The 135,191-nt window shown below is 40.3% G+C and overlaps 1 protein-coding gene across 2 annotated transcripts; it reads right to left on the reverse strand.

The window, feature by feature from the left end:
• Nucleotides 1-47,390: 47,390 nt before the first annotated feature.
• Nucleotides 47,391-116,042, reverse strand: LOC150076644 (ras-related protein Rap-1b-like). 2 transcript variants are annotated; one of them, XM_090385971.1, is made up of 2 exons: nucleotides 115,810-116,042; nucleotides 47,391-49,496 (listed from the first exon to the last, which is right to left on the reverse strand). In XM_090385971.1, exon 2 carries the CDS (start codon nucleotides 49,468-49,470, stop codon nucleotides 48,694-48,696), a length of 777 nt encoding a protein of 258 aa, XP_090242097.1. In that variant the 5' UTR covers nucleotides 49,471-49,496; nucleotides 115,810-116,042; the 3' UTR covers nucleotides 47,391-48,693. The 2 variants fall into 2 exon arrangements, with proteins under 2 accessions (XP_090242097.1, XP_090242098.1); XM_090385972.1 differs by lacking the exon at nucleotides 115,810-116,042 and adding an exon at nucleotides 72,528-72,638.
• Nucleotides 116,043-135,191: the final 19,149 nt, after the last annotated feature.

The following is a 135,191-nucleotide window of genomic DNA, read 5'->3' on the forward strand; positions in this document are numbered from 1 at the left end:
ATTAGCCATATGGTGCAAGGAAGCCTGAGGCTTGTGCTGCATCAGCCAAAAAAATTCCTGCATTACTTTGAGAGTGGGGGGGGGGAGTCAGAAGTAGAAGGGAATCACCAAGAAAGCAAGAAGAATGGAGAGGAATGATGATATCCAGCTCAGGACCCTAGATTTTCCAAGCCATACTCACCAGATATGAGTCCCTGAGAGCCTTGTCGATCATTTCGGCCCTGAAAAGATTGACAAGGCTCAAGGGGTAGAATTTTTTTCAGTCTAGTCTGTACTTGTTAACAGAAGGGACTGCTTCTACAGGGATGGAATACACTTAAATAGAAAAGGTGCAAGAATATTTGCTGATGCCATCGAGGCAGTGTTAGGTGGGTCGAAAAACTGCTAGCGTGGGGGGAGACAAAGACCAATAGATTGACAGTAGCCACTGGCAGAGGTGAAAGAGATTCTTGCACTGCTTCTATTAGAATGAGCAGAAGCCTGAAAAACAAGATGCTTTGTATTTCAGAGACTGCTGGGAGCCATTGCGGTACAAGTAAACACATGGGTTGTGTTAGGGTAGCTAAGAATAGAAACAGGTGCAGGTATACTTGCGTGTACACCAATGCTAGGAGTTTAGTAAATACATTTGATGAATTTGAGGTATTGCTCAAAACATCAAAGGCAGATATTGTTGGGATATCAGAGACGTGGTGTCACACAGATATAAGGAATGCAGAACTGGAATTTGGGGAGTACAACGTCTACAGAAAGGATAGACAGGACAGGAAGGGAGGAGGGGTTTTTGCTATTAGTTAAGAAATACATAAAATCCAAGGAAGTGAAGTCAGTGTACATCGCTGGACAGTGCAGTATTGAGTCAGTTTGGTGTGACATAAGCATTGGGAGATCAAAATTGAGAGTAGGAGTGTGCTATAGGCCTAATGACTCTGATGAGTATAATAAGGAACTGTACAGGGAAATAGAGGGGGCCAGTAAATCAGAGAGTCCTATAATGGGGGGATTTTAATTTCCCAGATATTGACTGGAATTTGGGGGCTGGTTACTCACACACTAGCAGGGCTTTTGTGGATTTATTGGATGATTGTTTTCTACATCAGCATGTTCGGGAGGCAACTAGAGTGAATAATACACTTGATCTGATTATCAGTAGTGATTCTTCATGCATTAAGAATCTGCAGATAAATGAACCACTAGGTGGCAGTGATCACATTGTGGTCAAGTGGGATTTATTCAAAGAGGTAACTACCATTAGGGGTAAAGGGAAAGGTTTTTGCTTTCATAAAGGCGACTACGATGGTCTGGGACAGTATTTAAATTCTATACAGTGGGACCAACTGATGATGTTATAAACAGCAAATGCAAAATGGGAAGCATTCAAAGAACTTATCTTGGAAGCTACTAGGCTTTACATACCAACTAAGAAATATTGTTCAAGGTTTAGGCCTAAATAGATGTCAGATGAACTAATGAAACATATGGCAGAGAAGAAAAATGCATGGGATACATACAAATTAATGGCTGTCATGGAAGCCTGTGATAGATATAAGCTGGTGTGTTACCAAGTCACAAGGAGATTAGGCAGGCAAAGGCAGATTATGAGAAATCCTTGGCAAAGGATGCAAAGAAAAACAGAAAAGACTTCTTTACCTATGTAAACTAGGAAGGAAAGGGATGAATCAGATTGGTCCACTGGATATTGATGGTTCGACAGTTGAGAATCTGCTCAGGTAGCTAACAAACTAAATGAATATTTTGCATCGACATTCACACATGAGGAGTTATTCAGGGAGGGGAATATGAGAGGTGAAATAAATTCTGGCAGTAAGCTAGATAATCTTGTAATAACTGAGATTAAAGTGGAGGAGAAATTGTTGAAGATAAACACAAGAAAGGCCTTTGAGGTGAATGGGATCTATCCAGTTATATTAAAGGAGGCAGCAAAGGAAGTAAGCAAACCCTTAGCCATAATTATGAGAACTTCCTTGAACTCAGGGGGGGGGTACCCATGGACTGGAGATGTGCAAATGTGACCCCAATTCACAAAGGAGGATCAAAGGCTGACACAAGTAATTCTAGACCTGTGAGTCCAACTTCTGTTCCAGGAAGATTAATGGAAGCACTGGTTAAAGAAGCACTGCAGGATCATCTAGACAAGACTTCAGTTATAGCTCGGACACAGCATGGTTTTGTTAAGGGAAAGTCTTGCCTGACCAATTTGATTGGATACTATGATGCAGTCACAAAAGAACTGGATGCAGGGAATAACTTTGATATTATATATTTGGATCTTAGAACGGCTTTTGATACTGTTGCACATGGAAGACTGCTGCACAAATTGGAGCAGTGTGACATTGGAGGCAAATTGCTGCTATGGATAAAAGGGTGATTGAGGGGGAGAAAACAGAGAGCGGTAATCAATGGACACTGCTCATCGTGGACTAATGTTATTAGTGCAGTTCCTCAGGGTTTTGTGTTAGGTCCATTATTGTTTTCTGTATTTATAAATGGTATTGTTGATAGTATATCAGGCTTAATGTCCAAGTTTGTAGACGATACCATGGTTGGCAGGGTTGTTAATGACACTACTGACGCCATGCTGCTGCAAAAGGATCTGGAAAGGTTGAGCAGATGGGCTGAGAGGTGGCAAATGAAGTTTAAAATTGACAAATGTAAAGTACTATATATGGGAAACAGCAACCCCAGAGCAACGTATCAACTCTGTGGTACTACATTGACAGTGGTAGAGAATGAAAGGGACCTGGGGGTGGTTGTGCAGGCAGATATGAAGTTTTCTGAGCAGTGCAGACGGTGTTCAAGAGTAGCTCATGGTATCTTGTCAATGATATAGAGGAATGTTTCTAGCAGGGATAAGGAGGAGATAATCTCCTTGTATAAGGCAATGGTCAGGCCAAATGTGGCCTCCAGACCTGTATACAGTACCTTGAGTACTGTATACAGGTCTGGAGGCCACATTTTAAGAAGGATGTAGAGCTGCTGGAACGAGGACAGAGAAGGACAACAAGATTAGTGAATGCATCAAAGGGTTGCTGTTAAGAAGAAAGGCTTCAATTTAGCAAATTACAGTGTCTGGAGACTACGCACCGGCGAGGTGATCTGATAGAGGTGTATAAAGCCTTGAATGGTTTCAGCATGCTCAATGCCGATGGGATTCTTCTTCTTGCTCAGAACAATCACATGAGAGGGCATAAATTCAAATTGAGGAAAAGCAGATGTAGGATAGACGTTCCGAAATTTGCCTTTAGCCAGCGGGTAGTTGGTTGTTGGAACAGACTTCCATCCCTTGTTGTGGAAGTTGTTGAGAGCCTAAATAAATTTAAGGCTCAGCTGGACAGATATGTCGAACGAACGGAAGGGTGAAATGGGGGTGGATTTTTTTTTTTTTCTGTCTAATGCTGCATAAGCTTGCTTTCTTGCATCATATGACTCTACTAATGCTAATGCTAAATGCCAATAATTAAAAGGAAAACACAAGATAGAGAAAAATGGCGTCAGCAGATCCCTGAATCTGCCCGTGGGCAGAGAACTTGAAGAAGAAGAAGACGTCTTTGTATGTAACGAGGCCCATACAGTGGTAGGAGAGGCCTCAGACCCAGAATGTCCTCCAATATTTGGTATTTATAAAGAATATGATATGAAAGTAATTTAAAAAAGTTCCAATTTATCTTAAATTAAATTTATTTTTTATACAAGTGTCATTGTATTTGTAAAGTAATGATACAATAATATATTTTATGATCTCTTATCGGCTGCCGTTCAAAGGACTGGGAGAGGATTGGTGATGGAAGGCGAAGATTGAGAATGTGTTATGAGACATTTAAAATTGGTAAAATGGGTGACAATGTATTATTGATAAAATATAACTTACAATTCCTTTTGGAGGTGGTTTGTAAGAGAATTCCTATTTCTTAAAGTAAATCTGGTGGTGTGGAAAAGTAGTAGTAATGGAAAATGATGCACGAAAGCAGGCTTATATAGCATCAGCCAAAAAAAAAAAACATTCCCTATCATCGAAGCATATATCTAGTTCTCCCTTGAATTTATTCAACCCATCCACTTCCACAATAACAGATAGAAGGTTCAACAATCAACCGCCCGCTGGCTGAAGGCAAACTTCCGCACATTTATCCCGCAACCACCCTTCCTCAATTTCAATTTATGCCCCTCAGTAAGAGGATTTCAACCTTGAATGTTGAATATACGAGCCCTTAAACCTCGTATATTCTCTGGTTGACGTTTCTTTTAAGGCTTAATCATCGATTTTACTGGCAGAAATAACCCTCTCCCATCGAATAGTTTCTCTTTATTTCCATGGCTAGAAATGATATGGCGACAACCACTAAAGAATCACAAGATTTACAAGAATCAAAGAATTCGAAATTTAATCATCGTGGATGCAACTTCAGATTATTCACACAAAGAACAAATTCGTCTCGTCAATCGATTAGTGAAAATTATTGATAACTCAAAGTTTTCGATTGGGAAACGATTCATCAAGTTGGATTCTTTCGCACAATACGAAGGGAAGGAAATCGCTTTACGAATTCTAGAATTTCCAGGAAAGTTTGAACTTGATGTCAATACATGTATTGGGCAAGCATACCATACTGGTACTAACATGATAGGACTGTATAATGGCGTATAAGCAGTTTAGCTTGAAGATAATCCTAATTACGTTTTTTCAAGGTGCTGAAGCCACATTTTGAATCTTCTGGGAGTTGACAGTGTTGAAACATGCAAGGAGGCAATATTACATTTTGGAAAAATTCAGAAAATTGATAACTTCTTCAGCAGCAGTCCACGACGATGGAAGATTTTAAAGAAACATCTAAACGTTTCTTTAAAATCTCCCATGCCATATCAAAACCAAGAATTTAATAGATGAACAAATAAAATCCTTTGCAAAATTTGCAGAACAAACTCGAGAGAATTTGCTGCAGAACACATCGGAAACTAATCTAATTGAGTTGTTTCCAAATTCTTTCGTAGCACTTGGAATATTTTTGAGTCTGTCCACTTCTGTTGGTTCCACAGAAAACAGTTTTAGAGCCATAAAGAGAGAGAGTGAAGAATTTTAACAGATCTACAACGTCTAAAGAAAGGCCAAATGGTTTATCAATTCTTCATCTGAATTCTGAATTTTTATTAAAAAATGCTTCACGATAATATTAATTTTTATTGATCTTATTCGTATACATTTATGGCTTTCAGAGTGGGATGGGCCCCGCATTTATGCCTGGCCTGGCCGCATCTCACCTCTCTCTCAGGCGCTGTATGTAACCAACCAACTTTCCTCCTTTTTTTCTGAGTCCAGCATCTTGCGCACAAAGATGTTTAATATCTTTGGCATGTCGTGTACGTGTACAAGCGACGAATCCCTTATAACGCAAAGTATTTAGAAGCCATCATCGGAAAAAAAGAACTGCGACTGCGCAGAGAGCGAACGAAATATATGATCCATATGTCTTCATTAGCATCACGCAACCATCCGACAGGAGGTTGGCTTACTTTTTCGGAGTTTGTCCTTCTCGAAGGAAGTGCGATCAATCAACAGATCTTAACAACCACACGTTCTCGTATAACCACTGCGAAGGACGACACCTGGACAGGCGGCTGATAATTATCCTACACTGCTCCATCACAGCCGAGGCCTCTCTTCCCCTCCTCTTGTAATTCCAAGAACGTATCTCAAGAAAAAAAAAAGATTTTTTGTCAATTATTACAACGCCATCAATACTTCCCGTTGTTTGAGTTCGCTAGGCAATAATTACGAACATTCATCACCTGTTTCAATGCAGTTATCATCTGTCTTTCTCTTTCCATTACCCTGTGTGGCGTTGCCACAGCAACCGCTTCAAACATCGTTACAGAACACACCAATAAAAATGTTTGATTACCTTGACGCCGAAGTTTACGGAAAACGTTTTTTTTTTATTCGTTATTGACCCTGAACAGTAATTTTCCCATTTAGACGCCAATGGGTTGAAGCTGCGTCCTTGCATGGCGATTGGATTAACTCCAAAAGCATCAACGAAATTTTAATTCCATTCCACCGACAGAATCCCATAACGTCAAATCATGCCTACTTTAGATGGTGATAGAGAAAGAAGCTCTGAACTCCTTTAATCTTCTTTGCCTTGTGGGGCTCGTCAACCGTTTTCATTCTACGTTAATCCCTCGGTGAACATAAACAACTCATAACCTCCTAATTTTGGATGACACTTAATTTAAATGGCGTTTGTGACTCGCGCTTTGCCAACAGTCCGGGAGTTTGCGGGTCTGATGATTAAATACCGAGCATAGTTTAAAGGTATTTCGAGGATATCTCCATTGCCGCGTGCGTTGATTGAGTCGTTACGGTAAATATCCAACTGCTTCAGTACACTGAGAGCGCAGAATATCAATCAGCAGGTTACTTCTGTGTCCACCAGAATTAGTGACTACCGAGTTGAAGAATTCTTTTTCGCTCTATTCCTCCCCATATTTAAATTAAAATAATCGGTCGATTAATTAAATAAGAAGGAATGAGTGTTAGTTAAAATTTACGCCAAGGAATCCAATGCCATGAAGTGTCGGAGTATTTTGTCTGTAAATTTCGTGTATTCTCTCATTGGGCTGTCTTTTTTGCTGGATGAAAACCAAAAAGCTTCAGTTTCCAGCGCAATCTCACTAGAAACTGGCTAATTGGGTCGAGGTGTAGCAATAAATCCATAAAATTCTTCCAGTTCACACGAGATTCGAACTCAGTCCCTGTTTCAAAACCATGTGAAAAACAAAAATCGTAGTCGCCCCGTATGAGGCTGGAAAGGTAGTTATTATTTCTACGAAATCAGGTTGTTTTTATAATTCACTAACCTCTTTGGTAACTGGTTTTTATAACAAGGTACTCGGGTTCTGCTCCTTCCACTGGATCTGCAGTAAGCCATCTAAGGATGGATGAAGTACAAATTTTCTCGATATCCTTGTTTTTCATTCAATATAACATAAAAAATCAGCCCTCCTATACAAAAAAAAAAAAAAAAATCTCCCACATTAGTGCAACCCGCGTGTATTGTGTAATAAATTGCGTGTGTTCCTTGGTCGGTTTGCCAGTTCTGCGAAAAACCGGATTTTCCGGTAGAGAGCGAATACCTCAGACACGGAGTATAAGCCCACAGAAGTTCCTCATTTGAAAATCACGATGTTTAGTGAATTTAAAACTATTTCTTGCTATTATTGCATTCACAATAATAATTGGAAGAAAAAACAGCAAACATTGTCATTTTCGAGTTAAACAGTACCATACGTTCTCCTATCTGATGAAGAACTTTTAAAAGTGGCTCTGTGAAAAGAGAGGGCTGTCCAACAGCCCTCTCTGTTCACGGAGAAAACAAAATGGAACGGTATAAAAAATTTCAACCCTTGAAACTTCAAAGGGCTAAAGGAAAGAACCGAGTTCTAGGTCACCATAGCAACCAATCCATTTCCAAAGGAGGAGCTCGGATCCTTCTTTTCTATCGAGTGTTTCTTAATGTGATAAAAGCTCACTTCTGCAGTTAAAATACCATTACTTCAATCGCTATTGACTATCGATCGCATTTTCCAGGTTTTTTTTTTTTTTTTTGCTATAAATCTGGCTGTCTCGAACATCGCCTAACAACCCAAACTTTGTTTAAAGTGTGCGCGAAAAATCTGACGTGTCAAGAGATGACAGAATCAATAAATCTACACGCGCCTGGCAGGAAATAACTCGAGGGATTTTCACATACAATATTTATGTCGGAAAAACTCATTAGTGCGACAACGTTTATATATTTAATGCGTTTTGTAAACGCCTGTAATTCTACTCAAACGAAAAGTTTCATCGAAGTTTATTTAAACTAAAGCAGCAACAGCACCCACCCTCACGTAGTACAGGCGTGCATGCGCGTCTTACAAACCAAGAATGCGAAATTACATTCGATGTGTTTTTGCCTCTTTTTATTTTCTAGAACTGCTCCAAATCATTTGAATTTGTGCACGGCGCCACAACTTCCAGCATATTTGAGACGTCGATTTTCTAAGGAGAAGCCGAATCATCTGACGAAGATTTCTTTAAGTACTTTTTAGTGGAAGAAATTGGAGTAAGAAACTGCAAGTGAATCATTAAGGAACAGTCGAGGCACCCAAAGCGCTACCTACTGTCGAATAGTGGTACTTGACAGCGTGGCAATCGATGAACGATAGGACGTTGACATTTTGTGGTGCACCTTAAGTACACGCGAATAAAGAGCAAGAAATCTTTCTTGGGCTGTACTGGAATGATTCAAATGATCAGTGGAGTAATTAACCAAATGGAGAGTGGTATTTTTGATGGTTATCATTCGGAGCGTTGAATGAACTACAGAGAGGGAAAGGAGCTTTTTTTTTTAACTACTCGAAAGAACGTGCTTTCAAGTCGTTAAAACGACACTCGATTTAACCACTTGAAAGCTCGATTGAATGAAAAAAATATTCCGAGTACAAAAGATTTATTGATTATTTTTTGAAATTCATAAGAATAGATTGGATTTACTGGCATTAAAGTTAATCTTGGTTTTCCATCCCTCTCTCGTTGGCCACCGCACAGGAGTCTGATGGTGGTGGTGGTGGAGGTCTTATTCTTTTTGCAAGAAATGCGTTTATGATTATTGCACACCCTATGGCACGAAGTTGCTTTTATAACTAATCTCAACGTGAAGATTGCTGGTACGGTTAATTTTTCCCAAATACAGAGATGTCCGGATGATTTCTGGCAAATGACTGCGCTTCGAGGTTATTAAAAAGAGAAAACCCCAGCGTCTCTAAAGGCCAGTTCGTATAACTGGGAAATCGAAGCCAGTACGAAGTCCCCACCATGTCGACAACGATCAGACCCATTTCAAAGTCCATCAGCGTGACTTTACGTGCGTTAAAGGTGTTGCGCACTCTTAGACAGTAATTCGCTCACCGTTTTGTTTTCCTGCTAACCTTTATACGTGTTTCATGTAGCAGACACGTTATACTGCGTCGACTGACTTGGCTCGCTGTTCGTTTACGTCCATGTACGTCTCGGTTATGCGTGCGAATTGTTTTTTTGTATTTTTGATATTTTTTTTTCTCTCTGAAGCTAAATTAAATTATAAAGAATTAAAAAATATATATAAATCGTAGCGTGCCTTCCCTGTGCGCACGAAAGATGTTTTATTTTGTGTGAAAACGTCCTTAGGAAACGTACACTTGAGATTGTATTTTCAACGCTTTTCACGATTCGACGAAAGAAAATCAAAAACCGTTTTTAAAATTTTTAAAATTGAACAGAACTTATAAATGATGTAGCGTTTCATGCTCACGCCCGCTGCTTACTCTACCGAATCAACTTTACTCACTGAGTTAGCGTCATTTGCATAATCTACGCACTTATGTATTGTGTTTGGTGGCCTCTAGACTGTTGCCCAAATCCCCCTAGTGTCATTGTTTGTTATAATACATACTGCGTAAAATGAGCCCCAAAAAAAAAAAAAAAAAAGTGCAATTGGGGGGGGGGGGGGATATCTACTAATTTTAGTGTGCCTACCGCATAAAATTCTGCGTCCTCTGGTAAATAAAATAAAATAATAATAATAATAATAAATAAATAAAAATAAAATAATCGAATAATAATAAAAATAATTAAAAATAAAATAAAATAAATAAATAATAAATAATAAAATAAAATAAAAATAAAATAATAGAAAATTAACAAAATAAATAAATAATTAAAAGTAAAATAATAAAAAATAAATAAAAAAATAAATGATAAAAAATAAAAAATAATAAAAAAATAATAAAAATTTAAAAAAAAATAAACAAATAAAATAATTAAAAAAATAAACAAATAAAAATAAAAATAAAAATTTAAAAAAAATAAACAAATAAAATAATTAAAAAAATAAACAAATAAAAATAAAAATAAAAATTTAAAAAAAAATAAACAAATAAGATAAAAAATCACTCATGGAAGCGCTTGAAAAAAAAAATAATAAAATAAAATAAATTTTAAAAAATTCGTGGAACACACAGGAGTAAAAAATCGCACCAGCGACCCTGATGCTTACAAAACAAAACAAAACAAAAAAAAACACTCACGCGATTTCAAAAGCGTAATCTAGGATCCAGTGAAGTCATTTCCATCTTGTATTTTCGTTCGTTTTACTTTGGTCCGAAAGTTTAGTAGGTGCCGCCAAAGGTACTTTAATATCCCAAATAAAATAAAATAAAATAAAATAAAAGTTACATAAGCGGGCTGAATTTGCAGGGTGCGTCTTATGGGAACTTGAAGAGTATTTCGAAAGGAAAGCCCGGAAAAAAAAATTGCGTCGAAATCACGTTTTGTGTATTGGCCCAATCGTTTCAAAAAGGCCTCCGGCTTGTACAAAGCAATGGGTGGCCTCTTCTTTCGTGATGACAAAAAGGGGTTTTTGCTGAAACGAGAGAGAGAGAGAGAGAGAGAGAGAGATTCACGTAGATTGATCGACTGACTGACCAATGCTGGTCTATTACAACGTTGATGGAAAAAGTCTCCTCTGTCCTCCTTCTCAGACAAACAACATTTGGAAGCAGAAATGTTAAAAACAACTTTTGTTCGGGGTAGGTGAAAGGAAACCTCTGAGAAGCCGACTTTCCTTAATTTCAACTCGTTTCTTTTATAAGAATTCGTGTAAGGTACACGAATTCTTTTCTCTTTCTCTCGGTCGGGAAATAAAGAAAGAAGCACCTCCTCATTTCCCTACCCCTCCTAATCTCGAAACCAGTCATCACGCTCCCGAAAACTGCGATAAAACGAAGAAAAGAAAGAAATGTCGCCGCCGCAACCGAGTGGCAATTTGCGCCGGCGTTGCTGTTGCCTAGCAACGGTCGTCCTGGAGACACATTCATATCGCCGTATTTCGGACACGTTCTTCGATCATCGAGCCTTTAAAAGGCCCTTTTATTAGGCCGAAAGTGTTTTAATTCGACGCCCCCCCGACCAAGGATCCCCAACTTCTTAATCGTAACGAAGTAATTCATTATAAATGCGAGTCGCAAGAAAAACCCTATTAAGGGGGGTGGTGCAAATTACTTTTTCCATTACGCCAACATCACGGCATGGTTAACCTTTACAGCGGCTTCTTTTCTTTGTTTTTTCTGCTTTCGAGAATTTTGAAAGGAAATGAATCGCGAATAAAACTTTTCGGCAGCGAATACATTAAGATATGTAAAGTTCCGTAAAATTAATCATTAAACGCGGAATGGGTGGGAGGCACGGAAAGAACGGCGAATCGAGGTTTCGCCCCCCCCCCTTCTTTTTTTCTGACCTGAAAATTTATCGGACAAAAAACGCAAAATTGATCGACTGAGTGCGATAAAGTTTTCCATTTTGCTCATCGAAAACTGTGGGTGTTGGTGTGGGAATACATTTTTTTTTGAGGATAACAACTTTTTTTTTTCTTTTCTACCATCAGTTGATGCAATCTCCTGCGGATGCTCGTGGAAGTGCTTCTCTACACGCGTTTCCAGTATCGTTTCAAAACTCACAAGATGATGGTCCTCATTCACCCTTGTGGGTAGCGCAGCTGGTAGAATCGCCATCCACTCTACACCGGGTGAAAAAGACCCGAATTCAAGTCCCTTCGATGACGTGAGGACCTTTTATGGGTCTTTTTCACAACGTGGCTGAGTCAGTCGGTCTCAGGCCTTTCTGGTAATCTAGATTGCCACTGTTCGGTAAGTTCATAACAACACCTTAATATGTTCTAAGCATGGCCAAGAAAAATAAGAAGGAGAACGCCCTGTGGAACCACATACTCGCACAAAATGTTACAATCGTTATTAAAATTTATAATACTGTAAATATTTTGTATAATAATTTTAAATTTTGTTTTCTTTTCGCTCGAGTCGTATCATGAAATCCGAAAGGTCGTTACCGCAAAGTTTAATTTTTTTGGCCAGACTTTGTATGTGGGAAAGATGAAAGTAACACCATCGTCGATCAAAGTACTAAATTTGTGGGTAGAAACCAATGATAAAGCTGCTCCTTTATATTTCACGGTAGGAGGGCGAGCGTAATTAACTTCCCACCAAATATTATCAACTTGGATTTTGAAGCAGAAACGGTCAGCTTACAAACAGTCCGGTCAGCTGGCTTGGTTATTCAACTTTTCAAAGCTGGCCTGGAATTATCATAGACAAAGATGATGAGGATATCAGCATTAACGACGGTACAATCATTCTGCAGATTTGCATTCTTGGATAACCATTCATCTATAACCAAACTCCACACCAATATTGATCTCTGAGGGAAATTATGAGAAACTGAACCATAAACAGACTGAAAACTGGTTACCTTCCATGATAGTGCTATTAGAAAAATAATTCTGTATCATTGATAGAGTTGCAGAGGACATTGGGAAACTCAAAGGTATATTGATTTTGGAGGGAATCAAATCCCTCCAAAATCAATATACCAGGCCAGAGGGTATTTTTATGATGAATTTCTGACAATTCCGACCATTTTAAAAGGGAATCGTGGCAGGTTTTGCCTTTCCGAAAGTCATTTGAAAGAAAGACATCAGTTCTTGTTCGGTAAAGAAACTGGCCTGTACAACTTTAATTTTCCTTGGTTTTAAGATAATTTTGAGAAGCGCCGATTTTCACGCAAGGTAGGATAGGCCCATGATCCAAAATTTCTTAAAAAGACACAGAAGATAATTGGCATAAAGTGAGTGAGTTAGGTTGTTCTGCACTGGTGCGATGGCAGATTCAATACCCTCAACACTAAACGATAGTGTAGGAAGAAGGAGAATTCCACAATCATCAAAACAACTCCATTATGTTCTCCCTAATAGATCAACTGTCTCCAACCTTCTGGCAGTCCAAACGGAGATTTTAAATGCATTTGAGGCCAAATCAGAAATGGCGGTTGTTTATGCCGATATTGAAGCTGCTTTTGATAGCCTCAACATCTCAGCCCTTCTGAATCTCCTAACCAATTTCTTTCGGATCAAAGGTGACGTTTTCGCTTTTCTGCACTCGCTCCTCCGGAACAGAACAGTGTACCTCACTCATCGTAACCTCTGCTATACCCGATCCATCAATGCTGGTGTGCCGCAAGGTGGCGTTTTATCGGGGTTACTTTTTACCGCCCTCCTTATTCCATTTGTGTGTAACAGAGATGACGTTATTATCTATGCCGACAATATAAAGTTCCTAACGCAAACACCACCATCAGCTGACAGGGGAGTGATCACATCGGAAATCTGTAATAAGATCACAGCTTTCTCTAGCCATCTCAACCATTTCGGTCTCAAACTGAACCCCCAAAAATCCGTTATTATGGTTTTTTTCTCTGAAGAAGTGTCCCACATCCATACAACCCTCACTGCAGGGTGCAGTTATTCCAAGTGTAACTAAACACAAAGATCTCGGTGTGACCTTCGACCCAAACCTTAGGTTCAACTGTCACATCGAATGTGTTCTACGCAAGATCAACCGAATGCGCTGGATTGCCCGTCAACATCTTCTTCATAACACAGACGCAAGAACCACCATCAGATATCTGGAAACCATTGTGTATCCTACCTTTCTGTATGCCTCTGAAATATGGGCATCCGCAGTACCTTCTCTCATGAAGCCCATCTTTGCCAGTGAATACTGGATATTGAAGTGAGCAACCCACAAACATCGACTCCCTCCTCCAGCAGATGACCACCAGCATGGCCGACCATGTTCAAATCCCGCGGCTGCCTCAAATAATCCGCATGAGGAGAACTGTGACCGCAGTCAAAATGCTGGTTGGAAAAATCAACTCCCCTGACTTCTGGGATATATGCCAGTGGCATGTTCCACTTCCTTCCTTACGAGCCACCCCTCTTCTTCAGCTACAACGGAACAGGCTGAAGATCAGTGACAGATTCCTACCTGGACAAGTACTTCCTACAGTACAAGCCCTGCTAATGATCGGAGTTGACCTGCAGAAATTCGCTTCTGATCGCAATTACAGGCGCTCGTTGGCCGAACTTGTTCCCCTTTTGTTTGGCCCCTGATGTCGACTCATACTGAAAACTCCATCTACTATCTCCTATGAGGCGCATAACGGCACGTCGCAGGCAAATCGACGAACTGTCTCACAAGAAAAGACGATACCGAACATCAATTTGGCACTGTGAAAAATTCTGACTCGTGTGAATATGCTTAAATATGTGCTTAAATATTATGCACATACCTTGGTGTACTGTCTGCCTCACAACTATACATACTCGTATCTATTGAATGGCTAATGCTACGTTTTTAATTGTTATGTAATCTTTTATACTGCACAAATTTTTATACTGTACATATTTTTATATTACCCTATATCATTGTCAAGCCCCTGGCCTCCTGGGCACATTATTGTATCTTTTCTGTACAATAAAGATTTTCTTCTTCTAGATTCGCTATATTGCATTATCATGACGAACAGCACAAAGAGATGGGGAGTCCACAGAGACATCATCTACAAGAAATAACAGAGATAAGATTCGATTAATGGTGTCAATTCAGTTAAATATTTCTCAGTCATCACAAGAAACTGTATTGAAAATATCACCACAGAAAATTTTATTTTTACAGGTTTTTTTACCTTACACCTCATGGATCTTTTTTCATTCATTCGAAGATTTTTACCAAAACTTGAGCCTATAGTTATGCGTTGTACTGACACATAATTTTTCAATTTTCCTTTAATTTTGATGTAATGGATTTAAATTTTCTGTTGAGTGACACCGCTCCGTCTGGTCAGTTGACAGGTAAGACGTGCATATTTCTCCGAAGGATAGTTAGATCATGAGTCCATCAAACATTGGTAATAGGGAATATTTTCTTTCTCTTGGTTGATTTTGAAATCGCTTCCAGTAAAACCTTTTAGACGTAAAAAACCATATCTTCCACAGCTAGTTGGAAAAAGACAGTTGGGAAAAGACAGATATATCAGCATCAAGAAGATAATCCTGGAACACACGTAGGCGTTAGCTGGAACACATGTAGGCGTTCCAGCTAAGAAACCTTTGCCTTGAAGTGGAATAAGTTTATTCTCGCTCTATCGCAACTCTTGTGCTTTTTGAATTATCAACATTGAGCCGAATTACCTTCACGACGCTATTACAACGTCTTGAGTCAGAGTAAGAACACTGGAAGTTTTTCAGACTCTAAATTCTGCATTCGTACATTCCAACTTTGACTTTCATTTTTTCATTTTCAGTGATTAAGGAGTTCATCACATTCTGTAAGCCATTCTGGTCTCCAGGAACCAAATATTGGCTTATTAACAAATTTTTAAGTGGCACTTTTTTTTGTATCTGTGGTAGAAGGGTATCTGATGTACAGATTTAATTAATTTCTGCTTTTGGAAGGAAGAATTTGTTGATAGGTACAATAAGCTATCACTCGCAAGATGTCCAGAAACTAATTCGCTTTTTACTGACCCTGTGAACTTTAATGGTTGACACTGGCAGTGAATTTACAGCACGTGTCTTGTCTTGTCTTGGACATTTAACAAAGAAAAGAATTTTATTTTATTTTATTTTATTTTATTTTATTTTATTTTATTTTACTGGGTATACTTTAAATAAATATCTGTTAAAGAAAAGAATAGCTTTGGGCCGAGCCTTTAAATTAGCTTAGGAGGAATTTAGTACTTGCTGCCCAGAAGAATATTTCACTTCATTGACCTTCGGGTGATGAGACATTGATTTATTTTATCAGGTTCACCAATTTTAGCCGTACAGCATCTTTGGAGAGGGCCCAACAAATAAACTTAATAGGAGATGGTGTAAGAGCTTCCTTCAGGGAGGAAGAAGAGTCCATTACACGTTTGCAATGGCCTTCATTCACACAATATTTTATTTTTTTTTTCGATCCATCCGCATATATTATTTCGTATTTCAGGAAAAACTAACCTGGATTGATTATATTTTTTATCCAAAGTTTATCTGACAAATACAGTAAATTTTCTATAACATCTGATTTTTGATTAACCATATACAGTACCCTCCAAAAAAAAGCATGCGAACACACGTAATTTTCACATTGACATCACTAAGCTACTCACTTCAATAGCGTGTTGATACTCCTGTGGTCGCTATGACACGTTCGACCTCCTCGGCAGACTTTCCTCCAACCAACGACAGAACTGTAGTGCGTATATTCTCCATTCCTCCCGCAGAACAGTGATTAATTGAGCTACCAAAGCTGCTCTTAAAAAATTTCAAAGGCTTTTAATCATATTTAGTAAAAGTAAGCTTCCATTTTATGAACTAGTGACTGTTTTTTGTAATTGGGTATCCAGTTTTCTGTCTAATAGCTCACTGCGGGTAATGGTAGATGGCTCTCTGCATTCTAACTTCTCCACTAATGCTGGTGTTCCCCAATGTTCAGTGTTCTATTAATGACCTTCTTCCATATTAATGACCTTCTTCCATTGTCCGGAAATCGTATCCATAGTTTTGCTGATGGTAGTTCACTGCATTCCACTTTACATTTTGAGGAACCTTTCCTGCGCACACACCTCCAACTTCTCGAATATCCACAAACAATTCCCTAAATGCTGATTTGAAAGGTAATTGTTCATGGGACAAAGATAACTTAGTTGATTTCAATCCTTCTAAAACTCAGTCCTATTTTATATCTCTCAAAAAGGATTCTTCTGTTCCTACATTGTCATTGATATCACTCAGATTTCAGATCTCTCTCTCTCTCTCTCTCTCTCTCTCTCTCTCTCTCTCTCTCTCTCTCTCTCTCTCTCTCTCTCTTGGCACAAGCACATTACAAATATTGCCTCCTTCTGCATCTAAAAAAAAAATACTGGGGTTTCTCTTTTGCTCTCGGCGTTACTTTTCTTCTAAACAGCTGCTCACTCTGTATAAATCGAAAATCCGTCGTACCATAGAATATTGTTCCTACATCTGGAGCGGTTCCCTAAAAAGCTCTCTCAGGCTTCCAGATTCCATTCGAAAGAGGGCAATTAGGTTAATTAATGATTCATCTCTAACAGAGTCTCTCCACTCGCTGTCTCATAGACTTACTGTTTCTGCTGCATGCCTCTTCTACAGATACTTCCATGGGCACTGTTCTTCTGAATTGGCTTCTATAATTCCGGTTCTCTGTCTTCCAAACCAGTGAGTTTTTTTTTTGTCCAACTTCAAACTCACAGAATCAACTTTTCTTCTTCCTCATTTCTTCCTCCAACTTCCGTCTTCTGGAACAACCTTCCTTCGTATGTCTTTCCTGAAAATTACAATCCACAGAAATTCAAGATCTGATGTCAAGGTCTTTGGGCTTCTCAACCTTCAACCAAACTGTATTAAGTACTGTAGGTTCTAATACCTTTCGCTTTCGGGGGTTTCATAAAAAAAACAAAAAAAAAAAAAAAGACACGCAAAATGAACTTCTCATTTATTCATGAACATCAGCTTAGCATTTTTTTTGCAAAGGATACGTTTCTTACGTTGAATTTAAACAGAAAAATTTTAAAATACCAGCGGTTTCTAGCTGTCTCATAGATGACATCATTAATTCTTAGCAAAACTAATTACTGTATTGTTATTTTATAAAAGTGCATCTCTTCTTCCTCTCCCCGCTGCAGTGTAATTGCATTTACTTAATACTAATTAAATGTAATTACATATCTGCACTCGCACACTGTTTTTCCCTCTGAAAACCTTTACGTGAGTTGTGTCTCTAAGCAACCGCGTGACGTACTTAAAAAGTTTTCAATTATATAAACGAGCCCGATAGCCAGCTACGAAAAACATCGGGGCAGGAAGGAGGAACCCCGCATTTCGCGTGGAATATATTATTAATATTGCCGAGCGCAACCATCTGGTGAAGAGTCCTTTCGCACCAACCCAATTCGCTATGAATGCCCACTTCCATTATTGCTCTTTTGATATATGACACACGCGTAGTCAGTTGCCATGGTGATCCTGGCCTACACCAGTTCTGCTAGTTGGCACGTGGAACCCCGTTAGCGGGTGTCTCGCGATTCCACGTTACCCCGCGGTAATTGCGTACGAGTGTTCCGTTTTGATTTACCTCCGAGAGTTGGGTTAAATGGCGAATAAACTTTCGGTTTATATTCGGCTGAGGGTTGTCTATTATTTTTATCGCGATAACTGCGCGAGCTGTTAATCTCTTTTTAATGGAGAGACCTTGCCTTCTGGGCTAAATCAGAACTCGTAATATTTAAAATATTGCATATATTTTTTTCAATGATATGCAGGAATTTTGCTAGTAAGGAAAAGGAGGTGATTATCCCCTTGTATAAGGCAATCGTCAGGCCACGCCTTGAGTACTGCGTACAGGTCTGGAGGCCTCATTTTAGGAAGGATGTAGAGTTCCTTTAGCGAGTACAGAGAAGGTACAACAAGATTAGCGAGGGGAACAAAGGGGTCCTTTTACGAAGAAAGGCTTAAATTCAGCAAATTGCAACGTCTGGAGACTAGGCACCCCTGCGAGGTGATCTGATTGAGGTGTATATATGGAATTCTTCCTCTTGCTCAGATTACAAACCTGAGGGAGACACTGATTCAAACTGAGGAAAGACAGTTGTAGAATAGATGTGCGGAAATTTGCCTTTTATCTAGCGGGTAGTTGATTGCTCGAGCACACTCCCATCTATCGTTTTGGAAGTTGAAAGCTTAAATAAATTCAAGGAAGAACTGGACAAAGTTTTGGGAACGAATGGATGGGTGAAATGGTAACTGTTTTTTTTTTTTTTTCTTTTTTTCTGGCTGATGCTGTATAAGTTTGCCTTCATCATATGTCTCTATTAATGCTAGTTAGACTTGAACTTCTCTAGATTGTCAATTTCAGGAAATACGTATGAAGAAAGGTTGTTCCAGAAAACGGAAGTTGAATGAATAAATGAAGAAGAAGAAAAAAAGTCGGTTCTGTGAATTTTAAATTGGACAGTAAAAGGATGTTGGCTGGTTGCGGCATGTGTTCGGACTGCTTTGGAAGAGTAAGCGGGAATTGTAGAAGCCAACGCAGAAGAACAGTGCCCATGGAAGTATCTCTAGAAGAGGCATGCAGCAGAAACAGTACGTCTTTGAAACAGAGAGTAGAAAGACTGTGAGAGATTAGTCACTAATTATCCTAACTGCCCTCTTTAGCGAACCAGAGGAGGACGATGGTCCTTCTCTGTCCGGTTGGCATTTTCTTCCTACGTGTGTGGCCACTAGCGCTGTTGCGCAGGAAGTACTTCCAGTGGGTTGGGCTGGATGGTCTTGTCCTTCCCTTGTAGTAACCATGCGGTCTGCGCGGCTAGCATAGTGGTATCGTCACCTTCCTCCCCACCTCGGGTGGAAAAGCCCGGGTTCGAATCCCATCGATGAGGCGAGAAACTTTAATGGATTTTTTTCACACCGTGGCTGAGTTAATCTGTCTCAGGCGTAGATAGCAAGATTTGTTTTTATGTCTAGCAAAACAGGAAAATCGACCTGAGTTCAGATGTAATTATTTACGGGTGACCCTAATATCATATTTTTCTTTTTTGTAGTAGCCATGCGGGGAGAGTGGCACTTGTTCCACTGCCATCATCGGGAGACTGTCTCCGACTTTTTGAGCCGACCCCTCTGTGTAAGGCCTAAACACGAGTGAGTTTATCCTGCGCCACACTCCATGCAGTAGGATTATTATTTCTATTCGACATCATCATCCATCTGTGGAGTTGAACCTTCGACTTACGTCCAGTGGTGGGGGTAGTTCTGTGTAGTGACAGCGGATGGCGCCACTATCTTCCACAGCCGTCATTTCGACCTTGGGGAAGGTAGGCCGTTGAAGCGACTTTCGCGACGTTGTTTTTTTTTTTATATTTATTTATTTATTTTAAATTTTTATTCTAATTATTACAACTGTCTCCCCGCGTGATGGAGACGCGATCGCTTTCGCCAAAGCAGGACTCAAACCCGTGTCCATCAGGCTGGTAGTCCAGTGTCGTAACCACTTTATAATTACTGTATTTTTTTATTATTAATTGTGTGTTTATTTGTTTTTTGTTATTTTGACTGGTGCAGAAAAAGCGTAGGGCTTCCTTGCATCAAATACGTAATACTAATACTAATCCAGCTCTCAATTTTTATTAATTTTTCAGACGGAAAAGACAATAAAAACACAAGTGGGACTACTTTAAACAAATCCTTTCAAGACATTGTCAACCCTCCTAAAGGGTTTTATATACATCGAAGATGATTCGATCAATAATTCAGGTTCCATCTCCATACACTGCAGAAAAAAGGCCAACAAATCCACGAGAAGTGAAGCTATTTTCGCCCATCCTTTTATGGCCTCTTAGAATTTATAATGGACATAACTCACCTCCAGATGTGTCCACAGTCTCCGTAATGCATTTTCTGATGTTCAATGATTAATGCTAAAATATTTTATGCTCATAAAATATAAGGAAAAGTAAAATGGTAGTGAATACGCGGCAGTTTATGTAAAGTGGATGTGGTCGTACATTAACGCAGCTTGACTTGTTATTCCTTTTTTTTTTTCCCCTTGTTCTTTCGCAAATTTGTGTCATTCGAATTGTTCGTTGGGTGCAACCCGGTTGTAAATGAACGCGTACAATAAGTTTCAACATTCTGTCTGGTTAAAAGAATGTTGTGTGTTTTTGATTCCTTCTTTGAGTAACTTGGCACGTTGCCAAAGGAAATGTTCACAAAATAAAAACTGTTTTTTGTTTAAATGCGAAATTTTATTTCTTTATGCCTGAACGTGGTGATAATTATGAATATTACATTGTCTTGGGAATACAGAGGAGTACATCGTAATTTATTATAGTCGAATGCATATGAGAAAGCGAAATATTCAACGACGTCTGGATCTTGCGTTTCTTCATTGATCGATCCACAGCCAGGACATCTGATTTCGTAGTCCACATTCTAAAATAAACGCAAGCAGAATTTCTAACGCGAGGAAAAGAATATATGGAGAAATATATTCATTGCGCATGCTTCATTTCATCAGATACGAAATTACTTTATTATTATTTATGAATAATTTTACTTTCATCTGCCGGTGCCAGGAAACCTTACATTCGGTAAAGCTGAATTATAAAAACGAGTTTAGTTCTTAAAAACATCACAAAGAAAAATGCCATAGAAAAAAGCTTTTAAAGAATTCGGGCTAATGTGCCAACTGTGTGGTACTACACTTAGGAGAGTGGAGTATGAAAAATACCTAGGGATAATTAAGCAGTCAGATATGAAGTTCTCTGGACAGAACTGCAAGAGCAAGCCATGGGGGCTTGTCAATGATATAGAGGAATTTTGCTAGAAGGGATAAGGAGGTGATTATCGTTTTGTATAAGGCAATGGTTAGGCCACACCTTCGGTACTGCGTACAAGTCTGGAGCCCTCATTTTAAGAAGGATGTAGAGCTGCTGGAACGAGTACAGAGAAGGGCAACAAGACTAGTGAATGGAACAAAGGGTTGCTCTACCAAGAAAAGGCTTAAATTTTGCAAATTGCAGCATCTAGAGAGTAGGAACTTGCGAGGTGATCTGATTGAGGTGTACAAAGCCTTGAATGGTTTGAGCATGCTCAATGCTGATGGGATTCTTGCTCTGATTACGCACCAGAGGGAGCAGAGCACAAATTCAAATTGAGGCAGGACAGTTGCAGAATAGATGTCAGAAAATTTGCCTTCAGTACAAACTACTATCTGTTGTTGTGGAAGCAGATAGATTGAATAAATTCACGGGAGAACTACACAAATTATTATAATGAATAAATAGATGAAATAGGAGAGGTGGTTTTTTTTTGGCTGATGCTGTATATTCTTGCTTTCTTGCATTATTTGCCACTGCTAGCTGATGCTAATTCAAGAAAACAAAAATATATATTAAAAAAAAAGAAGAAAAGGAGGAAAGAAACGGGAGAAAACTTATTGTTAGAAATTAAAAAAGAATTGCCATTGCACTCAAATTTATTGAAAATGTTTTAAGAAAATATTATAAACTACATTTTTTTTTGTTGAAAAACAATTTAAAAAGTTATTTCTTGAAATGCACTTTTTAAAAAAATCAAATTTTTATTTTTAAAAATATATTTCTTTAAATATTTCGATAAAATAAGTTAAATAAATATTAATAAATCCAAAAAGAATTTTCGCCACAAGTAAAAATCTTTGTAATTTTTTTTATTTTTCCAGAAACAGAACGAAAGGCAAAATATTTGTCAAATTAAAAGTAAACTTCGAGAATGCTTCTGTGTAACTTGTGAACGCTTGCAAATCACGCATTCATTTACTTTGCATTTCAGAGGGGAGGCTCAAAGAAAAGATATGAACAAAATCATCAACCGGTTCTTGTGTCTCGGATATGCGCATTCGTAACTGAGTCATTCACGTCTCTCACAGCTCACTGACGTTCATTCGAAGGGTATGAAGCATAATGATCCTCATTAATGAGTTATTCGACACGGGCAATGCTTTCTGGTCTCTCTCCAATCGCAAACAAGCCTCACCCGTTCATGCATCCACTGCTAACCTCAAATACAGTCGTTTCGGCTGACACTTTCCACAGGACGCTGCACATAAGTTTCTGCCTCTTTGCCCAATCAAAATAAAGAAGAGAATCACTTGGTCAGCGATTAAGCGACTGCTCTTTTAACACACATAATAGGACGAATTCGGACTGTGATCCAAAGAATGTACTGCAAGACACAGATAGACATATTCATGCGCAGTTATGCCCTTAATGAATACTCCGGAAAGAAGCTTGTAATCAAGAATCGTCCTACATAGAAATGAAATACAAAGATGCCGATGGCAGACTGAAATGTTATTTCTTTTCCATAACGAAGATGCCGATGGCATCTTCGTTATGGAAAAGCAGTTGGCTTTCCTTGCTTTTCAATAACTGAAATGTTAATGAAAAGAGAGGAAAGCCAACTGTGATATCTAGGAGAGCAGACTTCTTGAGAAACAAAAAAAGGAAATAGCTGGCAACGCGTGGTGTAATATTAGGACTCTGGGTGAAATGAGGAGAAACAAACACAAGCTACATTGAAAACTTTCTGTGAAATATATCATAATGATTGTTTGGAGATGGAAGAACGAGACCCTGGCCGTTGGTCGTTGGCCGTGACTGGACAATTGCAACTTCACTTAAATCTATATATGTACATTATATTCATTTAGTTGCAATAAAGATTTTCTCTCTCTCTCTCTAAGAATTATGTTATGGTAGGTTCGATATATTTAATGAAATCAGCCATAACCATTATACTCTTGCATTTATAACCTTTTTATTTCATATGAGTTCAAAAAATTATTGAAATTGGGCGTTTCAAAAATAATAATGGAGTAATGGGGCCTGCAATAATTGTGTAAAACATAGTGTAAAAATTACTTCCTAGACTAGTTCCAATAGTTCTACAGTCGCTTGCAAAAATGTATTCTACTGAAGCACGCCACTTCAAGTAACATTTAAAGATTTACGTATTAACTGTTTAAAGAAATATGGAATTTCGAGAGAGATCTGGTTTAACTTCACAAAATCTTACTCTGAATTTACGATAGTTAATCCGTGTGTGTGCGTGCGGGACGTTAGTATTTTGCGTTTGTAAAATGTGAATTTTTTAGTTACTGTGTTTCCATTTACTTAACGAAAATCTCACTTTCCAGAAATCAGCATTAGGCAGACCTAGCCCGACACCGACTAACTTGGCCACTTTGTGAAACAGTCGATAAAAGTCCCTGACGTCGAAACGGAATTAGAACATACGCTTTTTCTACACGATGTTCAAGGACCCGGTCAGAATTATAGTGCTAACCCCAAGGGCAATAGTGGGTGCACCCTCACGAGTCATCTGATCGGTGTGAGACACCCAATAGTAGTAGTGGTAATTGCAAATGATGCAAGAAAGCAAGAAAGTTCCTTCCTTCTGGGATCTCTGTGGCTGGAGGATTCCACCTTTCCAGTCCAACAATTTGCCCTCTTCACTCACGCTTCCACTTATCAGATCGCTTAGTACCCTTCCAGATGCTCGGACGAATCCAGGACATCGATGCCGATCTAAAGAAATTTACTGTTAACCGACGCTATAGACACGGGATTCTGGGCCCCTCACATTCCATGGCACCCAATCACTCAGTGCAGACAGAGAGAGTCATTGAAACTATCTGGTTACATACAAAATCACCCCACATTCCCTCAAAATCACCTCAGCTTTCTTCCAGTAAGAAATAAGTCCGGACAGTCTGCAAAATGGATGTCAGATGAACTAATGAGACATATGGCAGAGAAGAAAAATGCATGGGATACATATAAATTAACACGTGACACAGAAGCCTATGATAGATACAAGTTGATATGCAACCAAGGAGGTTAGGCAGCCGAGGGCAGATTACGAGAAATCTTTGGCAAGGGATGCAAAGAAAAACAGCAAAGAGTTCTTTACTTATGTAAACTCTAGAAGGAAGGGGATGAATCAGATTGGTCCACTTGATATCGATGGGTCAAGTGTTGATGATCCTGCTCATCGAACAGTTGACCAAGCTAACAAACCGAATGAATATTTTGCATCGACATTCACACATGAGGAGTTATTCAGCGAGGGGAATGCCAGAGACGTATTCAACTCTGGCAGTAAGCTAGAGAATCTTGTAATAACTGAGAGTAAAGTGGAGGAGAAATTGTTGAAGATAAACACAAGAAAGGCACCTGGGGTGGATGGGATCTATCCAGTTATATTAAAGGAGGCAGCAAAGGAAATAAGCAAACCCTTAGCCATAATTATGAGAGCTTACTTGGACTCAGGGGAGGTACCCACAGACTGGAGAATTGCAAATGTGACCTCAATTCACAAAGGAGGATCAAAGGCTGACACAAGTAATTATAGACCTGTGAGTTTAACTTCTGTTCCAGGAAAATTAATGGAGGCACTGGTTAAAGAAGCACTGCAGGATCATCTATACAAGACTTCAGTTATAGCTCGGACACAGCATGGTTTTTTTGAGGGTAAGTATTGCCTGACCAATTTGATTGGCTACTATGAAAGGCTTTTGATACTGTTGGACATGGAAGACTGCTGCACAAATTGGAGCAGTGTGGCATTGGAGGCTATAAGAACCAAATTCTTACACGTATCCTAGTGAATGTTATATTATAAATATTATAACATAACAAGAAATATATGTATATATTAAATAATATTATTTACATAGGATGATTTTCAGCTTAGATCGCGATCGCTCTGTACCGTACAGCTAAGAAGGGGAGGATTAGCGTAACAACGGGGGGTAGCTGGACAGTGCACAAAAGTACATGGGAGCACCGTAAGGTCAGTTCAAATCGCTATAAAGAGAAAGTGGGCAGCTCTTTGGAAGAAAAGGACAAGGGAACCGACTCCCCCTTGTGGAGAGGAAGAGTTTTAAAGACTAAGAGGGTGGAGGGAACCCTGGATGCGACATACACCTGTGGAATAGGTGTATGTGGGCTAGCCGCTGGGATAAAACAAACCGACTCCTTGAGCACTTACTGATTTCAAGGAAGAGAAAAAACAGAGTGTACTAATAGCGGTAAGTGAATCGGGATGATCACAAGGAGATATCCAGAAATTTCTAGACTTCCGGAAGTTCATCGAAGTTTCTAGAAATTTCGAGAAATCGGATGTTTCCCCAGGAAAGGGAAGGGCCAAGAAAACGGAGGAAGTGGGAGAGAGCAAATGAGAATATAGAGATGATGAAGAACGAACTGCGATTGGATCTGAATAGAAGGGGTGGCTGAAACAAAAGGAGATGAAACAGGAGTGACAGTGCCAGTTTTTGACAGTTTGGAAGTTTTGAGAGTTCCTGTGGGTGTGCCTCAGTGATGTGCGGCCGGAAAGAAATCCCGAGAAGTGCCGAGAGAATCGCTGGAATGTGGTAGTGGAAATTGAAGCAGTTTGTCGCAAAGACAATTCATTAGGCAAGTTCTGGGAGAGGTCAGCCGCAACGTAGAAATAGGAAGGAGATGCCCAATGAAAGATGGAAACACATATGCTGGAGCTGAGTGATAAGGTTCGAAAAGTCTCGGTATAGAAAGATAAGGAAGAGTTGTACAGTCTGGCTTCTCAATAGAGCAGTAAGGAGAGTCCTGATCATTTTATTATGCACCCCAGTATCGTCGAGCTGAACAGACGCCCAAAGCGGGCCAGAGCAACCCATTTATGGTGAAAGGAGAGTTCCTAAACGAGGGAGAATTCCTGTAGATGAGCAGCAGTTCCTTAGCCCATGACTAATTCCAGTAGGAGTCTGATGATGCCCTATATTGATGATGATGGCCGCCCCTGAGCTGAGAAAAAGGTTGTGTAAAGAGTGATTCCCTAAGATGTTAAGTAAGTACCAGATAATAGTTTTAAGCTTGAATTGAGGTAAAGGACTTTAGGAAATGTCTTTATTTAGTTGATAGTAGATTTGGTATTGTTTAGCATAAAAGGAAGGAAAAAGTTCATAAGATATAGATATATGTACTTCATCACAAAGATAAGTTTATTAAGCAAGGAAGATTTAGATGTATGTACTCGAGACTAGTGTGTTTTAAGTTGAGACTATGTTCTATGCACATGTAATTATTTTGGAAGGGATAAGTAAAGAAAGATTATAGCGGGGATTTATAAATCTAGGAAAATACACATATAGGTGTTATGCTCACTGCTGTAATCCCTGTTGGGAAGTTTAAATTGTTAGAAGACAAGAGAATGTTATGAGATGTAACCTAAACGAGAAGGAGAAAGGCAGAAAGACACGAAGAGATATGATATATGAGTTGTGATTAACTATACATCTTAGCACACATATAATGCTATTAATTAACATAATCCCCAAACGATGATGTATGATATATTCTTTTAATGTATATACTGTGAATAAACAATATTGTATATGTTTATCAAGTGTTGTATGAGTCATTCTGAATACTCAGCCAGTCCAGAGGAGACATACACGAACTTCTATTCCCCCAGAATCTGTGATCTTCTGTGCAGTGTACAAGTCAGGTGTTAGTGTGGGAGGGGGTAAATTAGGGGGAAAATAAACGGGGAAATACAAAGTTAAGAGAGGTGGGTCTGAAAGATTAAAGAGATTTAATAACAGAAATTATAATTAATAATAATTATAAATAATAATAAAGAATTCTATCCCCCACAAAAATTGAATTCTACCCCACCCCCCACAAGGCAAATTGCTGCTATTGATAAAGGGATGGTTGAAGGGGAGAAGACAGGGAGTGGTAATCAATGGACGCTGCTCATCGTGGACTAATGTTATTAGTGGAGTCCATCAGGGTTCAGTGTTGGGTCCATTTGGCTACATCAGCGTACATCTCCATAGTACCCCCTCTTTGTGCTCAAGGCTCCAGCGGTTGCAGAATTTCAAGAGACACTCCCCTAATGTGACTGTGGACACTCTCAACTCGCTCAACATCGACATCGACCTGTGGACGATAGACAAGGCATATCGCGATGGCATCTTGTCCTATCTTGCTGTTTGTAAAGGACATTTATGTGAGTGCCGATCTTAGTTAGGCGATCTCATTTCATGTTCTGCTAAACTTGTAGTTCTTTTTCGCTGTAATTACTACTTCATTCATTTTTAAATTTTGGTTATCATATTTGCTTTTATCTATTAATTATTATTTAGTTATTATTATTATTTTATTTATTTATTTGTTTATTATTTATTTTTTTCTATTATAAAACAAAATCACTTGTATAAACAACGAATTGTAAGATTCCTCTGGCTTTCTCTGTAAGGAATCACTATTGTATAAAATTTCAGTTAATAAAGAATCTTATTATTATTATAAATCTAATCAGGATGCAATCATTTACCCGCGCATTTTCAGTGACGTAATTTCCCCGCCCTCTTCCCCTATTGGCTTGAGTAAGTGACGTAATTACTCCGCCCTCTTCTCCTATTGGCTCGAATAAATATCACTAGGAAGAAAAAAAAATTAATGTATAGAGAGATTATAATTTTAACATTTTATCTGTTTATTTTTTTTGTTATCTTTCTATACATTAAAATAATTTTCCTCCTAGCGATATATATTCAGCCAATGGGAGAAGAGAGATGCGGGTTACGTAGTAATACGTAACAAATACTGTGGTGTGCGTGATAAGAAATTGTGGGCCAACTGCACCCCTAAAAATTCACACATAGTGTTGGAGGATCTGTTCTCGGTACATTTGCGCAGTTATCGTACCCCTATCAAAAACATATAGAGGGGTGCGGTCGTTGATCATTATTCCGCCCCACATGAAAACACCGAGTCCACCGTAAGTGATACCTTATTGGTGTTGGAAGGATGGTACCTTAATCCTCGTTGTCTCCAGGTCAAATAACGTCTAGAACCTGTTTGTAGGCTAAAACTCATCAGAGAACAGCACCGTACCCCATCCATCAAGGCTCCATGTCACACGTTCATGACCAGCTCTGCGGTGGCTTGGGGTTTATAGCGTACACTGGATTCTTTGCGTAGAGTCCACTTGAATCGAGCCTTCTGAACACAGTCCCGTTAGAAATGTTTTCACCTCTGGCCGCAGAACCTCAAGGGAGAGTTGGTGACAGGACATCATAGGGTTCTATCTAGTCCATCTAGTTGACGTAGCCCTGGGTGACCTTGACCTACTCTTCTTGTAATGGTTCCTGTCTCTTGAAACTGCTTCCATAGACAACAGAGCGTGGCGCATTAAGCCAACGTGCCACCTCCGCGTGCGACTGTCCTACTTCACGTCGTCCAACAGCCCGCCATCTCAAAGAATCATTCGAAGTTAACGACGATGCATTGCCATCCTGAGTACCGGAGATGTGGCTATCCAACTGTGCAAGCCAAAAAATGAGAATGAAGTGACGTGGGGCTCTTGTAGGTGGTAGATTGATTTCTATCGGATACTTATAATTTGCATGCAAGGATGCCTATTATATTAAATATTCGCCTTGTTGACACTATTCGCAATAAAATATTCATTTTATGAAAATTCATTTTATTAAAATAAACATTTTGTTCTGTTAATTTTGTCGAGCAAATTTTAAATTAAATAATTTCCATTAAGGTAATTTTAAAATACATTTATAATGAAGTATCTTGTCTAAAGACAAAGGTTTCAATAAATAGGTAGAAATGGTTAAATAGGACAAATTAAAATGATCTCCGATGCCTGCCTCGACTATAATAACAAGTTAAATATTTGTCTTGAAACCACTCACAGTTAGTCTCTCTCTCTCTCTGTTAATAATTAGCTCAGTTTATCGTGTACAGTGGAGTGACATTTGCTAGCACTGCAGATATTAAAGTCCTTGTCAGCATTACGTCACTCTGCCAATATGTCACGTCTTGGGACATGTGCTGCATTAACTGCTAATGTCAATATCGTCTTTATTCGCTGTTTACTCTTCAAATTTATGCCATCTTTCAAAATTCTACAGCCATTTTATTAATATCATAATATGACTCGCTGCCTGTATGTATATAAGACTGGGGATTTATTTTGTTTTTACGAGCTACAACAGCGAAAACATCGAGGGTAGCGTAATCAATTCTCCAACTACTGAACTGTCTGGACTATAACGAGAAAATTTGTAACGAACAAACCCTTTTCTCTGCATTGGCTCTTACTTTTGCATCTTTCTTTAACGAGTACCGAAGAAGTCTGTAATAAGCGTTAAAGTTGCTGGAACCGTTGCTGTAGAAACGCTTTCGTCCAAGGGGAGATGACGTCATTAGGTTAGAAAACGAAGCTAGTTAATGGAGTCTTTCTATGAGGGGTCACGAGTGGAAGTGGATGCCTTGGATGGACTTTGACGGTGATAGCAATTTTCTTTCGGAAACTTTTTTATTATGGATGGAGTGGGAATCCCCAAAGTTATTTTATTCCTCCCTTTCCCTTGAAAGCTATCTTTTAGGTCAAAGAAAAAAATATCGCTTTAAAGTCAGTGAGCTTTGGACCAATCTAAGTCTGCAAATCGGAATCTCTACCTGCGTTTGAGCTGCGCATCTAATAAACGTTAGTGGGTACTAACCATGGCTGCCGTTCCACATGCGAATCTCACTGCCCCTGCAGTTACCCGAGAACATTGGAAAAGTTGCATTTTGTAAAGAATTTTTCATCTTAAGTGTCAACAAAGCAGAAGGTTTTCCGCTTTGATGCATAAGCGATTAAATGCAAATATTCTATTCGTTCGCACTTTATTCGTTTAGCAACACACGTGTGGGTCGTAGCACGGTAAGCCGCCCTAATTCTCAACGATTTTATTTAAAGGCAACGTCACGTTTCAATCAGTGTCTACATCCACCCCCGTAACCTTTTATTTGTTTATTTTTAGCACCGGGTACTGTTTGCAATAGTTCTTCCAGCAAACAGATTTCTTGCGCATGTCTTTCCAGATTCGATTTTATTCCATGACTTTGCCACCAACATACATTTTCCTTTCTGTTAAAAAGCGTACGGTTCTTGCAACAAAGATATTCTCGCAAACAGAAAGAATTAAAGAATTAATAGCAAAAAATAAGCTCTGTTGATTTTTGAAGACATTTATTACTTTGTTATTTTTATTTCCATATAAATTAAATATTATGTTAATTTATAATCTATTTCTACAAGCGAACATATTTCTGTAGGGGGCGCTTCAATTTAATTAATCAAAGATCAGCTACGAAATTGAAAATAAGCATTTTTATGTTCCACGTGGCCATTTTGTAATTTCTCACAACAGAGAAACATTCTTAGCCTTCCACTTTCATATTTTAGGAAAAATAAAACATTTATTAAGCCAAAATTCAAAATCAGCTTCTCTATAGATAGAAAACTTTTCATTTAACGCGAAATTTTTCAAAATTTAATGGAAGAAAAAAAACTATTTCTCCATAAATTCTAAGTACATTCAAGATTTTGAAAGCTAAGCTAATGAAGTTCCTGAAACTTTATTATTGAACAATTCTAAGAGCTCGTGTTACCTGTTATCGTCTTAAAATAGGCCCCAGTGTGTGTGCAGCGAAGGTAAAGAAAATTGAAAACTGATCCCTTTGTTTACCTGTTTTCGGCAAACTGTTATTATCAAATAAACGGATCCACTGTTAGCCTGATATTGAGACCTATTATTGTCATATAACTTGTCCTCTATATTTACGTGTTATCGGCAAACTATTATTATCGTAAAATGACATTAATATGCATGGCCATGTGTGAGAGATAAAGGTATGGATGCAGTGCAGTGCAGAGAGAACATCCTTGCAGCCACACGTGTCGACGATTTCGAAAGCGCTTAAGCCTTTGCTTTTATCCTTTTTGGATACAAGCCCCGATCTCCCAATAACAGAGTAAAGCCCATTTAGCCGCTGGGATATTTTGAGTATATTTCGCTTTCTAATTACGCGCATCAACTTGATTCAGCTAATTAATATACTTACAGTAGTACTAAGGATTATTTTATTTCCAGAGGCAATTTTTAAGTCGACAAGTAAGAAGATTAGATATTGTCACCAATTTGAGCCCCAAGGCATTTCTTTTTGTCTCTGCTTGTTCTAGATCTCCTTAGATTTCGAGATCTGCTTAGATCTCTAACCATGTAGACCAACTAATATTGAATCTTATGGCGACTATCCTACCAAAATATTAGGCATACGAAATTAGCTATAAAACCAACTACAAAACGTGATCATTAATGCCAAACGTAACCAAACGTTCAAAACATCCTATTTATTTATTTTTTTTTTTCAACGAGAAACCTTATTTCCCAGAGATCCCGTTTTTCATCCCAAAAAACAGTTAAAATAACCTTCAGTGATGAAAATCATGTTTTCAACAATAAATACGGGTTTTCATCCATAAAAACCAGAAAAAGAGCATACTCAGTTTATACACCAGTATTTACTTCAGGTATTTTAAACAGCCCAACCCGGGTTGTTGTTGTTGCCCTGTATTCTTTGATCTGTTGGTAAGACAGTCTAATAACGATTATTTCTTTTAACTTAAAGCTAAAGCATTTCTGCGTACAAATCTTTGGAGAAATAGTTCTTTTTCAATGTCTTTTTCAATTCCCAAAGTAGTATGGGAATACAATTTGAAGTGTCGTCTATTCAATTTTAATACGGATTCGAATGAGGAGAACAGGGAATTATTTAACATGATAACTCGATCTTGTTTTAAATAACAACCAGATTAACTCTGATAATAGATGGAATTCATTCCGTGCTTTCAATTAAGACTTCTCAGAAATTGACTATTAAAATGCAAATTTCATACGAACTAAGTTATGCCAAAGTCAGAATTGATCATAGAAAGGATGGTTGAACGACCAATGCTGCAGTGGTGGCATTTCTCTGGATTATGCCTCTGTACAAAGAAAAAGGGAATTATTACTTAATTCTAAACCTCAAAAAAGTAAAGAAAGAAAGTAAAAGTTTAAAAAAATTCCCACATCTCCTGTTCATCCCCTCGAGTAATTAGTCTAGTTGTTCTTGAATCAAATCTATTACCATGTTCTGTAACACATTTAATTGATTCTGGTTATATAATATAATTGATCTCGTTATCAGCAGTCATGCATTAAGAATCTTCAGATAAAGGGCCTAGTGGGTGACTGTGATCACAATGCATAGACGAGGGATTGCCTTAAAAATTTAACTAACCATTAAAGAGTAAAGGAAAAGTGTCTATAATGGTGTCTACAGTGTTCTTATAGACAAATTCTAAATGGGAACATTCAGAGAAGTAATCATAGAAGCTACTAGGCTTTTCATACCAACGAAGAAGGACTGTTCAAGGCTTGGACTTAAATGGATGCCAGATGATTTAATGAGACGTGGTAGAGAAGATAAATTCATGGGACCCGTATAAATTATTGGGTGATACAGATACCTACAGTGGATGTAGTCTACAACCAAGCTACAAAGGAGGTTAGTCAAGTTAAGGCACATTGCATTATGGCAAAAGATGCAAAGAAAAATAACAAAGACTTCTTTGCTTATGTTAACACAAGAAGAAAAGGGATGAACATTGATCAGACCATCTAGAATGTGCAAGACCATCTAGATAAGAATGCAAGTATGCTGCTGTCAGATCCATTTATATGTAGTAAGCGAATGTTGTTCATATCTAGGGGCTGACGAACAACAGTGGCCGATTAACAGCATAATTATTGATGAACTTGTTCAGATTGTTCAAACAAACTGAACAGGCATTTTTGCATTTATATTCACTCATAATGAATTTGTTAGGGTTGGGAACATCAGAAGTACATAAAGCTATAACTGTCAACTAAATGATTTTGTTATAACCTGAGAAAGAAAGGGGAGGAGGAACTGTTTGAAGCTAAATAAGGCAACTGGATGGGTTCTATCCAGTTATATTAATAGAAGTAGCAAAAGGGACGAATAAACCTTTATCCCTAATTATGACGATATTATTTGATTTATGGAAGGTCCCTATTGACTGGAGATGTGCGAATGTGTTCTCATTTCAAAAAGGATGATATGGGTAATGGACTTCTGTTCCTGGAAAAATAGTGGAGTCGCTGGTTAAAGAATTAGTGCAAGACCATTTAGATAGGAATGCAAGTATACTGCAGTCAGAGCATGGATTTGTTAAGGGATGATCTTTTTTGACCAATCTTATTGTATACTATAATACAATAACAAATGAGCTTGATGCAAAAATAATTTTGACATCATACACTTAGATTCAGAATAGCTTTTGATACTTGCATAAACTGGAATCGTAAAAATTGGAACAGTGTGGTGGCATTAAAGGAAAGTTGCTACTATGGATAAAAGGATAGTTGATTGGGAGAAGACAGATGGTGATTATCATTGCTGTTTTTGGCATTACTCTTTTTGGAATACTGTTATTAGTGGAGCTCTCTGGGATTCACTGCTAGGCCCATTGTCTGTTTTCTATATTTGTTAATGATATTGAAGAAGGCATATGTTTGCAGATGTTACGAAGGTTGGAAGCGTGGTTAATTAGAGTAATCGAGGCAAAAATTAGGCAGATGGGCTGAAAAATATCAATTGAAGTTTAGAATTCACAAATGCTAGGTATTTCATATGATAAGTGAACGTATCAATGATAAGTGAAAAAGAATTGGAAGTAATTGTGCAGTCAGACATGAAGTTCTCTGCGCAATGCAGGCAGATTGCCAGGACAGCTCATGGGGTTTTGTCAATGATATATAGTAATCTTGTCAGCAGAGGCAAAGAAGTGCTTATCCCGTTGTATATTCTGCGCCGGTAGCACAGTGGTATCGTCACCGTCCTTCGCACACCGGGTGGAAAAGGTCTGGGTTCGAAGCCCATCGATCACGCGAGGATCTTTAGTGGGCTTTTTTCACTCTGTGGCTGAGTTAGTCGGTCTCAGGCGTAGATAGCAAGTTTTTTCCCCCATAAACAGGGGTTTTTCGTCCAGCAAACAGGCATATCGACCAGAGAACATACGCAATTTACACCCAAAATAAATAGATGGGTAGATGTAACAATATCATTTACGGGGGACCCTAAATATCATAATTTTGTTATTCTGTTGTATAAGGCAATGGTTAGGCCACATCTTGATTTCTGCATATCGGAAGCGTTGCTGATTTTTCTGGCTGATTGTATATAGGGTGTTTCAAAAGTGATGGTCAATCTTTCTTTCTTTCTTGCATCATTTGCCGCTACTAATACTAATAATAACACTCGCCAAATAGATGTTCTAAATAAACTGAAATTACGATACAATAAATACTGGCTGGATTCCAAGCAGCCAAAGCATCAAGATGAGGGAGAGGTGGAGTCGGATATTTTAAACATGAAAACCACATGATTGCTCAATCGGCAAATTTTATCAATCAAGAATGACACTAAAGAGGCATATTGATTTTTCTACCGCCTGCATTCCCTTCCTCCAATTTCGGATACTAATATCACTGAGCATCAGTTGGCTTATTAATGAGAGAGAGTCGAATTCATCGCATGTTTTGTGTGTGTATGTGGATTTAAACTTTTCTTTCTAAGGAAAATTTAAGGTACTAGTGCATTGCAGTTAATGGGAATAACTCTTATAAATCAGAACTCCAGTAGAGGATTTCACTGCCTTGAACTTTTGTTTTCATTGGCACACCTCTCTGCTGCAACGACCTCATTACTTAGTTTCCAGTCAGACTGTCAACTAATTACTGTAACAATTCTAATCTCAGTTCCTAACTTTAATCAACCACAACATAAAGGAATTGGGGAATTGTCTGCCCGAAGTTCTTAGACTTAACAGAAATGCATATTTACAAAGAAAGTCTCCCTGAAATTGCTATAACCCTCATGACAAGCTGGCTTAACGTTATTACCTCCTTTGCTGCTAAAAACAATTGCTGTAACCAGCAGATTCAAAGCAAGGTATGATGTTACAATGCACCTAAGTCATCAACCATTTTCAAAAAAAATATCAACCTCATACAAGATAGAATTGCCTTCTCAAAATCACGTGTCATATCAATAGGAAAAGATCTAATTCAATAAAACAATATACGAATGTTCTTATTTATACCACGGCACGACTACCAGGTCAGTTGGAGTTTACAGTAAATCATCAATACAAATGTTAATCGTATTTAGTAGTAACGGGGTTGAACCCTGGTCAACTCAAAGAGTGTGTGTGCGCTACTTCACTTGCGCCCCTGACCACTCGGCCACGTCATGCATGTTACGCTAGCCAAAAAAAAGCGTCCTTTCTCCCACCCCACAAATTAATGGAATAATGTCAGTCCATCAGAAAGGATGGATGAACCACATATCAACACATGGATGAATGACCCGGTGCTTTCTTCCTCTGTGTGAAGATCAGGATTTTGACACTTCGAAAAATTCAGTTGAATAAGCAAATGTTTTGGCGCTATAATTCTCCATCATGATGTACAATGATATCCTTAACCAAAGCATATTTCCTGTTAAGTGTGCAAAATATATCAGACCTCTCCCCAAGGCTCAGTTGTCCACGCTTGCTGAGTAACTACGGCCAGTTGCAACAGCCCTTCTAAAGCTCACAATCCACTTACTTTCCCGGCCTGTACCACAGATCCATTATGCAGCAAACAAGAATCGATCTACAATAACTAATCTGTTGTCGTTGTCTAATACCATCCTTTCTGCTTTTGAAGCAAACTCTGAACTAGTCATCACCCATCTAGATTTGATGAAATCAAAGGCAGCACTAATGAATTACACGTTGTTATTGCCTAACACATATATTACACGTTGTTATTGCCTAACAAAGTTCTATATTAACACCATCATTTATTCCTCCGTTCTTTGTGGGGTGGAGCTGTGACGATCTGCCTCTCCCATTACTGAACCGCGCCAGTTTGCATAGGAATTCTGGCTGCTGATGGAGTGCACTCAAACACCAGGTCCAAACTAGCCGGTCCACCACAGATCTGGCAACCGGAATCAATATTTCTACACTGCCAACAAGAATAAGAAACACTGTGCTAACAGATACTGTAAAACTTCTTGTTTGTACGACTCCAGTACGGGGCCTCTGCCACGGGCAGAGTTGGACGATGATTATAATGAAACCCGTGCGAACCAGTGTTTATTTAAATATAGCAACACGCAATAAAGGATTTATTGGTTTAATAAAGGACTTATCGATCAATGTCACCAGTATTATAAACGAAAGAGGTCGCCATAAATGCCACTTCATCAACTTAACGAAGAAATCTTTAAATTATTTTGCTTGGAAATTTCGCTCGATTATTTATGGTCAACATTATATTAAAAGTTCAGTAAATTACATATCTGTCATGTCTGCAAACTAGATAAAAGCTTAAAATTTGATCGCGACATTTGCCACATTTAATTAATGCGTATAAAAGTATTACAAATAAAAGAGGGCGCTATAAACTAAATAAAAGAATGCTTTAAATAATTATTATTTTATGGAAAAGTGTGGGCCCTTGGGTTGGAACATAGTTCTTAATGATTGGTTTTAAAAAAACAACAACCAACTTAATGTACTGGAGACAGCTGACGCAGGTGATCTGTCTATTCGTATCTGTCAATTCCCGATTGAAATCGGACACGCATGCAAGGCTACAGAATGGTTCCTGTTGGGAAACTAAATTTGATACCAGACTTCCTGTCCTTAATTACCTTCATTAATTATTATTCTGGGTTTCATCTTACAAAAAACCAGGTGTACTTTCAGACGACCTTTTGGCTTTTATGCCTAATACACAAAATCTGTTTACAGTTTCTCTTGGGAAGAAAAAAATAAGACGTTAACATTATTGTATTTTTCTGTTTTGCTGTATATTTTTTATCGCGCGGCTTCCTTTTGGTTCAAAAGTACTTTTCTTTCAGCTGTACAAAGCGTGGTTTCTGCTGTTCGGTGTTCTTTCTTACCTGTTGTGCTTCGAACATGAATATGCAACGGTATCCTCGCCAGCTCTTCTGATTGAGGAACACTTCCCTTGGAATTTACATATTTTTTATACGGATTTTAGCTACCGCATCACGAATGGAATCCAACTTGGTTTTGCTAACATTACCATTGAGATGACAGCTGACCCAAAGTAGGAGAAGAATAAATCCTGAAACTTTTTAATTCAAAAATGGATGAGAAACAGACACCCTGTCCTGTCCATCATTTCGGCACTGGAGCGACTGTGGAAACCTCCCTGGTTAGAAATTTCCTCAGTGTGGTCTGTGCTTGTTTAGAAAGAGAGTCTGTTTTTAATTAAGGGGAGGGGAAACACTTAAATAGAATGGGTGCAAGAATATTTGCTAATGATATCGAGGTAGTGTTGGGCGGTTCTGAAAACTGCTGGCCTGAGGGGAGTTCTAAAAAGATTTGTATTTACCCAGAAGTAGTTGTGATAGAAGGTTGAAACAAACGACATGAATTAAACTTTTTCAACGTAGTCACCGGACAAATTGACACATTTACAGCATCACCTTGGTTGCGCCTTTGTCTTTTTTGGGGTTGGTGATTCGGCATGCTTCCATTGTTTTGACATTTGTTCAGTTTCGAAATCATAGTTAAGGATCGAAGTTTCATGGTGAAACTAGCTGTGACGTTCATGGTGACTAGCTGTAAAAAAACTCCTCTTTCTTTTCCTGGCATATCGACAACATTTCATGTGCACGTTATGGCTTTCCTTATTCTAGGTAAAGGGTTAGACGTCTGGGAACCCATCTAGCAGACACTTTTCTCACATGAAGAACAGTCAGATCGAAACCAAAATTTGTGTGGTTGCTATAGAGATTTCAAGGTATCAAAAACAAAATTCATCTTTCTCTCACAGCTACGTTTGGATGAATAAAAACTTCTTTGGAACCTCCTCGTACACATGCTAATAGAAAAACTAGCCAGAGGAACTAGGGAAAGTGATTCTTGCACTTTTCTATTGGAATTCAATAGCCTGGAAAGCAAGATGTCAGGTGTTTCAACCTGCTTGGTGGGGAGAGACTTCTTGGAAAAGAAGCAAATACGTGGATTCTGTTAGGATAACTAAGAATAAAAAAAGGAAAACCAAGTTGAGGTATACTTTTATCTGCACTAATGCTAGGAGCATAGTAATTAAATTTGGTGAACTGGAATACCGATTTTGAGTGTGCAATCAAAGGGTGCAATCAAACACAGACATTGTGGGAATATCTCTGATATTCCCACAATGTGACACGTGGTGTCACTCAGACATAGAGGATTCAGATTTAAATACAGGGAGAAGTGTACAGAAAGAACAGTCAGGACAGGAGGAGGGGAAGAGTTTAGTTAAGAAGTATATTAAATCTAAGGAAGTGCATTCAGTTAACATGGGTGCAAAGGGTATGTCTGCCAGGGGCAAAGGTTGATGACGTTTTAGAGCGGATATCATCGTTTAAGGGCACAAAAGGTGATATAGTTGTACACGTTGGCACCAATGATATTAAGAGTAGGAGACCGGCGGAATTACTTAAGAAGCACAAGTCAATGCTGAAAAAAGTCGCGAGTTAGGGTTGAATGTGAAAGTGTCTGCAATTCTGCACAGACAAGATAGGAGGGAATATATGATGATAGCCTTGTCGATTAATTCGGCCCTCGAGGGATTGTGCAAGGCTCAACGGATAGAATTTTTTTTCCAGCCTGGTCTGTATTTGTTAACAGGAGAGACTGCTTCTACAGGGATGGGATACACTTAAATAGAAAGGGTGAAAGAATGTTTGCTGATGCTATCGGGGCAGCGTTAGATGAACTAATTAGACACGTGGCAGAGAAGAAAAATGCATGGGATACATATAAATTAACAGGTGACACAGAAGCCTATGGCAGATATAAGCTGGTCTGTAACCAAGTTACAAAGGAGGTTACGCAGGCAAAGGCAGATTATGAGAAATCTTTGGCAAAGGATGCAATGAAAAACAGCAAAGAGTGCTTTACTTATGTAAACTCTAGAAGGAAGGGGATGAATCAGATTGGTCCACTTGATATCGATCGGTCAACTGTTGGTAGGTAGCTAAGGTAGCTAATCCTGCTCAGGTAGCTAACAAACTAAATGAGTATTTTGCATCGACATTCACACACGAGGAGTTATTCAGGAAGGGGAATGCCAGAGGTGTATTCAACTCTGGCAGTAAGCTAAAGAATCTTGTAATAACTGGGAGTAAAGTGGAGGAGAAATTGTTGAAGATAAACACAAGAAAGGCACCCGGGGTGGATGGGATCTGTCCAGTTATATTAATGGAGGCAGCAAAGGAAGTAAGCGAACCCTTAATTATGAGAGCTTCCTTGGAATCAGGGGAGGTACCCATGGACTGAAGATGTGCAAATGTGACCCCAATTCACAAAAGAGGATCAAAGGCTGACTCAAGTAATTATAGACCTGTGAGTTTAACTTCTGTTCCAGGGAAATTAATGGAGGCACTGATTAAAGAAGCACTGCAGGATCATCTAGATAACTCGGACACAACATGGGTTTGTTAAGGAAATCCAAATCATATATTTGGATCTTAGAAAGGCCTTTGATAATGTTGCACATGGACAACAAATTGGAGCAGTGTGGCATTTGAGGCAAATTGCTGCTATGGATAAGTGGCTGGTTGAGGGGGAGAAGACGGAGAGTGGTAATCAATGGACACTGCTCATCGTGGACTAATGTTATTAGTGGAGTACCTCAGGGCTCAGTGTTGGGTCCATTATTGTTTTCTGTATTTATAAATGATATTGATGATGGTATATCAAGCTTAATGTCCAAGTTTGCAGACGATACAAAGGTCAGCAGGTTTGTTAATGACACTAATGATAGTACGCTGCTACAACAGGATCTAGCAGTTGAGCAGATGGGCTGAGAGGTGGAAATGAAGTTTAACATTAACAAATGTAAAATACTACATATGGGGAGCAGTAACCCTATAGTAACGTATCAACTGTGTGGTACTACAGTGACAGTGGTAAAGAGTGAAAAAGACCTCGGGGTAATTGTGCAGGCAGATATGAAGTTTTATGAGCAGTGCAGACAGTCTACTAGAGTAGCTCATGGTGTCTTGTCAATGATATACAGGAATTTTTCTAGCAGGGATAAGAGGTGATTATCCCTTGTGTAAGGCAATAGTGGCCACATCTTGAGTACTGTATACAGGTCTGCATGCCTCATTTCAAGAAAGATGTAGAGCTGCTGGAACGAGTACCGAGAAGGGCAACAAGATTAGTGAATGGAACAAAGGGTTGCTCTTACAAAGAAAGGCTTAGGTTTTGCAAATTACAGTGTCTGGAGACTAGGCACCTGCGAGGTGATCTGAATGAGGTGTATAAAGCCTTGAATGGTTTGAGCATGCTCAATGCTGATGGGATTCTTCCTGTTGCTCAGAATAATCGCCTGAGAGGGCATAAATTCAAATCGAGGAAAGATAGTTGTAGGATATATGTGCAGAAGTTTGACTTTAGCCAGCGGGTGGTTGATTGCTGGAACAAACTTCCATCTGTCATTGTAGAAGTTGATAGCTTAAATAGATTGAAGGCAGAACTAGACAATCGTTTGGAGAGACTGGATGGGTGAAATGAGAAGGGTGTGTGTGTGTGTGTGTGTGTGTGTGTGTGTGTGTGTGTGTGTGTGTGTGTGTGTGTGTGTGTGTGTGTTTTTGTCTGATGCTATATAAGCTTGTTCTCTTGCATCATGTACCGTTTCTAATGCTAATGTCAAAATGCTAATGCAATGTTGAGTCAGTTAGGTGTGTCAGGGGGAACAAAAATAAGAGTAGGAATGTGCCGTAGCCTGTAATGAGTATAATGAATAACTGTACAGACATACAGAGTAGGCAAATCAGAATATCTTATATAATGAAGGATTTTATGTTTGAAATATTGCCTGAAACTTGAGGGTTGGTTCATTGACACACTAGCAAGACTTTTGTGGATTTATTACAGAAGAATGTTTGAGAAGAACGACGGCAAGCAATATCTTGATATCATTAATAACAGTCGCCCTTCATGCATTAAGAATCTACAGATGAAAGACCCAGTAGGTGGCTGTGATCACAATGTACAGATAAGGGATTTCCTTTAAAAATTAACTACCATTAAGGGTAAGGGGAAGGGCCTTTTCTTTCAGAAGGGTGATTACAGTGGTTTCAGCCAGATTTTAAATTATATACGGCGGGACCAACTGATGATGTTACCAACAGCAAATTCTAAATGGTATTTCAGAGAAACAATCATAGAATCTGTTACTAATGCCAACTGCTACAGCTTTAAAACGGTGTTCGCAGGCCGACCGCTAGTTAGTACATCGGACAAAACCTATTGGTAACTCTTTAGGAGGCTTCAGGATCAGCCAGTGTATAATCTTGCTACCTCTACTCTGCCAGATAGTGACTGGAGGAAGTCCGAGTAGTGTGTATGCGGGGGCGCATTGTCGAGGCCACGTTATGTCAAGGATCTGGGTATATTCTTACCACGTGTACGCCATATTCAAAAATTTCATTACTTCATATAGCATGTCCCACCCACTTTTTCCTACTATTGAATAAACCATGAATTGTCAAACTAATAAAGAAAGCCTATCTGCAAAAAGATCTAAACCTCCCAAACACTTCCTAATTCATTTCACAAATATACGTGGTCTCAATTCTAATCTCAATGATGTCCATTTCCACTTGCAGTCTTCCAAACCCCATGTACTTTTTCTGACAGAATCTCAGTTATCGGTTGATCCATCTACTGCTCATCTCATATGAACAAATTATTCGCTGTATGATTCCTTTCGCCTCAAAGGTGGTACTTGTGCATATGTCCGTTCTGATATTCCCTCTCAGAGACTTGGCAATTTGGAATCCCCTCTCTTTGATCTTCTCTGGCTTAAAATCTCTCTACCTCATTGTGTCAAATTCATCTGTTGTCTCTACCGTTCTTCCAACTCCACTAACCACTTGGAGCTCTTTGACTTCCTCTCTTTGCAACTTGACTTTCTCCAGTCCAACTTTCCTAACAGTGAAGTAATTTTCCTTGGTAATTTTAATGTTCACAACTCCAGCTGGCTTCCGTTTTCTAGTCACACAGACCCAGCTGGTCGAGATGCTGAGGCTTTGGCAATTACTAATGACCTAGCACAGATTGAACATTTACCTACAAGAATACCGGACAATCCTAATCGTACAGCCAATACGCTTGATCTTTTTCTCACAAACAACTCTACTAAGTACACGATCGAAGTGAGTGGTCTTTAGGTACCTCAGATCACAACTTGGTGATTGTCTCTTCTCCAATGGAACCTTTATCTCATGGCTATTAGCAACCTCGTGTTGTTTGGCATTACAAGAATGCAAAATGGGATGACCTGCAAAACTTCTTTTCTTCTTTTCCTTAGTCGGATTACTGTTTCAAAACTTCTGATGTCAACGTTTGCTCAGATCGTGTCAGTGAAATTATTCTTGCAGGAATGAAATCCTTTATCCCACACTCCACTTTAAAATCTCGTCCTTTATCTAAACCTTGGTTTTCCAATAAATGTGCTAAGGCTGTTCAAGAGAAGAATGTTGCATATCGTAATTGACTTGTTTCTAATACTTCAGTTTCATTTTCTGCCTACACCAGAACTCGCAACAATTGTAAAGCAGTTGTTAATCAGTCCAAACTAGAGTTTGAACAGGCTAAGAGCAGAAAACTTGCTTCTTGCCCTAATGGTAGTCGAGCATTCTAGTCTCTTGCCACAGCTATTGGCAGCAACTTTTGCCCGTCTCTGCTCCCACCTCTGTCCAAACAAGATGGTTCTGTTGTTACTTCAGCCAAGGATAAAGCTGACCTGCTAGCATCCCATTTTTCTTCCAGCTCATGTATTAATGATCTTGGTAAAACACCTCCCACCATTCCCAACACGCTCCATTCAATGCCTCCTGTGGTCTTCCGTCAAAAGGATGTCAGAAGGATTTTGACGAATCTTAATGTTAAGAAAGCTCCAGGTGTCGATGGTATTTCTCCACTTGTTCTCAAAACCTGTGCTCCTGAACTTACTCCTGTTCTTTGCCTCCTTTTTCACTTTCTTATTCCATAGGTGTTTTTCCTTCTGCTTGGAAATTTGCTCATATCCAGCCAGTTCCTAAAAAGGGTGACAAATCCCTCCCATCCAATTATCGTCCCATTGCAATTACTTCTACTCTTTCTAAAGTAATGGAGAAATCAATTAACCGCCAACTCTTAAACTACCTAGAAACCTTCCGTCTGATCAACAATCGCCAGTATGGATTCCGTGGGTGTCGATCCACTGGTGATATTCCTGGCTTATGTTACCCAATTGTGGAAAAATTCAAAGGAAAAGTTCGGTGAAACACAAGTAGTTGCTCTTGACATCTCAAAGGGTTTTGATCGTGTTTGGCATAAAGGTCTTCTAAACAAGCTTCCATCCTATGGTTTGCCAACTGTTTTTAGTAATTGGTTATCCAGTTTTCTCTCTGATCGCTCACTGAGGGTGATGGTAGATGGCTCTCTGTCTTCTAACTTCTCCACTAATGCTGGTGTCCCCCAAGGTTCAGTTCTTTCCGCCACTCTTTTCCTCTTGAATATTAATGACCTTCTTCCATTGACTTGAAATCCTATCCATAGGATTGTGGAAAAAAATGTGCTATCATTGTTGCCGATGATAGCACATTGTATTCCACTCTCCATTTTGAGAAACATTGCTCTGCTCAATCAGCTTCAACTTCTCGAATATCTGCTACCAATTCCTTAAATGCCGATCTCCAGGTAATTCTCCAGTGGGGCAAAGATAACTTAGTTGATTTCAACTTTTCTAAAACTCAGTCTTGTCTTATATCTCGCAAAAAGGATTCTTCTGCTCCTATGCTTATCTTTGGTGACACTCCGATTTCTAGGCAAGATGATATATCTCTCTTGGGAATTACTCTGAATTCTAATCTCTCTCTCTCTCTCTCTCTCTCTCTCTCTCTCTCTCTCTCTCTCTCTTGGCACAAGCACATTACAAATATTGCTTCCTCTGCATCTAAAAAACTTGGTTTTCTCTTTCGCTTTCGGCGTTACTTTTCTTCCAAACAGCTGCTCACTCTGTACAAATTGCAAATCCGCCCTACCATGGAATATTGTTCCCACATCTGGGGTGGTGGTCCCAAAACCTCTCTCAGTCTTCTAGATTCCATTCAGAAGAGGACAATTAGGTTAATTAGTGACTCATCTCTAACAGAATGTCTCCACTCTCTGTCTCATAGACGTACTGTTTCTGCTGCATGCCTCTTCTACAGATACTTCCATGGGCACTGTTCTTCTGAATTGGCTTCTATAATTGCCGCTGTCTCTTTCAAAACAGTCCGAACACGTGCCGCCACCAGCCAACATCCATTTACTGTCCAACTTCAAACTCACAGAACCAACTTTTCATCTTTCCCCTTTATTCATTCAACTGCCGTTTTCTGGAACAAACTTCCTTCATACGTATTTCCTGAAAATTATAGTCCACAGAAGTTCAAGTCAAATGTCAACAAATATCTTCTTTCGTTTTCTCATCTTCGAACCCAAGCACGCTACTAAGTAGTATAGGTTCTAATACCTCTCGTGTTTGGGGGTTTCATAAAAAAAAAAAAAAAACTAAGAAATACTGTTCAAGACTTAGACTTAATGGATCTCAGATGAACTGATGGGACTTGAAGCAGAGAAGAAGAAGAATGGATGGGATTCATATAAATTATTAAGAGAAAAAGAAACCTATAATAGATATAAAATAATCTATAATGAAGTGACAAAGAAGGTTAGGCAAGACATGGGAGATTACGAGAAATCTCTGGCAAAGGATGCAAAGAGAAACAGCAAAAAGTGCTTTACTCATGTCAACATTAGATGGAAGGTGATGAATCAAATTGGTCCACTTGATATCGACGGTGTCTGGCAATTTCATTAGTTGTTATGAGTCAGAAACAAACAGACCGGATGTAAAAAAATAATTGTGATATTTTATACTTGGATTTTGGGAAAGTGTTTGATTGTGTACTGTTGCACACAAAAAATCTCTTGGAGCGGTGTTAAAGGCAATTTTCTGCAGTCGATAAAGGGATTAGTATTAGTATTAGTAATGGCCACATGGTGCAAGGAAGCCTATGGCTCATGCTACACCAGCCAAAAAAAAATAATAATAAAATAACAAAAAAATAAATAAAACAAAATGATAAGAATAAAATAATAATAATAAGAAGAAAATAATGGTTGAGTGGGAGAAGGTGGTAAGACAGAGGGTGGCTATAAATGGAAATTGCTCTTCTTCGATTAATGTTATTAGTGGAGTCCACCAGGGTTCTATGTTGGGCCCATTGTTGTTTTCTTTATTTATCAATGATACTGAAAGGCATTTCAGGCTTAATGTCTAAGTTTTTAGATGGTACGAAGGTTTGGCACTGTAGTTAATCAGAGTAATCTACTGCAACAAGATCTAGAAAAATTACACAGATGGGCTGAGAAATGGCAGTCGAAGTCGAACATTGACAAATGCACGTACTTCAATGGGTTGTAGTAAATCCAGGACGGACATGGAGGTAATAATCCCGTTGTACAAGGCAATGGTTAGGCCGCATTCTGAATATTGCATACTGGTGTCGAGACCTTATTTTAAGAGGAATGTAGATTTGTTGGAACGGGTTACACAAACGGCCAACTAGATTGATGAGGGGAACAAAATACAAAATAAAAACGGTGATCTTATCAACAGTGATTCTTCATGCAAAAAAGGCTTCAGTTTTGAAAATTCCAGCATCTGCAGATAGAATACTTGCGAAGTGATCCAATTGAGGTTTTGAATGTCTTTAATGGATCGAGTACGCTCAATGCTGATGGAATCCTTCTTGCTGAAAATACTACACACATGAAAGGCATAAATTGAAATTCAGGAAGGACTGTTGCAGGTCTGATGTGCGGAAATTTTCCTTCAGCCATTGGTTGGTTGTTCTGTTAGAGGGATGGACAGGTGATATGGGAATTTTTTTTTTTTTTTTGGCTGATGGCTTTCTTGCAGAATCATTTGCCAATAGTAATACTAGTATTAATATTATAGGCTCAAAATATGTTCCCCACTTTGCGTTTAAACAAATAAGACAGTCAAATCCTGTTTTGCCCACGCTTATACACCTTGTAAGTTCTAACAGGTGATGGATCCATAAATATAAAGCCCCGGCAGCATACGATCTTCTTCAGATTCTTTTCTTTGCAGTACCTTTCTTCACTCCTGGAAATGAACATAACTGCCTATCATGTAAGGATTCCTTTCTAGTTCTTCAGGATTTTTCCAAGGGAATCTTTAACAGACGACGAAACCTGGTAAGTGTTACTGACTCTGCATCTATGACCAATCCCTCTACTATTTAACCAGCGGTCGTTGTCATCTCAAATGATTTCAGCTTTTCAAGCCGTACCGTTTTCGTGAAGTAAAAGGATCCGCCATGAACATGTTTAATCCGATAATGGGTGGGCTGTACAAAATGCAATTCACAATTATGAATCAGGACTAACAACTTCGTTAATAGTTCAGAGCTCTGTCACACAGCAAAATAAGGTAATTAATGAAAGCCTACACACAATTTTGATTACTGGAATCTCGGCTAATACTTTCGCACCTTAGTGTAGATAATAACATTATGAAAGATTTTTGACATATTTGCGTTTTTCATGTTTCTTTCTTAGCTTTTCAGCAACATTGCACTCATCATTATTCACATAATGGAAGTAAAAAAAATTGATTGATTTTCAAAGAACAGGATTAAAATCCTGTTTTTCAAATCCCTGAGTGTCGATCCAAAAGAGTATCTGTGATATTTGTGAATATCAACCATAGAGCATTTGCGGGATGAGATTTAAAATTCTAGTGTGGGTTGACTAATATTGTGGAGCGTGAATGTATCATAAAAGGTCACCATACACATTTAGATTATGCTTTATTTGTTTGATGACGTATACAACTTTTATTTACCATTAAAACCAGTACATTTATCCATACAATTATTATATCATATATCAATATAGAGCAGAAGCGAAACTATGTTGGACCCATCGTACAGAGTACCAGAAGTCAAAGGCGAGAATTTCTATTCCAATTTGGTCCACAGACATTGTTCGTATAGGCCTTAGCTTTTAGTGAAACTGTCCTCACCTAAATGTCTAAAAAATTGACAAAATCAATATTTAGTGAAATATCTACGGTAAACACTAATAATATTACGAACTACCAGACTGAAGGATATTTGGTACAGATAATATACAGTAATCCCACCCACTGTTGCTCGAATGAGCCCCATGTTTCGAGTACAGGGGCGAGAGAAATAAAACTAAAGGATACGCTACAGTACAGGAATTTCATAATATTGGCGCGTACAGCTTTGGTATTTACTAGGATTCTTTAACTGTTTATCAAAACAAAATCCTGTGCACTTTAATAAGTAAAATGATTCAACTTGACCTGTAGAGGAATGCGCTCCGACAGCGAGGGCCCTTATAAAACCAAAGGGACTTCTTCATCTAAAGATACTTTCCTAGAAAGGATACTGATTCGTTATTGATTCCAATCGATAAAGTTCAAACAACAACTCAAATTGATCCAATAACGACATTTGTCGAATTCCAGTATGAAAATCAGATGCAATGAACTGGTCAACCTTTTCCATATATCTTTTAGAGGATCTTCTGGAAGGACTGGAACATTCGTTGAAAGATGTGGTCCAAGTGGCATCTTGTTTAGACACGTAAAGCAAGGTAGAGGTGGGGTATACAATAAGCTGACGTAGAATACATAACAAAGAGGACATGAATCCCATCGTGTTATCGTTATATAGATATATATTTTTTGTTTGGTTATATGGTTTGGATGTCATCGATAAAAGTGGGCACAAAGCCGCCGATGGATCTGTCTTCCCGTCCCTTATCCTGGACGCAGATATGTGTTTAAGGCTGCGAAATGAGTGACTGGATATGATAGGCATGTTTGGCAATCGCACAATCCGTCAATCTCTCTGGACTTTTCCTTTATATTTAAATATATGTCGTCATGGGGTGTTCTGGTAAGTGCTTGACCTATAGTGCAAGGATGTTGTTATCAATTTTCGCCCATTATTCCAATATTCTTTAGTGTGGTTGATTTTGAAGGGTAGACAAATGTTCAAAGCACCGATAAGGAGGCTGTCAACAATAAAGTGTAGCCAGCTGTGATTCGGAGATGGTAATAGGATCACGACACGGTACAATCATCAGAATCGGCACCTCCATGGGCGGTGTTGTCTTTCAGCTTGGATACCTTCTTGCTGGTTCTTCGGATCAAACTGCGACTGCGTGGTTTCATCCTTTGAGACGTTGAACCTTCTTGTTCGACTAGGTGTTCCCTCTGAGGACTGAGGCTGGCGTTAAATCTGAATGGCCTTCCGACGGTCACGTGGGCACTGGACCGTCTTCGTAGACTCAGCGGGTCGGTTGGAAGTGGAATCTTGGCCAGTTGTAAATAAGCTCGGAAGATATCCTTAACATTGACGTTGTCTCTTGCCGAACATTCCATGACTTTTGCCCTTAGCCGCGGAAGCTCGCAAAATACCCACTCGGCAACGTCTTCTTTGTTGACTACGCGGCGTTCTTCGGCATCACACTTGTTTCCGACGAAAATCATCGGGATTTCCTGAAAGTCCGGTTTTTGTTCGCGTATTTCTTCGAAGCATTGCTTGACCATTTTGAAGGAGTCAGCGCTGTCCACGCTGTACACAAGCAGGAAGGCGTGACCGTTGGTAATAGATAATCTTCGCATGGCCGGAAACTGGAGATCGCCTGCCGTGTCCAAGAAGTCAACCTTCAGCGTGATGGTTCCAATGTCGAACTCTCTGCTGTACAGGTCTTCGACTGTCGGCCGATGTTTCTCGCAGAAGTTATCGAAAAGGAACCGTTTTACAATCGAACTCTTGCCAACCCCACCTCCACCTAACGTCACCAAACGGATTCGATGCTCATGGTCGTCTCCCATGCTCTTATTAGACTCCAGAATAGGATCTGCAAAGAAGTAACAGAGAAAATACCATTAGAATACAGCAGGGAAAAATAGTTGAAACAGTTTATAAGCGTGTTCCTAGCACTGCTCATCGGACATCATAAACTTAATGCTTAGCACAATATAATAGATATATAAATCCATTCTATCCTAGAGGACAATTGAATATAAACATTGTTTAGTTCTGAGCCAATCACTAGATGGAAACTAACGCATCGTTCTGGTGAATTTTAGTCGTTAAGGAAATTTTATTTTTATTTTCCCTTTGAACTTCTGAATCTGCCAAATATCTATTTTTGCGGTTTTATAGTAAGGAATTTGCCGAATCCATTCACAATTTACAAATTGTGCGTTGGTGAAAAGGGTAGTTTTTTGATTTAGGAGATCAGGTTACGTACTCGGGAGCAACTTCAACCAACAAAAAAAATCACCCATCAAAGATATTAATTGACACTTAACGAATTATATGAAAGTATTATGGTTTGTTAGGGTTTTAGGGGCATCGGCGACTTTGGCCATTGGCTATATATATTATATCTGTAAATTGTGTGTGTGTGTCCTCCCCACACCCGGTTGAAGAGGTTCGAATCCCGTCGATGACGCTCGATGAACTTTAATGAGCTTTTTTCATTCTGTGGTTGAGTTAGTCGGTCTCAGGTGTAGATATCAAGGTTTTTTCCTCCAGAAACTGGGTTTTTTTCGTACAGCAAAATAGACAAATGAACCAGAGAACACACGCAATTTGCAGACACAAATACCGGTATATGTCAGAAATTACCGGGTGACCTGGTATTTTTTTTGTAAATTGTTTGTGTTCCGTGGTCGATTTTTTCTGAATGAAAGGCCCTAGAAAACTCAGGCTGCCCTCGCTTGAGACCGACTAACTCGGCCACGTTGTGAAAAAGGCCCATAAAAATACCTCATGTCATGAAACTGAGGTCTTTTCCCCCAAGTACGGGGAGGACCGCAATTATGGCGACTGTGCTGCTGCGAGGATAGTGTACAAAAGTGATCAATAGTGAGAGTCACCATTGGAAAATCAGTTTACCGATAGTGCTGAAGAACACTCAAGATTTCCATCAGTAAGAAAAAGACGAGAAAGTTAATTTATTTTTAATATAATATAGTAAGATCATTAAAATCGTAAGATCATCTTTTTTAATACAAGGAACTGAAACATTTGAATTACGATTCAAAAACTATATTTATTTCATTTATTAATAAAATCTAATTTGTGATAATTTCTTGATCTGTGGGTACTCATCAAAGATGAGTCAAATGCAGAGAGGCGGTGACTTCTTCAGAGAAAAAAGTTCGATGGTCTACGCGCATATTTTATTATTTCTTACCGGAAAAATACTTCGATTTACTTCGCGCTTTAATTACTCCATCCACTTTACAGTAGGAAGACATTTGAGGTCAGTTCATTGCAGTTCAGATTTCGCTGGTGCGAGTTGGCGATAGCCTCACTGCAGCCTTACCCAACTGGCTGAATTCGATCCCTACTGGCTTTATGATTAGCCGGTTGATTGCAGCTTCCACTCAGTAATAGAGAGATGAATCTTTGGGCAGACAGCGGCGCACAGGTCGACGAACATTCTGCCAGGTAATCGGATCTGTGCGTGTCCGAGAAGTTTCCCGTAATGACAGAAGCAGCGGGTCTATATTTCCGCGTTTGATACACCAGCGATGATGCTGTAATGACATTTCTATCACGGCCAGGGATTCGTGCACGCTCATCACGAAAAATGCATGGAAACATATTTCACGAGTATGTCGGGCAGGGTATTAGGATTTCCGTGGCATCAATATGGCCGCCTTTGATTTCAATTATTTCTAGTCGAGAAACAAAATTCTTATACAAAACTCCTCTCGACCAATGCTGAAATCCTCAAAAACAAATGAATTTCGGTTCACTTTTCTTTGGTACAGATTTAGAAACCATCTTGAACGCATGTTTTCAGCCAGTAGTGTTTCACTACAAAAGAAAATATGAATAAGAAATCTTAAAATATAAACAAAATAGAAACAAAAAACACTTTCTGAGCGATGAGTTAACAGTCAATTATAATTTGATCTGCCCAACACACACATGAAGTTAAAAAATATGTTCCACAAAAACCAGCACTTCATTTTTTTATGAGAACCCCAAGCAAGAGAGGTATTGCAACAGAAACAGAACGTCTATGGGACAGAGAATGGAAAGACTCTGTTAGAGATGAGTCATTAATTAACCTAACCTAACGTATGAAACCTAACAGGTCCTCTGAATTCTCATGTATGGCGAAGCATCAGCTCTTGTATTAGTAAGAGTTACAGATGGCTGGCGTTCAGCAATGTTAATTTCGATGTCTGATTAGGGTGTAGGTGTGGAAATTCGGATTAGAGGGAATGCGGACTAGCGGGGACTATATATACAGTTCAATAGAACACCTAAAATGCTGTTGAATGATTGATCATATGCCAGGTCCGACAATACAGAGCCACGCAATCCTCAGTGAATTGTTGGGCTGGTTTATGTGGTTGGAAGCAGAGGAGAGTGGATTTTTTTCCAATGCATCTTGTAGAGGCTATTTTTAGGTTAAGAAAGACAGTTTTATAGTTTTCTTTTGGGCTAACCAAATCAGTGATTGCTTTCGCCGTGTCTCCCGAGGGTTGGAAATCAGGCAAACGGCTAGGGACAGCAAGGGGGAATAACTGAATAGCAGGAGAACGATAGTCCAGGAAGATGAGAAAGTCCTTAGGCAATCAAGTAGACCAACGATCAGCGATCGCCTTATTTATGCCAGGGTTGGGACGGCTGGCAATAATCGAAGTGCATGCAGAAGTAAAAACAAAACCTGAAATTTAAAAATACTTATCTCTGGAGCCAAGAACATCTCTTATTAGCTTCTCTGGACACTGGACTACTGCCGAACAACATGGACAGTTTGGCAGGTTCCGGTAAGCTATTGTTGTAGAGACAAAATGAGAGAGCACAAAAATCACCAAGGACACCCACACTGAACATGGGGGATTGGAAAAGCGTTGCCTGGTCAGAAGAATCCTAGTACCTGCTGTTTCACGCTGATTGCAGAAATTGATGGAAATAGTATAAGTCCATTGACCTATCCTGTCAGGTGTAAGGATTCGCTTGACCAGGAAACATTTGTCCCGATCCTCCATGTACAGTGTTGGTGTTCTTGGACCCACTGTAACCGAACCTTTTTTTTTTTTCTCTCTTTGCCAGCTCGATCCATCCCTTCGCGGATGGATCGAGCCATACCACAAGGACAGAACTGTGCAAAACTGGTTTCTGGAACAGGACAGTGAACTCAGTCTACTGGGATGATTTCCCAGGCACCAAATTTTATTCTAAATTGGTACTTCTGAGATGGGGCAGAAACAGCTCTTCGGGGTGGCGAGGCACACCCAATCCAGTTTCGAGCAACTGTGGGCAAGTTGTATCAACACGGACGAGCATTCTTGTGACAAGACTCAAGGTGTACATGGAATCAAGTTGTTCTGAGGGCTAAAAGAGGTACCCGCTAACTATTAGTAAGCGAACTTAATTCAGTTTATAAATGGAAGTGTATTTCGGGTGTTGGGGCAGTACTCACAAAGTATAAATTTGTTTAATAAAGTGTAAAGCAAAAAGTATAAAGTTTGTATAAAATATTCTTATGGATCTTTGCGTAAGAATTCTATACAAATCCCACTCACCACTACCCATTGCATGAAAATCTTTCTTAAACTAAAATTTTCTTAAACACTTTTTCGTGAAGTTGTTTTGACCTACTGCGTAAAGAAGCGAGGGCAGGTGGTAAATGCAGACAGCTGTGTCTTTGGAAGGGCCTCAGTTCCTCAGGCAGAAAAAAAAAAGAAATGCCGCTGATGGACGTTCAGTTTTTTCACTCTTCGCTCGATCATTGATCTGGGTGTGGCGAACATTTCACCGAATTATCGAGGCACATGCGCTGCAGTCGATCACATGATTATACGATTTCATTGTAAAATGCTTGCCGGTCTTAGAGGGAGGGGCCCAGACACGATGTCAGAGGCAGATGATTAAAATCACTCAAACGCCCTCGTAATGCGAACGTGCACTAATTATGCCGACCAGGGAGGGCATCATTCGCTGCAAAGGTTGTCGACGTTCTGCAAATGTCCGCTTGCAAGTTTGCAAAATCGATTCTTTCCATAAGGTTAAGTTCGTTAGAGTAATGGAAGTAACTCATTTCAACCGAGAATTAATTCCAGATTAAAGTGCGCACTGCCAGTGTGGTTGAGAAGAAAAGTTTGTCTCCTTTGAGAACGCCTATCTGCTAAAGAGCCATATTGAAGGTGAATGAAGGCAGTGGCGATTTATTAATAGCAGGGCCCTGGAAAGTACATAGAGAGTGAAGTGATAGAGGTGCAAGAAGGACATTGTGGAGACAGTCAGAATGTTTTAAAATGAATGCACGTTCAAATCATTCGTGTGTTTCTCTTTTTTTTTTTTTTTTGTCTCTGATTAACTTGTGAAGTTTGGTGTCAGTTTTCTGTATTCCAAGCAGAAAACGATCAATGGTCGGAAGTTGATATTAGTAGAGACCGAGGCTGGAGCTTTAAGAGAGAGATGGTGGGGTTATCCTTCAGTGGCATTTAACCCAGGCATTTGGGAACTATAATATCGGGTGATCATTTTAATTGTTTCGATAATTTGTTGGGTGGTAGTAAAAGATTGGAGTCCTCTGCCAACAAGAAAAGGGTACAACGCGGCAGTGAATAGGAGGCCTGATAGCATCCCTCCCTGAGATACTATTGTAAGGGCGTGACGAGTAAAATATGTTTTTCCGCCTGTGATACAACATTCTGTTACAAGGAAAGAATATCGCCTTCGATTTGGAAGTATGTCTCAGGTGGTCAAGATGAAGAGCTGCATTAAACTTATGCAGGTAGACATGCATACAATCGCCGCCCTCCCCACTTCGGTTGGAAAAGCCAAGAATTCGAATTCTGTGATTGACGCTAGTTTTTATGGGCTTTTTTTTTTTTCAAAATGTGGCCAAGTTAGTCAGCCTCAGGCGGGGGTTTCATTGTTGAGAAATCAGATTTTTCAACCTTGTAAACAGACAAATCGACCACAGCAAACACACAGTTTAGAGACAAAATACACTGAGTGATCACTGAATTATAACCACCTACCTAATTCTTCGTAGGTGCTCCATTTACCCTCAGTACAGCAGCTATCCGACGTGGCATTGATTCAACAAGATGTCGGAAGCGCTCAGGCGGTATGGCCAACCAAGCTGTGTGTAATGCGGTGAGCAATGCAAGTATGGAGGTGATTGGTGTATCCAGACGCCTGATATGCTTTCCATAGTATCCCGCATGTGCTCTATGGGATTGATATCGGTGGAGTTCGGAGGCCAATCGATATGCTGGAAATCAGAACTGTGTTCCTCAAACCATTCCTGCACAACAAGTGCCCGATGGCTCGGCGCATTGTCATCTTGGAAAACACCATCGCCATTCGGGAAAAAGGGTAACATAGTGGGATGTATACAGTCATCAAGCAGTTGACGATAGCGGAGACCACTGATACGTTGTTCCATATGCACCGGGGGTCCAAGTTCCTGGCAATGAAACATGCCCCACACCATACAACCGCCTCCACCGGCCTGCACTTTTGATAACATGCATGATGGATAAAGAGCCTCATGTTGTTGACACCAAATCCGTACACGAGCATCCATGGTGTGGAGTAAATTACGTGACTCATCCGACGAGCACACCTTCTTCCAGTCTTCTAACGTCCAACTTGCATGCTCTTTGCACCAGGCGAGTCTTTTACGCCGATGAACCTTGGTTAGGAGAGGATGCCGTAGGGGTCGTCTGCTGGCATAGCCCATGCGTGCGAGCGTGCGACGCATCGTCATGCCAGATATTGTTCCGGGTTGGCCCATGTTGTATTGGGTAGTCAACTCTTTAACAGTGCTGCGCCTGTTCACTTGTACGAGTTGTACCTGGCGCTGATCTCTAACATCAACCTTTCGCTGACCTTTTCAGTTTTGCCGTCGGGTCGTTGTTTTACCATTTTGACGCCAGTCCTGGTACACTTTAACTACATTTAAATTACATTTGTCTCATCACGGTTTTATTGAAGCAAGGTCGACGATCACAAGCTTACTTACAATGGAACCTGACATTAGAGAAGCCCTTGACAAAAACAGACAATCGGACGTCATTTATATAGATGCTTAAAAAGCTTTTGATTCAGTTTCCCATAAAATTTTATGCAATGAACTGGGTGTAACAGGACTTGCTCTTACTTGGTTTCAGGATTATTTTCACAATCGGAAAAGTATTATTCGTTATAATGATGTTCAGTGGAAGCTCATTAATATTGAGAGGGGTGTTCCACAGGGTTCCTCTCTTGGCCCTTTACTTTTTAGTATTTTACTTAACGATATATCCGCTTGTCTTCAGAAAGCCAAATTCACTATTCTTAACTACGCTGATCACATGAAATTGTACGAAGAAATTAATCAGTCTTTGGATTGTGAGGAGCTGCAGAAAGGTATTCAATTAATACACCAATGGATTAAAAGTCACGTTAATATTGATAAATGTCATGTCATTACCATTTCAGATCCTCACAAACAATTTGTCATCTGTCTCAATTAGAATCTTTGCATATTAAAAGAACTCGTGAAATAAAAGATTTAGGGATTTTAAGAAGTAGTAATGCATTGTACACAACAATAAAGTAACTGCCAGAGCCTCTAAATTACTTGGATTAATCAAAAGGGCTTCTTTTCACTTTGTTGGCCCTCATACCACCAAAGCTTGCTTGTACACCATATATTCGTCCAATTGTGGAGTACGCGACACAAGTGTGGACCCCCTTTGGTATAAATAATATTAATACGCCCGAAAGGGTTCAAAAATCTCTCATCAGATTCTTGGTTTGTAAATCAGATTTAGACTATTTTATGTTTAAATATAAAGATTGGTGTCAAATTTTTAACCTTCCCACTTTAAAAGAAAGAAGGAATGTGTTTGACCGCTTCCTTCTACATTCGATTCTTCGAGGCAAATTAGATGTTCCATTGCTAGTCTCGTTTATTGACTTCAATTGTCCCCCCAGGCCTTTGAGGGAACATGAATTATTTCACATCTCCAAATTTAGGACAAATCATCTTAAATTTGAATTTTCAACAGAATACAGCAGCATTTTTAAATGAAAATAAAATTGGTATTTTTATTAATGAAACCGGTGTTAAAAATGAATATCACAAACTGCTGTTTTAGCCCATTCATGTTTTCTATTAATCCTTTATATTTTAACTTTACTGGAGTTTATTTGTATTACTTTTATTTTTATATGTTATTATTATATTTCAAACTGTTTTTCACAAATGTAGGCTTTTTGTTGTTTTTTGTGATTAATAAAAAAAAAAAAAAAACTATGGCGGCTCTCGAACACCTCACCAGTTCTACCGTATGGGAAATCGAGGGACCAGCTCGTCGAGCACCCACAATCTATCCTTTATCCAAGTCCGATGAATCCTTCCTTTTGCCCATCACACTCGGAATTTTACTGCCTGTTGAACCACTGATGCCTTATCTATGCTATGTAGATCGACTAACTCCGCACTTTCGTACCTCACGTGCTCAACGTGTCGCATTCAGCTTTCATAGGGGTGGTCATAATTCAGCGATCACTCAGTGGATACTGTCTCCTAATAACCTTAGTTGCTTTGGCATTTAACACACAGATTGCATCAAAAGCTGAGTGGATGGCTAGATATCTCTGTAAAGAAAGAGAAGAAAATTTCCCCAAATCTCAGGAAGGGCAGAGGCTTTTATAGTTCTAAAGTGCTTCGCTTCTTTTGGTGCGGAAATCTTTGGTGTTGGAACAACCTGATAGGAATTCACTGCGGGAAGAAATTCTCTAGAGTACTGGGCTGTCTTCCTTCACCAAAGGAAAAGTTTTGGCAAGGTTCTTGCGATAACCTTTGAATGCATTGTAGGCAGTCTCCTGAGTTGAGCTGATTTGGAAGGCTGCTTGGTGTTTAGAGTGAGCTCACTTTTTTGTGGTAAACAGTAGGATGTTCTTGAAGGAAAGTGGTTTGTTAACCATATATGAGACAGTCCATAGTGAGACATTTTTGATCATCTGTCTCTCCTATTTTATGTTCTGTGTCCCATTATGGAATTGTAGAAGTCATGAACTCGGCAATGAACCCGGAAACCGTCCTGGAGGTTGAATGGATTCGAAATTTGTATACAGAACTAACGCGAACAATTTTATAAAAAAAGAATTGCAAGTTTTGATTTGGTCCGATTTTAATGAAATTTCGGAACACTCAACAAATCTTCTAAATCATCCGAATGTAAAACTTCATGAAAGTCCGTATGGCAAGAGAAAGGCTGTTACGTGTGAACAGACGGACACGGTGGAGATAATGAGCTGCGCGCTTTTGCGAATGTGCCTAAAATTGTTAAAATTATTTAAATGATTTCTACAGTTTTTCATTTCGAAGTTTAAGTGGAACGCTGTCCACCAGTTTTTTTTGTAAATGTTGTCCTATATTTTTCCCATTCGGCCATCAAAGTGAGGACCAGTTGAGCTCTGTTTTCTCGGTAGTCTCTGTTGACACGTACCCGACGATCTGATCGATCCCACAGATTCTCTGTAGGATTTCTATATGAGTACCATCATGTTTAGAAAGGACAGCCCACTTCAATAACAGCATCGGTTCCACATTGAACACTTCCGACCAGGTTCAGTACGATTTTTATCCCTTCGATTATATAAATTTTGTTCCAACAACTTAAGACCCGATAATCGAATATGTTCTGACCAAAACCTTTATAAATTTTAGTCTTCGACTTTCAGAACGCTGCGATGGGTTCTCTTCCAACAATGGGTGACGTCACAATAATCGACGTCTGTCTTTTGGCTCAACTGACTCCGCCATTTTATTTTGATGGAGTTTCTGTAACGTAACTTTTCCAGGATGGCAGAGGAACTAAAATAACCCATCCATTGTTTGCGTTGTCGTATATAGCTGTGTCGGCACGGAAATGAATCCATTCACTTTCCTCTATCCCCGAGCTCTTTCACCACATCCCTCCCCCTTCAGGAGGGTTTCCCTGGGACTGCACGCTATCCGAAGTCTTTTTGTTCGAAAATCGAATGCCTTATGACAATCAAAGCGATGTTTTGTAGTTCGTCGTAGCAGCCAGTTCTCAGAAATGAGGGCAGGGCCGGGATTGATTGTTGTTCCAGTGATTGTACGAAGTGTCAAGTAGATAAAATGGCTCGGGCGAAGAAAGGTTACAATGGCGAAGGTACATTCAATCCTTTTAAGTGACTACTAAAACGAAAGGAGTCCGTGTATTTCAAAACAACCTTAGATTAACTTTTTCATTTTTGCGTACACCACCCTTCAGAGTATTGGAGCAACAGCAACGTTGAAGATAATAAAAGTTCATTAGAGAAATTAACAGCGCGTGAGACCAAGCATTTATGGGATTAAAGATTGTTATATTACTCGTCGAAAGATTGTTGATATGGGAAGCGCATCCGTACGTCCTTTGGGCACCATACATACCTTATTGCGACTCGTCCATCCTGATTTGTTTCCCCGCACGTTATATTTCGATCACCGCTCTGGAGTGTCGCACGATTTCTTTCTGGAAGATAATCTGCTATCGGAACGTTGGGCCGCCTGCCGACAGCGAGTGGAACTACTCGAGTTATTCAGTTTATTGAACCAATGGGGGACATTACTGGAACTTCTAAACTTCCACGCAAACTGCGAGTCCCAGCCGACTGACTTAGTTCAAAGTCCCTGATCGATTGTTTCTTCCTGGTAAAAGGCAAAAAGAAGAGGCTCCTCTGATCAATACTAATGTCGTGGGATTAGCAGCCACGGAAAGGAAGAAAGTCCAAAGTTTTATCGCACACCATTCTCTACCAACGAAGTAAATGTGTTTCTGTGACTGACTTTTGCGCGCTGATGAGAAGGGGGCGGAAAACGGGGGGTGGAATAGAGGAAGTCACCTCAGAGGTGGCCAGAGATTACGCCGAAGACGATACACCACCGGACAAAGAAACATCTAAATGGAGTCTGGAATGAGGGAGGGGAAATACCAGAAATCTTCGTCCCCAAGAAAGGACATCTTCCCAGAAATTACGATTATGAAGGAAGGAAAAAATTCTCTCGCTCGATCACGACAAGCGCCATTAACACGCGCGCCCCCTGGAGACGCCATTTAGTTAGTTAATAGGTCACACGCCACGCCCTCTACATTTTGAAGAAGCCTTACCTTCCAGCGTTGATCGAACAGGAAAAAACTTTTAGGATGCCTTTCCATTTATAGCGCTCTTTCAGCGCCGTCCCGTCCTGCTCGCACGCACCGAACAGCTATTTGAAGGTCACATTCAGAAAATGTTTCATCAGCGAACAATCGATCTGTGTTCCTTCATTGCGAATCTCAAGTGCGAATCTGTTTATAAATAGCAATTGTGGAAGTGCAGTAATCCAAGGAGACTCATTATGTGAACGCAATAAATGGGAAAACAATTTTTCGAACACCCACAATGGGTTTTTATGACACAGTTTTTCGAATGTTTTATTAAGAAGTGTCATTTCCTCACCTTTATTACGTAAACATTGGAACTATCATGCGCTTGCGCGAGTAACTACACCCGTATGATGTTTAATCTTGCGTATATGCCTTTTTTAAGGGTCGAAGTTGGGAGTGACCCTCCTACACTTCGTCCGATGCAACCATCGAGCTTTTTGCTGGCATGATCCGATAATTTTTCTTTAATTCTACAAAGTAGCGAGCTGTGATGTATGTACTGATTCAAATTCTCTCTGGACTCAACTCAAACTTCTCTCTCTCTCTTGATGGTCAAAGTCAACCATCAAGGGAAGCAAGACGAGATAAAACGATTAAGAATATTCTCTCTAATAAGCCCCCCCTTGCATTCCAATTGCCTCCTGCTAGTAGGCGAGGATTGCATAGAAGGAGTACTTAAATAGGACTTGTTTTTTCTGCGTCCATAAAAGAATTTATCCTCTCACATCAACGGGGGATCGTTTCAAATGTGATTTGTGCTCGGAAGAAACAAAATGTTCGACAGAAGCCTACCTTGTCGCTACCGGCCCCTATGGATCAGGCCGTGGCTAGAGTGGATAAAGGAGAGTTGTGTCATCACCATTGCAATCGCCACCTTCTCCAAAAACGGACGATTGCCGCGTAAATAAATCGCTATGGATCGCTACCAGCAAGGGTCCAAAAAGAACATAGCAAGGAAACTCTAGCTAAGAAGCTGTGAGCGACAACACGAAGTAGCAAAGTGTCAGACGTAAGAATAAAACTCACCCAACCCCTGAAATTCGTAACAGTAATGATCTGGGAACAAAACATACAGGTAAAGAGAGTTGGGAAAAGCACGACAGGGTTTCCTGCCAGCAGCTTCAGTTTAAATCATGAAACCAGTGGAGAGCAGAAGGCTCCTAATGTGGAGAACCCAAAGAAAGGAAATGCAATAAAGTAGAAAACATTATAGAAATAAGCCACAGCCAGATCAGAGATGGTTTCCAGAAACACCCCTTCGATGGTAAAACCACTCTTTCACAGGGCAGAGATTATTTTGGAGTTCCACCTGATATGATCCACATATATTACTCGGAATAATTAACCCCACAGCCCGGTTAGAAATGAAGCCCTCCACACTTTTGCTGATAAGATAGGGGAACACAAATATCTCCTTCCCGACTGGACTCAACGGCTCAGCACAGACAGTTCAAGCATCTAAAAATTTTTGTTTCAAGGCTGAGTCCTTAACACGAAAGTGAAAAACATTATTGCTCTTTTTTAATAATGACAATGGGGTAAAGTTGATGTTCGGAGGTTAAAAACACATCTCTCATACTGAATGTTCCAAAATTCATAGCCAGTGACTAGCGTCTGACATGTAGCTACCACCGAGGACAGCAACCAAAAGGTCCGAACCAGCAGGAATCTCTCTTCAACTTTTCAACCAAAATGTCCGCAGCGTGGTTAAAAAGAAAACGTTCTTAGCGGAGGACAATGATTTTATATGCCCTCAAAGGACAGCCATCTTGTTCTTTTCCTACTTACTTCTGATCTCATACAATTTCGAGACAGATGCAAAGAGGGCAAGATAAGGGGAGGAGTAGGGATTTTTTTTATCTGAATAGCATCGAACTTACTATAATAAGTCACAGGAAATGTGACAAAGTACGAAGCCATTTGTGATGTGTTTGAAAAGTCCGACATTCTCATTCAAATTTATTATTATTTTATTTTATTATTATTATTATTATTATTATTTTATTTCCACATCAGTGGGTACCCCTGGAACAGCCTGATTCGGCTATAAGGGTGTACATTATGCAAATCCAAGTTGATTACATTGATTGGAATTGCAAGAGATCAAAACAGACTGAAAATACACAAGATAAAAATCAATAAATAAAATAAATAATAAAAACAATAAAAAAAAAAAAACGTGAATGCAGGGAATCCTTGGCAGGGAATTCTTTTCACATAATGCTTATTCTTCGTGTTTATAGAGTACTTTCACAATGTCCTGTCTATAGCGCTTCCAGCTGCAGAAAGATGAGGCTTCGATTCCCAGGGTGTTATATGTTCCGAACGTATTCGCCGGAAACATTGACCTAATGCACGTTTTGCAGAGAAGATTGTGGACAAGGTGCTGAACTGCACCGAGTTCATTGTCAGGTCCGAGGGTTTGTAGAATCCCAGATGTCAGGCGAATCCATTTGGTCGCGTAGAAGCTGGGCCAAGGTGTGTAGATTCCTCTCTTTGACGGTGGTTTCCAAGGGTTTCATGCCAAGGTTTGCACAGAACACGCTCCTAGAGATGGTGAAAGGGTAGCCCATCTTCCTGTTTAATCATCTCAGGAGCGAATATTCAACCCCCAGAAACCTCTTTAGTTGAGTAGAGGAGGCCCCTGACCAGATTATGGAGGCGTAGAGAGGTACGGTGGCCTCCTCTAGTCGGTCTGAGACCTCCGAGAGGAGGTCTCAGACCGACCAACTCCTGCTGGATTGCCCAGAACGCCTCAAGCGTTTTTAGACTGGCCATCTTGAGGTGGTCTTTGAAAGTAAGACCGCCATCCCACTTTTACCCCAAATCTATGTGGGAGTGAACCTTTTTAATGGCGGTCCCATTTATTGTGAGCATAATTTCATTAATAGTCCTCCTTTTTGTGAAAGTCATTTGAGCTGCTTTCTGGGGATTCAGTTTAAGTCCCAGACGTCCTAGATAATCTTGGAGTTCAAACAGTACTATCTGATTTTCATAGGCGACTGCCTCAGCTTTTGCTGGATCATCGGATGTGACCAGCATCTTGAGATCATCCGCGTATGAAATGAAGTTTGGGTGCTTCGCAAGGAAGGGCTCTAGTACTGCGGCTAAAAACCATTAGATGAAAGAACTCTCCCTTGTGGGATGCCGACAGAGGTCGTGGTGGTTCTAACCTGTGGTCATATTTAATAAATTTGTTAAATGAAACAAATTTAATAAATTTGTTTCATTTACATATCACTCGACCACACTGAAGAGGACAGAAGAGAATTAATTACGTGGACCGCGACAGCGTAGGAGACATAACTGCTCCTACGCTGATTTTAAATGATTTCAACTGAGTTGACTTAACTCATATGCGAGACGGCTTTAGCCCTTCTCGCATATGACTTAAATTAACTGAGAACGCTTCCTTCCAGGGACAGCTGGTCACTTAACCTAATTTTCCACAACCTCGAGGAATAAAATTAAGGCTCGCTGTTGATAAGTTTCAGTGAGATCATTCGCTCTTTGCAGGCGTTTTTCATTCCGTGTCCATGTTAGAATAGAAGGCACTTCGCGAAATATGATAAAAGGGAACTAGTCTTAAATTCATAATTCTTAGATAGCTAATGAGATGAAAACAAAATCCGTAGAGGAAGCCTCACACTGACTTGCAGAAACACTAAGGTTTTCGATGGAGTGGCCAAGCTTCTCCGAATCCCACCCGCTCTTCGGCATGGTTCAATTTTAGTGTGAAAGGAACCTTTCTCAAGAAGTAATACCGGAAGCGGACATCTTGACTGGAAGAGCTCCCATAATGTACAAGAAAGAGAGGGCTAATTTCCTAAGAAGCAAAAGAAAAGCAATGTAAAACGTCATCTATTAGAAACTCCGACACGGAAAGAGAATTTGAAAGAAGCTTTTTTTTCTTTTTTCTTTTTTTTTTTGTGGGCTTTATGGCTTAAGATCAACATGGCCATAATGCGCCTTTTACCAGAAGCAGCATCACAACTTCTGAAACTCCTGTATAGCGTAGCTTTCCTCCAAATAAACTCAAATCTTTCGAATGTACGAAGTCGGGGAAACCCCTCTTGCAAACTAGAAGGATTAATAGTGACACGGTGAAGAAAACCATCAATACCTTACCAAATATGGCCATGGGAAACCAAATGGTTTTCCACAATTTTTGATAAAGTTATGAAGTTAGCACCTCTTTAACGAGATCTTGGAAGAGACAACCATGCCAACGATATCGACCATCTACTATGTGAAATTGTGCCAAATTGATGAATTTCGAGGACTTTAGGCCCATACCCATATGCTGTACCCTGCTAAAATTATTTGAAAAAGCAATGCAATTCGATGTTGCTCAACACTTTTACAGCACAGCCCCCCCTCCACTTGCTGGATTCCTTGTTAAGAGGCGCTCAACAGTAGAGCGCATTTGGACATCCTCTTCCTGGATATAAAAGCTGCTAATGGCAATGTCTACTCCGCTACATATTCTCAGAAGATATTTTAACATAGATGGGAAACTAATGGACGTCATTAGGCAGTCGTTAGGACTAGGCACCTCTTAGTTACCCATAAAAATCTTCAGGTATTGTATACAGTTACCAGGTTACCAGGGAGGGCTCTTATCGGCGACCCTTTCTGCAGCGGCCTGGAAGCTTTCTTGGATAATATCATTAAATTTCGTTCCTTAGCAGATAACATGAAATTCTCCATGATCTCAAACGATGCTGAACAAATTGCGCACTTACATGAAAGGGAAAATCACAAAATGCAGATGCTTCCAAATTACTTAATCTCAATTGAGATTACTTAATGTTGAGCTTAACCTGATCAAATCGGCCCAACTATTCTCCCACACGGATCTGGGCCTTACGTGCAATGAAGGCCTCTCTTCTGGACAGCACTTTTTGACAGAATGAAGACCAAGACGTACGCAGCTATGCGGGCGATTAGGCAGGGCTAGTGGCTGTAAGGGACCTCAACCTAATGACACAGAACATCAAAAGATGACTCTTTCCGATCCAGGTCTATGTTTCTGTTATTTGGACCTCAGCTCCTCAAGTACAGCTCAGCAGATTCTATAGGCTCCAATATTGGATCCTGCGGTGGGTCAACCTCTCGTGAATGGCTGGAAAACCATTCACGATCTCAAGATTGGCCGTCCATTCCAACCTCGGCCTAACTTCATGGAAAATAAAGATCGCAACCACAAATATCCAGCTGTTGGCAAAACTTATCGCAGGGAAGATAGACGCCCAATCGATTTCAAATACCATTAGCTGCTCGAACTTGGCAGGCAGGAACGGAGTCGCGTGGGATTTTCACTGCCGGTTACCTTAAAAGGTTTATTGTGTTTAAAGAATATGTTCCCATCTAACGCAGTTAGCCTCCATAATGCTGTTGCCACCGATCCTTACAAGTAGATATCCCATCTATATCTACTATTACTGATAATACCTACTCTCTAATTCATTGAGATAGCACAGCACCTGTCTCTATTGGGATGGGTTCCACTAAATTGTGATGGCCACCTTTTCATAAAAACTTAGTGTATCTTGACAAACCTGCAGCGTTAAGGCACGATGAAGCATTAGTTGTGCTTTGGTATTTGTGAAAATGTCACAGAGGCATTCTGTAAAGTTGCGTGTAATCTTAGCCGGAATTTGCAATTATGAACATGTTATCTTGGTGATGGTTGCAGTTTAATCTGTAAAATGTTTAAAGGGCTTCATGGGACCTGTAACTACTAGTCAACTGGATTTAAACACATCATCTGTAAACAGTTATCTTCTGATTTCATGTTAATTCAAACATCCTGTCCTATTCTATCATGAATGCATATAAATCTCGCAGAGATGCATGCATACATACATAAGATTCTGCGATCAGTTATCGGTACTTCTGAGCAATTGTGGAAACCCTATCAAAAACATTGAGAGGGGTGTGGCCGTTAATCATTACTTCGCCCCACACGAGAACAGTGCCCCCACCGGAAGTGTCCCTTTCTCTGATGTTGGAGGGATGGTATCGCATTGCTCGTTGTCTCCAGATGAAATAACGTCTAGAATCTGTTTGTAGGATAAAACGGGATTCATCTGAGAACAGAACTGTACTCCATTTGTCAGAACTCGAAATCGCATGTTATGGCACCAGTTGCGAGTTCTTCGATGGTTTCGGACTAATGAGATACAGATACAAGCCACTAAATTCCTTGCGCAGAATCCACCTAAATTGAGCCTTCTTAACAGTCCGGTTGGAAATGTTTTTACCTGTGGCAACCTTGAGAAACAGTCGTAGACTGGACATCGTAGAGTTCTGTCTTGCTGTTAGAGCCTGACAGCGGTCTCTTCTGGTTGACGCAGCCATCGGGGGATCTTGGCTGGCTCTTCTGGTAATGGTTCTTTTCTCCTGAACCTGCTTCCACAGTGCCGAAATGACATTGCGTGACACTTTAAGCCAACGTGCTTGAGCCTGCCTGGCTTCAAGTGGTCCAACGTCCCGCCATCTCAGTGAATCATCTAAACGACGATGACTTTCCATCCTGAGTACTGGATTTGTGGCTATCCCACTGAGAAAGCCAGAAAAAACAGGAAGAAATGATGTGGTCGCAATCCGTCTTTTTACAGGCATGAATAATTTGCTTAATGTACGGATCTGTAAGATGGTGGATCCATTTCTGTTGGACACTCGAAATTCCAGGATGCGTATTACATCAAATATTGTCCTTTGGTGATACTGTTCACAATAAAATATTCATGAAAATCATTTTGTTAATTTAGGAAACCCACGAAAAGCAAACTTCAATATTTTTTTATTCCACTGCTCGGTGAAATCGGTTTTCGTTTTATACCTTTTGCAGGATCATTATTAAATTTGCATTAATGAAGTGGACTTTAATCTCCTTATATTTCTGAAAGTTAATTAAAAAGAAAAACACATATTTAAATACATCTTAAACCATACTATCTTTAAAAACCTTAGTCTTAATAATTAAGAATCTTAAGTCCTCTTTATCTATAAAAACGCGTCTGCAGAATCTTTCATTGCAAGAAAAAAATCACTCGGCACATCCATTAAGTTAAAATATTTCAATTTTCGGATGTCCATAGATTTTTCTTTCAGCAATGTCCGCGAGTGACCTTCAAAATGCACACTTCAAAAAGAATTGCGAAAAGTTTTAAAACACCTTCGAAACGTCACTACTCGTCGAATGGAGTTTTAATATTTGATCGAAAGTGCTTCTGCTGGTATTGATGTGGACCACAGTTGGGACACAAACAAAAGCTGGAGGAAACCTTTGTTGACAATGAATTGCGCATTTCTACCGCGTTTCTCGTTCGAAGTCAACGATGCAATAAGGAGCGCGAGACGTTGTTGCGATAAACTGTACATTTCGCGCGCTTTATCGAATACTGTTGCGGTACAAACGAAATATTTAAACCGTACAAAAGTGAGTGTACAGACGTCTGCGGGTAACTTTGAACTGGACAATAATCATCCTTAGTTCTTTTGGTTTACTTTGCGTAAACCAACTTGTCCCACGATAATTCTGCAGAAGAACTGTTTCGGTCCTTTTGCTCTTTGTTACAGTTGTGTGTGTAATTTTTCATATGTCATTTTTATTGGACAATAGTAAATTCATAGCAGAATGGTCATAAGGCAACTCAGTGCCTGTTCATTGAGAGTATTCTGTGGTAGATTTCTCTTTTTTTTTTTTTTGCGAGATGAAAAACCCGAGGTCCCAAAGGTTAAAGGCGAGCAATCTTCTCCAGAGAAGGAGTAACTCCCTCATGGTACGGAAAGCTCCATAAAAATCTCTCTCTCGTCTTTGATAGAACTAGAACCGAGTCCTCTTCCATACAAGGGATTTATAAAGGTTATGTCTTCTGTTGTCTCTCGTGCGCATGTCCATAACCTTGCAGTTATTAAGTTTTCTTCTGTGGGTGGTAGTTAAAAGGTACGGCATTCCATTCGCATTCCATCATCTAATAAGAAGCTCCATCTATCCATCCATCGCGCGCTCTCTCTCTTTTCTTCTGTCTCTCTGGCTACGTATCTTTTAGTGGGTCATCTCTGATGCGACATCTCCTCGCTGTCTTTTTATGGCTTTCAACCGAAGCGGACATTTCGCTTTTAGAAAGCAATTGTTTCGGCCTTGGTGAAGTAAAATCCCTTTGAAGACGTCTTGGCGAAGTGGATGAAGACCTCTCCGTGTCTTCATTGTACGAAGAAAGATAATGCGGCGGAGCGAATGCTGAGGTCAGAGGAGAAAGAAATCGAAAGCGGATGAAAGGTGAGCTTTGAAATAACAATAAAAAAAACGCGTTTGACAGCGGCCGACAAGTCTGCAAGTTCGTATGAAGGGTCGTCGATGAGAGAACGGAAACAGAAGATAAACTTCCGTATGACGTTAGCTGGAGAAGGTAGAAAAGTCTTTTCACGTTTATGAACTTAAAATGTACTCTTGACAGCTCCTTTGTTAGTTGAGACTGTGCAATCCTGGAAGGAATCCATGTTGGCCTTCTTTAAAGAATGACTGGCTCTCTCTCTCTCTCTCTCTCTCTCTCTCTCTCTCTCTCTCTCTCTCTCTCTCTCTCCATTGTTTCTTTTCTAATAATAATGAGAAGGACGTTCCTCAATCGACACTTTGTTATTAACTCGATAATCCTGAAGGTAATGTGAAGGTCAAAACAATACAAGCCTGAAATCCAGGTAATTCCATTGTTTGCCGAATTCATTATTGAAGGTCGGATGAAGGTCGAAAGTGCAAATCTGAATAGCAGGGAATGGTTGCGGATTGCGCTAAATTGGCAAGAAGGGAACGTAGGCCATGAGGCATAAACGCGCCATATTTATAAACTGCGGATGAATTATTCTGTTGTACAAAGGATAAAAGTTCTTTAAGACGATAATTTAATCTTGTAGACGATAAACTGGACGGTAATTGTTTATTTGCAGCAATATGTCCGTCTTAATGACCATCTTATGAACTCCAGTATGCGAGACAAGTGAGTTGAGATTCCATCCGACAGCGATTGATTGCGATCATTCTCCAAGTTTAATTGATGAGAAACTCAGAGAAAACATTTTTGTTGGGGCACAGATGACAAAGTCGATGACGAATCCTATCTGCAATTTGAATGCGCGATGACCGCATTTGAAGAAGTATTCATCAATATATAAGAAAGTTGCGAGTTAAAAAAGTATCGTTAAAAAAGTGCTGAACAAGTTTTTACTACATAAAATAACATTACATCTTAAAAATTCCTTAAATCTTAAATATTCATTTCTTGCACTCTCTTCCCTCCATGCAGTTTTTCCTTGAAAATCTTAGTTCCGTTATCAAGGAACATGGTGGGTGAATGATTCCACCAACGAGATGGAAAGAAGGCACCAGGTAAGGTTGAACGTAAGAATTCCTAACTTTTTCCATCAGGAAAGAGAATCTGTCCCAACGGATAACTAACTAACGGTCAAAACCACGATCTTCAATCCTCCATGAGATCCTCTGCCACTACCAGACACTGGAACTTTCATCAATACTCAAGGACATGAATGCCGACATCCAGTGTAGGACGCAGGATCACTTTCAACTCTGTTCTACCCCAGCACTGTGTTGCTGGCACCTTGCAAGGGTTCGGGATTTGCTACAAACTTTTACAAGACTTCTTCTCGCCTGTGTACCTTGCTGTGGGTCCGGTAAAATGACATCCCCGGATGTCCTTTGCCGAAAGAGCGCTAATCTTTGCAAGGCACCCAAGACCCTGCAGTCTTAGATTCTTAGATTTCTTCTCTATCTCACTCAACCGGAGGATGTCTTCCCTCTCTATCCTCTTCTCTTTTCCCCACTTTCATCCTGGTTCACCTCCCAGCGGTGGTGGCGGGCAACGTTGGGTCCTACTATAGCCCTGCGGTCAAGTAACCAAAGACCCAAAAACACAACACAACGCTGCTGTGACATAAACCAGACATTACACTTTTTCTGGTTTCTGCAGAGGAGGTCCTGTTTACCTCCACAAGAGCACTATGGTGCAGATGAGGGAAACCACCGATGGCGCCTTCCACCAAATATTATACCATTGTGCCACTATGCTTTTTGAAAAGGGTCTTCGACAGTGGTCATAATCATCATCCTGCCAACACTGGGTGAGAAAAGCCCCAAATCGTCAATGACGTGAAGAACTTTTATGAGGTTTTTTTTTTCACTTCGTGGCTGAGTTAGTCAGTCTCAGGCGCGGATAGCACCATAAATTCGGGTTTCAGCAAAATAAACAAAACGAGAGCAGAGAACACACGCAATTCACATATATAATACGGATGGGAGGATGAATTTGGTCTCGGGTGGCCCTAATTTACTTTTTTAGAATACGTGTAATTTACAGGCTCGATACACTGACGCCTGATAGCCTTGGTTCCTTTCAAAAACACCACTCACTATTTCCCAAAGCTATCAAATCGTCAAAACTTTAATAATGTAACCAACTGCTGGCTTCTTACCAACCATTTATTCGTTCGTTTTATGGATCCATATATCAGATTTCATCTCTCTCTATTTATTAAAAGCGCCTCACTTTTCACCATCTCTCTCTCTTGACGTTCTCGTGGATGCCTACTTTCATCAAACCCGATGTTTTTCACCAGTTATTCCTTCCCTCTCCTTATAAATTGCATCGAGTCATATATCCTGGAAGCTGAGATCGTTTTTCCTCGCTATCAAGTACAAGTATTTGTTGACGCGGAGGAGCGAAGATTTCACGGAATGTACCTCTCATCCACCCCCTTTCCAATATTCACCTGCAATGCGAAAGAGATCTGAACACGCTTAGGTCGACCTCTTGGGAATCAGACAGCAACAGAGGTTGCACGAGAAGTATTTCGTACGGAAAAGTTTCCTCGATGAAACATCCTATAGGTTATCCGGTCCCATTGCATATTTCTTTCTCTCTGTCTCTATCTATCTATCTGCATTTCTTGGAGAATGTTTTCAGTGGTGTTTGGAATGTTTATTTGATTTTGCCCGAAGAAGGGAACGCTTCCTTTGCGTCTTACTCGTATTTCTTGAATATTTTCCGTGCAACTGTCTGACTTCCTGTTGTGGAGCACACTTCTTGTTGAGGAATAAACCACCAACGCAAAGTTATCAGAAATATTCTTCGACTGAGTGCAGTTTGTGATGATGCAACCGTGCAATGTAGAACTTCTTACGCCATTTCTGAAATATGCAAATTACTTCGTGTGTTTTCAAAAAGGTGGTTTAAAAGCAATCATATTTGCAAATACGAGCGTTTATACGCAATGTTCCCAATTGCATTTTTTGAAGTTATAAATGGTAAAAATCGAGAGAGCAATATAGAAACAAGAAGTAAGGAAGAGGGAAGGAATCGCTGAAAAAGTGGGAGAATAAGGAAAATAGAAAGAGACAGAGAAAAAACAGTGTGGGGGGGGGAACAACAGAAGGCCATGGAAGAAAATGGAAAGGGGAGGTAGATAGATAGATAGATAGATAGATAGATAGATAGATAGATAGATAGATAGATAGATAGATAGGGGGAGAGATGGAGAGAGAATGAAATAAACATAGAGAGAGAGAGAGAGAGAGAGAGAGAGAGAGAGAGAGAGAGAGAGAGAGAGAGAGAGAGAGAATGGCTGAACGTAATGACGAGAGTGACGCGAAAAAGAAATGGAAATTGAAAGTTTGAAAGAGAAATTGAAGTGAAGAAAGAGAGAAAGAAGTGATGTAGAGTCGAAAACAATAATAAGAGAGATGGATTCGAAAGATATTAAGTATAATTAGAAAGGGACAGCAGAAGGACATAGTAAGAAGAAAGCGAAGGAGACAAAGAAATTTCAATCAATATACATTTAGGCGCTGCCTAACAACATAACAAGTTCTCGGATCACATCACAGAATGTGGCCTTTCATCCAACAGAAACACTTCTCCGCTCGCCCACGAATTTACAACACAACGCTCTTGATAACGTGTCGGTATTAAATCGCGGAAACTGCGTCTGTGTGAGTGTGTGCGCGCGTGTGTGTGTGTGTGTGCAAACTTTATGATTTTTATCGCAATACGTTACGTTGCGATTGTAAAGTTTCCGCTTAAGAGGCGTCTGTTTCGGTGGGTACGCGTGTCATTGACGGGAATAACGGCAGTACGAAAATTGAAATGTGCTTCGTCGCAACAACCATAAAAACCAGTCGGTAATTCTGGCGAGGTCATCCAATCGGCAAAGGGAGCGAACTGGCTCGGAAATGAGCGATCCGCACTCTCTGATCGCGGGGAAACACTCGCTTTCGAAACGAAACAGCCAGGCGCGGAAGAGGATCTCGACCCGTTCTTTGCGCGCGGTCGCTTCCTCTGTCCGGACACTCAAAGTTGGCGGAAAATTGCTCTGACCTGTGACCTTTACCGAAATAACAATTGGCAAAGTGTAATTCCTCGCGCACTCGAAGAGACCTCGTAAAAGCAGCGCGCTAATTGAGGAAAGCGCGAGACGAATATCTTGAAATATGGACGGAGCGCTGTCCGAATGAAATAAGGGCGTCCTCGCTGCGGCCTCGCCCCGGAGCCATCCCTCCTGTGATCTACGGGCCGATAAATAAACGGCGTTCTGTCTTTCTCCGACCGATTTCGCGATCGCTACAAGCTACGGCCCCCTAGGCTGACATTCGCTCCATCAATCACGCAACTTACCTGGTTGCCATGGATACAGCGGTAGTTTTTCTTCTTTGGCGTTGCCGGAAGGCCACGGATCGCAAAATACGCTTCGGCAAAGTCGGAGTCTGCAGTTATTGGCTTTGCGGGGATGCGATTTCTCTCAAAGAGTTCGTCTGATGGCGAACTATCCCAAGTTTAAAGGTCGTAATAGAGTGACATTCGGTTCGGTTGGGAAAGCGGACCCCGAGTCGCCGTAATTCACCTGCAAAAGATCTCATTTGGAAAAACGACATCCCTCTTTCACAAAACGAAATTTCTAAACTCTTTTGCGAGCATTACTCCAACAATTTCCAGAGGACACTTTATTTTCCACCTTTATTTCAAACTTTTTTTAAAAAATAGTTTTTACATTTTAAAAATTAATTTTTTAACTTAAAATATTTTTAATTAAAAAATTTCCACATAAAAAAATATTTTTCAACTTAAAAAACATTTTTCAAAATATTTTTAATTTAAAGTATTTTCTCAGATTAAAAATGTAATTTTTCACATTGTTTCTCTCAAAAGAAAAATATCTTTTAGAATGATTTTTTAATTAAGAAATTTTTAAAATCGAAAATATTTTTTTCAAATTTAAATTGTTTTTAAATTTTTTTTAAAATTAAGATTTCTTTTTCAAATTAAAAATATTGTTTTCAAAATATATATTTTTTTCAAATTAAAAATAGATTTTAAAATATATTTTTTCGAATTAAAATTAAAAAAAATTTCCGTTAGATTTTTAAAAATTTTTTTTCAAATTAAAATATTTAATTATTTTTTAAAAATAATCTTCCAAATTAATTTTATTTTCAAATTAAAAAAATCTTTTTAAATTTAATTTTTTAAATTAATTTTTAAATAATTTTTTTACAAATTAAAAAAATGCAATTTAAAATTAAATTTTGCCAAATTAAAAATACCATATATTTCAAATTTCATATTTTAAAACATTTTTCTAATAATATCTGTTATTTATTTATTTTATCCTTTTTCTACCGTGAATTTATTTTGCGCTTTTTTCCCTTATTTTACTTTTATCTTCAATTTATTTTCTTAATACATGTTCTTTCTACGATTATCTGTCCACCGATTTTCTGCTCTCTTTCTTTTTTTTTCTTCTGTTTCAAACGCATCATTATTTATTTTGCGCAGCTGTCAAAACTTTTATGATCGAGCTTTCAATTTTTCGATTTCCCCCCTCGCACTTATAGTAGATGACTTCATCCGGTACTTCAAGCTTAGCAAACTTCTCTTCTTATAGAAGTAGCCAAAGCAGAACGCCATGCACGTGCCATAAAAAAATCACTTTCTTCAATTCCATTTGAATCACATATTACAAGAGTACCAAGGTTTAGGGCAATGTATCTCGCAGAACTTCATTTTCTTGTTCAATCTACGAGTATTTATTGCAAGGGCGCATCGGAGTGCTACAAAATGGGAACTGGATGGGAAGTGCTCCCAAAGGACCATTTACTGAACAAATGCCTTCCTCCAGCTGGAAGGCGTTTCTTTTCAGTTTGAAAATATCTCGTGCTCAGAATGGTGTTTTATGACTGCAATGCTACAACCACATCAGAAACTGATAGATTTTAAACTCGGGGCAAACAACAACTCATTATTAAAACTTTGTTTCTCCTTTAAAGGTGTTTCTACCGTCCGACACGGTTGTAGTGCAGAAAAGCGTGTAAGAATTTATCTTTCTCAAAATTTGAAATGTTTTGCAAGATAGATTGAGATAATTTCTCTGTCAACTATCTCGCAATTTAAAATCTCCTTTTAAAATGGAAGATGCAACGTATATTCAAATCGCGTTGACTTCATTTTGGAATTTGAACGACCCCATTCTGCAATTTTAACAGAAACGTGAAGACATCGGCGGTGCAAGATGGAAGAGAAACTTAAACCCGCTGTTTACAATAAGAGTGGAGGTTTGTTGTCAAAAAAGGTGTTATGAAAAATGATTCAAAGACCATCATTTTAAATTTCTCCTTTATCCGCCATCTAAATCATTCTAAAGCGAAATTAGTTGGATTTTGACGCTAGGTATGTCCATTGAAACTATCCTCTGCCTCCTATCTTTTAGCCAGCCCTTGATCCAACGAACGATCTCGCCATTAAAGGACTTCGACGGTTTCTGGGTCAAGTTGTTCTCTTCTTCTTCCTTGGATCGGAAATCCAGCTGCAGAACACTCTTTGGCTTGCTGTCCTCTCACTGCTGGAAAGAGTGGCAAGAATTAAATCCTTCTCTTCTCTGTTCTTCAACGCAAGAATCTCAAAGCCCGGACGAAATTGTATATCTTAAAATATATCAACTCAGATTATACTATATAATTTGAGCCGCTTTCTTAAATGGTCAAGGGTGCAAAGGCGTTCACGAGTAGGGATGTTGGGGAGTTACTTCACCCGCATCTCCCCGAACATCCAGCTCCGATTTCAAACTCTAAAAACACATTTTCTTAATGATATAATCTATTTTTAATGAGTACTTATTAGTTTTTTTTATCTTCATATATTTGATATTTTTATGTCCTTCGTCTCGGCGCATCATGGCCTAAGTTGCCCACGAATCATAAAAATCCAAATCACACGTATACTTAGAAAAACAAAAACTACCAAGCACAGTTACTTTATTATATATTAAGTTTTGAATTTAAATTATTTACAGTCGAAACTTGCAACCGCATCCGGTTACAAGATTTCTCAAGACTCGACCCGATACAGGACTCTAAATCTGGAATCTTCCTAATGGAACCAATCGAACAACATAAACGCAACTTTAAAGATGCATTTACAAAGTTACAAACGTAAGAATTTTCTACCACAACTGCGACACTTATTTCATTAATCGGATCTGCGTCCCTCCCCCGTCATCCACCCCCCCCTCCGGGACAAGCCTCGCGGGAATGGAAATAACCTGTCTGCACGCGCACACGCGAAAACATTTTGTCCGAGAAAGTTACGCTAATAGCTTCACTCCGCGCCACACCCTATCGACAGGGATGGAAGAAAGAAATTCGCCCGCACGAAACCCCCGCATAAGGTCAATTAGGCGAAGAAAGAAACAAACCAATTTTTATTCGTCGCACGCGACGTCTCTCCTATCGGTCGACATCTTCCCGACATCTCATCGGGGCGACGGGAGCGCCAATTGAACAGCTGGTGCCCCGGTGACGAGATGTATTTATCTGGCAACTTGTCGACCGCAACGGCCACCAACCGTCAGCAATTAGAAAGGACGTATTACTCCGGTCCTGCCCCCCCCCCTCCCCCGTCTCTCTCTCCGTTTTTCTTTGTCTTTGTGCCACGCCGTGCCGGTTGTTTTCTCAGGCATTTCAACTGCGATTAGGCGATAAATAAATCGCTTCAAAATGCGAATAATTACTTCGATTCTGCGCACAGTTTCCGAGAATAGGAATACTTTTCAGAGCGGCTGACCCCTGTAAGTGCCACCTTAACTGCAACATCCGGTTTAATTTTCGGCGTTCACTCGTCTTCTTTTTTTTCCTGATTCGGTTAATAAAATCGTTTTGATCTGCCGGCGCAACGAATGAACTGCCTATTTGAGCAAAATAGGCAACGGTCTATTTGCGCGAAGTAGGCTTCCTGCAGATTATTGAAAACAAACAAACAACAGAAAGTTTCTGTTTTTTGTTTGTTCGTATCCTTCGGTTTACTGATTCCAGGCGTTTCTGCCTTCGTCGTTGTCTTACTGAAACCACGCACTTGAATAGGCTGGGGGAGGAGGGCGGATTAAAGCGCCATAATAGGCCTCACACGTGGCATTTACGTAACCTACAGTCGTTTAAAATTCCATCTACGTCACGCTCGTCTAGTGCAGGTGTCTAGCGGTACTACTATTTCGGCGTCGCTGACGTATCTGTTCCGTTAATGACCCTTACTTCATTCCGTGTATTGATCGCCGGAAAGGGGACGCACTCAATAACTGCGCGATCCCTCGATGTGACTTCTCTCCTTTCAATGCCAAAAGTCTACGGAAAATAAACATGTACTTTGTCTGTCCCTGAAACCCATTTTGCTCTCTCTCTCTCTCTCTCTCTCTCTCTCTCTCTCTCTCTGATTTCTGTATTTCTCTCGTTCCTTCTGTTTCTTCCTCGTTTTCCTCTCTCTGTACCTGATTGTTTTCTTTCTTTCTCTTCCTTTGTTTTATTAGTCTTGCTGTAAGCTCAAGGTGGTAGACGACTCTCATCATCTGGTGAATACCGCAACTTTATTTATTGGAAGCTTAAAGTGGTGAAACCCATGTTTTGTCTCCACAACAAATTCCGGCAACCTCCATCTCTTCTATGATGCAAAGTGAGCGAGATCTTCTGAGCGAAGTCTTCTGGACCTCGCCATGATGGGCATCATGGCAAGATCCAGTCTTCCTTACATTTCTGAAACGCTGCAGATTGGACCGCATCTGATGGTAATTCTGCAGAAAGCTTCTGGATCCGATAATGTATAATCTCGCTGCCTCTACTCTACCAAATAGTGACTGGAAGGAGTCCGAGTAGTGAGCATGAGATGAGGCATTGTCGAGGCCACGTTATATTGGAGCTAGGTATACGCCGTATCCAAAATTTCCTTGTGCCATACATGTTCCCCTCTACTCTTAATTGTGAATAGTCAACTTTTCTTCTTCTCTCTCTTCTATTTTTTCAAGTAATTGTAATCTCCTCTCAGAACAGCTGGATGCTACTGAGCTGTACAATATTGTCGAAATATCGATAGAAGCATAACTGTTAATAATATTTAAAACGAGAAAATAAAAGCACTCTATCCAAGAAGACATACACTCTGTGGCCACTTTATTAGGATGGTTGTGCTACGCGCAAAAATATTTAAATCTAAGAAGGGTGCAGAGAAGCGCTATAAAGCGGCGTGATCCGACTAGTGCCCAAATCAGTTCCCCGGCAGTGAAGAATGGACAGGATCTCATGTGGCCCACACCAGGTCATGTCAGATCTGGTAGAAATGACCGTGTATTGGTCTACAAATAATAAATTTGTGGTTTCCTCGATCAAGACTGTAATGATGTTGCTCAAAGGGAAACTTGATTACAGACTACCCCCCCCGGGCTGCTTATTAATGGAAAGCAGGTACCATTGGTATCTCAAAATAGATACTTAGGAGTTCTGTTAGATGATAAATTATCTTTTTTCCCACACTTGGATTATTTAAGAAGTAAAGTTAAGAATTATATTGTAAGGTTGACAAGAACTGAGTGGGGATTAAAGAAGAGAGTTCTAGGGCTGTATTATAAAGTTATTTTTATTCCAATTGTAACCTACGCGGCTTCGATGGTGTATGGGAGAATATCCAATGTCAAAAAAAGAAGTTGATGTCAATTCAAAGATCAATGTTGTTGTTGTTAACGGTAACAGCTTGCAGGACAGTGTCATCAATTACTCTGCAAGTCATTGCAGGAGTTTTACCGTTAGATTGTCAGATGTTATATACAGCCTTTTGTTGCTATTTAAGGAAAAGAATGCAGATATCATGTCTTGGAATAACTAATGATGTGACAGTTCGAGTTAAAGATGGAAAAAAGGAGATTGTGGGTAAACTCCTGGAAATATGGCAGGACAGATGGGATGTAAGTGTAACAGGGGCAGTTACCAGATTATTTATTCCAAGAGTTCATTTTGCATACCACAATAAGCATTGGTTTTTTTCCTAATATGTTGACGTCCCATATATTAACGGGACACGGATCCTTAAGGAGTAAGTTGTATGATCTTGGTCTGGAAACCCAGCCAGATTGTAATTGTGGTTATAATAAGGAAAGTTGGAATCATGACTGTTTATTGTATGAGGAATATCGCCAATTGTTCAGAAATGAATTTTTACATTTTGGAAGAGGATTTGAGCCTCATTACATAGAGAGAGACTAAGTCTAATTTTAACAAGTTTAATAAGGCTAAGGCGCATTTAGGGCTAGAGCCTCAAGCTGCGAACAAATTTAGACTATGTATATAAAGTGCTTAGCATCATAATACACAGCCATTTCTGAATAAACAGAAAATTTTTAAGGTGGCATCGTTTTAGGTTATATCTCATATTGTGAATGCCTTCACAACGAGTTGCCATGATATTGCACTACTTCGAATAAGTAACGCTTCACCTAAGGAGAAGACTAGTGTTACTTATTCTCAGATAGGTACCACCACCCAGACACTTATTCGAAGTAGTGCAATATCATGGCAACTCGTTGTGAAGGTATTCACAATATGAGATATAACCTAAAACGATGCCACCTTAAAAATTTTCTGTTTATTCAGAAATGGCTGTGTATTATGATGCTAAGCACTTTATATACATAGTCTAAATTTGTTCGCAGCTTGAGGCTCTAGCCCTAAATGCGCCTTAGTCTAAATACATCATACACCATCAGGCATCTCTCATATTGTGGAGTTATACTTCATAACTGTTTTTGCCATCATTGCATCACTTGGGTACCTACCCACTCACTGACGAAGGGCCAAATAGTCCTGAAACAGTGCTGTCTGGGTGGTGGTACCTATCTGAGAATAAGTAACACTAGTCTTCTCCTTAGGTGAAGCGTTACTTATTCGAAGTAGTGCAATATCATGGCAACTCGTTGTGAAGGTATTCACAATATGAGATATAACCTAAAACGATGCCACCTTAAAAATTTTCTGTTTATACAGAAATGGCTGTGTATTATGATGCTAAGCACTTTATATACATAGTCTAAATTTGTTCGCAGCTTGAGGCTCTAGCCCTAAATGCGCCTTAGCCTTATTAAACTTGTTAAAATTAGACTTAGTCTCTCTCTATGTAATGAGGCTCAAATCCTCTTCCAAAATGTAAAAATTCATTTCTGAACAATTGGCGATATTCCTCATACAAATTTAGACTATGTATATAAAGTGCTTAGCATCATAATACACAGCCATTTCTGAATAAACAGAAAATTTTTAAGGTGGCATCGTTTTAGGTTATATCTCATATTGTGAATACCTTCACAACGAGTTGCCATGATATTGCACTACTTCGAATAAGTGTCTGGGTGGTGGTACCTATCTGAGAATAAGTAACACTAGTCTTCTCCTTAGGTGAAGCGTTACTTATTCGAAGTAGTGCAATATCATGGCAACTCGTTGTGAAGGTATTCACAATATGAGATATAACCTAAAACGATGCCACCTTAAAAATTTTCTGTTTATTCAGAAATGGCTGTGTATTATGATGCTAAGCACTTTATATACATAGTCCAAGTTTAATAAATTTTGTGAGTTAGTATTTCGGAAGAGAAGAAGGTTACAAGTGTTGGTGGATGTTTTTTAGGCATTCTGTATACTGATTGATGTTGCTGATTGTTGCCACTTCATGTGGTCTGACGCTTTTAAGGTTTTGTTCTACTCTTAATACTGTTAATATTGCTGTTGATATTATTATTATTTTTAGGACCTCCTGGGTTAAGCCCCTTGGAGGTGGGGAAGATGCCCATTGAAATTGCACTACCATCCAATAGGCGTGGAGATGGTACTTAATACCGACAGATGATCCAAGTCTGGCTACAGGTACCAAGGGACGAGCACCAGGGGCAGTCACGCTTGAGTGTATGCGTCCTGGTGGCTTTTTGTTTTTTTTTTTTAGTAGTAGTTCTCTTTTGGAAATATGATATTGGGTGGAGATGGGTGCTTGCCCGGGTGCCACCGTATATACATTAACATATGATGATGATGGTAGAAATGACCTGAGTTCGAATCCTTTCAATGACGCAAGAAATTTTTATGGGCTCTTTCACAACTTTGCTAAGTTTATCTCTAAGCTTTCTTTTTTGTAAACAGCTGTTGTTGTTGTTGTTATTGTAATACGGTTTTAGGAGCATTAGCGACTAAGGCTATATTGCTCCCTGTATATTGTCTGTAAATTGCGTGTTCTATAGTCGATTTTCTGTTTACTGGACAAAGAGCCGGAGTTTCCAGGATGGAAAAGCATGCTACCTTTGCTTGAGACCGACTAACTCAGCCACTTTGTGAAAAAGGACAAAAAAATCCTCACATCATCGACGGGACTCGAACTCAGGTCTTTTCCATCTGGACGACGATTCTACCAACTCCACTACCCACGAGGGCTCTCTTGTACACAGCTAACGGACCCTAGAATCACGCAATTTATAGCCATAACGCACAAAGATGTTGTTCTTGTAACTGCTCATATTGATCTTTTTATTTGGGAGTCGATGGAATGGAAGCATTCTCCAAATGTCTCTTTCGGTCAGTCAATATTCCGGTGATGATGACCAACCGGTATCTTCTGCAATGGATTTAATCTGACATTAATCGATGCAGAAGGAGATTATCGATTACCGAGGCATTTAAAAAAAAAACTAATCGTGATTGAATCTGCATAACACATTGGTTAAATTATCCTCAATTGGCTGCAGAAGAACTATTAAACAGAATTTACGTTCCAGTTGGCAGAGATCGCGAAGCAATTTATGGAAAATCTCCTTCACTTATCGAAAACATTACGATGGAGTTTAAAGTTGATGTTAAACATCTTTCAAATGTACTGCACGCGTCACAGCCAACGGACGCCTTGCACGAGACTTTCTGCTCCCCTCTATTGCTACGAGTTTAGTTGCCAATTATTCACAGCGTGCAGCTCGCACGAGAGCCAATACGTTATGCGAGCATGGATGCTGTTTAGCTCCCAAAAATTGATTGTTAATTTTATTTGGCTTCCGAGGAAGGTTGCAGAATTTAATAAGCAACGCTCAGAGGATCAATTATGGCCTAAAAATAGGTGGCAGATGGAAGGCCGCCAGAAATAAGGGAAGTGGGCTTAAATGCTTCGCAAGAACCTTTTAGTATGTGAAATGGAGGGCCGGATCGATTTGTGCCTCGAATTCCCCGGACTCACAGCGACTGATGGAAGTTTTCTTAAGGAGGCAGAAGGAGGTCACAAGATGGGCAACAATAAATACTATTACGGGGATAGGCATTGAAGGGCTGCTTTATCTTACTTCCCGAGGTTTGCCAGCTCGTCGTAAGAAGCCAATTAAAGGTCTTGCAAGACGCAACAGTGCAAATTTCATTAGTTGGCCAAGGTGGGAGTTCCCCTCTCTCAGATCGCAAACTACAAGGAAACAGAGCGAAGGAGAGAGAGAGAACGAAAACAGAGAAGCAGACAAGAAGAGAAAAGGAGACAGAGAAAGAGAGAAATAAAACAAAAAGAGAGAGTGGAAAACAGAGCGAAAGAGAAACTGTAACCTACAGAGAGAGAGACAGACAGACGTAATGAGGACATTCGTTCTAGAAGAAGCCGTAGAAGTGGCAGAGTCTCCTAGACACGCACAAAAGACATCTCCAGAATTGAATAGATCGACTCCTCGAATATCTCAACGCTGCTTTGTAGCGGCAGAGAATTTCCGCTGTTGCTGCCGAGAACCCAAGTGAGTGCGAGAGGAAATTTAATTAAAGTTGCACCTTCTTGTCTTAAAGAGCTTGAAATTAATTTAGAGAGAGTGAAGGAGAGCTTTCGACATGGAGCAAATCAAGATTAATTCTCGTTTCATTCTCCGTGCTCCCGTTTCTCCAAACTGCTCACATCCGAGGGAACACAGGCAGCGACCACGAAGCACTTCATCGGGCAGAATGCGGAATCAGAAAAACGAGGAATCATCGAAAGCGGAATGGCAGCCACACCTTGTCTGCTCCTGCAATTACAACCTAACATCCCCCGAAGAGTGGGTGGGCGATTCTTTCCATCGAAATCACTCACCGACTCTTTGGAAAAGCCCCGCTGCCTCCACATCGCTCTCACAATGGCAAAATAACTTTCTCCTCCTTTCAATTCGCAGGAGCGTGGCCAGAATACGAGGTGGGGATATTGCCCATTTCGCAAGAGTCCCTAAAATTCTGTCGCTTCAACACGGTCGATCCGATCGAAAAACGTTACTTGGAGAGTTTAAGTCGAGTCAGCTACCGCTTAACTTCCTTATTTGATCCTACTTCGTGTGTCTGCAGATGCGCTGCACTTATTTGAACATCGTTTCAAATTCCTTCCGAAATGTAATATACGAAACCTGGAATTTATCCATTTCGCACACTTTAACCTCCCAAAAATTCGATATCCACTTTGCAGTAGCATTTATGACGCTGTTTGGTACTGTACACGCCACATAATCAAAAGTATTGGAACACCTTAAAATATATAGATATAATAAAGATGAAAACGGTAATGTAAGAGTGCACGCGAATACATCGAACGCAGAGTGCGTTCAGTTCGATTTCAAGAGGAAGAAACGCCACTTGGAACGAAAAAATCCCACTTAGCTAAACTGCTCGACAAAATTAACAGATGGTGTTCTGTTAATTAATTTTCTATGATGAGTTTTTATGTTCTGCGATGAGTTCCATTTTAGCCTACAAACAGATTCAAGACACTATCAAGACGGATTCAAGACGTTCATCTGGAGACAACGAGGAATGCGGTACCATCCCTCCAACATCAGAGAATACACTTACCGTGGACGCGGATTCTCGAGTGGGGCGGGATAATGATCAAAGGTCACACCCCTGTTCATGTTTTTGATAGGAGTACATAACCGCGTAGAGGTACCGAGAACAGATCCTCGAACCCTACGTGACACTTTTTTATGCGTGCGGTTGGCCCAGATTTTCTTTTATGCACGTCAACGCCCCTGCACATAGAACTCAAGTGGTGGAGGAATATCTTGAAACTGGAGATATCAAACGACTGCCGTGGCCAGCACGATCAGCACACTTAAATCCCATCGAACATGATAAATTACACGCCGACAACCAACTCCTCGGTCACTTGGTGAGCTAAGGTCAGCACTAAGGAAGAATGGGATTGTTGCCACAGAATCTTATAAACATCCTTATATTGAGCATGGTTCACCGCCGTGAAGGCTGTTTAGCCGTTGGAAGGGATCATGCACCATACTGATATGTGGCTATGTTTTCGAGCATTTTGTATTGATTCTGTAATATGATCTTTCTGGTAATTTTTATGAAACCCCTAAAAGAGTCCCTTATACCTCAGAAGTTTCTCACTGTCTACTCTTTTCATCGTTATTCTATGGTACACCACCGTACCAAATTTTGTCCGGCTTCATCACGAGTTACACTCCACCTTCAGTGTTGGAATCACGAATGAAACATCACAATGTATATCAAGGAACATTACTCTTAGAAATTTCCTCACAGGTAAGTTTTCTGCCTCCATCCGTCTTTGTTGCTGTACGTTCCACGTTCATTTTCTCTCTCTGACGTCACTCTCAGTTACCAGATAGCAACAGGAAATATGCGAATGCATCAAACGGCGAAGTTGAGCGGGTCCATTTTTCCATCGGCTGACATTGACGGATGAGAAAGGCAATTTACGATGATTAATTCTTCTGAAAAATGAAATCATTGCTTCTACACGTAGCCATTTTGGAAATTAATAAACTTGTTGACTGCTTTCAAAGTTGGCTCCATCGGAACCGTAATTATGATAATGAGATTGGACTGAATACATTGCTGAAACGTGTGCATCTCGCATTTGGATGGTAGGAGAGGGCAAAAAAGCCTCCAGTACTTATCCCTCGCTAATGGCACGAAGGGTTTTTGAACTTAAGAAAGTTTGGAGAAGATTTCTGAAAATGAACACACCCCGAATGATTTAATGATAAGAGGAGATATTACAAGTGCTCTTTTGTGTATTTGGAGTCGCTGACCTACTTAAGTGCAAGACGAAACCAGCAGTGGAAGAAGCAAAAGTAATTGGAAGTTTCTTATCTTCAATTTTCTAATTATCATGTCTCGTAAGGGAATTCACATTTAATGAAAACTGATGAAAGATAATATGGGAATGATGGACAGTGTTTGCTGAATACATCAAGAACAGATCGTTGGTTGTAATAGCAGTCGATGCTCCTGAACAAATTGCTTCTCTGATAAGCATGGAAACTATACATGAATTATATGAAGAACTTCCTCAGACTTTTGTAATTCATAAGTTTTCTAGATGACTTCCAATGCTGAAGGTGATTGGAATCCATAGAGCAGCACCTCTGGTACAGCGCAACGGTTGACAAGACAGAATTAAGAGGCAGGAGAGAGAAATGAAAATACTGACCATCCATAAAAATCAGATGATAATCCATATCGCCTGGAGGATTTTCAAAAATAATGAACCTCATTATTTTTGAAAATGGGCTTACGTTAGAGCAAGAATATGATTAGGGATAATAGAAAATTGGCTTCAGTCTTAGGAATAGGCAATCTGGAGGAAATTAGTCATATTCCTTGGAAAACTCAAGTAAAATGATGACTCCACTACCATCTTATGAAAATGATGGTCAAGTCGCCATTAATTCTCTCATAATGATTCTATTGCATCCTCATCTAAAGGTAAAGTTTGGGTATTACCATCCTAGTTTCCTCTCTCTTCGATCGATCATCTTGGTGATTCACCTCTTACGATACCAAACATACTCCATTCATTTCATCCTGTGGTCTTTCGACAGAAGGACGCAAGAATAATCCTGAACAACATTGATGGCATTTCTCCTCTTGTGTCGTCTTTGTAAACTTTTTCCCTTCTGTATGGAGATTTACTGATCCAGCCATTTCTTAAAAAGAAGGGTGACAAGTACAAACTTCCCTTCCCTTCCCTTCCCTTCCCTTCCAGTTATCATTCCATTGCACTTACTTCTACTATTTAAAAAGTAAAGAATAAATCCCGAAATCTTCAGCCTAATCAATGATCTTCAATGTGGATTCCGTCACTGTTGATTCGCGAGTGATATCTTTTGGTCTGTTGCTTACCTCTGGAAAAAATCAATGGAAACATTTGATGAAACTGGATCAGTTCCCCTTCGATTCCGATGCTTTTCATGGAATTTTCGCATAACGGTCTTTTAAATAACCTGTCATCTGTTTACTGTAATTTGGTATTTAGTTTTCTGTACAACTGCTGATCACACGATGATGATAGACAGCTCTCTGCCTTCTAACTTCTCCAATAATATAAATTACACTTGTATATTAATGGCCTTCTTCCATTCACTGGAAATCCCATCCATGGCTTTGCTGATGACACCACATTGCATTCCACCTTCCTGTTTGAGAAACGTTGCCCCGAACAAACAGCTTCAACTTGTCGAATATCCACTACAAATTCCTTGAATGCTGATCTCCAGTTGTCTTTGCCCCAATTCTCCATTGGAGCAAAGACAACTTAGTTGATTTAAATCATTCTAAAACTCAGTCTAGTCTTATGTTTCTCAAAAAGGATTCTTCTTCTCCTATGCTCATCTTTTTACGACATCCAGATTTCTAGACAAGATCATATATCTCTATTGGATATTACCTTGACTTCTAATCTCTCTTGACTATCGAAAATGTTGCTTGCTCTGCGTATAAAAAAAAACTGGGTTTTCTCTTTCGTTCTGGTTTACTTTTCTTCCAAACAGCTACTCCTGTACAAAGCTCAATGCCACTATTTACAAATCTCAAATCCGCCCTTCCATGGAATAGTTTCCACATCTGGTGCAGTGCTTCCAAAACTTCTCTCCAGCTTCTAGACTCCATTCAAATGGAGGGCATTCAGGTTAATTAATAATCCACCTCTTACGAAGTCTCTCCGCTCTCTGTCTCATTGATATTCCGTTTTCCATCTATAGAAAATACACACAGCTTTCCAGAACCTTCCATGGGCACAGTTCTTCCGAACTGGCAGTGCAATTTCCACTTTCTCTTCCAAGTCGGTCCGGACACGTGCCATAAGCAATCAGTCCATTTAGTGTTCAATTCAAAACGCTTGTATTGAGCATATTTACCTTGTGCCAGATTTTTAAGTTTCGCAATCGTCCATCAGCTGATTTTGATCGGATATCCAAAACAAAATAACGAGATGAACTTCCGAAGATTAATTCTTATAAGAGATTGCACTTGTAGTCTTAGAATTCGATTCCGCTTTGATTAAGCCACGTATCCACAATAGGTGGAAAAGCTTCAGAAAAAATTACAACGTTTAATGACAGCTTGAAATAAATATTGAAGAAGTGTCTTCGAAGTAAAGAAAGACTGTCTTATTGTTAAAGAAAGCAGATCAGAAAAATTCGCCAGCCAGGGAGCCTACGAAGAAAGAGTTCGGAATCTATAACAGAGTCCACCTAGCTTACATGGAAAAACGTCGTGGGGGGTTTCGAGCAAGGATAAAATCAATAAGCGTGTACCAGTTTTATTGCAAACAGCAGACATCTCTTGGCCAAGACACGAAGAGCGTCGGAACATTAAAATTGCATTTAAAACGATTCGTGCACTGAAAAGTTTGGATGCATAAATTTGATTAAGAATTGGAAATGAGAACAGTTAGGAGTATTGGCAGCTGTTGTTTATAATGGTAGAGGGCATTAATTATTTCTGGACAACTGTGCATTAAGAAAGTCTATTGATAGAAGTGTATTGTGAGAGATATGCCCAATATTGTACATGCATATGAGTACAATGATCGACAAAATTAACAGAACAAAATGTTTTTCATGAAACATTTTATTTTATTGTGAACAGTGTCACAGAAGGAGAATATTTGATGTAATATGGCATCCTGGCATGCAAATCCCGAGTATCCAATATAAATCACATCACTTGATTCCCCACATCAAATATTGATGACGACCACATCACTTGATTACCGTTTTTTTTTGGCTTGTTCAGTGGGACAGCCACATCTCCATCCCGTTCTCAGGATGGCAATTCATCATCTTTAGATGATTATTTGAGATGGCGGGACGTTGAACGACTTGAAGCTGGGCAGTCACGGGCGGAAGTGGCATTCACGAAGTGTTGTCTCGGCATCCCGGAAGCAATTTCGGGAGACAGGAACCATTACAAGAACAGCTGGCCAACGACGCCCAAGGGCTACGTCAACCCGAAGCAGACCGTTGTCTGGCTTTAACAGCAAGGCTGAATCCTACGATGTCCTGTCATCAACTGTTTCTTAAGGTTGCTGCAGTCACAGGTGAAAACATTTCCAACTGGACTGAGTTAAGAATTCTCAGTTCAAGTGGACTTTACGCAAGGAAGTCAGTGGTTTGTATCCCATTAACCAAACAGGCAAACTGATGAGAGAACACATGCAATTTACAGACAGAATACATGTATGGGTGTACGTAGAAATTACGGGTGGTTAATTTGATTTGATCCCATTAACCCCACACCACTGCAGAGCTTCTAGAAACTGGTGCCACGATCAAGTGACTTGGAGACCTGGCAAATGAGTCCCGTTTTAGCCAACGAACAGAATCTAGACGTTATTTCATCTGGAGACAACGAGGAATGCGGTAACATCAGAGAAAGGGACACTTATTGTGGGGGTAGTGTTTTCTGGGGCGGAATAATGATCAATGGCCGCACCCCTTTATTGTGTTTTTGAGAGGGACTACCGTAACTGCGCAGAGGTACTGAGAACAGATCCTCGAACCCTATGTGCCACTTTTTTGTGATGCGGTTGGCCCATATTTTCTTTTGGTGCATCACAACACCACTGCATATAGAGCCCAATGGTGGAGGAATATCTTGAAACTGAAAATATCCAACGACTGCCGTGGCCAGCGCGATCACCAAACTTAAATAAGATCGAGCATTTGCCCTTGGGCGTCGCATTACACGGTGAAAGCTAACTTCTCGGTCACTCGTTAAACTGATTTGGTGTAAGAATGGGATTTGTTGCCACAGAATCTTATAGACACCCTTATACGGAGCATGGTTCAACGCTGTCAGGCCTGTTTAGCAGTCGGAGGGATCATACGCCGCGCCGATGTCACGTGACCATGTTTTTTTCGAGCATCTTGTATTGATTTCTGTAATGTGGCCGTTTGGTGCTTCTTATACAACCCCTAAATGTCCATTATACTTGTCAGAAGTTCTTTGCTGTGTCCTCACTTCATAATTAATCTATGGTACACCACCATATGCCAATTTTTGTCCCACTTCATCGCAAGCTGCATCATGTTTTCTTCGAGTTCTGTTAATTTGTCGAGCAGTGTATGTATATGAGGAGTGAAGGTAGCGTATATTTTGAGTTAAAATTGTCAGGATGTTATTATTTTCGTGTTTATCGATGACACGTGGTTCTAAAGGGGGCTATTTGAGTAGAAGCGTTGTTTGCATAACGGTTTACCTAAAATGGATGTACGGCTGTATAATTTCTTTTTTTTTTTTGTCTTAATATGGCGCGTTGTTTGTTTACTGAATGCTCTGCTAGCCAGCCGTATCGTAAGCACACCCAGGAGTCGTGTGAAGAAAGCGATAAGAATTGTGTCCACTCGCGTCTTCAGTAAGGTAAAAGCCATTTTCATAAAAGGAGTGCAAAATTATTGGCTTTATCTTTACCTTTGCGGATAACTGTCTAAAAATAAACGTTTCCTCTTATTATTGACCTCCATTTCGCTCCAGAAGTTCCGCAGAGTTCAGAATCATCTTCAAGGGCACACATTAAGCGCAAATACCGTAAGATGTTATTAAATCCATTTATATCCGCGGATAAATAATGTACGGCCAGTAAAAAAGCGCTTCGCGTGCAATATTTCGACGAGAAACGTGCCAAGGGAAGTTATTGGCGACGAGGAGTTGATGCTTAAATCATCAGTCGATTACGACCGATGATTTAAGATAATCGGAAAGGTTAAATAAACATCGCGGTGAGAGTGGCAACGGAAGACAAGTGCGGGGAAGATGGATGGTGGACACAATGATGGAGGAAACTTTAATCAAACGTTTTGTATTAAAATAGGGGAATGCGAAGTCGTCCATCACGGCTTATTTCGGCATTGTCCTCTCGAAGAGTCCATTACTCATCGTGACAACATCTGCTTCGAGATCCATTGGTCGCTGACGAGCATCCTCGGCGAAAATCTTTAGCAGTTTGTGTACGAAGATCTCGAGGTAATCACACTTGATGCCACTTTGTAATTCTCTTAAGCGAGGCTGGATGTCCCCTCTGTGTTCGAGGCCCCAGCAACGGCCGATGTTACAGCAGAGGATCGTTAGTGCCGCTGGATAATTAAGTTAATACAGAACACATCGCCACAGATGGGAACTTGCAGCCTACACTAACTACAAACCGGCCGCGTGTGTTAAAGTTGCGAAACTTAATTAAATCTCGCAGTTAATTCCATCCATCAACGAATGGAGCATCGTCAGTTTCTCTTCGCACGGGATGGTCAGCGCAGCTTTTCCTTCAGACAACTCAAACGGAAAAATCGCCGATGAGTTTCTCTAACTTTTTACACTAGCATTTGCAGAAAATACTTTACACGAAAAGTTATGTGATTCATCTTGTCTCGAGGCTTCCTTGTTCTGTTAGCGCCACATCTGTTCCGAGTACACTAGTGGACATTAGAAATGCCCATCTAGTACCAATCGAAGGATTTCCTTGAAAATTTATACTCTTAACAGGGATGTATATGGACGTAAACAATTCGCGCATCAACTTTTTGATGCACAGCAGAACCTCAAATAACTTGTCTGTTTCTTTCCCCATCTTCAGGAAGTGCTATAAGAACATTGCAAACTTTAACAGATAAAGAGGACGGTGTACATGACCATCTAAGAGTATGACCATTTTTAAAACGCTTAAGGTGACGTGATGTACGGACATTGAAAGGGATCGGATCATTGGGTTGTCTGAATGGTCAACACGGCAAGTTCCTTTCGTGTCGGTGGTGATACTCGAAGGGTGCGATACCGATTGCAACAATGGATGCAGGCAAGTACTCTTCGAATCGAAGCAGGTACTGACAAGTACCTCCTTCGGCTGAATCGACTTCGAAGGAAAAGATGAAACACTTGTTGGTTCCTTCGAGCAGATACTGACAAGTCACCAGGGATCTGAAGAGATAGAAGGACGTCAGAGCAGAAGACGGATTTGCTGATGACAAAATATTATGTTTAAATCATTGGAAGACTATTGCTTTGTCTTTTGTACTTTCCGTAGCAGAGGGGAATTTTTTCTGTGGGTTGAAGATTGAGAAGGTGAAAGAAGATACTTGTTGATATTAGCCTTGAATTTTTGTACATTGTAATTTTCAGGAAATACGTATGAAGGGCGGTTGTTCCAGAAAACGGAAGTTGAAGAAATAAATGAGGAAGAAGGAAAGTTGGTTCTGTGAATTTAACGTTGGCCAGTAAAAGAATGCTGATTCCTTGCGGCACGTGTTCGGACTGCGTTGGAAGAAGAAGAGAGCGGGAATTATACAAGCGAATTGAGAAGAAGAGTGCCCATGGAAGTATCTCCTATGTAGAGAGTGGAGAGACTTTGCAAGAGATGGGTCATTAATTGACCGAACTGCACTCTTTTCAATGGAGTCTAGAAACGGATAGAGATTATTGGGGGCACCACCCCCAGATGTGGGAACAGTGTTCCATGGTAGAGTGGTTTGAGATTTGTGCAGAGTGCACAGCTGCTTGGAAGAAAACATCGAGATCAAAAGAGAAAACTTGAAAGAAAATTATTTGGAGATCAGTACCAAATTAGTAATGGATATTCGAGAAGTTGAAACTGTTTTTGCGGTGCAACGTTTCTCAAACTGGAGAGTGGAATGCAATGTGCTACCATCAGCAAAACTATGGATAGGATTTCCAGTCAGTGGAAGAAGGTCGCTAATATACAAGAGGGGTAAAGAAGTGAACCTAGAGAACACCTGCATTAGTCGAGAAGTTAGAAAACAGATAGCCATCTATCATTACCCACAGAAAGAAAACTGGACACCCAACCACAAAAAACAGTCACTAATTTCATGGGATAAAGCTTACTTAGAAGATCTTCATGCCAAACACGATCAAAAGCTTTTGAAATGTCAAGAGCAACTTTTACCAACGTTTCCATTGAATCTGTCCATAGACGGGTAATATCCAAATTTCCAGCAGGAAAATGCAGTTGTCCACGGATTTCCATGATGTGAACACGCCTTCTTGGCCTGCACGTTCAACTGATCTGTCACCCATCGAAAGCAGCTAATGTAAAAGTATGAATAATCATTTCATGAATTTTAGCAATGTATCTTTCAAAAGCATTCTTTGAGCATTGTGCAGACACTCGGACTTCGAACCTTTAAAGTATTTCTTGCTTCTCAGCATTTTCCTTCCCCAGGCTGCTTCTGTAAGCTGTTCTTATAATGCCAAATTAAGATCATTAAATGCCTTTTTGCCTTTAATATTCTGCGGGCATCGAGCAAAAGCACGTGCGCAATTCCACTTAGCGAGCACCTTCAAAAACACGCTCATTGCGCTACACTAACCGCGCGTTTTCAGCTCGTGCAATTAACGCGCTTATGGCGAAACTCTTTTAATTAATAATTAGGCAAGGTGCGGACACGTGTGAAGCCAGGCGACATAATGCTCTATCACTCCGTTTCTAATATTGCTGACGCCATTACGCTGATGGGAGGCACCAGCGCGTTATACGCGATAACTTGCACCAAATAACAATCTTCTCCGAAAGTAACGTTGACTGGCGTTTGTGAGTATTCTCTTTTCGAGAGGACAAAAAAAAGAAAAGCATTCTTTTGGAATATTAAAGTGTACATACAGTCTCTTACAAAAAAGTATGCCTGGTATTGGCGCATTACAGCCTTGGTTGCTAATGCGACAATAAAACCAAAACCAACCAACCGAAAGTACAAGAACGCTACCTTTATTAAAACAGATTTAAGTACAGGAACTACGAGACAATCCTCTCGGAATATAAGGTAAGATTAATAATAAAACTCTTTCTCCAGTTCTAGGAAAAATCAATAAAAATTGGAAATCAGTCTATTGTGCACGTGCCAAAGAAAAAAGGACCACGATGCGAGACAATTCATCTACGGGACTGCTTCTCTGGACATGGTCCGTTGCATATCATAACTCGTTCGCATGTAGTCGTGTTAGAGTTTTTACCTTCTTGTAATGCCAAACAGCAGAAGGTTAAAAGTGGCCACGAGAGAGGGGGCTCAATTGGAGAAGAGACCATCATCAAGTTGTGATCTGAGATGCCTAGAGGTCATCTCGTGACCGAAGGGTTGTTTGTGAGAAAAAGATCAAGCGTGTTGGCTGTCTGGTTGGGATTGTCCGGTGTTCTGATTGGTATATGAGCAATCCGTGAGAGGTCATTAGTAATTGCAAAAGCTTCAGCATCTCGACCTGCTGGGTCGGTGTGACTAGAAAACGGAAGCCAGCTGGAGTTGTGAACATTAAAACCACCAAGGAAAATTGCCTTGATTATTAAGAAAGTTGGACTGGAGAAAGTCAAGTTTCAAAGAAAGAAAGTCAAAGAGTTCCAAGTGATTAGTGGAGTTGGAAGAGGCAACAGATGGAAACATGTTAATATCTTTGTTGTATCGAGTGAATGAATAGTTCCATGGATGTCTGATGCAATAACCCACAACAGCGACTATGCTAAGGGTTTAACATAAAATTGACCAACAGAGGAAAAATGACTAAAACATGTGTTAAAACCTAAAACGAAAATTGTATATAAAATTATATATTAATACGGGAAATGAAAGAGCATTTTGTTTCATGCTACACATTGCGCGATGAAAAAACGATGGCAGTCACTCTCTGAAGACGACAGATGTTCCCTGATGATGCGTCTTCTCTAGCATTTGTCCTCTATGAACTTCTTATAGTCAACATCCATCTTCAAGACATTGTGGAGCATCGCCATGGGCAGGAATCTATCCCCTATTCTAAGCCTCCACGCCACAGACTGCAGAGAGGGGAGGGCTCTTAGGGGTTTCGGGGAGGGGATCCTCCAATTGCAGATCTGCCAAAAACTTGGCGTATTGATTTAACCCGCTATCATTTTAATTAAGACGAGCGGAGGGTGAAGATCCGCTTTGAAACTTTTCTCTATTTTAGAAGTTTGGTAATATCAGAAATGTGTGTGAGGGGTGGCAGTTTATGCTTGTAGAGGACCCACCGAAGAAATCAGTACTCATCAGATGCAATGGTTTTCCTTGCCGACGCCCAGATTTCCGATCTGTAGGTAATAATTGGCCGCAGAAACCGGTGTATTGGAGCGTGTACTCAGAATCAATGACATGAAAGAAGCGTTGTTTGGCGAGACATGTTGCTCTGCAGACCTTGTTGTGAATGTCTGCAACACGGTGTTTGAAGCTGAGTTTGGGGTCGAAGTTAACGCCGAGATCTCTGTGCTTGTTGACTGGGGTGATGGGGGTTCCGTGGATTTCCAGGTTTAGTTGCGTTGGATTTCATTTAAGTGAAAATACCACTTGTGCGGATTTATTTGGATTCATCTTAAGAGAAAAGTGTGCCAAGTATGTAATCAGATTCCTAAGGATGTTAATGATGATTTTGGAAGCAGAATCAGGTAGGACGTCCTGTGGATCCGATAGAGGAGCTTCAAGTCGTCTGTATAACTGATAAATTCTGTTTGCTGGCACAGGAATGGGTGGATGGCAGCCGTAAAGAGGAGCCTGAGAGAACTCCGCCCTGGGGTACACCTACACAAACTTTCCTTGTGAAAGATTTTTTATTCACAGTCAAGTGAAGGACCCTGGTCGTAAGTAGCGACTTCAAGAATTCCAGTATATTGCCTTTTATCTGGTATCCATCCTCACAAAGTTGCATGAGGGGCTGGATGTCTATGCTGTCGAATGCAGACTGGATATCCAGATAAACAATTACCATCTCAGCCCTATCTTGTACAGCCAACAGAATGGTGTTGGTAGTTGCCAGCAGGTTGGTAATGGTGGACCTGCGTTTCAAGGCATGGTGAATAAATGTGACTCACATAGTAGAACATGGTTAGTTATGATGGGAAGAAGACACTTCTCAAGAATTTTTAGGAGATATGAGGCTTTTATTATTGGCCTAAATTAAGAAACGGAGGTCGCTCCTCGTGTTTTGAGGATTGGTCGGACAATACATTGGTTCCAGGCTATTGGGAAACTTTGCGTTTCGATTCCATTAAGAATTTTTAGGAGTGCATCAATGACGAAGCTCTTAAGGATAAATTGTGGGATCCCATCATATCCGGTGAAACATGTTGGTGGGATATCACTGATGGCCTGGATAAGATCTATCTTTTTGTAATGATGATGGAAGCGAGGACATCTCGCTGACAACTGTTATGAATGCTCTCAAAGTCTGATGCTGACTCGTGATGTAGTCTAGCCATTCGATCGGATTAAGTTGTTGGGGGAATTCATCATGCCTTGCCTTAAACGGTGCTTTGCCAATCTGGATTGTTTTATCGATATAAGCTTATGGCTTTAGATTTGCTTCTGTTAAACTTGGCACGGGCTCTTGAGTATGCAATCCTGTTTAGTGGGTCTGATGTTGCTTTCCATTTTGCATATAGCCTTTGTTTATTCTGAAATTCAAGGCTAAGTTGTTGGTTCCACTATGCTTTGCTCTGACAAGAAATTGAAATTGTTTTTGACGCTGCAGTTCGAGCAATAGCCAAATTCCCAGCCGGCCTGCGAATATCGCTTTAGAGCTGTACCCTCGAAATGTAAGGAAGATTGGATCTCGCCATGATGCCCATCATAACCTCAAAAGACATCAATCATATTGCATGATGGAAGAGTTCGAGGGGGGAGAAGAGGGAATTTCAGGAGCTTTGCTCTGTAGAGTAAACATGAGTTCCACCACTTCAAGTCTTCAATAAGCAAAGTGGTAGTATTTCACCGGTTGATGAGAGTCATCTACCGGTTACTAGGCAATACCGCTTAGTATTTCCTAGTAACACAGAGGGGTGGCATTCCTCCGTGCGGTGTGGATGCCACAACTTGACCCCTGTTGCGTTGGTTCACACCTGGATGGTCACCTCCAGTATACTAGGTGCCGTATTTCAGGACTTGCATATGGTGTTATACCCAGGGTTACCAACAGCCCCACCATCGTTAAGGTGCAAGCAGAGGATTTAGCTGACACAAACCGACCGGACGTCGTCAACATTCGGCCTACTTGACTTGAGTGATAAAAATTTGGATTAACAAAACAGAGCAAAGATCAGTTTCTTATACACAGACGGCTTAAGTGTAAAATCAATATTGTGATCATCCAATACCTGAAGGAAATGGAACAGAGAACTTCCAAGAAAGTGTTGAGGACGAGGGAGAAATTAGTTCTATACCGAGAATTCAAGCGGGGTATAGCGAAAGGTATTTGTTCTAGAAGAGATGGAAAATCGATAATAGAATTTATGATATTGTAGACAAAAAGAGACCCATGGAGTTGTCGTGTGGAGTGAAGAGGAATGATTCTGAAGCGACCACAAAGAGCTCCATAGTTCCGAAGATGAAAGGTAAGGCGATTTCAAAAGCGTAAGAGTTTAATGCATTTAATTTTAAAGAATTTTTAAAATTAAGAATTAAAAAACTTCAATGGATTGCTTCTGATTTCGTATATCGACAAGCTTGAACAAAGAACCTTTTAACCATTTGCCATAATCGTAAAGCTATCTGCTTGAAAGTAGTGCAGTACCAGGGCAACTCGTAATAAAGGCAATCCATCTTATCTATCTTAATCCAGGTTATAAAGAAAGAAATGGTATTTTTCTTTACATGGATTCTTAAGAATAAACGAGATCATGATATGAGTGCCGAATTACTTTCGTAACACTTCCGAATATTATTTTTTTTTCTTTGCAAAATGTGCAGGATTTTTCAGAGTTTAATGTAGTATGAAATCTGATATTTCCAGCCCTGTGTCTCAAAATTCAACCTCTCCGAGCATCATTTATTCAGGACATGGCACCCAACCTCTTCTCATCTTCTGTTGAATCCATTTGCAGTTACTGGACTTTGGAGTTGATAAGTTACAAGATTTACAACGTTATTATTGATAACAGATTGCTTGGAAAATGAGTTATATTTGACTAAATGATGAATTAAATTGGATGGTCAACACTAAAGATCATAAAGCACTGGTTTGTACACCTCTTTCTTGGACAAGTTAATCTTATAAATGTTTTCAGTTGTTTAATGTGTAATTAATGTTTACTGTACTCATTTTACGTTTTTTCATCTTCCTATTGAAGAATTACCTGCAGATGATCATTTTGGAATTTGTGGTGGAAGAACCGAAATTTGGGGAACTCCAGCATTAGTTGAAAAGTTAGAAGACAAAGAGCCGTCTACCATCACTCGTATAGTGTATAGGGTGTTCGTGTCTAACGGCACCAGGGGTTTCCCCCATCTCCGCGTTGCTTTTATTGTGGGTGTAACAGTTCACTGTAAAGGCCAGAGATTTAAAAGTGTATGGATATTGTACATGTGTAGTGTTGTGTATCGTTGTTCTTCTGGCCATTTAGCCGATAGACCCCTGCTGCGGCCCAATTGTCCACACTATGCCTCGTGGAGGCAGACCAGGTACACTAGTATTGAAATATTTACTCTGGCAGGTCCTGCCACCTAATTTCCTAAGATTTCAGTGGCTCAAACTAACTGGAAACCTCTTCTCTCATCAGTGATCGTTAATATGAATTCCATCAGAGTCCATCTGATGGTGATAAACTGATTTATGGTACTAGTAGTGAATATCCAGAGAGAGAGAGAGAGAGCTCGCGATCCAATTGCAACAAAATGAAACCATATGATGGAAACTTGTTTAGAAGACCATTATCTCAAACACGACAGAAAGCCTTAGAAACATCAGAAGCAAATTTTTGAGTTTCAGCAAATATTTTCTTGAATTTCCCCAAATATGAGTACCATAAATCAGTTTATCACCATCAGATGGACTCTGATTGAATTCATATTAACGATCACTGATGAGAGTGGAGGTTTCCAGTTAGTTTGAGTTGGAGGTCGATGTAGGAAAGTTAAGACGATAACTATCCTACATCGAAAGAGGATAGTTAAGTGAAAGGAGGGATTTTTCACCCTTTTTAGGAACTAGTTGGATGTGAAAAAATCTCAGCAGAAGTTAAAATACTGTACTAGTGAAATAAGAAAGTTCAAAGATGTGACAAAAGAGGAGAAAACTCGGGGTGGACATAAATTTTGGGAACAAGAGGAGAAATTTTATCATCAGGACCTGACGAATTCTGACCAGTCATCAAGATTGTTCACAATTCTTTAAACATCCTTCTCGGAAGATCGCTATAGGTATTGAGTGGAGTATATTTTGTATGGTTGATTGGTTGGTTGTTGTAGGCTTTTAGGAACGTTAGCAACTTAGGCGACATTGTGCTGTATATAATACGTCTATAAATTGCGTGTGAAGTTCTGTGTTCTGTGGTCGATTTGCTGTTTGATGGACAGTTTTCCCTCCCGCGTTTCCGGGAGAGAAAACTATGCTACCCTCTCTTGTGACCGACTAACTCAGCCACGTGAAAAAGTCCATAAAAATTCCTCGTATCATTGACGGGATTCGAACTCATGTCTTTTCCACCGGTGTGTGGAGAATCAAGATTATACCAACTGTGCTACTCACGAGGGTTTGTATCGGGTATGGTAGGAGGTGGTTTACCAACATCGTCAATGCAAAAGTTAGGAGAAAAGTACATTGCTAATAAGTCAACTTAATCTTTAGCTGAAGATGCAATAGAACCATCAAGTAGCAAAAGAGGTGGTGCTGTTGAGAGACAGAAGTTGGCGGCTACGATAAGGTACCAAAATGGTCGATTACCACTTGGACAAAGAAGAAAGGACCAATCTTAACCTTTCCAAAATTTACTTTTGATTTTACAAGATGCTTATAAACGCCTTTCCCACTTTTAAAAATTAATAACTCGAAAAGTACAGGTCATATCGAAGAACTGTACAAACTTTAATCTATACATTTGGTAGCGCATTTTTAAAATGAAAATCATTTCTAAATATCACTACCACCGGAAACGCAATTCATTCAATCCGATAAACAAATTCAACTTTAGCGTTCGCTATAAAAGGAATGACCCTGGAATCCGAGATTCGACTGTTTGTTCCTCGTCAGGAAAAAAAACCTTGAAGGTGAGTCGTAACTTACATGACCAAGTACAGCAAAGTCGGTTTTAAAATCTTGCAAAAGATAAACACTATTAATTAAGATTCATTACAAGGAGATGGCAGTAGTGGTATTGCAGACATCAGAGCGCATCAAAGTTAGTAGAGTGTCTCAAGGCCTCCTTGTTCAAGAAGAACTGTCTTAAGTATTGCAAAGGAGTCACCTTAAATGCCAACATCCGTTGGCATCAGAAGTGCATCAAAGAATTGAGGACATGCAATATTGCTGTATGCTGCATTCTACTTAAAAGTGCTTCAAAGGCTATTCAAGCGCATTTCCCGGACGAGGCACGAATTTAGAGAAAACAACTGTTTCTTGTTGCACGACAATACTCCCGCCTATCTGCACTTGTTGTGGAGATATTTCAGATAAAACATGGCATCGTAGATTAATCATTCACCCTACTCTGCCGATTTAGCACTAGACGACTGACTTCTTTCTCTTTCCCAAGATGAAAACTGCCCTCAAAGGAAAGAGATTATTTCTGGAGGTTGAGGACATAAAGAAAAGCAGAAACATCTCTCCTTCACTGAATCCTTTCAGAAGCTTTTAGAATGGTGTAATAAGTGAATTCAATCCGATGGTGATTACTTCGAATAAAAGCCAAGCTTTTTTGAACTCTTTCACTTTGCGTTTTATTGCACCAGTCCGGAACTTGATTATCGTATATACGAGGGCTTCCGAAAAGTAAGGTAACATTTTTTTTCTCTCGATGATGTGTAATAATACGAAGTTGAAATTAAACCCCAAGAAATAAGTGAGCATGCACTACTTCTCCACAAAGTCTTATGTTTTACTTATGCACTTATCCCAACGATGGATCAGTTTATCAATACCAGTACATTGTTGTCCTCCATTGAAAGACAACTGCCTCTATAACATTCACCATCCTCGTGCACCTGCTTCACTATCTAATACGTGCATTACCACACCCGACATCATTTGATGTTCCATTGTAATTTCAGCTGAATAAGGGAGCCAATATAATTTGTATGTTTGTAAATAATTTAATATTTTGTAAATATTTAAAATATTTGTAGAGTTTGTAAATATTTTAGTCCTGCTCTTTGGGATGCAACAATATTCCGCGTGCATTATGGAACCCGAAGCAGAAGGCCTTTTCCTAAGAAACCTATGTAAACGCAAGTAAATAATTACATAGTGATATTTATTCGACCTTGAGAATGCTGCGTGGTGGGGGTAGGGTAGCCAGTGGGAGAAGATGAATGCGAGTCACATAGTACAAGGGCAATTACGTCACTACAAATGCACAAGTAAATAATTACATGTCATTTCCTGATTAGATATCGATCACAGTGGCATAGTGGTTGGGTAAGGCGCCACGTGTGGTGTCCAACATCTGTGTCATCAGTACTCTTGTGATGAATACAAAACCTCTGTAAAAGCCAGAAAAGTGTTGTGTGTTGCATGTGTAGTTTAGTGTTGGGTTCTGCTGTTTGTGCTGGCTTCTTGGCGGCACGGCCCCTAGTGGGACTCCACGTTGCCCGCGACCACTAGTGGAAGGTGAACGAGGCTATCCACAGTACTCTGACTGCTCTCCATCAGCGGTCGCCTGGGCTTCCTGACGGAGAACAGAAGAAAAAAAAAAAAAGAATGAGTGAAGGAGATAGCCGAAGGATGGGAGTAAAAAGGGGAGGAGAGGTGGACATGTGTTTTTGTAAAGGGCGGCTCCTAGAACGTCTGTTGAACTCCGTCTCGTATCTCTGTGAAGAACAGAATCACTACAAATGGGCCAGATATGTGTGTGACGTAGTTTGTGTGTATTCTGTGTGTGTATTCTGTTGTTCTGTTCTGGCCACTTGGCTACCCAGAAGCATCAGTCACCTGGACAGATGATTCTGGGTACTCGTCCACACCACGGGAAGGTGGGCCAGTCCCAGCAAAACACGTACTCTCTCAAAAGAGACTCTGATTCACCTTATGTTGTCAAAAGGTGGGTCAGGTTCCTCTGGGGGCCCATTCCAGAGGAAGAGAGAAATAAAAAATAAAAATAAAAAATAAATAAAAATAATAAATAAAAAAAATCCCTTGGTGTAATTAAAAAGAAAAAAAAAAAGAAAGAGAGAGAGAAGCTACACTAGTGGAGAGTGGGAAGGAGTAATGAGGAGAAAAAAAAAAGCACGCTAGTGCAGAGCGCGAAGAGAAAATGAGAAAAAAAATAGTAATAAATAAAATAAAATAAAAAATAATAATAAATAAACAAAATGATTAATAAAATAAAAACAATTATTAGATAATTAAAAATTCTATATTAGTAAAGTAAAATTTTTAAGCTGCTGTCTGGAGATTCCCATTCGTAGCCTGCGTTATTCTGTAGGAGGCTTTCCTGCGCGTGAATACTTGCGTCGAGAAGTTCTGGAAGACAGCAAGATTCTGTGGTGTCTGTAACAGAATGTCCAGTTGGTTTTCAGTGAGAGGAATGGTATTTGCTAGGTCTTGCCTCAGGTCCTCGTAGAGAGCGCACTCGAAGAGAAGGTGGAACCAATTCTCCTTGGCCTCGCAGTAGCAAACGTCTATGGGTATTAGGCCTAGTTGGAAGAGCTTCTCATTCAATGAGCCATGCCCAGTGACCAGGAATGATGTCTCAAGAGTTAGACAGATCCACTTCTGCGCTGACTTAGGGGAGGGGAGGGGAAAGTCACATCCGGCAGGAATCTCCTTGTAACTGCTCCCTTGGTGGAAGTGTCCCATCTTGTCTTCCAGATGTTTATCATCTCATTATAACAGCGTGTTTTCTCTGCCTTAGGGTTAGTGTTCAGATTTAGCTCAATGTCCAAAAGATCTTGGTCGGAATTTTCTTGTTTATTCTAAAGTTCAGGCCACGGAAGGTTACATACAGGTCCAATGGAAGGGTCCCAGCTAAGATCTGGATAGCAGCAGTGGGTACTGTCCCGCATACCCTATGGGTAGCCAGAAGCATTGTCCGTTATATAGAGCCTAATTTGCTTATCATATTTACCAATCTAGCTCGGTGGAACCCAGCACCTGCAGCATACGTCACGATCGGAAATAAGACGGCTTTATAGTACAGCTGAAGCGACCGCTTGGACAGGCCCCATTCGTTCCTGGTGATTCTGATGATTGAGCCTGAAAATTTTTTCACCTTGGAGCTGAGATGGATGAGGTGGGGGTGAAAGCTTAATTTGTGATCCAGAACCACCCCGAGCACAGTGGTCTGTATGACAATGGCAAGTTGTACCCCCAGAGACTTTAACTTGCGGAGGCCACCTGAGGTCCAGCTTATTTTTTAAGAGTATCATTTTAGTCTTGCTTGAATTTATCCGTAGTTTATTTAGTGCAGCCCAGGAAGAGAGGTCATCAAGGACCCGATTAGCATTGTCTTCTATGGCTTTGCGAGAGCGGCCGGACACCACTATCGTGAGATCGTCCGCAAAAGCAACAACCTTGGTATTGGCAAAGGAGCGGGAAAGCCAGTCTTGTACGATCATATTCCACACGAGAGGTCCCAGGACTGAGTCCTGAGGGCACCCCCGGGTGATTGGCCTGGAGACATGATGATATTTTGACTTTAGAATTACTGTTCTATCTGAAAAGTAGCTTTGGAAAAGTTTATAGAGATGGCTGGAACAGGAGGCTGTCCGGACTCGTGCCAGAGCAGTTCCCCACCAGACATTGTAAAACGCGCCCTCGAAGTCAATGAAGATGGCAAGTTCAAATTTTGCTTCAGAGTTTTCTGTGTGCAGAACTAGATCGAAGAGAGCCTCCTCACAGGATCGTCCTGGAGTGAATCCATACTGGCAGGGGAAGAGAGAGATTCTGTGCTTGAAAGAGAGCTGTGGTCCTGAGTGCCATAAGCCGCTCCAGTATTTTGCCAAAATTTGCAAGTAGCGACATTGGACGATGAGAGCGCGAGTCAGTAGGGTTTTTGTGCTGCTTCTTAAATTAGTCTCAGTAGCGAGATCTTACAGTCCACAAGAAAACATCCCTCCTGAAGACATTTGTTGTACAGTAAGAGTATATACTCTGGCCGAAGCTTGTGAAGACAGAGAATGAAACTGTATTCAATGAGATCTAATCCTGGACATTTTTGGATGTTAATATTTTGGAGAACTGCTGATAATTCTTCCAAGGTGAAAGGTTCTGTGGTTTCATCTGATTCATAACTGTTGTTTGCAGTACGAATAGCAGTATGTTCAGGCAAGTCCTGAGCAGTGTTGTCTGGTGGAAATAACTTATCCAGGATGTGATTGGCTGAGTCCTGCCAGTTGGAAGTCTCCCGGGAGGCTGCAATCACTGTGCTGAAGATGTCCGGTGTGTAGGCTTTGTCCCGCATGATCTTGCAGGCTAGGCCCCACGGATTCGTCGTACCAGATTCTCTGACAAAGTCAGACTATGTTGCCTTCTTCCTAGCTGCAATAGCCTTTGTGTATTCATTTTTCTTAGAGTTGTAGTCGCTGTATAGTCGTGCTACTTCTGGGACTGGGCAGTCACGGTGTCGCTGGTAAAATCGGCGAGCTCGGTGGACGGACCATCTAAGCAAGGTGAGTTCCCGAGTCCACCAAGGGCATACAGTGGGACGGAAGATTTTCTTCTTGGCAGATTTATAAGAGGCTTCAGGACAGCTTGCTGCGGGGTGGTAACTAATTTGTCAGCAGTGCGGACACTGTATTGGGTTGGATCCGTGAGAGGGAAGTCTGAGACAATAGATCTTTCGAAAGCTTCCCAGTCAACATTTCTGATGGAAAATCTAACAAAGTCCGGAATCCTAGTTTCGTTTGTGTTTATGGCTGTAGTTAATGTTATGAAGAACAGGATAACTCTGTGATCGCTAATTGGCCAGTTGGGAATGACTTCCCAATTGGAGACTAGAGGGCTAAGTTTCCTTGTGGAAATGGTGAGATCAATTTTTGACTCTCCAATGGAGCTGCTGTAAAAAGGGGAGGAAGAACGTTTCGACAGGTGTGTCTTTTACTTAGAAAAGATTTGACTGACTCCGCCATACCTCTACATTTTACGTAGAAAAGCGTGCGCGGTGGTTGAAGAGCAAAGCGACCAGGGGGCAAAGCCCCCCCCTAGTTAATATTATAAAAATATATTAATATTTCAAAATTCCTGAGTGGAAAAAGTCATTGTACCCTAATAAATCTACAGGTGGACTCAAAATAAAAAATACAATTCTGAATAATTGCGTCGCAGAACTGACCGAGCCCGCGTGCCCCGTCAATTCCTGTCCTCTTAACCGCGCACCCGAGTGCGCTCCCGACCTTGGCCTCATAAATGGCAAATATTGGCCGTTTATGAGGATCGCCATTAAATATCTTAAGTGATGAGCGCATGTCTTACGTGGGACATCCGCTCCTCACGTTCCAGTACCTGAAACTCCATAGGGAGCATTAAGAACGAAACTCTTTACAAGCGAAGACCACAGTGGGGTAGGCCCACCGGAACTTCATGACTGCTGCAAACACACAAATAAGGAGGAGAAATGCGCACAACGAGAAAACTTTAAGCTCAACGCGACAGAGATTGGCTCTTTCACTCAAAATCTGCATCGTCCAATATATCTAATATCAGACCTTTCATTCACAATTATTCAGAAATAATTAACGTGCTGTACCACTGCACACAATTAATCGACATACAAGAAGTATGGTCTTATCAAATCTTTGCTCCGCAGCCCCTTTTTCCTTTTTAATTATTAATCAGATCTCTGAGCGCTAAAAATTTCGGGTGTTACAAGCATCATTTGTAAAAGTAATTTTAATGTCCTCTGTTCTGATGTTCTTCATGTCTTGGATAGAAAAGGAAACAGTTATTACTACCTTTTATCCTGACCTCACTCGAGATTAAGATTATTACCCGTTCATTTCAAAACCTCTCCCTAAACGACACGAGAAAGAATTAGCAGAGCTTCCCAGATCGGATTATCACCGCCCTCCAAGTGTAAGTCTCAAGCTGACCCCTGATGTTACAAATGCTAGTTTTACATCATAATTAAAACTGTTATCATTTGTTCTGTCTCAGCGAAAACAGTGGAGTCACAGGTTAAAGAGCCGTTGCAGGACCATCTAGACAACACTGCAGTAATAGTTAAGACAGAGCATGGGTTTGTTAAAGGGGGGTCTTGTCTGACCAATTTCATTGGATACTTCGATGTGGTCACAGAGGAACTGGAATGAAAAAAAAAGTTTGGATTTTAGGAGAGCTTTTGATTCTGTTGCACGTGAAAGACTGCTGTACAAATGGAGAGGTATGACATCAAGGGCAAGTTGCTACAATGGATAAAGGGATGGTTAAGTGTGAGACGACAGAGTGGTAATCAATGGACACTGCTCTTCGTGGACTAATGTTATTAGTGAAAATTGCCAGGGTTTAACTCTGGGCCCTTTGCCGACACTGATGAACGCATATTAAGCTTAATTTTTAAGTCTGAAGATGATAGAGGGGCAGGGTAATTAATGGAAGTAGTCAGGGGAAAGCTACTGCAACAAGAGCTAGAAAAATTAGGCAGATGGGCTGAGAAGTGACAAGCACGTGAAGTTTAATGTTGAAAAATGCAATGGACGCCTGAGATTTTTGCAATGGGAAGCAATAATCGTAGATTAACGTAACAATTGTGTGGTACCATACTCCAGGTAGCGGAAAATGGAAAAGACCTGGGGGTAAATTGTGCAGTCAGATGATCTCTGAGTACCGCAGACAGTCTGTAAGGCCAGTTCATGGGATTTTGTCACTGATATACATGAATTTTGCCAGCAGGGATAAGGAGGTGATATCCTAATATAATTAGGGAAGGAATAATCTTAACAGAAGTGATTTCCGTTTTATAAAGCACTGGTTATGCCTCATCTTCAGTCTTGAATGTAGGTCAGGAGGCCTCATTTTAGAAAGGAAGTAGATTTGTTGCAACTGATGTAGACAAGAACAATGAGACTGGTGAAGGAAAAGAAAGAGTGCTCTCACCAAGAGAGTAGTGGTAGTCGTAGTAGTAGCAGTACTAGTAGTATTAGTATTAGTATTAGTAACGGCCGTATGGTGCAAGAAAGCCTATGGCTTATGCTGCACCAGCCAAAAAAAAAAAAAAAAAAAATCCGAACAAAACAATGATAAAAACAAAAATTAAATAAATAAATAATAATAATTAATAAAGAAATAAAAATAATAAAATGAAATTAAAAATTAAATAAAAAGGAAATTAATCCTATCATCCTATGCGCTTCCCTTACCCGAAAGTACTATCCAGATGACCTTTGAATTTCCCCAAACTGTCGGCCTCTACCACCCATGAAGGCAACTTATTCCAGTAATTTATAACTCGCTGGCTAAAATAGAACTTCCTGCAGTCCAATCTAAACATTTCCCCGCGTAACTTGAATTTATGTCCCCTAGTTCTACCATCATTTATAATCTTGAAAATTTCGTCCTCATTCATTTTACTGATGCCTCTCAGAGCCTTAAACATCTCAATCAAATCTCCTCTAAGGTGTCTAGTTTCCAAACTCTGCAACCCACATATTCGAAGTCTTTCTTCATAAGGACACCCTTTTGCCGATCTCACCAGGCGAGTTACCCTTCGTTACACCCTTTCAAGAAGCTCGATGTCTTTCTTTAGGTGCGGTCTCCATACTTGAACACAGTATTCCAAGTGTGGTCTAACATAGGCCTTATATAATGGGATTATCACGTCCCTATCTCTACTTGCAAAAGTTCGATAGATCATCGATAGGACACCATGGGCCTTCCTTGCAACCTGTTTACAATGCTCAGAGAATTTCATGTCTGACCGTATCGTAACACCCAAGTCCCTTTCCTCCAGTACTCGGTTTAGTTGAACTCCATCAAGTGAATAAGTTATTTTGGGATTACTGTTTCCCAGGTGTAATACCTTACACTTTGTTGGATTAAAGCATAGCTGCCATTTTTCTGACCATTCTTGAAGTCTATCTAGGTCTCTCTGAAGAAGCTCAGCTTGACAGTGATCATTAACTACTCTACCAATTTTAACATCATCTGCAAATTTAGACATCACGCCCTCTATCCCTTCATCAATGTCGTTTATGAAAATTAAAAACAACAGTGGTCCTAATACTGATCCTTGGGGAACCCCACTTCTTACATCAACCCAATCTGAGGAATAGCCATTTATCACAACCCTCTGCCTCCTGCCCTGAAGCCATCCTTCTATCCATCTAAGGATTTTCCCAGTGATTCCAACCTGTTCCAGCTTATAAAGCAACCGCTCATGTGGGACTGAGTCAAAAGCTTTGCTGAAATCTAAATAAACAATGTCGAAATTATTCCCTAAATCCAGCTCGTGAGTGACCCTTTCGAAATAGCGAACCAGATTTGTTAAACATGATTTTCCCTTTACAAAACCATGCTGAGTATCCTTGAGAATTTCAATTCGATCCAAATGATCCTGAATTCCACCCTTGATCAATGCCTCCATGATTTTCCCTACTACTGAAGTCAGACTGACAGGTCGATAATTTCCCACTTCACTTTTAGAGCCACCCTTATGTATGGGAGATACATTTGCACTTTTCCAATCCAAGGGAATCTCCCCAGAGTCTAGTGATGCTCGCATAACCAGCCTCAGTGGTTCAATGCACTCGCTTGCCGCCTCTCTCAAGATTATAATGGAAAATGATGCAGCTTATATAGCATTAGCCAAAAAAACCCTAACAGTTCACTCATCCCTACCATCCAAGAATTTATCTAGTTCTTCCTTGAATTTATTTATCCCATACACTTCCACAACAACAGATGGAGGCGCGAACAATCAGCCATCTGCTGACTGAAGTAAACTCCCGCACAACTACCTTGCAACCATCTTTCCTCAACTTGAAGTTATGCTCCCTCGAGTGTGGTCTCAGCAAGTGAAAAAATGCCATTCACATTCAGCTTACTGAATCCAATCAGACCTTAAACACTCAATCAGATCTCTTCGCCTGTGCCTAGTCCCGAGGCGCTGCAATTTGCAGACCTGAAGCCTTTCTAGGTAAGAGTATCTCTTTGTACCCTTCACTAGTCTGGTTGCCCTTCTCTGCACCTGTTCCAGCAGTTCTACATCCTTCTTTCAGCGGTGCATCCGGACCTATACACGGTACTCAAGATACAGCCTAACCACGGGCTTATACAAAGGTATAATCACCTTCTTAACCCTGCTAGCAAAGTTTCTGTATATCATTGACAAAACCACATGAGCTGTCCTGGTAGCACGTCTGCACTCAGAGAATTTCATGTCTGAGTGCATAATGACCCGGTCTTTTTCATTCTCCACTATTCTGGTGCAGTACCACACAGTTAATGGGTTACCCTGGGGTTACTACCCACATGCAGTACTTTGCATTGTCAATGTTAAATTTCAACTGGCGTTTCTCAGTCTATCAGCCCCATTTTGCTAGATCGTGTTGCAGTAGCTCACCCTGACTATCGTTAACCACCCTGCCAAGCTTTGTATCATCTCCAAACTTAGACATTAAACCTGATATACCTTCATGAATATCATGGATAAATATCGAAAACAACAATGGACCCAGCACTGAACCCTGGGCAATTCCACTAATAACATTTGTTCACAAACAGCAGTGCCCATTGATAACCACTCTCTGTCTTATTCCACTTAACCATCCCTTTATCCATAGCAGTAACTTGCCCTTAATGCCATACTGCTCCAACTTGTACAGTAGTACAAGTTGGATCCAACTATATAAGATGTAAAAATTATTTTTCCATCCAGTTTCTTGTTCACTGCATTATAGTACCCTATCAGATTAGTTGGACAAGATCGCCCCTTAACAAATCTATGCTGTGATTTCAGTATTTGCATGCTTGTCGAGATGGTCCTGCATTACTTCTTTAACCAGTGCCTACATTATTTTCCCCGGAACAGAAGTTAAACTAACAAATCTGTAATTACTCATGTCGCCTTTTGATCACCCTTTACGAATTGGGGATATATTCCCACTTCTCCAGTCCATAGGAATCCATCCCTGAATGCAAGGATGCTCTCATAATTATGGCTAAGGGTCAGCATACCACCTTAGCTCCATACCTCAATACATTTCGATAGATTCCAGCCATCATAGGTGCCTTTTTTATGTCCATCTTCAACAATTTCTCTTTCACTTTCCTTTCAGTTATCAGAAAGTCATTTAGTTTCTCGTTACAGTCATTCCCTTCCCTAAGGAATTCCTCATGTGTGATTGTAGATGCAAAATACCTATTCAATTTATTTGCAACCTGAGTAGGCTCATCAACAGTTAACCCACAGACATCAAGTGGCCCAATGTGATTCAATCCCTTTTTTTATACTGTTAATATACGCATAGAAATCTTTACAGCTTTTCTTGGCATTCTTTGCCAAAGATTTCTGGTAATCTCCCTTCGCCTGCCTAACCTTCTTTTTAACTTGATTGCAGACTGATTTACATGTACTATAGGCTTCTGTATCACTGATAATTTATATGCATCCCATGCACTTTTCTTCTCTGCCATGTTTCTCAATGGTTCGTCTGACATCCATTTGGGCCTGAGCCTCGAACAGTTTTTCTTTGTCGATGTGAAAAGCTTAGTAGCTCCTTTGATTTCTTCCCTGAATACTTCCCATTTAAAACTTGCTGTTGGTAACGTTCCCATTTAGAACTTGCTGTCGAAAACAATCATCTAAGAAATTTACAACAGTCCTGCTCGATTACAAGTCTGCAAATTGCAGCTCTGGAGAGTACGCACCTGCCAAGAAATCTGATTAAGGTGTTTAAGACCTTGAATGGATTGAGTAAGCTCAATGCTGATGGAATCCTTCCTCTTGCTCAATGCTGATGGAATCCTTCCTCTTGCTCAAACAATACTCATAACCGGATATAAATTTAAGTTGAAAAAGGATGTCAGCAGAATAGATGTGCAGAAAGTTTCTTTCAGCCAGATAGTAACTGATCTTCGGAAAAAGCAACCATATGGTATTGTGGAAGTGGTTACTTTGAATAAATTCAGGAAAGAAAGAATTATATGACATTGAGATGATATTTAATGGTGGAAGGATTCAATTTTGGATACAGCTATGTATAGTATGTTAAGCATACATGGGCCCCATGTAACCGCCAGGCACATGTCCCTGTCTTAACCTCTGTGTGTAATATCACCCCCCTAGCTTCTAGCTGTCCAGGGGGTGGCTCTTTGGCAGAGCAATAAACAGATTTAATAAATAAATAAATAAACTTGCTTCCGTGAATGATTCTGTACTTGCAGTTTTCCGAAATTTACATTCTACAGAAATTGACATCTAGTGTTAATTAGCACTTTCTGTCTTTTATCTTTCAACCCATGCGCTACAATGCGATAGGTCCTAATACCTTTCATGTCTGTAGTTTCATAAAAACAGACCAAAAAGGAAAACATACGCTGCTTCTCCAGTTTCCGAAAAGCTACAACCATTCTATGCCTTTGAGATTTAGTCCCCAACATCCACATGCTACAAGAACAAATCTCTGTCCATGGATCAATGTATTCTGTGACAACTGAGCTATGCATGTAACACATTCACCTGCTTCGGATCCATTTTATAGAGAAACAGGAACACGACATTTTCGAGCTCCATTATTCTCAAAGAATCATACCGTCTTAGAGAAACTTCTGTTTGCAAGAAATGACCAAGTTGACGTCATCAATATTTAGACTAAAAAAAGACCAGTCAAAATGGTTCCTCCTCATCCCGAGGACAATATTTACGAACCATGCATGTGTAAAAGACATGTTTCCAAGGAGGAATTCACTGTGTTTCAGCCAAAATTATCAAAGATCCAGCTCGAATATTAAGAATGTACACATCGTTATAGAATTCCACAGACATCAGATTGTACATATAAGTTGGACAATTGTCGTGGTCAATTGTGGACGATGATTCAAAAAATAAGAAACATTTTGAAGCCTAATTCGTGTCCTGATTCGATAATAAAGATCAAAATAAGTTAGATTTACCTCTGTTGGGCGTGCGTTGAGATGAGTCATCGATGTTTTTGCTACTTAAAGTAAATACAGTACATTTGATCATTAGTCCTGCACAGAAGGACTATCCATTTTCACCAGAATGGGATGCTATGCATTAAATATGGATCCCAGAACCAATTTCTTAAGAGTCATCGGTTGAGTTTAAAATGTGGGTTGTTAAAAATAGGGTGCTAGCAATGAAATGCAGAAGATTACAGAAGGTTAACGGAAGTCTCACGAAGATGATTTACCAGGGGGGCGTTTCATTTTGGACCATCGACTAAAGCACGCTCAGATATCGCGGGACGTTCTTCCTCTTTCAAATTACTTCTGCTCCATTTGTCAACTTGTTCATCTGACAGCGGTTGGTTGGACAGAGCAATCATCAGAGGGGAAGCCGCTAAATTAATTAGCCGTGTGACCTTGTCCCTTCCTGAGCCCGCATGTTCCGTCAACCCCTGTCCTCTTTTCCAGCGCCACCTGAGAGCGCTGTTGTCGATGGTCTCGTAATAGTGGAGGTTTATGAGGATCGCTGTTAAATGTCGCTAAGGGAGACACGCGCTCTCCTTGATCCGTCCCTGAAACTCCGCACGAATCATTCAGAACGAACTCCACTTGCGAAGCGCCAGACCACAGTAGGGGTGGTCCCATTGACACTTCTGAAAACAGCTAATGAGGAGGAGAAATGCGACAGTGGGAAAACTCAAACACGACAAGACGCTTCCTCCCCATCTCTATCTCTCTTTCAATTTCCTTCCCCCCGTTCCTTGCTCTTATTAGCTGTGTTCTCTTCTCTTTGCTTTCATGTCCCCCCTCCCCCTCAGCTCTCTTTCTCTCATTTAAGTTCGTACTTTCGTGGCGTGAATAAATAATTCATGAAGAAATTTCTGAGAACAAAAATTCGTTTTTCTTTCACCATTTCTACAGGTTTTTTTTATTCTTTCTATCAGTCGACATTTGATTATCATTAACTAAATTGTTCCCGAGAATAATTTGTTTAAGTTTGTGCACTTAGGAGAAAAGAATCTCCTCTGAGTCCACTTGAAAAAAAAAAAAAAAAAATTAAGTTAAAAATATTAAGGAAGAAAGGAGGAAATAATTGAAAGAACAAAGCAATTTTTTATTGATGGATTCGTTTTAAAAAACAGAAGGAAAAAATCCATCGCCACGCATTAAGAAGTGTTATTTTTGAAAGCCGAACAATTTAAGTTTGCTTGATGAAAAGTGCGCGAGATTTTGGGGTCTGTTCACGCAACTGGCACCGTGCCAACTGCAAAAGCCACGACTTGGTCGTTGACCAGAGGATGGTACACGAAGAAGAAGAAGAAGACACAAAGCGGTGCTCGGATAAGATAAATTATGTCTCCACCGCTGCGTCTTACGATCGAATAGCTGATAAGAATTTTATATTCTCCGTATGAAGAAGCCATCTTGGTTAGATTACGTGCGAAGTGCAGGAATGCACGCCAAAGGTTTATTCTTTGAGTTCTAAGAAGTGGGACATTACTTTGCTCGCTGACAGTTGCAGAAATGGCAAAAGACTTGGAGCGCTGAAAGTGCAAAACAACTTGTTCTGTCTCTCATTACACTTTAATGCTTTTTCCAAAGTCCTCCCTCAGGATTCCACGAGGTAATGAATATCCAACGTTCTGCTAAGTACGTAAACAGGATGGTCCGCAAAGGCATGGCTTAACCTCAGAAGCTCATTTCTAAGGCAATTTGTAATAATAAAAAAATAAAAGGAACATGTAGTTTTAGGAGCATCAGCGACTAAGGCCATATTGCTCCCTGTACACTGTCTGTAAATTATATTTTCTGTTTCCTGGATGAAAAACCACGCTACCCTAGCCTGAGACCGACTAACTCAGCCACGTTGTGAAAAAGGTGCATAAAAATTTCTGTCTTCATCGACGGGACTCGAACCCAGATCTTTTCCACCCGGTGTGGGGAAGATGGCGATTCTACCAACTTTGGTATCCACGCGGGCTCCTATGAACATGGATCCGATTCTCAATAATTATCGAGTTATGTAATGTTGGTTGGAAATGAATCCCATGCCACTCTATAGTCCATTTATTTTTGAGGGTTGTCTTAATTGACAAGTCAATCTACAATTTCTGCAAAACGATTTGTTGCAACCTTAGAAGATGCACTTTTCAATTCAAGACGGAGTTCCACCTTGCTACTACACAGCGCCCCCCGTCCCTCCAATGAGCGGTTCCCTGGATCAATGGATCGGTCGCAGTAGTGCAAAAAAAGTAGCCATCTAGATCACCGGGCCTACTAGTGCTGGTGGCCCTTTTTGTGGATGGTAATTAACAATTCTTAGTTGTTGAACAACAGTGATGAAATGTATGTTTCTTGGCCCTTTCTAAGCCATCTAGATTTTTGTCTGGGGGTGGATGAACGTTGTATCTCTACTACGATTCAGGGTTGGAAATAATTTCTTTTCCATTTCGATCCTTCCTCCTTCCAGTTTCAACCTCTTCACACTTTTCTCCTTGCAGTTTAGATCTCTTCACATTTGTCTTCCTTTGTACCGGGTACCTCTCATGCCACAACATCGTCGTCAGCAAGTTTCATATCAAGCAGAGACAGAATTTTTCTCCCACCATTTTCGCTCACGCCTTTATGTATTCACGCTGATTATAATGTCACGTGATCTCACCATCATAGGGCAAACATCATTTCCCCACTAGCGTCCTCAAATTTTCTGCCCCCAGTCCCCCCTCTTGAATCTATCAGTGCATTTCCGCTGGCTGATAATTTTCGGCAGAACTCAAAGAGCATCTCTAATCGATATTTATACGTACAAATACACTACCCTCCAAAAAGCATACGAACACATGTAGGTTCACTTCGGCCTCACTGCCACTCATTTTAATAGAGTATCGTTTCCATACTTTTTGAAGGGTAGTGTATCCTCAAATACATTTTTGGTATTTTCGAAGAGTACCCGTAATTATCTTAGCCTACACTACTCTCAAAAGCTTTGGATATCTTTAATGAAAATTGATGTTTATATCAGGTTTTTGTCGCAAGTGTCAAATGCAGTTATCGGTTGTTTCTGAGCCAGGTAACCAAGGCCATAAGGCTCCAAAGTGCTTTGAGTATGCGTAGTTATCAAAAATTAAATGCACTCTATCTTGGCGATAAACCATTATCGATGAGTACCCGGATGCATTGCGGGCATGTTTGTCAGCGTCCTGGGAACAACGTTTAGTTTAACAATTCTTAATTGCTGAACTGCGAAGGGAATTGATGAAGTGTCCGTTCCTTAGCAACGATATCCCGAGCATACTGTTATCTTAAAAGCTATTTTGGACAATTAATTGTCAGGGTATTGCGCTAAAGGTCTGTGCTGATACCAGATGGAGTTAGTGGTTTGTTATCACCAAGCAAATGGTGCCACTCTGTAATTATATATTACTCATCTTCCTTCTAGTCATCTACTGACACCTGGTGTTAAACCTGGAGGATTATCAGAGCTAGAAATAAATCCCAAAAATTCCAGAATAAAGAATTTTTGGCTTTGGTGAAATTCGCTTTGAGGGCGTGGATTTCCAGAGATTCGCGTTCAAATGCGAGAATTCGTTTTTTCTCTTTTTGGTAACATTGGGAAGAACGCTGTTGTTTCGATGGCGAAGAACATTTGAGAAAGAGAAGAAAGAAGAGGATATGGTGTCGCGCTTTAGGAAATGATGCGAAGATTCCCGTCCACTAATGACCAGCAACGCAAGCGGGGGGTTGTTTCGATCGGAATTGCCAGAGAAGCAACATCTATTCCATTTCTCTTTTTCGGGTCATTTTGACGACTCCAAGTCATTAACACTTCGGTGGCCGCTGATGCAAGTAGCGGTGCTCACATAACCACACCCCTCGCGCTCAGCGGGCCACCCCCTGCTGTCCCTCTCGCTCTCTCGGAAGACCATTTCGATCTTCCGCACCATTAAACATAAACAAAACGGCGGTTGCCACAGAAAGATAATGTGCGAGTCCATTTCTCTCTCTTTGCAATATTTGTTGCACATTCTGCGGGTAATTTCCCTCATTCACCCATCGAAATTTGATCAGGTAGCTTCTGCCACCTGGCGATGGACTAATGAAGTACTGAAGAGTAAAAATCTTCGAATTCGATTTTGCGGAATTTGAGTAAAGGCAGTTAAAGCAATTTTCCTATTTGCAAAAGTGTGTCTATTTTGCGGGATGAAAAACTCGGGATTCCAACTAACGAAACCCATGAAGCATTCGCCAGAGATCGCTTAAGTCTATAAAAGGAGAAATTCCAAGTCGGTGCTTTTTGTGCAGGGAGTGAAAAACAATGATTGTAATTACTATGAAACGGCGGGGTCCCTTTTAGCTTTAATTAATGGGAATATTTTAAAGGGACGCTGACTGCCTGAATATGTGATCCATGATAATACAAACGTTCTAACTGAATTAGTAACCGCAGATTTTACAAATACATGCAGTATAGTAGACTTAGAGGAAAGCTGCGCATTGTTTAACGCCTACGACGGAAGACACGCTTACCGGTTAATCAAATTTAATTATGCCACAATTCGTCAAATGTTTTTATAAATCTGGTAGAGTATTTGTTTCTACGCAGGGGAAAACCTAGAATTAAAATACGATACTAAGAAACCGATTTGTTTCTATTACTACGCATGCCCAGTTAATACGTTGTCTGGAAAAGAAATTGTGATGAATTATGCAAATACTAAAGCTAGAAAATTAATTAATGCGCATATATCTATCAAGTCACGTATCTACTAATAATATCAAAATAAATAGAGAAATCCACAGATTACGAAGAAACATGTTGAAACATGAATTGCAGAATGATATTCGTTAAATTTATCCACCTTCTTTACTTCAAGTTCTCCACGCCAAAGAAATGTGAAGGGGTAAAAAGATTATCGTGCGAAGTCCTTTGCGCCGATTCGTCCATAACGATTAAGGCGGCGTTTGATTTTTCTTGGAAAGAGAGAGAGAGAGAGAGAGAGAGAGAGAGAGCAGTAAAAATTTCACCTTCTGTTGTTTCTAGTTGCAAAACAAAAGAAACGGAAATATGGTGGAAAAGGAAACATTTTTAGAGAAAAACGGAACGGAAATTGTTCAGATCAGATTACAATGGAAGCGCTCCCTGGTCGTCTGCTATTTGAACTCCCTCATTGTTGGAAGTTTATTTCGTCCGCGAGGAAAGCGACAATCGAATTCGTGCACGCGTCCTAACAATTAACCGGTGAAATGGAAACCGCCAAAAGAACCGTGGATTTCGTGTACGTCTGCGGGAGAAAATAAAAGCGATCGCTTACCTCGGTCGTGGACGAAATGCACTTTTCAGCGCTTCCCGGGTCCGACGTAGCTTTTGTAAAGGCTGCTGCGGGGAGGGTCGACACAGTTAGTCCATAGCGGTGTGGCCGAAGAGAAAAAAAGGGCGCCCAGCACGTGGTCCGAGGAGCTAGCTTGTTTTCCAGCCGATCGTCCGCTCTAAAAGTGACGGCATCACCTCGAAGACGCGTGCAAGGATCTCCCGCCTATGTATGCAGGCCCGGACTGCACGCACGCGCCGATGTCCCAATACCTGAACACTTGCGCGTCGTTCCCTGGCTCGCGTGTGTGTGTGTGTGACTGTCGACACTTTTCCTTCGCTCGCAACGTAAGCGCCCCCGCCGTAGCCTTTTTCGCTTGCCCGTGCAGATGAAGACGACGTGTTTTACTCCTCGTAGAGGTCACGCAGGGTATTCAAACAGCGTCACACTAACCTTCGGAGTGGTCTCGACAATTTTACATGCGGAATGAGTGATCGAAAATCAGAAGGGGATTGAGGTACAAATGACCACTGGGGGTTGGGGTTGGGACACAACAACCCGCGTAAGAATACAAGAGAGAAAGAAAGAAAGAAAGAGAAACAAAAATGAACGAAAATAAATGAAAAGTGATGATGACAAGAAAAAGAGAGAGAAATTGGGTAAAATAGAAACGGGAAAAATAGAGAGAAAGAGAGACCGGTAAAAGAGAGATAGAAAGATAAATAGGATAAATAGAGAGAAAGAGAAAAATGAGAAACGACAAAGGACTGGCAAAGAAAGAAATAAAGAAAGAATTATAAGAAAAATAGAGAGAAAGGAAGAGAGAGAGGGAGAGAGACAGACGGGATAAACAGAGAGAAAGAAAAAGAGAGACGGAGAAATAGAGAGAGAGAGAGAGAGAGAGAGAGAGAGAAACGAGACAGAGAGAAAGAGTGGGGAACGACCAAAAGAAAGAAAGAGGGGGGAGGCAGGAGAGAGAGGGAAACGGGAAAACAGAGGAAAAGGAAAGAAAGATTGACAAAAGAAAAAGAGAAAAAAGAAACGGCATAAATACAGAAAAAGAAAGATAGACCGACAGAGAAAGAGAGAAAATGAGAAAATAGAGATAAAGAAAGAGAGAGAAAGACAAACGGATAAACAGAGAGAAAGAAAGAAAAGAGAGAGAGAGAGAGAGAGATTCGATAAAATAGGGAGAAAAAGAGAGAGAGACAGAGAAATGTGGAAAGTGGTGAGAAAGAAAGAGATAGAGAAAGATCGACAGTAGAAAAAAAGGATAAATAAAGAGAAAGAAAGAAAGAAAGAGAGCGAGAGAGTGGGAATTAGTGAGTGAGTGAGTGAGTGAGAGAGAATGATAAATACAGAGGCGGAAAAAACTTATCAGAGAGAAAGAAAAAGATAAATAGACAGTGGGGAAATGACAAAGAAAAAAAGAAATATGAGAAAAATACAGAGAAAGAAGGAAAGAAAGAAAGAGAGAGACGGAGAAATAAAATAGAGAGAGAGAGAGAGAGACGAAGAAAGAAAAACAAGAGAAATCGAGAGAATGGAGAAAGACGAACAGAGAAAAAAAGAAAGAGAGGAGAGACGAGAGAGAGAGAGAGAGAGAGAGAGAAACGGGAGAAATAGAGAAAAGGAAAGAGAGCGACAAAGGCCAAAGAGAGAAAGAGAAACGGAATAAATAGAGAGAAACAAAGAGAGAGAGAGAGAGATGAAGAAGAAAAGAAGTAAATAAATGCGAACAAAGTATACATTTGAAAGAGTAGAAGACAGAGAGAAAAATGCATCTGGTGTTTGTACATTTTATTCAGAAGAGGAAACAGCGCCACCTTCAGGACATTTTCATTCTGCATCCAACTCTTAAATTAGGTCGCGGAAGCCGCTCGACTTCGCTGCCTCGGGCGATGCGCGTCGTTACAACAAAGTCGCTTCTCCCGCACGTAACACGAGCGCCATTATTCACGCGAAACAGCGACCTTTTTTGGCAGTGTCGCGGGGAGGTCTGCAGACCACGTGCGAAAACATACAGAAGCCACTTGGATGACCCCTCGTCACCCTCACGGGATTCCGACCCGTACTGTTGCTCGGTCCGTAAGCCCACGCGCACTGTGCCAAGCCTTTATTACGCGAATTGATTTTTTTTTTTAAACTTGCGTTCGCCTGTGCCAATGCGCGAGTTCTCGCGTTAACACCGCTCTTAGAAAACGAAGCCGCTTTTGTGCGACTGCCGCTGTTACCACAAACAGACGGACGCTGCAACTCTTCTTTCTTTCTTTTGTGCAGCGAGCGCAACGAATTTGCGCGATGGGTGTACTAATACTTTTCGGAGGATGGTGTATACAGATGGATACGCACGCACACTTGGTCCCAATACTTTTGGTAATGCGGTATCGACACAAATAATTTGCTAATGTTATCGTCTGCGTACTTCGGAAAGCGTGCAAAAAACGGAGCAAAATATAACGAGGATGGACAGAGAGAGAAAGCATTTTTGGGCTCGTGCGTGATTTGATCGAAGTGGAAATTCCTCGGGGCTAATACGAACAAGTCGCCCCGGGTTTCATCTTTCGCAACACTAATACGAAATTTAATATCTAGGGGAGATGCCGCTGTTTGTCGTGGAAGTAGATTGAAGGGGGAGGGGAGGGGACGGGGGCTAATAGAGCGATCAAAACTGATATGTCGGACGCAACAAGAGACAGAAAAGTGCATCCGAAGATAAAAGAACGTATCTCCGATGACGCAAAGTAAGAAAAGTGAAAACGGCTGCCGGAATGCGTGTCGGAGGCCCTCAGAAGCGGCCGTTGTGAGACCCACGAAGGGCCGAAATAGCCCCGTTAAATCATCTGCCCCAATGCCCTCCGTACTCAACTTTACGAACGCGTGATTCCGACGAAGATTTGCAGTAACCGGGGTGGGGTGAGGGGGAGGGGAGGGAGAGGGGAGGAGAATTATCTCCCCAGATGTCCGTGACATCCAAGAGGAGGGTGGCCGTGTCCACGTGGTCAGATAATACGCAGCGGCCTGCACAATGTAAAAGGGTTAACGATCACAGTGTGGCACGTCGTGAATGTCGCCATCAGGGGTGGTTTACGGCTTCGGTGGTTATGAATTGGTCATTAATGTCTGCCGTAGAGAAATGCGACTCCGCTGGTCAGTGACCTCGTCGGCTCATTCTCAGCTTCGGCTGCTACAAAATGGACATTTTGTAGCAGCCGAATCTGAGAATGACAATTTTGTAGCATGTTTATCGTAATCTCTCGGTACAAAAGCGCACAGCGAGTCAAAGCGACATCTGGTGACATATTTCGCAGTATTAGTGATTATTAGTATTAGCCGAGGGGTACGAATAAGTCCCCAACCTTTACTTGTACCAGCAATAAATAAATAAACCATCTACGTGTTTATCTCCTCGTGAAGGTCCAGCTGAGCTTTGAATACCCCGAAGTTGTCACCCTCAACCACCTCATACCGTGTACCCTTTTTAATTTCTATCTAAATGATCCTGCAATGCACTCTTCACTGTTTTCTCCATGATTTTCCCTACCACTGAAATCAAACTGACCGGTTTATAGTTATCCGTTTCGTCGTTAATGTCCCCTTCGAGTATTGACGATGCGCACTTCTCCAGTCGAAAGGATATCTCCCGAGAGTAACGATACCTCAAAACTAATCCTGACAGTTCAATGCAGCCTTTCTCAAAATTACTGGGCAGTATTCGAAGAAAATGATTCCTCTCCTTAAATTGAGTGGTATTTCAGATTCGCAAATTACTCAGGTGGAAGCGCCACCAGACATAAAACATAAAGCACAGATATGGAGGAAGGGACTCGTGAATGTAGTGTCTCTACTCTGCAAATAAATATTCACTTCTTGCGAGATTTAACAAAAAGAAATGCGACAGCTGTCCACAATCAGCTTCGTTAATGGTGGCTGGCCGTAAAGGTATGGGTTACACCATATTAAGAAAGGGAGGAAATACTGCAAGCCAGGGGTGATCATAAACCCCGTTAACCAGCAACTAACTTTCTATTTATGATTTTCAGTCGCCCTCAATGGTTTCGCTGTTCATTGCCGTGTTGCCATCAATGGAATTAATCATTGTATTATTATTGTTGTTGCCTTCTATCATTATTATTATTGTTCTTATATATATTGTTTCTCCCTGATTGGGGATTCCACTTCGTGACGGGTGTTGCTACCAAGTACACAGGATGGTTGTAATGTCTGGTGTTCCTGTTGGTCGAGGAACTTCTGACTATCCTACAGGTGTTCAGGATTGCGACTTTCTGAAGTTTCTTGTAGGTGTTCTCTGGCTGGAAGACCTATTGCTGCTAGGCTGTTATGTAGGGTCTTTGGCACCATATCTATGGTTGACAGGATGATTGGGATGGTCGATACTTCTTGCATATGCCACATCTCTTTAATCTCATGTCTCAGGTTCTGGACATTGCTAGTGTTGGGCACCGCTATGTCAATCAGGTAGGTAGCCTTTTCCATCTTGTCCACAAGGGTTATGTCCGGCCTATTGCGCGGGATTGTCCTATCCGTTATTATGGCGCAGTCCCAGTGCAGCTTGTGGGTTCGAGTCTAGTATTGCCTGGGGTTCGTGCTTGTAGTACGGTACACTTTCTTCGATCAACTGGTATTTCCTTGCTGGAGGTTGGTCTATCGATCGAGAGGCCTAAAATGTCAGATCCAACAGTGCTTGTATACGGAGTGCCCGAAGAGTTTACAAAGGACGAAATCCTGGAGGATTTATATACTATAAAATTTTAAAGATTATGAATTTACCCAAGAAGAGGTAAAAGATGAAGTAACATTCGGATTTAATTCAGCAGCTGGAACTAGAGTAACTAATTGGGTCATTGCTTTCAGCCCTCGATTATATAAGTGCTTGTTTCATAATGAAAGAATTTTCCTCGGATTCGGTTCCCATAGGTTTCGGAAATTCACGGTGGTCAACAACTGTTTTAGATGTCTGATTTTTGGACATGGTGCGCAGTCATGTTCACACAAGACTGTTTCTTGTGGTCACTGTGCTAATGGAGGTCATGTTTTCGCTGAGTGCCCTCACAAGGAGGATCCTCCACAATGTATTAATTGTAAGAGAAGAAACAGAGATTTTAATCACTCCGTAAGGGACATTAAGTGTCCCGAGTACATGAGAGCAGTGGAATTAGCAAACATGCGCATCAATCATGGATAATAACTCCTCTGATTTTACCTCTGGAGCTTTGCAAGGACATAGAGATTTAAAAATTTTGCAAATAAATGGTCAGCGCTGTCGGGCAGTTCTGATGAAATAAGGGTGATTGCCTTGGAGCATTGTATAGATATTGTTTGTATACAGGAGCCATTTTATTCCTCACAAGTGGGAGAGGCAGCCCATAAGATTTTGGGGTTTCCTTCTTCTACTACAATAGTAGCAGCTGTGGATGTTCCTCCAAAATCCGCTTTGTGATTTTTAATCAAGACCTTGTTTTGGAAAATATTTGTTTTAAGATATGCATCCCATAATCTAATTGTGACTGCTGATTTTAACGCAAAATCACATTTTTGGCACAGTGGATATACTGATGTGAGAGGGAACCAATTTGAAGACCTCTTATTATCTCATAATCTTGTTGTTCAAAACCTTCCAAATAAGCCGTTCACCTTTTCAACTGTAAATGGAGAGTCTAATATTGACGTAACTGTGACATCTCTTCGTATGTGCGATTCTAATTTGAACTGGGAAGTCAATTCTGGCTTAGTAAATAGTGATCACCGTGCAATTTCATTTGATCTCTGTTTCGAAGGAGGTGAAAAGGACTTCGCTACGAGTGATCTGTCTAGATTTTCTATATAGACCGTGTTAACTGGACCGTTTTATTGTAGAGAATTGCGCTACAGTAAAGTTTGCATTCCGAGCTCCTTGGCGATGTATTTCCTATAGTTTCTGGTGTTGATTACCTGGTCTTGGATGCCCAGCATGAATCCTTCAGTCTCGAGGAAGAACGTCCCGCTCGTGAGCCAAGCATTGGAAGTAATTCTATCTATGTGATCGCGATGGAGGTCATTGTAGTGTCTGCCATGAAGTGTCTTCTTGGCCCATCTTCCTAGCTTCGTTTGTGCTATCTATGCGGAAGGGGTCTCCTTGGTATGGTTCAGTGTTATATACCGCTTGTCTATCTTCCTTATGGCCTGCTGGAGTACTGCTGTGTGTTTCGGGAAATAATCCTTCAGGTTAGCAATCGCTTTTTTCTGGTTGCTCGATGAGGTCTATCCGGCCCCTTCCTCCCTCTTTCCGAAATATTGTTTGTCTCTCCACTGCTGACTTCGGGTGCTGTTGGCGGCTATTGGTCATCACTGTCCTTGTCTTTCTCATGATATCCTCCAGCTCGGTGTTAGTCCAATCTATGACCCCGAAGGAGTACGTTAGCACTGGGACTGCACAGGTGTTTATGGCTTTAACTGTGTTTCCTCCTTTCAGCTTTGCTTTCAGCAGGCTTCTGAGTCTCTGGTGGTATTTTTCGGTCAGGCAAGCCTTAATTTCCGTGTGCTACGGTATTTGTATCAATCCGAGGTATTTGTAGGTCTCTCCCTCTGTTATGGCTTCGATGTCTTTATCAGTCTGCAGCTGGTAATTTCGGTTGACTAATTTTCCCTGGTGCAATCCGTGGGTCTTTCATTTGTCTAGACCAAATTCCATCCTAATATGGTTGCTGAATTCTTCGGTGATCCGGAGTAGTTGCTGGAGTTGCTTCTCGGTTGCCGCGTAGAGCTTGATGTCATCCATGTACATCAAGCGGGTGAGGATGATGGGTGAGGATGTACAGGTTTTTCCTTCCTTCTTTGAGTTTATATCCATACATAGATAAGATGTCAATGGTTCAGTAGGTAGTAAAATTCCGAGAGTGATGGGTAAAAGGAAGGATTTATCGGACTTTGATAAAGGACAGATTGTGGGAGATCGACGAGCTGGTGCCTCGATTTCCCAAACGGTAGAACTGGTGGGGTGTTCGAGAGCCACCGTAGTTAAAGTGTACCAGGACTGGCGTCAAACAACGACCAGACGGCAAAATGCAAAGGTCAGTGAAAGGTTGATGTTAGAGGTGAGCGCCGGGTCCGATGACTCGTACAGCCGAAAAGGCGCAATACTGTTGAAGAGTTAAATAATATCTGGCATAACCATGCGTCGCACGCTCGCACGTATGGGCTATACCAGCAGACGATGTTAATTGTCTCCTCAGTATTCCAAGGAGGAATACTGAGATTGGAAGGCAGGATGGCTTTAGAGGTAGTAAATGGGTGATTCGAGATCCTGTTCGGCCATCTCAACAGCCAGTATTCAGTACTGAGGAAAGCGTTCAGGCTGCTACGTGGGGCAGAGATTTTATATTTTCCAATCTGCGGTACTCATTAAATATTGTCAGAGACATTTAATTGCCCAAAATTCGACTATTCTTGCGAAGGGTTCTGGCAACGTGCTCCATTTTGTGGTGGTTGTTTAGCTTTTGGAAACCCGTATACATGTGAGCAAAAAATGGAAGATTTTTTCAATAAAAGCGAAGATACTTTTGGAGGTAGAGAAAAACCAGGGTAAAGATAAAATAAAATAACCGTGTATTAACAGATGAGCAGACAACGTCTAAAATTGGTTTTACCAACTTTGGAGTAATCCAAACAAAGAAGCAATTTTTTTACACAAAGTGGGTGACATCCGTCCGAACCTGACATGTGTCACAAAAGGGCTGACCTTAATGAGAAAGCGAATAGTGACAACATCTACTCCGATGGTGTGTATCGTGTTTCTCGGGGCAACATCCGCCGCAGGAAATTGACTACATGAGAACAATCAGAGGCAAATGGACGCACGGCTGCAGCTTATCGATTATTCATTTCATACGCAATTTGTATTTATTTCCGTTCGTGGCAAATTAAAGCTTCCATTGAGTCCACTAGATGGCTGCACCTTCCATCTGCTGGTTTTTACAGTAAACTTCAGAAGTTGCTGTTTCTCAATGTCCAATGCAAAACACGATGGCCATCACCCATTAAGCCAAATCTGTGTCTGATTGCGGAGATTTCTTATTTCAATAAATAAGAAACCAACGTCTGTTTTAAAACCTCCAACAGACTCATCAGAGCCATCTGCAACCATTTCGATTTTGCAAATTAAAGTCCATCAAAAATATCGTTGGTTCTGACGTCACGGGCGGATGGGAAAAACTGAAAATTGAAATCGGCAGCCAATTATGAAAAATTCGTTTCATTTATAACGGAGAAAAGGATGAGTTCGATGGATATTTTGGTACATAAGCGTGATTAAAAGACTGGCCCAGTGAAATTGGGGTTTTCGTAAATTTTTAAGATGTTTACATCAAAGTGAAGTTGAAGACAAATCGATTTCGGATCCGTTTCTGAATGCAAAGCAATTTCTTTCTGTACTTGACTTCAGTGCTTAAAAATTCTTTGCTTCTCCATTCTTCGTTTTCCATCTGCTTATACAAACATTTCTCTACTTCGCGTAGATGGGGAGTAGCTGAGCACGTGCCGATCCTAATGTGTAACCAGACACCAAAGTACGTATCTTTGGTGGAACTAAAAACCCGTTTAGAGTGGCGAAATGAACTTGGAGGCGGATGTTGCCGCTTAATAGGATTTTTTTTAAATAGAAATGGAAATCGTTATCTCAATGACTCAAATAAGAAAAAAATCGTTGTTGTCGGAAAGAGAAAACAAAAATCTAAAGAATCCCCCACTAAATTTATCTTCATAAAGTATGGCAGAAAGGATGCGGAAGTGAATTCGCAGATGATGGATTTCTGTTACAGAAACCCTGCCTCCTTCGTACAACGACAATTAATTTCTTCTCTGTTTTTCTCCTTTTTGGAAACCATTTTTAACTCACCTTCATCCAGTCAAGATCGGAAAAATAAAAATTATTCCTCAGAAAGATTATAATTTCAGATGCAATTGATCGCCCGCACTGTTTGGATATTTCTATTAGTATAAAATTTTGTCAGCAGATTTTCTTAAATAACCCGCATTTGCTTTTATAATAGATTTACACGACCTTATCAAAAGTATCAGACTTCAAATAATACTAAAGTAGTTGTATGTCAGTCTATAAAATGGAAATCAAATAAAAGCCATTTATTTATTCCATTTCGATAATCAAACTTCTGTTTTATAATTATTTTTAAAAAATCCTCAAATACGCGCGAGTATAGGCCTAAAGATGGCATCTACGTCACTAGATTGAACTATTATTGGTCTGTAACTTTGCGTGTTCTTTGCTAAACGAAAAACCGACGACCCTGAGACCTCAGTCACTTGGAGACACAATGGAAGTCATCGTAAGATGCCATATTAGCTTTACATCTGTTTTTCCCAAACCTCAGCGTTCCCCTGTATACTTTTGGCAATATAGTATAATTTATTCTGAAGGATATGCATAATATCTTTATTGCAATCAGTGAAAATGAGTGAAAATTTTACATGGATGCCTGATGCAATGCCCATAACAGCAACAATGCTAGGGGTTTAACATCACTCAATTGAAGACGAGTGCTGATCCTTGATGATACGTCTTCTGAAGGCTTTGTCCTCAATGAATTTCTCTACTCAATATCCATCCCCTGTACTTTTTGGAGCATCTCCAATTGGCAGGAATCTGTCGCCCCCTTCCGGAGCCTCCACGCCACGGACTGTAAAGAGAGGGCCCTTAAGGGTTCCGTGGGGGGGATTCTCCAATCAATTTTAAAACTGTTGCGCTATGCATTACGTGAAAGAATCCAACAGTAACAGATCTACTATTACTGCACATCATCATTTAATTTCTCCTGAACTCTTCAATAAAATTGCATCACCTCTGCAGACCGTATTCGAACCGGGCCGTTTCTACTCGGTGTTTCCTACCCGCGCACAGATGTACCTTGAAGAGAAGTCCAATTAGCCCCATAAAACAAATAACCCGTGGCACATCGGAGTGCTGTTCATCATTTGACAGAGGATCGATGCCGACCTTTTGCCCATAAACTAACTTCGGGCAGGTCGTTTATTATAAAACCCCTCTCTAAAGATAAATGTGTCGAAGTCTCTCACTTAATTCGCGCAGTTCTATCTTCATTAGTCTGCGCTGCTGTGCTGCCATCTGGTATCAACCGAGTGAACAGCAACCATTTAGATTTACATTTTTCTTCATCAGCCATCCAAATAGGGCTAATTCAAAGACAAATTAAATCTTTCCTCTTTCTTTTAAATTACACGATCACTCTCACTTCGAGTGACTTTGTTTCTACAGCGACCGTCCCTCGAACAGCGGCTCACATTGAACGTTTAAATTACCTTCAGTTAACGGCACTGCTGAGAAATAATTAAGAACGTCGTCTTCGATCATCTAAGAAAACAGTTTTTGCGAAGTTACCTCGCTTAATAACTTTGTCGACCTCATTAAAGTTTCTCACATGTAATTTGGCAATTATTCTTTCGCGTAGGCTTTTTAATTACTGACAAGGTACGTACCCTTACCTTTATAAGTCCTCGAAGTACCCTCCCTCCGACTCAACACACCATTCTCGTTAGATCCTCTTTTCGCACAATTCGAAGGCTCCATTAGGCTGCAACTGCATTATCTCCTTTTACTGCCCAACCCAAACAGACGTATGCCAGATGATTATTGTTGTCTTAGTAAGGTTTTAGGAGCACCAGTAACTGAGGCTATATTGCTCAATGTATATTGTCTCTAAATTGCGTCTTCTGAAGTCGATTTTCTGTTTTCTGGAAGAAAAAACCAAATTTCCGGGAGAAAAAACCTTTCTACTACCCTCGCCTAGACCGATTAACTCGGCCGCGTCGTGAAAAAGGCCCATAACAATTCCTCCCGCGATCGATTGGACTGGAACTCAGGTCTTTTCCACCCAGTGTAGGGAGGATGACGATTCTACGAACTGTGCTACCCACGAGGGTCCGCGAGTTGATTTTTGACATCAAAGACAATAAAGTTTTCCTTTGATATTCGTACCTCGACGCAGTGATCGAATTTCTATCATTCCCGCTCTTCATTTTATCTTTCTGTCTATCATTATTCTGATATCTATCCATCTACGATAAACTCTAGCGACCTCAATGAAATATAATCCGAAATTCAAGAGTCCTCTTAGAAATGAAGGCAACGAATCTTAGCGTCCCAAATACAAGGTGTTTTGAGCATTAAAGTGAGGAAAAAAAATCTTCAATTCATTCCAAATGTAAGTAACTATTTGTCTCGTGCATATACAGATTACCTTAAGAGATTTACAGATAATTATCACTTGTAAAAGTTAATTGATGTGGTAGGAGAAAAAATCAGGAGAAAACGTAATTTCAAACAAATGCTTTTTCTCGATGAAGAAATCGAACTTTAATTAAGGAAGGAAATTTCAAAAATCAATCGCAAGATGGCTTCACCGGATTTTGCTATTTTATAAAAGTGGAAGACAAAGCAGTTGGTGATTTAAGCATTTCTAAATCAAAAGAAGTTTCTCTCTAGCTGGGAGGATTTCAACTTCCTGAATTATGTGAACTTAAGGTAGTTATGTCGCGGTTTAAGTGGCTCTTGGAGATTTATGGTCCGCCGAACCAGTCTCTTTGGTAACACAGTCTGAGCGGCGACATGAAAGAGTCATTTATCAATGTAATTAGCGCTGAAACTTTGTGTGAAAGACAGAAAGAAGAAGTGAGTATGTCTTCGTTGAATATGCATTAGGTGTTGATAAGATGACAGGCCAGACTCAACACGACCAATTTTTCCCGCGACAAAAATGAAACCCCGATGTTCTGAGGTTTCTCCTTCAGCACCGGAGGCAAGTTTCATCCGTTACTATGACAACCTCTAGGAGATTTCGAATTCTGTGTCCGTTTCTCAACGATTTTTTCCTTTGTCGCGTTCACACTTAGAGGACGTCCTTTTCAGCGCACCCTTCACTGAACCGGGTGCGATCGACGGGGATGGTTGTAAGAGTGTTCAGACCAAGCATCGCCTTTATGGATTGTTTATTGGGGAGCATTGCAGACTGAAATGTCACATAAATCTCTTAATGCAATTATCGTCCTTCCCCCACCCCTGTTATGACCCGTGGAATGACCGCTGGCGCCAGCATTATTCGCATCCCAGTTAATTGATATCAGCTGCTGTTCCAAGACCAGCAACGTGTCTCGGATCACTCTGTTTGTTCGTTGTCATCCCCAGATAACTGCGTAACAGCGAAAGCTTTTTACTTGTGTTTGAAAGAGTCAGAATTTGTTTTGGAGAGAATCCTTAGTTTTCAGAAACAAAGCCTATAGGGACATAGTGTTGCTTGTCGGGTGGTGCTAGGGGTTTCCACCAAACCCACTCAGTGTCACCGTGAAGAAGTATGAACACTGCTATGCCAGCGATGAGTGGTATGTACGGTTTGTGTTTAGTGTGGTGTCGTGTTTGTGTTGTATGCATGGCCTCTTAGACCAACCAGCAACAGCCAACCAACCATTTACTTTACTCTTTCACAGAACCACTGGCTAGAATGCCTGTACGCTTACCACAACAAGATTGCAGGAAACTTCGTAAGAAAATAAGAGGAAGTTAATAGTAGGAAACGTTTCAGTGAAAGAGGAGGGCATTGGGGGAATATTAGGGAGTATATTAGGTACAGCAGAGAAGCCTGCAGTAGGTGGAACCCTGAAGAAGAGTTTTGGAAATCCAAGAGTAGATTAGGGAAAAGACAGAAAGTGCAAGAGCATGTAGTCAAAGGGTGAGCTATAAATGAGCTATTGAGGACAAGATTCTACACCAAGAAAGAGATTGGTGTTAGCATAACAGTCCCACTCCTGGGATACCCAGGAGTCAACAAGTAAGGCTTCTATAAGGTTGGTAGTTCTGGAAGAATATAAAGAGTCAAGAGACCTCCAGATTCCATAGGAGTTGAATGACATTGGGCCACTTGATGCTTGATGCCAATGGGTTAACTGTTGATGATTCTGCTCAGGTTGTTGAAAAACTGAATACGTATTTTGTATCTACATTCAAGCACGAACAATTCTTTAGGGTACGGGTGCCAGAAGTTTATCAAACGCTACTGGAGAGCTACATGATTCTGTGATATCTGAAAGGAAAATGGAAGAGAAATTGTTGAAGCTAAATATAAAAAATGCGCCGGGAGTGGATGGGATGGATCCAATTATATTAAGGAAGGCAACAAAGATGGTAAGCAAACCCTTAGCCATAATAACAAAAGCATCCTTGGATTCAGGGGAGGTCCCTATGGACAGGAGATGTGCGAAAGTATTCCCGATTCACTAGGGGGTGGTCAACAGGTAACATGAGCAATTACAGACCGATTAGCTTAACGTCTGTTCCCAGGAAAATAAGGGAGTCATTGGCTAAAGAGTAAGGCAGAATCATCTAAACAAGAATTCGACAACAGTACTGCAGTCACAGCATATACGTTAAGGGGCGGCCTTGTCTTACCAATGTGATTTAGTATTACTATTAGCAATAGCTACATGGTGCAAGGAAGCCAATGGCTTATGCTGCACCAGCCAAAAAAACAAGATAAAAAAAAATAATAATAAAAAAATAAAATTTAAAAATAAATAAAATAAAATAACAAAAAATAAATAAAATAAAATAATAAGAATAAAAATAATAATAACTAAAGGGTTATTATTACCTCAAGCTAATTCATGTCTGTATTTCTATTTTATTCATAGTTCCCTCAAAATCTCGGTCCCTCATCATCCAACAAAAATATCTTGTTTTAGATTCTCGTAGGTGATCGATGTTCAAAGGTAGTTGAAGAAGCAGGGATCCTGGAGTAAAACTTTCCCAAACCGTTTCATCAAAAGTAGTTTGATGTGCAAAGATGGAAGGAAGACAGTTTTGGAGTCTACCCGTGGTTTATGAACTATTCTTTGATTCACGCAACAAACTTCCCCTCTTTGTCCAGACCTTGACATACCAGTGCATACTCTTTGCGCGATACTCCCATTCTCACAAAAAGCAAGGTACGTTTGTGTTGCCAGATTGCTATCCAAGCAACATGCCTATCACTTTAAAGTCAGCACAAACCAACCAGCCGTGTTCTTCAAACTAATGTTTGTCAACAACTTCTTCAAGTCCTCATATGTTTCTTTCAAATGCACAAACTGAGATACTGGAATTGACCAATATTTACTTCCATTTGGAGCAACACACCTTAGAGACTCCTCTCTGATGAGTCAATAAAATGCTTCCACCGTGTAGGACTGTAACTAATTCCTAAACAGTTCATTAAGTAATTTATATTAAGGCAGAAAAACCATAGAGAGCACTGAAACACATCACATGTGCTAAAAGATTTTTTTACTTAAGTATAGAACCAAGAAGTACTGCAGATTCCTTTGGTAAATTTAAATCTCTTACTAGATCATTGATTCATGATATGAAAGCAGTTGAGGTCTGGAATCAATGTCTCCAGGTGTGCAGACTTCAGTTTCATTTCCAAAAGTTTCACTTTCAGCACTCTTTGCTGCTACATTATTCTCCAGTATAAGCGGAGGGCAAGAAATCGGCTGGTTATCTACAAGTGGGACTGGTGTAATGGCAGGAAACAAAAAAAAAAAAAAAAAAAAACTATTTATTAGGATCACCGGGAAAGTTATTTCATCTACTCATGTGTATTGTGTCTGTATACTCCTCTGACCGTTTAGTCGTCCCGGAGTATAAACAGAAAATTTAATTTTAATTTAAATTGCGTGTGGTCCATTTGCCTGCTTTGCTGGACCAAAAACCACGGGTTCCAGTGAAAAATCTTATTGTCCACGCCTGAGATCGACTAGCTCTGCCACGGAGTGAAAAATGCCCATAAAGGTTTGCCTCATCGACAGGATTCGAACTTGGGCCTTTTCTACCCGGTGTGAGGAGTACAGTGACGATAGCACTGTGCTACACCCGCGCAGACGAATATTAGGATTAAAAAAAAAACCCTATTATATTAGGCCACCCGAGTATTTAAATTCATCTGCCGTGCTGTGTCTTATGTCTGTTAATTGCGTGTGTTCTATGGTCGATTTGTCTGTTTTGCTGGACGAAAAATCCCAGTTCCTGGCGGAAATATTAGGATGCACAATGCCCTTCTACTCTTTGCATTTCATCCCTCTACATTAACAAAGCAAAAGTAACAGTCATCACAGTGGTTCATTCTGGGATACCTGTGGCTGGAGGATTCCCCCTGCTGCCCTTAGGGCCAATCCCGAGCTCTACTGGCATTCAGCGCGACTCCATCTCTCGGACAGGTTCCTCCCTCAGCAGATGTTCAAGCAAACCCAGGCACTTGACGCCGACCTGAACAAATTCGCTGTTGACCGGACTTACCGGAAAAAAATTATGACGAGTAGGACTAATCAGCAATGACATGTGTACCTTGCATCTGTTCCTGTCTGATTGAGCTGGTGCTCTTATCTCGATGTTAAGCCAGCTCATTCAGACCTAACTATCGTAAGGAGTTCTCTCCTTTGTATCAAAATATGTTTTCATTTGTAAAATTACCTGTTTTTGTAAATTAATTGTTCTATTTTCCCGGAAGTTTCGGGAGGCTGTAAAAATGTAAACCCCTGGCTTTTTGGCCGTGAAGGGCATTAAAGATTCTCTCTCTCTCTCTCTCTCTCTCTCTCTCTCTCTCTCTCTCTCTCTCTCTCTCTCTCTCTCTGTCTCTCTGGTTTGTAGACTCCCGCCAAATCATGGGAATTGCAAATGCCAAAAAAAAAACGAATAAAACAATGATAAAAAAAAAACAAACTAATAATTAATAAAAGAAAAGGAAATTAAACCTATCATCCTATGCGCTTCCCTCACCCGAAGGTACTATCCAGATGACCTTTGAATTTCCCCAAACTGTCAGCCTCTACCACCCATGAAGGCAACTTATTCCAGTAATTTATAACTCGCTGGCTAAAATAAAACTTCCTGCAGTCCAATCTAAACATTTCCCCCCGTAACTTGAATTTATGTCCCCTAGTTCTAGCATCATTTATAATCTTGAAAATTTTGTCCTCATTCATTTTACTGATGCCTCTCAGAGCCTTAAACACCTCAATCAAATCTCCTCTAAGGTGTCTAGTTTCCAAACTCTGCAACCCACATATTCGAAGTCTTTCTTCATAAGGACGCCCTTTTGCCGATCTCACCAGGCGAGTTACCCTTCTTTGCACCCTTTCAAGAAGCTCGATGTCTTTCTTTAGGTGCGGTCTCCATACTTGAACACAGTATTCCAAGTGTGGTCTAACATAAGCCTTATATAATGGGATTATCACGTCCCTATCTCTACTTGCAAAAGTTCGATAGATCATCGATAGGACACCATGGGCCTTCCTTGCAACCTGTTTACAATGCTCAGAGAACTTCATGTCTGACCGTATCGTAACACCCAAGTCCCTTTCCTCCAGTACTGGGTTTAGTTGAACTCCACCAAGTGAATAAGTTATTTTGGGATTACTGTTTCCCAGGTGTAATACCTTACACTTTGTTGGATTAAAGCACAGCTGCCATTTTTCTGACCATTCCTGAAGTCTATCTAGGTCTCTCTGAAGAAGCTCAGCTTGACAGTGATCATTAACTAGTCTACCAATTTTAACATCATCTGCGAATTTAGACATCACGCCCTCTATCCCTTCATCGAAACCTTTATAAAAATTAAAAACAACAGTGGTCCTAATATTGATCCTTGGGGAACCCCACTTCTTACATCAACCCAATCTGAGGAATAGCCATTTATCACAACCCTCTGCCTCCTGCCCTGAAGCCATCCTTCTATCCATCTAAGGATTTTCCCAGTGATTCCGACCTGTTCCAGCTTATAAAGCAACCGCTCATGTGGGACTGAGTCAAAAGCTTTGCTGAAATCTAAATAAACAATGTCGAAATTATTCCCTAAATCCAGCTCGTGAGTGACCCTTTCGAAATAGCGAACCAGATTTGTTAAACATGATTTTCCCTTTAAAAAACCATGCTGAGTATCCTTGAGAATTTCAATTCGATCCAAGTGATCCTGAATTCCACCCTTGATCATTGCCTCCATGATTTTCCCTACTACTGAAGTCAGACTGACAGGTCGATAATTTCCCACTTCACTTTTAGAGCCACCCTTGTGTATGGGAGATACATTTGCACTTTTCCAATCCAAGGGAATCTCCCCAGAGTCTAATGATGCTCGCATAATTAGCCTCAATGGTTCAATGCACTCGCTTGCCGCCTCTCTTAAGATTATAGGGTATATTCCATCAACTCCAGGAGCCTTACTGGCCTGTAGGCTCAAATTTTTTTTTTCATTAAATAATCTTGCGAAATTTCAATATCATTAATTACATATTTTTTAACTTCGCTCCCACAATTTCCCATTGCCATCCACAAAAGGCTTTTCATTTGTAAATATCGATGCAAAATAACTGTTGAGTTCATCTGCAACGGCAGCTGGTCTATTTATTACTATCTCCTTTCCTTTACTTAAAGGTCCGATCTGGTTTGTCCTTCTTTTCTTGGCATTTATACAAGGTGTCTCAAAAATATTGGTACAAACGTTTAGGGGAGGTATGTAACATCTAAAGGAATGTGAATCGCATAGGAACCCATAACCGGAAATGTCACCGTAAGTCGGTAGACGGCACTATTCATCAGTTCGCGAGAGGGAAAATTTCTGGTTTACTCATTCAAGCAGTAGTCGTCGCACGAGGAGCATGCATCGATATACGAACTGTGAGCTGGCAGACATGCACCTAGTGTATGGATTAGCAGAGGGCCCACACGGTGTGCGCCCCCATGCGGCACAACATCGCTTCGCAATAAATGTGTGGGCAGGTATGGTCGGTGACTGCTTAGTCGGCCCATACCTGTTACCATCCCGCATGAACTTCGCTAAATATCGAATCTTTCTTGAACAAGTTTTACCAGGGTTACTTGACGATGTTCCAGCAAATGTGAGACGCAACATTTGGTTTCAACATGGCGGAGCGCCTGCCCATTATGGAAGGGGTGTTCGTAACCATTTGAACAGGCGTTTTGGGTGTCGATGGATTGGCCGTTGTGGATCCGTTGCCTGGTCCCCACGCTCACCTGATTTATCGGGCCTTGATTCTTTCTGTGGGGGCCCTCAAATCTAATTGTATGAATCGCCTGTGGAGACGGAAATGGATTTCATGGCGAGACTTGTCTGCGCTGCTGCTACTGTCAAAGAAACTCCAATCGTGTCCGCCAATCCATTCTGCGTCGGTGTCACGCATGCATCGCGTCTTATGGTGGAACTTTCGAGCATCTGTTGTAACATCATGAAATGCATCCATCTCGTACTCCATTGTCAAATAAATGTTTGCCATTAATTACTGTCTTGCGTCATTTCTGCTTCTTGTGCCTCTGCTACTTCTTTCTCGTGACGTTTCCGGTTATGGGTTCCTATGCGATTCACATTCCTTTAGATGTCACCTACCTCCCCTAAACGTTTGTACCAATATTTTTGAGACAACACCCTGTATATGTGAAGAATTCCTTATCCCCCCTCTTTGCTCTGTTTGCTAGTGATTTCTCATAAACTGCCTTTGCCTGTCGAACCTTTTCTGTGGCTCTATTACACATCACCTTGTAGCTGTTATAGGCTTCAGTACTTTTTATTGCTCTGTAACGTTTCCATGCCACCTTTTTCTGCTCAAGTAATGTGGCAACTTCACTATTCATCCAACTTGGAACCCTCCTCGTGGAGTATTTTTTTTAATGGTATATACGCATTGAAGGCGTCCGTGATTAATGTTTTAAAAGCATACCACAGTTCAGTTGTATTCATTCTCTGCGCGATATCTACCCAGTTTATTTTATTTATTTATTATTCAATTTATCACATATGCTTCACCCCTTAATAGCCTTCAGCTAGGAGGGTGCCTATACACATTTGTACATTATAACTTAGAGAGCAAACATAGAAATCGTACATAAATTACGCATATATAAACATTATTTTCTATAAAATATTATAAACATTAGTTTCTATATTCCAACAAATAACATCTAAAGTGAGCAAATAAAGCAGATACAAATATATACAGTGACATAGCAAAAGGTAGAGACATATAAACACATACGCGTCCTAATATATGCATATACAGCTAATACATATACATACAAAACACATAATGATTTAAAACAAATTAATTCTTCAGCAAAGTAGAGTTCATGGGAGATTCCAGATCTGTATGCTTTCTCATCACAGAACTTGTGGGGATCAATCTTCAGGGTGTTGTACGTTTGGAGGATGTTAGACGGAAAACATCTAAGTATAGTTAAATTCTGTAATAAGCTTCTTAGGGGAATCCATGAACTATTGCAAAGGACGCGGGAAAGCCTAGGGACTACAACAAGATTG

This window comes from Mastigoproctus giganteus, chromosome 12 (genome assembly GCF_048544385.1).
Source record: "Mastigoproctus giganteus isolate SK-2022 chromosome 12, ASM4854438v1, whole genome shotgun sequence".
NCBI lineage: Eukaryota > Metazoa > Arthropoda > Arachnida > Uropygi > Thelyphonidae > Mastigoproctus > Mastigoproctus giganteus.

Bases quoted from the DNA above. Each gene is read 5' to 3' on its own strand.
- LOC150076644 (XM_090385971.1), bottom strand. From the start codon at position 49,470: ATGGGAGACGACCATGAGCATCGAATCCGTTTGGTGACGTTAGGTGGA.